The sequence below is a fragment of the Equus caballus genome, chromosome 1 (assembly GCF_041296265.1).
Source record: "Equus caballus isolate H_3958 breed thoroughbred chromosome 1, TB-T2T, whole genome shotgun sequence".
Taxonomy (NCBI): Eukaryota; Metazoa; Chordata; class Mammalia; order Perissodactyla; family Equidae; genus Equus; species Equus caballus.
Window position 1 is genome coordinate 103,274,223 of NC_091684.1, and position 114,455 is coordinate 103,388,677.

Below are 114,455 nucleotides of genomic sequence, written 5' to 3' on the forward strand. Positions count from 1 at the left end.
TATTACTCTGCATCGTCATCCAAGATCCCATGGTTGTGGCATCTTTAAGCCTCAGAGGACTTGTATGTGTTGCATGTGCCACTATTTTGTATTTGGTACCTGTGGCAGACATTGCTAACTGATCACAGAATCTTTCCTACTGGTCCTGGATGTAGTTTAAAGACGCGTTCTCCTACACAGTGTTCCAGAGAGCCATTACTAACAGGTTAGAGTTGGCACAGTTAGTGAAATCTATTTGCCATCCCCGGCCTAAAGCTTGGTCAGGTCTTCTGCTGGGCATACAGAAGTGAACGAAATAGTCTCTCCCCTTGCTAAGTTCAAAATTTATTGGTAAGTGGCCCTTAATGATCTGGAAAAGATTCTGTATACCTTCTCAAAATTATCTCGCATGCCTGAAGTCACTTTGAAAGCCAGAAATTCCCTTCACCCTTGAGGGATTTGTTCAAGAAAAGCAAACATTAGACATAAAACCACTTAAATGGGGTTGACTTCAGAATTTTTAAGCCATAGTCCAAAAACCCAACATTCCTTTTTATTTTGAAAAAAACTTTATTCAAGTATAACAATTATAAAGACGTGAAAAAACCTGTGTATAGTATGGCTAATTATCATAAAGTGAACACACCTGTGTAAATACTGCCCCAGATGGGAAAAGAACATGACCAGCACCCACAATTCCCCTGTGCCCATTCCCAATTATTTTCTCCATCTTGCTTCCCCAAGGTAACCACTATCCCAACTTCAAATACTATAGGTAAATTTTGAACTTTTTGTAAATGGAATCACACAGTATTTATTCTTTCATATGCCTGGCTTCTTTTGTTCAATGTTATGTTCATAAAATTAATCCATATTATTGCATGAGTTGTAATTATTCATCTTCATTCCCATAAAGTATTCTATTATATGACTATTCCACAATTTATTTATCCATTCTAGTGTTGATGGACATCTGGATTGTTTCCAGGTTTTGACTGTTATGAATAAGGCTTCTAAAAAAAACCCTTGCACCTGAGTTTTGTTGCACATATGTTCACATTTATATACCTAAGGAGTGAATCACTTTATCTTAAACTTTAGTGGTAATATCCTTAACTTTAGTAAATAATGATAAATTGTTTTCCAAATTGGTTCTACCAATCTATACTTCTGCCAGTGGTGTTTGAGAGTTTCAGTTACTCTACGTCCTTGCCAACACTTGTTAGTACTTTTAATTTTAGCCATTCTAGTGGGAGTGTAGTGGTAGTTCATTGTTATTCTAATTTGCACTTCCTTGATAACTAATGATTTCAGAACCTTTTAATTTGTTTCTTTGCCATGTGTCTCACATCTTTTGTGAAGTGCCTGTTCAAGTTTTTTAAACATCTTTCTTTTGGCTTGTTGCTTTTTCTTTGATTTGTAGGCATTCTTTGTATATTATGACTACAAGCCCCTTGTTTGTCTTTTTACTCACTTCTTTGGTGTTGTCTTGGCTATTCTTGCTTCTTTACATTTCATATAAGTTTTAGAATCAGCTTGTCAATTCCCACACCAAAAAAAAAAGTTCTTGAGATTTTAATTTGGTTTAATTGGAATCCACAGATGAATTTGGAAAGGAATAACACAATTATAATATTGTCTTCTAATCTATGAAAATGGTATATCTCTCCATTTATTTAGGTCATCTTTAATTTCTCTAAATAATACCTTATAGTTTTCTCTGTAGAGTTCTTACAAATCTTTCATTAGACTTACTCCTAGGTAGTTGATGTTTTTTGATGCTATTGAAATTGGTAACATTTCTAAAATTTCATTTTATAATTGTTTATTGCTGGTATATAGAAATGCAATTGAGTTTTTTTCAATATTGACTTTTTGTACAGTGACATTGCTGAATTCATTTATTAATTCTTATAGTTTATCAATAGATTCTTTTAGACTTACTACATACATAATTATGTCACCTGCAAATAATAGTGTATTTATTCTTTTCCAATCCTTATACTTGGGGTTTTTTTCTTACCTTACATCATAGGCTGAGAATCTAGTACAATCTTGAGTAGAAGTAATAGCATATATCCTTGCTATTACTTGTTCACAATCCTAGGGAAATTTCCAATATTTCACTATTAAGTATGATGTTTGTGAAAGATATTTTTATAGATACCCTTTATTCTATTAAGAAAATTCCTATCTATTCCTAGTTTGCTAATTTTTTAAATGTAAGCTGAATTTTATAGTTTTCCTGCATCTCTTGAAAAGATTGTGTGATTTTTCTCCTTTAATATATTAATGTTGTAAATGACATTGATTGATTTCCAAAAGTTAATCAACCTGCATTCTGGATTAGATTCAAATTTGTCATAATATATTATTCTTTTGATGTATACCAGGATTTGGTTTGCTGATATTTTAGTTGAGATTTTTTTTATCTATGGTGGTATGTAGCTTTCCTTTCTTGTCTTGTACTTGTCAGGTTTTGGTATTAAGATTGTGCTGGACTCATAAAACAAACTTGGAAAGTCTCTCTTTTTCTATTCTCTGAATTTGTGTGAGATTGGCACTATTTCTCCCTAAAATGTTTGGGATGACACACCACTGAAGCCATCTGGGCCTGGAATTTGCTTTGGGGGAAGAATTCACTTACAGATGAAATTTCTTTTTTTCAGTAGACTTAGGACTATTTGCATTTCTCTTTCTTCTTGTGTCAATTTTGGTAACGTGTTTTCCTAGTATATTGTCAGCTTCATCTGAAATTTCAAATTAATGGCATAAGGTTGTCCAAAATGCCCTTTTTATTATCTTAAATATCTGTAGAATTTGAAATGATGTCCCCTTTTTCATCCCTCATATTTGTTATTTGTGCTCTATTTCTTTTAATCAGTCTTGAAGGAGGCTTATCCATTTTATTAGTCCTTTTAGAAAACCAGCTTTTGGCTTTTTTGATCCTCTTTGTGATATATTTTTATAGTTTATTAATTTCTTCCCTTTGTTATTTCCTCCCTTCTCCTTTTTTGGGTTTACTTTTCTGTTCTTTTTCTAAGTTCTTGAGATGGATGCATAGATGATTGCTTTTCATCCTTGCCCCCTCAAATATATGCCTTTAAGACTCTTTAATCAGCTTTAGCTTCATCTCGCAAGTTTAGATATCTTCTTTCCTATATTATCCAATTCAAAATAGATTTTGATTTTCATTGTGACTTCTTCCTTGACTCATATGTTATTTAAAATTAGGCAACAAAAATATTTCCAAATGTTTGGGAATTTTCTAGTTTTCTTTTTGTTATTGATTTCACAGCTTAATTCCCTTGTGGTCAGAGAATATATAATGCCTAATTTTAATCCTTTGGAAGTTGTTAGGACTAACTATGAGCCGGCATATGGTCACTTTTGGCAAATATACCATGTATATTTGAAAATAATGTGTATTCTATATATATCTGGTACAGTGCTCCAAATATATCAATAAGATTATATTTATTACTTGTGTTATTCCAATCACTTACAATCTTACTTTTTTTTTTTTTTGCCCACTTCTTCTATCAGTTCTTGAGTAAACTGTGTTGAAATCTCCTACCATAATTGTGGATTTGTCCTTTTCGTTCTGTCAATTTTTTACTTTATATACTTTGAGGCAGTTTTATTCATGTATACAAATTAAGCACTTTATTTCTTTCTAGCGAACTGGCTCATTTATTTTTATGTAATGTCTCTTTATAGCAGCATTTCTCTTCGGCGGCACTATTGACATGTTGGGGAGGATCATTCTTTGTTGGGGAGGTGTGGGGAGTGCTGTCCCGTGCGCTGTAGGATGTTTAGCAGAATCCTTGTTCTCTACTCACTAGATGCCAGTAGCTTCCCCACCTCCCACCCCTGTCATGGCAGTCAAAAATACCTCTAGACCTTGCCACATGTCCACTGGGGTGAAGAATCACTCCTGGTCAACAGCCACTCATCTACAGTAACGCTTTGTGCCTTAAAGTCTATTTTCTCTGATATTGGTAAAGCCAGTTTCTATTGGTATTTGCAAAGTTTTTTTTTTCAATCATTTTACTTTCAACCTTTCGATACCCTTACTCAAGATGTGTCTCTAGTAAGCATAAGGTCGACGGTCCTTTTAATCCGGTCTGACAAGCTTTTAATTGTAACTGCAGTATTTGTTCCTTTTACCTTTAATGTGATCACTGATACGTTTGGGTTTAAATCTGCGATATGACTATTTATTTCACATTTAATCCACTGTTCTATGTTCTTTTTTCTCTCCTTTCTTACCTTTTTGGGTTATGTATTATTTCACTATTTTGTTATTCCCCCCATTAGTTGAGCATTCTTTTATTATTCTTTTAATTGTTGTCCTAGAGATCACAACATGTATCTTTAACGTATTTAAAATGTAATACATTAGTACTTTTGCCACTTTCTGTATTATCTTAGGGCTTTGGACTTTTCTACTCTATTTACCTCAATCTCACTTTTTGTGAATTTTTATTTCTCTGTATATATAATCCAAGTAATTCATCATTATTTAATTTCATACAGCCAATGTTTACTTAGATTTATTCAAATATTTATTTTTTCCATTGTTCTCCATTTCTTCCTGCTTCTCCCTGCTTCCATATGGGTTCATTTTCTTTCTGCCTAATTAACTCCTTTTAGTACTTCATTTAGTGCAGGTCTACTGTTACTGAATTCTCCAGGTTTATGTTTATCTAAAACTTGTCATTGTTTCTCTCTTATTTGAAAGATAGTTTGCTTGGTTTAGAATTTTAGGTTGCTGATTATTTTCTTTGTTACTAAATCAGCTATCAGTCTTTGCTGCACATTTGAAGAGCTTTGTCATCTCTTTGTCTATGGGTTTCAGCAACTTTACTAATGTTCTTGGGTATGGCTTTCTTTGGATTTATCATGATTGGTATTCAAAATACTTTTTAATCCATTGCTTGATAGCTTTCATCAGTTTTAGAAAATTCTTGGCCATCACGGCTTCAAACATTGCTTCTGCTCCATTCTCTCATCAGGGGATCCATGACTTTTTCACCACATCTCGTAGATAGAAAATACCTAACAAATACTAACCAATAGGACGCTGATGTGGCTCTACCATGTTCTTTTCTGTTTTTTCCTTCCTTTTGTCTCTCTGGGCTTCGGTCTGCATGTTTCTCCTTTTCACCTATCTTCCACATCACTAGCTCTCTCTAGCGGTGTCTAATCTGCTATTAAACCCTGCTTCAGTTATCTCTTGCTACATAACAACCCACCCCAAAGTTCTGTGGTGCAAAATAACTGCCACCCTTTACTTGCACGATTCAAGCTCCAAGGGGACAGCTTGTCTCTGTGCCACGTGGTGTTGGCTAAGGTAGCTTAACTGGGGTTGGAGGACCCAAGATGACTTCACTCCCACGTCTAGCACATCAGTTAGGGGGATTGAAAGAGTTGGGACTTGCTGGGTCTCTCTCCAAAGTCCTTCATTCTCCAGGGCCTGTCTCCTTCCACGTGCCCCTTCCCCCTCCGTACCAGCAGGGTATTTAAAATTATTTACACGGTGAGTTGGGACCCCAAGAGGGTGAAAATGGAAGCTGGTATGCCTTTTAGTGCCTGGGCCTAGAACAAGCAAAGCATTATTTCTCCCACATCCTTCACTCCACGTCATAGCCCTTCAGATGAGTGAAGTTAAATACCCTAGCTTCCCCAGGCTTCTGCAACACTACTTCATCCGGCATGGTTTTGATTCCCTCACCATGCTCCTTGTTCTCCATGGCTCTCAGACCTAAAACAATGACTGGCGCATAGCAGTACTCAACAAATGTTTGTTCAATAAATGAATGAAGGAATGAATGCTGACTGTTGACCCAATGCACCCTTCAATGGCATAAACACTAATCTTGGAACAATACTGGCAAAGATGGCAGACAAATCTGCCAATTCTTGAAGGTTTTTATGTCATCTATATCTTGAAACACCTTCCTACAAATAGCTAGTAACTCATTCAGATTCTCCGCTTTGCTCCTCAGCCCAGGACAGGACAGTGAAGGAGTGAGAATGAGAACAATCTCAATGGAAACAGCCTTTGGACTCAGACTCTCAGGTAGGAGAATTCCCAGGACCTGGAACAATCCTTTTTCCTTCCCAAGTAAGATCCCAAGTGGCTCACGTAGTGTCTTCAGAGACCATTAACATACGTCTGAGGTCATTATTGGGGTGCTCTCTGCTTCTCTACTTGGCGGCCTGAGTACAGCTTCTGCTGTTACCCACCATCACTCTAGCAATGCTGGCTGACTCCAACCTTGATCCCTACCTTGTACCATCATGGCCCACGTTGACTTTATAGTGCCTTTGGGCAACCTAGAACTCCGATGCTCCCATGGAGGTGGGAGTTCTCTATCTCACCACAAGCAGTATCTTACAGTTCTTTTATTTGACTCTCAAGAAGGTGTCAATATCTTATAGCCCTTTCTCTTTCAAAAAATGGGAGACCAGTTCCCCTGGGACTGGGTCAAAGACTTTGAGAGATATCTTTAGGTGCAAAAGTAGTAGAAATGAACTCTGAGGCAAAGCCTAGGGAGCTCCCTTCTGACGTACTGATTGTGTGTGTGTGTGTGTGTGATTAACACCAAGTTTTCCTGACCCCTTTCCACAATTGTTGTCATCACACTATGTTAACAACAACAAAGATAACAATAGCAACTAACATTTAATGAGTGCTTACTATGTGCCAGGCACTGTTCTAAGTGCTTTATATGTATCATCTCATACATAATTTGGGGTGGAGGAATAGATTTTAGGCAAATAGATTTAAGCACCCATCATGGAATGGGTGAATTTGGGGGACAAGATTTGAAGGAACTGTTAAAAGTTTGATTAAGAAGCTGAGTCAAGATATGAAAGGGGAAGGTGAAAGCAGAACAAGGTCAGTAAAACGTGGGGATGTGTGTGAGTGAGAAGAGTGGCAAAAAATAGATCAAAGAGCCACACTCATGGAGAAGTAGGAGCCCATTGGGATTTGAGGATGCTGAAATCAAAAGTGATCAAAGGAAGTTGATATTATCACCATTTGCGAATGGAGTTCTTTCCAAGTTTCAGAAGTAAAATTAATATTCTATTTTGATACAGCAAACAGACCAGCTCTTGGGGCCACATTGACTAAAATGAACTACATCAGACTCTTTTAATGGTCTTAGCGGTATCTCTAAAGGGTTACTAATATCTGTTAAATATTTGAATAGAGCATTGTTCTGGAATAGCCACAGGAATAGTCCTTTGCATAAAAGTGGAGGAACCAGTCTGGAAGCTGGGTCTCCAGTGAAAGCCACAAGGCAATGCTTCATCCCGGGCAAAACTGTGTTGACAACATAGTCTGCATCCAACCTGGCTGCAGAGACAGACGGGCTCTTAGCCAAGCACATTAGGAGATTCCTGACGACCAGTCAGAGGGAGCCTATACGGGGATTCCGTGTGTGTTGTTAAGTCTGACTTGGTGGAGCCTGAGAGGCAGGCAAAGGACATGTGCTGGGCAGTCAGACCAGGCTCAATCGGAAACCCGAAACCCAAGACTACAGTGGGCGAAATCTCCACATTCTCAAAATAACCAAACCCCAACAATTATCCCTTCTTGGGCCTCCGTCTTCAACCACTGGATGGGTCCTTCTCATTACAATCTCAAATTTCCCCAAGCTTTAAAAACCAGCCAAACAATCACAATAGAACAACTCTTCCTTCGTGCTTTCATGCTACTCTTTCTCCGCTGCTGGGAATGGGTTGTCTACACTTCCTGCTTCCACATTTTCACCTCTCACTCACATCTCAAGCCACTGTTCTCTGGTTTCTTCCCACCACCATTTCTGGGGAACAGTTCCCAACAAGGTCCCCAGTGACCTTTCAATCACCAGACTCAATGGCCCCAGCTCCTTCCTCATCTTACTTGACCTCCCTGTGGCATCTATCTGGACACACCCCTCCTTCTGGAAATTCTTTACTTCTTTCGTTTCTATAGCACTACGCTTCTCTTCTTTTCCTGCCTGACCCTTAAATGTTGGTGTCACCTGGCTCCATCCTCGGCCACTCCTTTTCTCATCCAACAGTGTCCTGGGAACCTCCCTCATGGTTTCAGCCACCACTTGTAAATTGACGTCACTCAAATCTCTCTATGTTCAGCTTTAACTATTTCTCTCGGCCATATATCAGCTCTCCACTAAACATCTCTCTCTGGATGCCCCATGGAAGTCTCAACACGCTAAACCACTCATGGTCTCATCCCCAAACTGCCCATTCTTCATGGATTTCCTCACCTCAGTGAGTGTCAGAACTCATCATCCTGATACTTAGGCCAGAAACCAGGGAAGGGTCTTTGACTCCTCCTTCTTCCTACCCCCTTGCCACCCAACGAGTCAAGCCTTGTCTGAGCCCTCGTCTTCTCTCTCCTGGTGAGAGCCCCTCAGCTGAGCTCCTGCCTCTAGACTCACCCTCAAATCCACCCCCACACCGGCCACCAGAGTAACCCATCTAAACCCAAATCATGAGCATGTCTCTCCTCTGCTTAAAGGCCTCCCATTGCTCCCTACTGACAATCCTTCCCCTCTCATTTCTCCCCTCTCTCCTATTTCTCCCCTAGGCCCCACGGGGAGGCCAGACCACAGGGGGCAAGCAGCCAACAGCTAGGACTTTGGCAGCTGGTCAGAGGGATTTGGGTTTGACTTAAGAGGATACAGGAACCATTTGCAGGTTTCACAAGCAGGGCATGATGGCATAAGGACATAATGACAGGTGCTACAAGTGGGAGACACATTAGCAGGCTGAACGTTTGTGTCATCCCAAAATTCATATGTTAAATCCCAGGGCCCAATGTATTAGGAGATGGGGCCTTTGGGAGGTGATAGGTCATGAGGATGGAGCCCTCATGAATGGGATTAGTGCCCTTATACAAGAGACCCCAGAGAGTTCCTTGCCCTCCTCCCTGTCCAACCTCGTGGAAGGACACAGAGAAAAGACTGTCCTCTATGAACCAGGAAGCAGGTCCTCCCCAAACAGCAGAATTGCCCGTGCCTTCTTCTTGGAACTCCCAGCCTCCAGAACCGTGAATAATAAATTCCTGTTGTTTCTAAGTCACTCAGTCGATGGTATTTTGTTATAGAAGCCCAAACGGACTAAGAGACGGCTATTACAACTGAGGCAAAAGGACCTACACTAATCTACAGTGAGAAAAGAGGAAAAGGCGAACCTGGCGGCCTGGTGAGGAAGGATAAACATCTAAGTAGGAAAATCAAGAGATGCAAGGAGTAAGCAAATGCATCAGCAGCGAATGTCAAGCAGTATTAAAAAAGTAAATAGTCCACAGCAAGTCTGGACTTCAAAGCCCCGTTAATGGAAGCCCAGCGCCAAGGAGCAAGGGCAGGGGTACACACACATACACACACACACACACAATTCTACAGGGCAAGTGAGGGCGGCAGATGCTTGAAGAAACCGTAGCTTCTATAAAAGGGGGACAGGCACGAAAGCCGAAAAGAGGGGACAGACCCAAACAAAACCTTTCCTTGTGACAAGATGAAAGCCACAGAAAGTCAGTTACACTCAGGAGCTGCGCCCGCTGACCTCTTCAAGACGGCCTTCAGGGTGATGAAAGAGGCAGCATTCATTCATTCATCCGGCAGAGTCAAAAAAACGTGGTCCAAAACCTTGCCAGGATGGGAAACAAGTGACCTGTTGGAATAAGCCCCTTTCACAGATTTACAGGCCTACAAGACCCACGCATAAAGAAGCATGACCGCTTATAGACTTCGGAGTTGTGCAGATCCAGGTTCGAATCCCAGCTGCGCCGTTAGGCAAACGAGAAAAGCTCCCGCGAAGCCTCTTGCAGAGCCCGCCCTGGTGGATCAGCTGCACCGTCAAGGGCAGGCCCGGGGCGAGGACCCCCCGGGGTCGCCGGCTCCAGAGCGGGGCTCCTCCCAGCAGCCTAGTGTCCCCGCGCAGCCTTGCCGGGGCCTGCAGAGCCTTTGTGCCCCACTCACCCGATTGCGCCCGCAGCAGCGGCCCGCGGGGGGCGGCCGGGCGGGGGGCGCGTCCGCGGGAGGCAGGCGTGGACCCGGGAGGCGGGGGTGCACTCAGGGGAGCCCCCCAGGGTGGCGCGGCCGGGCGGGGAGGGGGCGGCCAGGTGGTGATTGGCTGGGCTGCGGCTCGCCGCTCGGGCCCAGAACAAAAGAGAGAGCGGGGCGGCGGGGCATCCCCCGGAGTCGGCGCGCCCGCCCGCCCGGCGCGGCTTCGGTGCTGGGGGAGGACGCGCCCCCAGCGCGCCCGCCCGCCCGCCGAGCAGCCCGGCCGGCGCGCTCGATTTCTCGGCGAAAGGCGGCCGTGCACCTAGGAATTAACCGACCGGCGCGGGCGGGGAGGGAGCGGGGAGCGGGGCGGGGGGATGCGGCGCGCGCGCGAGAACAATAATAAGATCGTGTTTGCGGTCGCTGCCCGAGGAGGAATTCGGGGGAGGCGCGAGGCCCGGCGCTCGGCGCGCCCGGAGCCCGGGGGGGAGGCCGGCGGCCGCGGCGGCATGAGGCAGGCGGCGCGGCGCCTGTGAGCAGCGCGGCGGCGGCGGCGGCGGCGAGGGCCGAGCGGCCGGGCCGGGATTCGCGGGCCGCGGCGCCCCCCGCCCAGCTCGCGCAGCCGCCTCGCCGCGGCCCCTCGTCGGAGCGGCCGGCCGGCCAGCGCGAGGCCCGGCCCGCGGGGTGGGGGGGCGGCCCCGGCAGCTGCGCGGCGCCCAAGGACGACCGGGAAGGGGAGCGGCCGCGATGGCGCGCCCGCGGCCCCGCGAGTACAAGGCGGGCGACCTGGTCTTCGCCAAGATGAAGGGCTACCCGCACTGGCCGGCCCGGGTGAGTACGCGGCGCCGCCGCCCACCATCTTCCTCGCGGATGGCGCGCCCGGGCGGCGCGGAGGGGACGCGCCCGCGCCCGAGGGCGGCCATCCTGCCGCGACGGCCCGGGGCCCCCGCAGGCCCGCAGCCGCCGTCCTGCAGCCGAGCCGGCGGGGTCGGGCCGTTGGTCACCCGGGTCCCTGCCGGACGTCGGGGCGCGCGGGGCAGATGGCCGTCCGCGGCCCGGCGGGTGTCCTGGCGAGGGCGGCGGCCCCTCGGAGGCCGGCGGCAGCCCTGGGCAGGCGTGCGCCCGGGTGCCGGCGCCTCCTTCGCCCTCCCGACTTGTTGAGCGTCCTCAGCGCGATGGCGGGCGCTCCGCCTGCCCCCGCCGCGTCCCGGGTGCCTGCATCCCTGCCGCCCATCGCTCCTGGAAGCCGACGCCGGATGGCCGGGAGCTGGCCGCCTGGCCCTGGCTGGTGGGACCAATCGGCCCCTCGTGCCTCTTCACCTCCATATTTGTTTTAGGTCGGCTCCCGAACCTCATCCTTGGCCTCCCGCTCCCGTCCACAATAGCTGCCTCCTCCCGGGTAGCAGGGTTGTCGCTGGGCTCTTTTCTCTAGAAAGCATCTGCGTGCAACACATAGCAGGCAGATTTCTCATTAGGCCCTGTGAGTGAGGAAGAGATGCAGCACTAAGCGTGTGTGCTTTGTGTTTCAAAATAAATCCCTTTGACTTTCAATTCTATAATAGTTGGTAGTTAATTGCTTAAATAACAAGGATCGTGGAAAAGGAGGGTCAGGACGTCTTGGAGACGACGTTGGTATCCTCGAGGAATAGAAATAGGCTTGGGAAATAATTGGCATAAATAGGAATGTGAGCTCTAAAATGTATCACAGTCAAGTGAAGATAGCAAGACTGAAAAAAAAATACAACCATTCACAAAAGGAAGTGACATCATGGGTGGCCAGACTGAAATTTAGTGAAGTTGAAGTAATGGATGGGCATTATCACTTTTTTTGCAAAATGGAAAGGACACTGGGCCAGGAATTGGGGGACCTGGTTATCTGGTCCGGGCTCATCATTTCAACTGTCTGAATATCCATTTCTGCAACTATAAAATGATCATGGTTAGGGTTCCCTCCAACACTAACAACCTCAGATTTCAAGTGGAAAAAACAGTTATTCAGGTTCCATTAGGCTGTGCAAATAACTTTCCTCCACATCTGAACTATAGGTTGTCCTCAAATAAGGCAAAGTTTTGATGGTAGCATAGCTGGTTATTTTTATACGATAGTGCCATATTGCTTAAAGGGGCAAGATTTGTGACTTTAGGGGTCCTTTATGGAATCCTTGAGTATATTTGTCAAGTGAGAAACAGCTATAAGGCGCTTATGTTTATAGATAGTCAAAAGTGATTTAAGGGTTATCATTACCAGTTGGTCATTTCCTTGTGACACAGTGCCATTGTTTAATCTTACCTTTGAAAAATGTCTTCCTAGAGTCAAAAAGAAAATAGACTTAAAAATTTCAGGAACATGTTGTTTGCATAGTTTGGCCACCTGTACTAATTTTGGAACAAAAAAGTGCGGCAAAAGTGGTCCTAGTTGTATGTCTAATTGTACATAAAATTTCTAGAAGTTATAATTCCAAACCAAAGCAAAATGGAAAATAAAATGAGCAGATGAAGTCAATTAGATTGTTAGATAAGATAGAATAAATACAAGAAAGAAAAATCTCTGTCTGTTTACATTTAACTTGACCTCCTCAAGGAAAGGACCTGTCTCTTTAAAAAAAAAAAGGGGGGGGTTATTTTATAGTGAGTGGCATGTTGCAATTTCCAAGGAAAGGTAAATGTTGGAAAAAGAAGAAAAAGATATTTGAGTCCTTCCTCTTTGTTAGTTACAGTACTGTATGCTTCATATATATTCTCATTTTCATCCCAATTCTGTGAGACATTATCCCCATTTTACACCTAGCTGTGGCTTTGTAGATGATAATCTTATAAAATACTCAGAAAAAAGTCTTACATAGTCAAATTTCAAATATTGTCACTTGATAACAAGGCCAGTCATGTAGGGGTTCTGTATGGCCCCAAGGAATACAACCCAGGAGGAAAAGCCTGGGGAGACATGTCAGTTCAGGCTGTGGGGAGGAGCTTTCTCACAGTCAGAGCCGGTCCATGCTGGTCCATGCTGGAATAAAGAAACAACTTCCTGCCCTGGGGAAGAGGTTTAGTCCTAGGCAGCCCCTTGGGGGGAATGTGGGCCGAGAGGATTCAGACCTCTAGTAAGTTCTGTCAGGTTGGATTCAGCTTTTGGCTGTCACGGCGGGCATGCTCTGAAGTCCTTCTAAGTTTCAGTTTACTAGTCTATAAAATAGGGGTAATTCCCGCCTCACAGATCAGTGTGTGTAAAAGCACCAAGCAGTGATACTTGCATGTTCCTACCTTTTTTCCTTTCTAAATTTCTCACTTTTCCCCTGGATCGCTACACTATTTTAAATTTTCAACTCTTGAGTAGATTTATTTTTTCCAACATTTTATCATGAAAAGTTTCAAACGTATAGAAAAGTTGAAAGAACTGTACAGCGGTCACCCATGTATCTACCACGTAGATTCTACAATTAACATCTTACTGTACTTGCTCCATCACGCGTTTGTTCCTATATCCATCCCTCTGTCCATACAGCAGTCTGTCTTATTTTAATGCGTTTCAAGTGAGTTGCAGACATGACTCTAATTTACTCCTAGACACTTGACTTCAGCATGCATATCATTAACTAGAGGTCAATATTTTTTATAGATCTTTTTTTTTCCTTTTGAGGTAAAATATACATAGACTGAAACACATTTACGTTAAATGTACCATTCAATGAGTTGGACAGATGTAGACACTGGTATAGTAACAAACCCCTACTGAGACATAGGATGGACCAGGACCTGCGAACACCTCCGCCTGCTGCTTCCCAGCTTATCCTGTCCTCCTCCCTGTTCACATGCGTTATTTTAACACTAAATAGCAGCTATTTCTAGTGGAGTATACTTTATTATATATAACTTTAAAAATTAGACGTTCATCTATGCCTCAGGATTACCCAGCTTAATACTCAAAAATACTTATATTAAAACAAGAGGCTCTGAGCCCTGTTGGTAAAAAAAAAAAAAATGTGAGCATGTATCCCACATATGTGTAAATTTACTTTAAAATTATATATATATGTGCTTTGTACTGTTACATACATTATAAAATAAATACAAAAAGGAACTAAAAGGGATGACATGATATAAACTTTTATGTTTTAAAGTTCTTATTGGCAAAATATCATTAATAGTAATAGGTTAAGTCCATATTTTTAAAAGTATTAATTTGGGGGCTATTTTCTGCCTGCTTCTTGTGTGATCTGACTAGATGGTTTCTATCTTTCCTCATGTGCTTGTGCTTATATTATTAGTATTATCTTTGTAGGACTCCTTTTAGCCACTTGTTCATTTGGCAAGAATTCACTTAGCAGTGGATGTTCCATAATTCTGCTCACGGGCACACAAATGGCAGTAAATCACAGCTTGCCCAATGTGAATGAATATAACCGTCTGAATAAGGACACTAGTGTCAATTTATGTATTAAATATTAATGAAATTTACTTTTTAGGTAAAAGAATAAGGAGCTATTTCTTCCCACACTCACCGCCCCCTCAGTCATTTTGTGTGTCCTCTGAGGTGGGAGCACTCTGCCTTTGTTAGCCTGCTCTAAAAGATGGAAAACAAAAAGTGATGCAGAAAACCCAAAAGTCTCAGAACTCTTGTGTTTCAATGGAACTTGTTTTTGTTGTTTTTTTTTGTTTTTTGAGGGAGATTAGCCCTGAGCTAACATCTGCTGCCAATCCTCCTCTTTTTGCTGAGGAAGACTGGCCCTGAGCTAACATCCATGCCCATCTTCCTCTACTTTCTATGTGGGACGCCTGCCACAGCATGGCTTAGCCAAGCAGCGCCCTGTCCGCACCCGTGATCTGAACCAGTGAACCCCGGGCCACCGAGAAGGGGAACGCGTGCACTTAACCACTGCACTACCGGGCCGGCCCTGGAAGAGCTTTTTTAAATTTAAAAACTTTATATGAGAACGCTCAACGTTGCTAGTAGGAGACTAAATTGATAGACTCACTTTGGAATACTAGGCTGATCTACTGTAGTTAGACACGCCTACCTCATGGCTTAGCAGTCTGTTCTAGGCATATACCCAAGAGAAATGAGTGTTTTTGTCCACCAGAAGCCTTGTACAAGAATTCTCGTACATAGCAGCTTTATCCATGATAGCGGAAGACTGAAAACAACCCAGATGTCCATCAACAGGAGAATGGATAAACAAATTTGTAGTATATTCATGCAGTGGAGTACTACTCAGCAATAAAAAGGAACAGACTACTGATGTCCACAAAAATATGGATGAATCTCAAAAATAGAAGGTTGAATGAAAAAAGCCAAACACAAGAGAGTACATTCTGTGTGATTCCATGACAGTCAAAAACAGGCAATACTAACCCGTGGTGATCAGTTTGTGGGTGTGGAGGTGGCGGGGTGGGGGGCCCCTGACTGGGAGGAGGCACTGGAAATGTCCTGTACTTGAGCTGGGTGGAGGTTACGTGGGGTGTCCACATGTAAAAATCTGTCAAGCTGCACATTTAAGATCTCCCCTCTACTGTATGTGAGTTATACCTTGATTTAGAAAACACACGCTTTGTATGAGATGGGGACGAAGAAGCAGCTAGGACTCCAAGCTGCTTCATGGGTTGAATTTCACCATTCTTAGCTTTCAGTGAGAAATATTTTTCCTCTAAGCCTTCAGTCTTACCAAGCTGCATCTTCCTGTTCCGTTTCGACTATTTTAGAGGCTTCATTTACGACTTTAGAGCTTTCTCGTTAGGCTTCTTTTTAGCTCTGGTCTCTGTCTGTCTTGCTTACTGCCTTAGTCTTCTATTCCTTTCATACCAAATCAGTGCTCAGCATATTTTTGATCTATCTTCAACCTTTCACTTGATGAAACAAGAATAAAGCATTTGACTTACCATTCTATGACAGCTGGAAGAGCTGGACTCTTCTTGAGCTTTTATTGAGCACCTGCTGTATGTAAGGCACTGTGCGAGGTGTAGTTCTCACTTTTCTACCAACAGATTAAATTTGCAGCAACTTAAAAATATGATTATAATTAAATAATTAAAGTGTTTATGTTAAATTAATGTAAATTCTGGTTGGGAATCCTTGGTTTCTGATCCATAGCGCTTTCAATTTTTCTTGCCTTTGACAGTAAACTACTAAACTATGAGGCTTTATTTCTCAAGACCAAACTATATATTTTCAGGGAATCACTTGGGACTGAAATTCTTTTTCATCTCAAAGTAAGATGTTTATAATCTTTGTTACCTTGGCCTGAATCCGAAGCAGTCCATCATTTGTTCACTCCTCAAGTAGGTGGCACAGCTCACGTGGACTTTTCCCCAGGGACTATATTCTTGTTGTCACAGAACTAGCACATCGTCTCGTTTTCTTCCCTTTAACCCTGGGAGCAAATACTTAAGCTATCTGCTTAAAACTTCAACTCTCAATTCCAAAATGTACGTTTACCATTGCTCCCATTTCAACAAGATGGATCTGTATTTCTGGCATATCCCCTTTGGAATGCCCTAATGACTACTATTTCCCCATGATTTGGAAAATATTGTTAATTCTCTGAAGTCAGGTTTCCTGATATGATTGTTTGATTCTTTTGGAAAATGACTGATGGCTTAAAATTATATGTGACTTTATTGAAAATATCGTTAGCATTAGAAAAACATTATAGACTAGTAAGTACAGTAAGCACAATAGAGGAAGAGCCCTGTTTAGTGGAGAAAGTGATCATCTATCGTGGAAGAATCTCCAGATGTTAGAGTGGAATCTAGCCCACTTGATACGGTTATCAGCTCGCTGCACAAAGGCTTCCTAACCATTTTGAGCAGAGCTCCTGAAGACATGGTCTGTGACTGTTACCTGTCAGTAACAAGATAGGTACAGAAATTGAGAGTAAGAGTTTAGAAATTTTTTTTAGCAGTTTGATAGAGTAACTTCAGGTCTTGGAATCTAATCATTAAAAAAATGAGGCTTGTATTTGATATGTCTTATTTTTCCAATAATTCATCTTTAATGTATTTTATAAAAATGTCAGTCTGCAACAAATTAGAAAATAAAACTCGTCCTTGAGCACAGATAGAGTCGCAGTGCTGACTGTGGAGGACTTGAAGGTCAGCAGTGGTCCTTGCACCTCAAATGGTTTGCTCATGCCGTAAACTACTTCAGCTGTCGTTGACTATTTAAAAGGGAGGATGGATTGACATTCATGCTATAAATATTAATTTCACCTGTGTAAAAAATGTGTTACACAAGTAATGTTCATTGTAGAAAGGTTACTATCCCCGTAGTACCTAGTTAGAAACATCATGAATACGCACCTATATTTGTAGGTATGCAAGTCTTGTAATATATACAGTTTTGCATTCTTTTTTCCCCACTTAAACACTATGTCATGACTTTCAGTAGTGATGAATACATTTCTATATTATTTGTAACAGCCATCTGGTAATTTATGGTATGGACCTATTTATTATAAACAGTATCCACTTCCTATTGGAGAACATTTAGATTATTTCCAGTTTTTTACTGTAAAATAATACTCTGAGAAACGTTCTTTTAGCTAAATCATTAGTTATTTCCTTAAGACAAATCTCTGGAAATTATATTTCTGAGTTAGGGGGCATGTGCATGTTTTAAAACTTTGGATTTATATTGTTACATTGCCCTCCAGAAAAGTTTGACTCTCTTACCCAGTAGCAGAATAAGAGAATATCTGTTTTCTCCCATAGTCATTAAAAGTAGATGATTCAAATTTTAAAGAATCTTTGTCATTTTAGTAAACACAAATATTAATTGAATTAATTTCTTTGGTTACAAGTTAGGCTGAATATATCATGTGTGATATATATGAAATCGTATATACGTGTCTTGATTACAAATTAGGATGAAGATATATGATAAAACTACTAAGAGATATATATCCCTGTAAGAGAACCAAGATTTAGCTTAAAAAATTCACCTAAGGTCACACACTTAATAAGTGTCTAATCTCAGACTATTAAGAATGCCACAAGAATGTAAGAAATGTGACATCAGATTAGGTGAAAGGACTGAAGAAGCATTTGGCAGTTATGTAAGAAGAGCATGCATATATATATATATATATATATATATATATATGGGGTAAAAGTTGCTGTAAAGCTGGCAATCCTAAGTCAGAGAATGTAATTTTTATTATGTAACATTTATTATATTATCTTTCTTTAGTCTATATCTCTTTGAAAGCCATTTGACACAAGGCAGTATAAAAAGAAATAAGACAGTTATGCAAATGGAGAAAGCAGAGACCCATTGAAGTTGGTCTGAGTGAAGAGCGTGGTGTTGACTTAGACAGAGGTTCCAGATCATTACGTGTGAGAGAGCGCAGCACCTCGACCCTCAGGGAGGGGAGTCCTGAGAGTCGCTGGTTCAGTGGGGCCTGGAAGCTCCGTCAGAACCCCCCCTCTCCCCTGTAGCTTTCCCGTCTGCTGCATTCTCAGTCCTCATAACAGCATTCTCCTATGTTCTTTCACAGCCATTCATGTATTTAATCTCCTTTCGGCTGGTTAAAATAGAGGTAGTAATTGAATTTTTCTATTATATCTTCTTACCTAAACAAGAATTTGCTGCAGCTAGGTAAATAACCATGTGTGGTCACAGAGAGCCACATGGAGGTAAAGAGAATGAATAGTAATGATTGGTAAGCACAGGCCTTTAGAGTGACCCCCTCCAGATTTCCAGGCAAGATTCCCGAGATGTTGGAAAGACAACTAGACCAGGAGTTGGAAGACAAGCACCTCATTCCACCACTGCTTGGTTTGTTTGGTTTGGGCATCTTTTTTATTGCAATGTCTTTGTAAAATAGGAAGGATGGTAATTCTTACTCTTTTCCTTCTTTTTTCCTAGAGATCAAATGCTAAAATGTACATGAAAGAACTGTTTGCTAATTAAGTCCCTAATAATTACCTCCCAGCAACACCAGACTCTGTCTTATAGAATGCTCAGAATCTAGTCAAGTCGCAATATAGTCAGCCCTCGGTATCTGCAGATTCGACCCTTGGCGGGTCATGGACATGGTACACGATCCGCAGTTGCTTGAATCTGCGGATACAGGCCAACTAAGGGACTTGAGCAACCACAGATTTTGGTATCTTCAAATTTTCGTGTCCACGGGTGGTCCTGGAACTAATGCCCCTTGGAGAGCCAGGGACAACTGTAAATGCTTTAATGGTTTGGCGGGGTCTTTCAGCAGTTTCCTTGTGGCTTCATAATAGTGAATTGGCTCTAGGCTCTGGGAGTTATGGGGATTTCCCATTGTGCCCCTCCTTCAGACTCCTGAGTGTGGTGGGCCATTTCTAGAGGTTCCACACATCTTCGAGATTTGGGGCCAGGCTAACCTGGACTGTGTTGGCATACGAAGGGGGTCCGTGAATAAACTACTCTTCCCACTTGATCACTGAGACTCGAGCTCTGATTGGATGCTCTCTGATTGTAGTCTCCAAGGCCACCCAGACGTGGAGGTCCCAGTTTTCCGAAGCATAGGGGAGTCAATAGTAGCAACACTGCCTCCATGGGGACTGGACAAGTCTTGATAACGTAGCAGTAACTTCTCAGTTTCTACTGCAGAATGTGTTTAAGATGAGAGTTGTAGAAGTGATAGGTTCAGTCAGATTCAGGAGTGGTTAGCAAATATAAAAATGAGTTTCACAGAGGACTCAAAAATTTTTACGTAGAGAGGAGCGTCAAAAAGTAAACTCATGGCTTTGGATTTCTTTTTCCTTTTTCTTTGTCACCAAAGTAGAACTTTTGTCCTAATAGCATCTTTAGTTTTGGAGGAAATGCATATTCAGAGCGATATTACAAGTTCTCAGTTCATTTTTTCAGAATGAGCATTTGTGGAATGGATTGAAAATTAATTCCCTCTAAAACTCTGCTTGACTTTTAAAATGAGACCAACTATTTTCAAACAAGGCATAACTGTTCTTCTCTCCTTCACTGGACCGCTCCGTGAGGGTTAGGTCAGTAATTTTGAAAAAGGCTTTAGACCTTGGAAATGAGACGCTATTGCTGATTCTGATGCAGACTAGTCTAGTGGCTTTCAGACTCTTTTGACTGTAACTCAGTAAGAAATGAATATTAATTTCATACACACACACTAGAAAAATGTTTTCACCAAACCGTACTCTATGCAGTGCATTCTATTTTTATATTTCATTTCATATAAAATCAGGTTGCAACTATCTAAATCAGTTTCACTACCTACAGTATGAAAAGCACTGGTTTGGTCTCTTAGGCCAAAGGGTTAATCTCTATGAGTTGTATGTGTTTATATAGAACAGTAGTTGCATTTTTGAGATGAGTTAACAGTCTTGAGCTTTTTATTCTGCTGTAGCCACAGTCTTACTTGAAGGTCACATGGACATAAAAAATGAAAACTAGATTATGTTAGGTCATTTAACCATCCAGGCCAGTATTTCCCTTGATCTCAAAAGGCTGGGTATATAGATCAAATATTTCTACTCTCATCTTTCTTCTTATCTTTGAACTGCAAATGTATGTACAAGTTTCTTGAAACTAATTATAGTTTCATATATATGCCTTCTTGAGGCTAATAAGCTCCGTACGTTTGCTGACTACCCAGCTGTGCACGCTGACTCCGTGGTACTCCCTGGCTGAGGATGCTGAGGCTCAGGGTTCTTGGGTCTGTGAGACTGGACTGTGGAGGTCTCAGGATTGAGGGTGAGGGGCTTCTGTGAAGTCCAGAAGACTTCTAAGTGGGGCGGGTTTGTGGTACCCTCTGAGGCAGATGTAAAGTCATAAGCCTAACACATTTCTAATGGTTCTTCATTTCCTTTTTAATCGCTTTTTGTCCGACGAAGAGAGATTTCTCTGCTCTTATCAGATACTGCGGTTTCAGTAGAGAGAACCTAGTATTGATGATAGTCAGGCTTTCTTCAATTTCTGAAAAAGATACATTTCTGAAAAGTTATCGTAAGCACAGTTTTATATCTCACATCTGACTGATTGACTCACACAAAATAAGTATACTTCTATTAGAAAATAACCCCATTATACGAAGTGAAAATATCTGGGAACAAGAGGAATAATATTAGATTAATCTTTGTGTGATGCCAGGTGTCCAGGAATCGGGTGGTTGTCCAGCCCAGCCTTTGGTCGCTGCTCTTGCTCCCTGGCCCTGTCTGTGTTGTGTGGGGTGGCAGGGGGAGCACAGAGCCTTTGATAGAGTCATGAAACATGGTGGTCTCCACTCTTCATTTTTAATAAGCTCCTTGTCTGGGGCAGAGATGTCTTTAACTACAAGGGATCAGGTGACCCAGAACAAATGTGTCCCTTGTTTTTATATTGTCATAAAAGCAAATTGCAGAAGTAGAACAGGTCCACAAGAGGGGCAGGTGGAGAAGTCGGTTGAAGTGAAGTGGAGATGGCAGTGGTTGGAGACTCCTGTGCGCCACCATGACTGCTTCTCATTCAGTATTGCGGTCAACTCTGAGTGAGCGCAGGACTTCTCCACTTTCTCTTGGTGTGCCGCCACCTCCTGGCTTGCCCCCTTCCTTATTAGCCAAAGTCGACTCACGTGATCACTTGAACGCTTCTCCTCCAGTCTCCTCGTTACTTTGATGCGTTCACCCTACAGACGCCTCCTGGGTCATTCTTACAGTCTGTCTTCTCTGCTCGAGCACATCGTCCACGGGGACCAGCTGGCCACAGTCACAAAGCCGCGCGGACTGGGGCTGCTCCAGGATTATTTCACCCAGGTCCTCAACGCTGCTCGGCAGTCCTTGTCCTTGCCCTGGGTCAGCTCCTTGTCCATTCTCCTCCCGTGTCAGTACATAGTTTTACTACTCTCTTCCAACTCAGCTTCCTGCCCCTCATTTTCAGTGGATTACTTGACCTTCATATTTTATATGTTCATCTTCCAGATGCAGTGGAAGAGCAAGAGCTTTGTGGCAGATGAAGCCATGCCTGCATATTGCCGGGAGCCTCAGCAGATGAATGACCTTAGTTAGATTGCCTAATCTCTTAGCCTCACGGACTCATCTGTGAAATGGAGACAATAACGCCTTCTTTTCAGGGTCATCTCAAGGATTTTGAGCCTGGAGTTTAACAGAAGATCAAAAAATGTTCATTTCCCTCTCCTTCACCTCTTCCCCATAGTCCTTACTAAGACCCTCCTCCTCTTGCTTGACCCCTCTCTTTTCCTTCTTCCCTTCAACAGTCAGTAAATGCTTTTTGGATGTTTGCTATGTCCCAGGTACTTGACTGGGTGCTGGGGTAAAGAAGTGGCCTAAACAAAATCCTTGTTTTCAGATACTTTAAGTAAGTCACCAGCCTCTTCCCCTCTGCGGCTCTCTCTCTTCAGACTGGAAATAATCCTCTCTCCCATCTTTCAGGCACGGCTCTCTCTGCTTTCCTTGGTAGCCAAGCTTCTTAAATAACTGACCTTACTGTCTCTTTCTTGCCCCTCTCCCAGAGGTCAGCGTGACCTGCCAATCCAAAGAACACATTTCAGTCCTTATTTTGCCTCTGTGTAATTTAATACTGCCTTTTCAAAATTCTCTTCCCTTGGCTTCCCTCATGTTTCTTTTCTTTCTTTTCTTTTTTTTTTTTTTTGAGGAAGATTGGCCCTGAGCTAACATGTGTTGCCAATCTTCCTCTTTTTTTTTTTTCTCTCCAAAGCCCCAGTACATAGTTGTATATTCTAGTTGTAGATCATTCTAGTTCTTCTATGTGGGATGCCTCCACAGCATGGCTTGATGAGCAGTGTGTAGGTCCATGCCCAGGATCTGAGCCAGTGAACCCTGGGCTGCTGAAGCAGAGCACACACTTAACCACTCGGCCGTGGGGCCAGCCCCCCATGTTTCTTGTCTTGAAAAGTTCTTCCTTCTTCCATTTCTCTGACTGTGCCTTTGCAGGTTCTTGTCTGACTTCAAGTTACCATTCTTCAGAGTAATATCTTTCAAACCTGGTTCAGGCCCAGAGTCACCATTGTGAGCTTCAGATCCATCCGTCCATTTACCTGCTAGACAGCTCCATCTAGCTGTCCGTTGGGTACCACAAATTCATTGTCATAACTAATCTAGCCGCCACTCCCCACTCAAGTATTCCTGTTTTAGTGAAAGATTACTGTCTAGTCCGTCACCCCCCAAAATAAAGACCTCAGATTATCCTAGATGCTGCTTTTTCTTTGCCTCCTACATCTTACTGATCACCTAATGATGCCAAGATGGGCTGTGCAAATGGAGGCTGGTGGTAGTTCTGCTAGAGAAAAGTGGTGTGAAATTTGATTTGTCACACGGCCCAGGGCAATGTAAGGATGCTAAATGCAGAAGCACCTGAGGCATATTCATGTTGTAAACAAGATATAATTTCAGCAAAACCCTATGACATTAAATTAATATTATTAATTGGGGTTTTATTGGTGTCATCGTTTTACTTCTACTTAGTATATAAATTTGCCTTGGTTTTACATGTGATTATAATAGCACTATTGTTATATTTGTGTGCATTTCAGAACATGATAAAATTTTATAACAGCAGGGGGTCTGCAAGATTTTAGTCCCTTTAAAAATGATTACTTTAAGATGCCACAGTTTGAGACCTCAACGAACTAGAATGAGTTCTCGACAGTGAGGGATCTAGAAACAAAGACATAGAAGGAGATACTTAGAGGTTTGAATGTCTCGTCAAAGAAGCAAAGATGAAAGAGCTGTGACATTGGTCTTCAAGTATGTACAAGGCTCTCGTATGAGAAGAACCAGGAAGCATGGGGAGCAGGAAGAGTGTGTGCTTTGCAGCCAAGGAGGTGTGGTTAAGCCCCACCACTTCCTGACTATGCCATCTTGGGCAAGTCACCTCCCCTCCCTTAGCCTCTGCAGCCTCTTGTCTGAAATGGAGGCGGCCTTACCCACCCACAAGGCTGTTGAGAGAACTTAGTCAAACCAAAAAGAGAACTTAGTTAAAAGTACCTAGCACATGGTTGAAACTAAACAAATACTACTTCCTTTCTTTCTTTGACGGTTTTTAAAAGGGTAGAACTAGAATTAGAGGATAGAAATTTTGAGGGAACTGATTTAAGTAAGTTTATTTTAAGGAAGAACAGTTAAGAAGGAGAAAGTCTTAGATTTAATTTTTCGGAGCTTATGTGCCATTAATTCATTTAATCATCACTGTAACCCTACGCTATAGGTATTTAACTCCCCTTTTACAGATGAAAACACCTGAAGTGTAGAGAGGTTTTAAGTATCTTCCCTAAAATTGCCCAGTTTCAGTAAATGATAAACCAGGGGCCTGACTCCTGAGCCCATACTCTGAACCAGTGCCTATATCATGGGCTTTATCTCTGGTAATGCACGTTTATTTATCCCTTCCGTCCACAGCCACTTACTGAATGGCTGCTCCCCTCCAGGCACTGCCCAGTCTGGAAGCAGAGTGCAGAGCCTGACAAAGAACCTACCTGCGAGTGGTCTTTCTCTAAGCAGGAAGATGAGTGGTTGAGTGGTAGGGAGTGCTGGCGGGTAGAGCATGTAGAGAGGGTCTCGCTGAGTTTTGTGTAGACTGTTCCGGAAAGCCTCTCTGATAAGACGGCACTGGGACAGAGACCCGAAGGAAGTGAGGGAGAGCGCCACGTGCACGTAGGCAGAGGGAAAACAAGCTTCTCGTAATTAATCTTCTTGTTAGAATAACTTTTCTTACCTGTCTTCACTTACTTCTTTTTCTAGGTTGACTTCAGTAGCTCCTTGAGTTTCAAGACAAATCTCAATGGGACTTTAGTTTGCAGTGATTAAATTATAAATTAATATGAGGAGAAATGACACTTTTTCCAATATTGAGGCATTCCAGCCAGAAAGATGCAATGTTCTCTTTTGTTCTATCTCAGTAAAATTTTACAGTTTTCTTCATAAAGGATCCACACTTTGTTTTTTTAACTACTAAGTGTTTGCTAGTGTTGCTGCTTTTATACATTGAATTTTGGTTGGCATCATCCTTGACTTGGTGGTTTTTCTTACTCTCCAAATCTTGGTGTCCTCTCTGACTTCATAGTTTTTCTTAATCCCCAAATCTAGTCTGTTGGCAAATCCTGTCAATTCTGACTTCGAAGTTTACGCAGAATCTAACCACTTCCACTGCCACCATCCTCATCTAAACCACCGTTATCTCTGAACTGGGTTATTTTAGTAGATTTCTCACTGATCTCCCCATTTCCATTTTTGCCTTCTAAAAGTCTCTTCTCCACAGAGCAGGCATGGTGATGCTGTTAAAGAGGAGTATAGATCCAGCTTCCTCTCCTCCTTGCTCTGCTCCGACCATCGTGGCCTGCTTGCTGTTCCTCGAACATGCCAGTCATACTGCCGCCTCAGGGCCCTTGCTCAAGCTCTTCCCCAGATATCTCCCAGCCCTTTCCCACATCTTTATTCAAATGTCTCTTTCACAGTGAGAAATTTTAAACCATCCTGTTTAAAATTACAACCCTGTCTTCATCCTTGACTCTGTTTTATAGCTCTTTTTACATTCTCACATACTAAGTAATTTGCTTGCTTATTATAGTTATTTACTGTTTGATTTGCCCCCTGGAGGGCAGGGGTTTTTGTCCCTTGTTCATTGGTGTATCTTTAGCACCTATAACAGTGCCTGGCACACAGAAAATATTCAGGAAATATTTGTTGAATGACTGAATTCTATCTTTTTCTTTTATATTTTCAATCTAGTCTTTGGTGATCCATGCCAGAGCTTTTTGCTTTTACTTATTTAGTCATCCTGCTGTACTTTCATTCTGTTTTTCTAATAATTTACTTTTTTTTAATCGTATGCAAATAATGATTCTTTTGTTTTCTCTGTTTCAATATTTATGTTTGTTGGGAACTGGAGTAGGAATTCTCTTAATACATTAACTAGAACTTTCAGAAGACTAAGGTTAAGCATTGGAGATAGCTGACAACCTTGTCTTGTTCTTGCTTTTTAAGAATACATCTCATTTTGTTACTATATATGATTTTGGCTGATTTCAGATAGTCATTGTCATGTTGAAGTATTCTTTTATTCTTGTCTTTCTAAGAATTCTTATCAGAAATGGAAGCTAAATTTTGTCAAATGCCTTTTTTACCATCCATTGTAATAATCATGTAAGTTTTCCTGTTCGGCTTTTGTATTAATTATATAAATAGATTTTATAATTATAAATATAAAATTATAATTATAAATATAAAATTATAAATAAAAAATATAAATTATATAATAGATTAAATAGTGCTCACATACCTGCAACACAGCTTACTTTGTCTCAGTCTGTGTGTCTGTGTGCACACATGTGCCTATACATAACACATTTCTCTTTTTGTTGAGATATAATTCAGATAACATAAAATTCACCCTTTTAAATTGTACAATTCAGTTTTTTTATTATATTCACAAGGTTGTGCAACCATTACCAATATCTAAATCTAAATCGTTTTTATCACCCCAAGAGGAAGCGCCGTATCCGTGAAGCAGTCACTCCCCATCCACCTCTACCCCGACCCATGGCAGCTGCCCATCTACTTTGTCTCTGTGAATTTGCTTATTCTGGCTATTTCATTTAAATGGAAGCATAGAACACGTGGCCTTTTATGTCTGGCTTCTTTAATTTAGCATAGCATTTTCAGAGTTCATTCGTGTCGTAGCATGTGTTAGTACTTCATTTCTTTTTTGGCTGAATAACATTCCGTTGTATAGGCATTCCACATTTCTTTGTCCATTCATCGGTTGATGGGTATTTGGGTTGTTTCCACTCTGGGCTGTTATGAATAATGCTGCAGTGAACATTCGTGTACAATTTTTATGTGGACTTAGTGTTTTCAAACTCTTGGGTATTTACCCAGGGATGGAATTGCTGGGTCATATGGTAACACTTTGTTTAACCCTTTGAGAAATTGCCGTGCTCTCCTCCGAGGCCGCTGCACCATTTTACGTTCCTAACAGCCTAACTGTCCTGGCTACAGCCTTCAGTCACTGTTGAATAGAGGTGGTCAGAATGAACATCCATATCTTGTTCCTGATCTTATGGGAGAAACTTTGTCTTTCACCATTAAGTGTGATGTTGGCTGTGGGTTTTTCATAGATGCCCTTTATCAGGTTGAGGGCGTTTCCTTCTAGTCCTAGTTTGTTGAAGGTTTTTATCATGGAAAGATGTTGGATTCTGTCGAATGCTTTTCCTGCACCTGTTGAGATTATCATGTGGTTTTTGTCTTTTGTCCTATTAATATGGTATATTATATTGATTGATTTTCATACATTAAACCAACTTTGCATTCCCAGGATAAAGCCTCATAGTCATGGTGCATAATTCTTTTTATATGTTGCTGGATTCTGTGCTAGTATTTTGTTGAAGATTTTTGCCTCTCGTCATAAATGATGTCAGTCTGTAATTTCATTTTCTTGTGGCGTCTGTATCTGGTTTTGGTATCAGTAATACTGGCCTCAAAAAATGAATTGAGGAGTGTTCCTACCTCTTCTATTTTTTGAAAAACTTGTGAAGGATTGGTATCAATTCTTTAAATGTTGGGTAGGATTCACCAATGAAGCCATCTGGCCCCAAGTTTGTTTTATGGCTAGTTTTGGGTTTTTTTTCCCAGCTTTATTGAGATATAACTGACATAAAAGGTTGTGTAAATTTAAGGTGTACAATGTGAAGATTTGATACACTTATATATTCTGAAATGATTACCACAGCAGGGTTAGTTAATGCCTCCATCACATCACTTAATTACCATTCCTTTTTTGTGGTAAGAACATTTAAGATTTGCTCTCTTAGCAAGTTTCAAGTATGTAATACAGTATTGTTAACTGTAGTCACCACACTGTGCATTAGATCCCCAGAACTCATTCATCTTATAGCTGGAAGTTTGTATCCTTTGACCAGCATCTCCCCATTTCCCCCACCCTCCAGCCCCTGGCAACCACCTTTCTGCTTTTTGTTTCCATGAGTTTAATTTTTTTAGATTCTTTGTGGGTAGTTTTTGGATTACTTGTAGTAATTTTTTGATTACTAATTCAATCTCTTTACTTGTTACAGGTCTACTCAGATTTTCTGTTTCTTCTTCAGTTGGTTTCAGTAGTTTGTACATTTCTAGGAATTTGTTCATTTCATCTAGGTTATCTAATTTTTTGGCATATAGTTGTTCATACTATTCCCTGATAGTCTATTTTTATCCGTACGGTCAGTAGTGATGCTCCTCTCTTTCCTTCTTGATTTTAGTAATTTGAATCTTCTCTCTTTTTTTTCTTGGTCAGTCTAGCTCAAGATTTGTCAATTTGTTGATCTTTTCAAAGAGCTAATTTTTTGGTTTCATTGATTTCCTGTATTTTTCTATTTTATTTATTTCTATTCTAATCTTTATTTTTTTCTTCCTTCTCATTGCTTTGAGTTAGTTTGCTATTCTTTTTCTAGTTTCTTAAGGTAGAAGTGTGATCCTTTGTAATACAGGTGGGTGTACACAGCTGTAAATTTCTCCCTAAGCACTGCCTTCACTGCATCCCATAAGTTTTGGTTTGTTATGTTTTCGTTTTCATTCGTTTACAAGTGTTTTCTAATTTCTCTTGTGATTTCTTTGCCAATTGGTTATTTAGGAGCATGCTGTTTAATTTCTACGTATTTGTGAATTTTCCAAATTTCCTTCTATTATTTATTTCTAATTTCATTCCATTGTGATCGGAGAACATGCTTTGCATGACTTCACTCCTTCTCAGTTTGTTGACACGTGTGGTCTGTCCTGAGCATGTCCCCTGTTTACTTGAGGAGAATGTGCTGTTGGAGGAGGTGCTTTGGAGATGCCCACTGGGTGTAGTTGGTCATGGTGTTGTCCAGGGCTTCTCTTTCCTTTTGGTCTTCTGTCTAGTTGTTTGATCCATTATTTCAAGTGAAGTATTGAAGTCTCCGTCTATTATTGTTAAATTGTCCATTCTCCTTTCAGTTCTGTCAGTTACAGTAAGTCTGTGGTCTGAGTGCTTGTTGCAGCCTCGCTGGTTTGGTGAAATGTGTGGTGAGCTTTCCAGTTCTTAGATGCTCTAAAATAGTTGAGGTGCTGTAGTGAGCAGTTATCAGTGACTTGAAAGAACTCACCTTAAAACCACATCGGGCCTGGACACCTTTTGCGGGTTTTGGGGGCACCTTTTAAATTAATTAACTGGTTATTGGTTTATTCACATGTTCTACTCTTTTTGGATCAGTTCTAGCCATTTTTATTTTCCTAGAAAACTGTCTATTTCATAGATATCATAAACCTTCTAGTGTAGAGTTGTATATGTACTATTCTAATTTTTTAAGTCTCAGTTACTATAGTTACATCGTCTCATTACTAATTTTATATATGCTTTTTTATTTTTGTCAGAAAATTACATTTGCCAAAAGTATGTCAGCTCTATTGGTATTTTTTCCCCAAAATTCTAGCTCTTAATTTTTATTTCTCCCTTTTTTTAAGTAATCAATTTTCCTATTTTTCTGCCACATCATTAATTTCTGATTTTATCTCCATTACCTTTCCCAAGTATATTTTTCTTTTCTTCTCTTTTAAACTTCATGAAATAAATTCTTAGTTAATTTCTTTGGAATTTTTTTTTGAAAATGAAAAATTTTAAAACTATGCATTTTCACATTTGACTTCAACATATAGATTTGGATAATTGGTGTTTTCTAGTCATTTTCGCAATAGATTTTAATTGTGATTTTCTTTTCTTGTATGGCCCAAGAGATATTTAAGAGAGAATTTTAGGAGTAATTGGTTGAAAGTTTTTGTATAATGTTTTATTGATGTTTTTTAATATGATTACATTGTAGTCAGAGTATGTATCCTTTAAAATTACTTTTTAGGGGCCAGCTCAGTGGCCGAGTGGTTAAGTTTGTGCGCTCCGCTGCGGCGGCCCAGGGTTCGGATCCTGGGCACGGACATGGCACCGCTTGTCAGGCCACGTTGAGGTGGCGTCCCACATCCCACAACTAGAAGGACCTGCAACTAAGACATACAACTATGTACGGGGCGGGGGGTTGGGAAATAAAGCAGAAAAAAACCAAAAAAGATTAGCAACAGTTGTTAGCCCAGGTGCCAATCTTTAATAAAATTATTTTTTAACTTATCGAGGTTTCTTTTGATATGTGATCAACTTTTTAAGAATATTCTTTGTATTCATGAAAAGAAAGCTTCTGTGGGATTCAGTACTTAGAGATGAAGAGGTATCTCTACCATACCTATTCTATTTTTACGTATCTCTCGTGATAGTTTTTACTATTTATTTAATAAATTTCAGGGCCTCATTTGGCACATAAATGTTTATGACCTCTAACTACAGGGCGGAGCGTACCTTTTGTCACAATACAGTCATGGTCACCTGACAGCAAGGATCCATTCTGAGCAATGCGCCATTAGGCGTTTCGTTGTGCAGACGTCAGCGTGCACTTACACAAACCTGGGTGGTACAGCCTCCCACACATATAGGCTTCGTGGTAGTAATCTTCTGGGACCACTGTGGTACGTGCGATGCGTCATTGACAGAAATGTTTTTATACAGCATATGGTTGTATAGTGACCCGACCCACTTTGTATTATTTCATACTTTTCTAGCTCGTAAGTTATAGTACTTTTTCTGATATTAGCCTTGTAACCTGCTTTTATTTTTGTATACATTTTGCTGATGTATCATATCCAGCCTTTTACTCATAACTTTTCTGTTCTAAGATGTCAATTGTATAAACAGTAAATATGTAGCTTAATGTTGGTTTTTGACCACCCCTAGGAGATTTTCCGCTTTTCTAATTTTCTGACAGTCTTCTTCAAGATTTTATCTACTTTTTTGGGTAGTAGTCATGCTTCCTGGTTTTAAACAGATGGTTGTGTAACATTTCTTAATTTTTGTCATTGAAACTTTCCTTTTTTTATTTTTCCAGTTATCGCCGTGTGAATGGGGCTGTGTGAATTGGGTAACACTAGTGTTCTGCTGTCATAATCCCGTTACGTGTTTACGGAGTATATACTCTGGGTTAGTCTCTCAGGTGGACTTAGCATTATAAAAATGAGTGAGACATGACCTGACCTTTATCGAGCTTGAGCTGGGTTAGGGAGCAGAGCATAGGTGGACAGAGGAACAGAATAAGAGTGAGATGTGTGTAGACAGCGATGAGCAGATTTTCCTGTCAGAAGGCAGCTAGACTAAATGAACAAGAAGTAACTGAGACTGACCAACCCAGAAGGAGCATGAAAAAGAAAATATAGATGGAGACCTTTTTTATTGGCATTTCATTACAAAAATGCTGCGTTTCAGCCCTTTTCTGTCCTGGGACCTTGACACGCAGGTTTTAGAACTGCCTCTCTACTCTCCTGTTATTTGTTACAGGACTGTGTGGTCTCGCTCGTTAGAGGGAGAAGACGCTGCATCCTGAGCGAACCTTCCTTTACGTTTTGTGCTATTGCTGCTTCTCTCCTTGCAGACAATTTTGAAGTCTTTAATGAAAAGTTAAACGATAGTACCTCCTGAGACATAAGATTTAAGGTGAATTCCAGTGTTGTAGTTGTTATTTTGGGGAGATGGATGAGAAATCTAAAATGACTTGCTCAGAGTGACAAAGGAAGTTAGTAGAAAGAACTGCACTAAAATCTGTTGCCCTTTTTACTCACCTCCATGAGGTGAGAGGGATAAGTGAAAAGAAATACAGAATTCACGGTAACCATTTTGACAATGAGACAGAAACCTTGATTTAATTTAGAAGCTTTAAAGCTCAGGTAAGAGAAGACTTTACACCAGCTTGGGATGAGTTATTTATGTGCTCATGATAAGTTTTTTTCTTTTTATTTGTGGCAAAATCAATAAATTAGCCAAATAGAAGACAGACTTTGAAGAGCATATATATAAAGCAAAAGAAGTGGTTTAGAGACAAATATAAGGGAAGAGATGATAATTAAACATCAAGTATATTTCGGAGAGAATCAGCTTGCTAATAGCATGAATTCTGGAAGAAGAAAGGACAGATGGTTCAAAATTGATTATCAGAAGTATAATAAAGGACATTTTCTAGACTTTAATTTTTTAAAAAGACCTAACGTTGGAAATAGATAAGACATCACATTTTAGATTCTGAGACATTTTGGTTAAAGTCTTATATCATATATTAAATTTATAATTCTGTATGCTCCCAATCAAGGAGTGGGGAGCAAACGGTATATTAGTTTGTCGAGATTCACAATAAACTGTTGGGGTTTTGATTGGATTTGGATTATATCTATGGATTAATATGGGGAAATTGACATCTTACAATATTAAAGTTTCTAATCCACGAAAATGGTCTGTTTCCCCATTTATTTGGCCTTTCTTAAATGTTTTAATATTTTCTGTACCTATATTAGATATATTCTTAGGTGTCTTATACTTTTTGCTGCTGTTAGAAATGAGTGTGTGTTTTTAAGTTATGTTTCCTTTTTGTTGCTGTCCTTTGAGATGTATACAGAAAGGCAGATAGCCAAGACAAGACATTTCTGAACAAGAGGAATAAGGTGGTGGGACTTGTCTCATCAGATATCAAAACACAGAATTGTTCAAATAGTAATTAATAGTAAATTAAGACAGCATTTGGCTCAAGGAGAGAGAGGTTCACAGCACAACAGAAAGATTACTCAGAAACTGGCCCACAGATACGTGGAAGTGTGATATGTGACAAGGGTGGCGTTGCAGATGGGGAAGGGGAATACGGGGAGGCTATTTTTAAACCATGCTAGCATGATTCATTATCCATATGAGTTAAATATCCAAATGGGTTAACCATATAGTACCTATATGAAATCAGATCCCTGTTTTACACTATATACAAAAATCAGTTCTAATAGATGAAGTGTTTTAGGGCATATGGGGGAATACATTATGTCCCTGGAGTAGGGAAGAATTTCCTGTTAAGACACAGAAAGGACTAGCCATAGAAGGAAAGATAGATAAACTGGAGTACATTAAAATCAAGTGCTTCTGTTCAGTAAAACAATTCTTTAATGAACTTGCAAATATATAAGACACAAACCAGGAGAAGATGCTTACTATACACAGAACCGACCAATCTTTAGTATACGAATGAATAAGAAAAAGACAAAACAGCTCCATAGAAAAATAGGCAAAAGATGTGAACAGCCATTTCATAAGACCCATAAATATATGAAAAGACGCTCGACCTTATTAACAGTTAGGGAACTGCAAATTAAGATCATAATGAGATTGCCCAAAATTAAGAGATTTACCAGTATCGTATGTTGGAGAGCATGTGGATCAGCAGGAACTCATATATACACCTGAAGGAGTGTAAATTAGTCTGGCCACTTTGGAAAGCACTTGAACTTGACATTGTGAAGTTGAATTTTGCATACTTTCTGACTTGGCATCTCTAATCCTAGTTGTACATTGTAGGGAAACTTACATGTGTGTACCGGAAGATGTTTACAAGAATATTCACACCAACACTATTCATAATGGCAAAAGAAACTTGAAGATAACCCAAATGTCCTTTGGCAGAGAATGGAAAATTAAATTGTGGTATACTAACATAAAGATATTCAACAGCATTAAAAATGAATGGACTACAGTGATGTCTTGGTTACTTTCAGTGTAATCAGGCTAGCTTTGCAATGGTCAGTGTCAAAAAATAATAAAGCAACGTTCACTCATTCTTTGAGGAAAAATTTGCTGAATTCCTGCTCTGTGCCAGGCCCTGTTTTGGGGGAGGGGATTTCATGGTGAACAGGATGGGCGCGTCTTCTGTCCTCACAAAGCGTATATTTTAGTCTGGGGCGGGCAGGTGAATAAGTAAGCAAGCAAAGCAGTCCGTGATGGAGTGTAACCACAGGAGCTGTGAAATAGAAGCAGAGTAGGAGGATGGCGTATGATGTGATGCTGTGTGCTTGCATGTTTCTGCGTGATCGTCAAGGTTTTTCTGAAAATGACACCTGAGCAATTGAATGTTCTGTGGGAGGGAGTGGTACAGCTCTCTGGGGTGAAAGTGGGAATGAGATGGCATAGGCATGTCCAGGGAAGAGCAGGAAGGCAGGTGAGGCTAGTACAGACTGAGCGAGGACTGGGGGGAGGGGCGGATGAGTCCAAAGAGACAGGCACAATTCATATCGTGGGGCTTTATACTTTTAGTAATGAGTTTAGAATTTTTAAAAATATGGAAAGTCATTGGAGAGTTTTGAGCAGAATGACATGATCTGACTTATGTTTAGGGTCTAAAGAATTGATTTGTTGGGGGCAGAGGTAGTGGGTAGGGAGGTGGAGGCACAGGGCCCATTTCGGAGGCTGTTGTAGGAGTTTAGGCGTTAGAAGATGATGGAGTAGATGAGAGGGCTCAGCAGTGGATGTGGAAAGAAGTGGTTAGTTTGGTGATTTATTTGGGGGCATAATTGAAAGGACTTGGTGATGGATGAGATGTGTCTGTGTGGGAAAGAAAGAAATCAATAATGACTTCCAGGTCTCCAATAGGAGCAGCTGGTTGGAAGGTGATGCCATTACTCACATTGGGAACACTGAGAGATAAACAGGTCAGGCCACAAGATGAAGAGTTTGCTTTTAGACTTCTTAAATTTGAAATGCCTATGAGACACCCAATATGTGAGTCTGAAGCTCAGAGGGGAGGTTTGGAGTTTGGCGGTAGAAATGTGATAACTCAACATATAGATGACATTCAAAACCATGGAATTGGGTGAGATCACCAAGGGAATAAGTATAGAGAAGAGGAGCTATGAAAGGAGACTAAGAAGTGGATGGTGAGAAAGGAAAAAAAATATCAGGAGAGTGTAGTGTCCTGGAACTCAAGAGAAGATGTTTCAATGGACTTATTATATAGTGGAGAAATATATTTGCAGTAGAAGTTATAGACATCAGGTTAATATTTTACAAATGAATATAGTAAAAAGACAGAACCCTGTAGAGAAATGCAAAAATGATATGGATAAGTAGTTCACTGAAGGGCAAATCCTAATGGCCAATAAACCTTTGAAAAGATGCTTAACCTCACCTTAATCAGGGAAATGCAAATTTAAAAGAGCGATAATACCTAATGCTGTCAAAGATTGGAAGGGTGGTCATTTTCATACCTTGGTAGAAATGTGAATTATTAAGCCTTTTTTTAAAGCAGTCTGGCAATATCTATTAAAATGAAAAATACCTCTAATCTATGATGCAGCCATCTCACTCCTGGAAATGTAGCTCATGGAAATAGAAGCACCAGTGCATGAAAGTCTAAGTATGTTTACAGTAGCCTTTTTAAAGGGCAAAAACACTAAAAATAAGGTAAATACCCATCCCTCAGGGAAAAGTTGAATAAATTATGAGTTATCCAATCAGTGGATTATTATACAGTTGTTAAAAATAGTTGTTAGATGTATGCCACTTGACTTCAAGGACTTTTCATAATGCAGAGAAGTTGATAAAATATGATTCATTGTGTGTGTGAGAGAGAGAGAGAAACACAGGAGCTCCCCTCCCTCCAAAAAATCTTTTGCCTTGTATGACACATTTGTATATGAACATAGAAGCATATTTTGTTAGAAATAAAGATCACTTGGGGAGAAGTAAGTCAGAGGGAGGGTGTGGGGCACGCCTCCACTCACCCACTCGCTCAAACACACACACACGTCTCTGTTTAAAAGAAAAAGGGTCTTCGTGATAAAACAGCTTCTGTCGCATATCCCATTTATGTAAAATATATGTGCATGTATATAAAAGACATGAAAAGATAGTCACCAAAATGATAAGCCAAAAGTATAATTAATTTTAAAAATAAAATGCTAAAGTGGGATCTACTTGTCACCATTTTTTTCTCCTTTCAGTGCTGGTTCAGATGGAGAATCTTGATATTGATCAGATAAATTCAATTTTCAGATAGAATAAAGACAATTTTAAATGAATTTACAGGATTTTTATAATTTTATGCTCTTCATTAACTTCTGTTTCAACATCCATGTTCCTTTTGCTATCTTAGCTTTAGTCTTTAATCAACAGTTTGTTTTGGCTATAAACCAAATAATATGAGACTAAGAATAAAAATTAGAACAGATGAGTAGTCAAATTCACAAGCAGCGAGCTGTGTTCAGTTGAGTGATAAACCTACTGAATATCGAATCATAAACACACTTACCTGATATCTGTTACTACACATATTTGCTTAGTGGGTACAAAGAGGCTCATACTGTTCATTTTTAGAGAGAGAGTATTTAAATTGTTGTATTTATTGATTTTTAAATTGAAATGGAAACAGACATCATGACTGTCATTGATAATGCAAACTTCTCAGGAGACCTGTGGGTTTGGAAACCGCCGTTTATGAAGTGTTGGTCTTAGCCCAGCTGCTTTTCTCTTAAGCCTTGTGCTCACGCATTGCTCGGTACTCATCTTGACCTGCCCCCACCTTTGCTCCTTCTCCCTGTGATTTAGCTGCTCTGACTTCTTTCTTTCCTCCTTTTACTTTTTTGAAGCTTTGTTTTGCCTGTACTCTCTCTTCAGGCCATTCTGTGACCACAGCATTGCTCCTGTCCCTTTGGATGAAGTCCTGTAACTGTTGTGGTCACTCTGTGCTGATAAAAAGTCCTCAGATCAGCTCTGGTCACAGAAGCAGACTAACTTCAGAAGGTCGTGTGGTCAGTCCTCTGTATCATTCAGAACTTCTAGCTGATGCCAGAGCGTCTCCCTCCCAGAGAAGCTCGCACCTCCTGAAGGTCAGCCACCACAGTGGGAAAGAGGGGTCAGCTAACTTTCCTGAGCTCGCCTAACAAATCGACCGCTCTCCCACTATTCGGCAGCCCTCTGGGCTTGGAGTGGGGAGGTGGTAGCAGGAAGGCTCTTACTCCACTGAGAGCTCTGGTGAGCCAGTGATGCTGTCTGGCCTTGGCAGTGTTTAGAGCTAAGTGTTCTGCTCATGAACTCTTTTGTGGTTCCTTTGGAGCTACCCCATATTAATTATCTTTTGCTACATAACAAATTACTCCAAAATGTAGTGGCTTGAAACAACCCATATTTATTATTTCACAGTTCCTGGGGTCGGCAATCCAGGTGTGGCTTACCTGACTGTCTACTCTGTCTCTCTCTCAGCATCACAGTCATCTTACAGCTTGACTAGGGAGTGGATTTGCTTCCAACCAAGGTCACTCCAGTAGTTGTTGGCAGGATTCAGTTCCTCGTGGGTTATTGGCCTAATGACCTCATTTCTTCAGGGGCTGTTGGCCAGAGCCCTGCCTGGGTTCCTTGCCTCGTGGGCTTCTCCATAAGCAGTTCCTGTTATGGCAGCTGGCTTCCTCAGAGCAGGCAAGCAAGCAAAACGGCAAGAGCCACAGATGGAAGGGACAGCCTTTTGTAACCCAGTCTTGGAAGTGGCCTCCATCACTGATGCCATATTCCATTCATCAGGAGTAAGTAACTAGACCCAGCTCAAGAAGACAGGATCACACAAGGCCGTGAATACCAGGAAAAGAGCATCATTTGGGAGCCACTTTAGAAGCAGCCTACCACTCCGTCCCCAGTATTCCTGGGATTATCCCACCTTCACTTCTCTTGATGGAGGCAAATGTATCTCTCTTCTGAATAGTCACTTATTACTCCCTCCTCCCTGGACATCTTCACGGTACATTTCCACCTTCTTCCTGCTGTGGTCCCCTCGCCTCCAGATGGCCCTCTTGGACAGGATTTGAGACCACCCCATACTGTCTCTAGTTAATGGTCCCTGGAAGACTTCATCTTTTACCGTGAGACACTCCAGGAGTGTAAACCAGTCACATTGTGGTCACCACCCATCCCACTCTGTCATCAGAGCACCTAACCAGAGGGTCCTGTGCCCTTCCTCAGGATTTCTCAGATTCGAGTCAAACGCCCCTCTTCTGTGACTCCCAAGCTCTGGAGCACGGGTCTTAAGCTCTTCACGTGGTCTTGTTGAAACTTCTTTCCCAAAGTCAAGGTACTTGGGGAAGGGCAGCTTTTTCCAAAAATCCTCTCCTCATCTCCATCTCTTCTCTTGCCTTCTCCAACCTTTGCTGCTGTTGTTACACTAGATCTAAAGTTTATACGGGTTTTTGACCACACTCTACAAGTCTGGCCTGGTGGTTACCTCATTTTGGAGTGTGTTATCTGTTGTCTTGGCTCGTCAGCTGAAACTGACACTCAGGTAGTTCCATATCAACATCCTGCTCCGTCCGCTCTTTGCCTTCTTCCTGCTCTGGATAGTTGCTTACAGTCACTCTAACAAGAAAAGTGATTACTACCTAATTCATTAAACCGAACAGTAAAACACAATGAGAAAAGATGAAAGATTAATAAAGAATGGGAAAGAAAAGAAGAGAGGGAAAGCACTAAATACCTTATTTTGTTTCAGATTGAAATAGATAAATATTATCTTAATATTATTGTGTAGATACTCTTGTTTTAATAGTGTTCTTGATATATTTGAAGTACTTTTAGAATTAAAAATGAAGTATTTCACTTATAATTCAGAGAAGAAAGGTAAACAATGAAGAGAGAAAACAGATATAAAAAGGTAGACATTATATTATGAGCATAAATGGTCTTCATTTGGATTGATAAATAAAATCCAACAATATAATGTTTATAAGAGACTGAGCTAACGCAAAATAATAGAAGGCAAAAATTACCCCCAAATTGGAAAGATCTGTTTATCAAACTTAAATAAAACAAATGGAGAGATGGTAGGAATTTATATCAGACAAAATAGAATTTAAGAGGGAAAAGGCAGGTATTGCATGTCATTTTATGTTGACAACATAAAGCCCAATGAATGAAATTAACATCAAAAGTAAAAGATGTGCCCAAATTGGCAGAAATCTTGTGAACTGGATTCACAGATACCTGAATTTAGTTTACATTATTCTCTTCCTTGAAATTTTTTTGGTGAGGGAGGCAGGGTTTGGAAGATCTGAGTAAGGCAGTGAAATCTCTCCCCATTAAAACATACTGTTTAACATTTTGCATCTAATTAAGGAAATTTCCCTGGAGGAGGGCCAGCTAAGAATTCCTACAGGGGAAATGGGAAAGGCTAAGATTCCTCAAAGACAGTTTCCTAGAAATTCAAAGAAGGTTTAGAACTGGAGCCTCATCCCAGACCCCCTCTGCTGTAGCAAGAGGTGCTCTCTGTCCAGTCGGGCGAGGCTCTCCTGGACTGAGGCCTGACAAGGCCGGCTCTCTTAGGGAGAGTCATCCTCGGCGGATGCAGACGGCAGGGTCCGATAAATTTAATCATCCAGTTGTTCTTTACTTAATAAAAATTCCGTTCTGCAGTTGTTGTTGTTTTTTTGAATCAGACTGGGGCAAGCCGTATGCATCTGTATTTTTCTTTTTTTTTTTTTTTTTGAGGAAGATTAGCCCTGAGCTAACTACTGCCAATCCTCCTCTTTTTGCTGAGGAAGACTGGCCCTGAGCTAACATCCATGCCCATCTTCCTCTACGTTATACGTGGGATGCCTACCACAGCATGGTTTTTCCCAAGCAGTGCCATGTCCGCACCCGGGATCTGAACTGGGGAACCCTGGACTGCTGAGAAGCGGAACATGTGAACTTAACTGCTGCGCCACTGGGCCGGCCCCTGCATCTGTATTTTTATTGGTTTACTTTTTAAAAAAATAATTAAGATTTTGTTTTTAATTTCAGAAGAAATATATTTTTATAACTACCGTTCCTACTCCACTGAGGTAACTAGCATTGATAGTTTGGTGTGTACCCTTCCTGATGTTTTCCTGTGTTTATACAAGTGCTTACACACACACACACACACATGGTTTTATGGAATTACCATTTTTTATTCTACAGCTTGCTCTTTTCACTTGTACTTGATATATTGCTAGTTTCCAAGTAGATACATGTAGATCTTGCTGTGCATATGCTATAGTATGGCTGCACCATAATTTAATTAACCATTTCTGCACGGATGGCCCGTTAGTTGTTTCCTTTTTTGGCAGGAGAGCTTCAGTGAACATCTCGGTTGTTTGTCTTTACATACTCGCGCTCTCCTTTCTGTAGGATAGATTGGTTCCCAGAAGTGACATTGTTAGGCTATGTGGTATGTATTTAATTTTATATGATATCATATCAACTTCTTAAATGTTTGTAGCAATTTACATTCCTAGTAATCATTTATATGGATGCTCATTTCCCTACACTCACTATTAGGTACATTTCTAGCTTAAAAGTATAATTCCTTAAAACCACAGAAGTAATATGAGGGAAAATATGGGAGAATTTTTTGGTAATCTTGGAATAGGAAAGGCCCTTTAAGCAAGGTGCAAACCCATAATCCACAAAGGAAAAGACTAATAGCTTTTGCTATATAAAAATTAAGGATTTCTGCTGACCAAAAAAATGCTGCAGATGAAATCAAGACAAATGATAAATAGGTAAAAACGTTTGTAACCTATGATGGAAAAAGGACTGATACACACACACAAAAAAAATGAGCTTTTACAGATCAACAACAAAAGACCAACAACCCAGTAGAAAAATGGGCATTGGGTGTGAAAAAGCAGTTTATAGAAAACATAATACAAGTAACTTTTAACATATGAAAAGATGTTCATCACCATCTGTAATTAAGAAAGTACACATTAAATCACTATTTTTCACATAGCAAATGTAGATGAGGCAAGTTGATAAAACCCATTGTTAGAGAAGATAGAGGGATGCTGGGACTCACGTCGAGGGAAGCATCAGTGGTGCAGTCTCTGTAATTGACAACTTGGCGGTTTAAAAATTCTCTTTGGAGTCATTTTTACCTAAAGTATTGTATGTAGATAGTTTTAAAAATCAGCCTCAGCTTGTAATGGAGCACAGCAGTCTGCCGTCACATCTGAATTTACTGACTGGACGGTATCAATAGACTTTGCATCTTAAAAGACAAAGATATAACCAACTTGTTAGATTACTCTCATCCTCTCTCTCCTCCTACCTATTTTTACCAAAATATTGTTAGGAAAATTTTGAAACACACAGAGACGTTGCTGTAGAAAGCAAATGCCACACGCCCACTGGCTAGATTCTACAATTAACATTTTGCTAGTTTGTGTTATCACATTTCTGTTCATCTAACAATGTATCCATCGATCAATCCATTTAATTTTTTATGTATTTTACATTAATTTGCATATATTATTATATTTCACTTTAGCCTGCATATAATTAACTAAAATTTAACATTTATTTAATTTTTGAGGTAAGTTACATACAATGCAGGCATAAATCTTGTGTTCCATTTGATGAGTTCTGACAAATTTATACCTATGTAATCGAAACTCCTATCAGGATATGAAATATGACCATCGTCCAGAAAACACACTCATGCCTCTTCCCAGTCAGTCACCACCCCCGCCCTCCCCCAGAGGGAATCACTGCTTAGATTTTTTCACCATAAATTAGCTTTTCCTTTTCTAGAGCTTCATATAAATGAAATAATGCAATATTCCATTTATACAACATTGCAGTATTACTCTTTTATGTAGGGCTTCTTTCATTTAGCATAGTGTTTTTGAGATTCCTCCATATTTTTGTATCATTAGTACCTCATTCTTTTTTATTACTGAATAGTGTTCCCTTGTATGAATATCGTACAGTTTGTTTAGCCATTTTCATGTTCATGGACACTGGGCTGTTTCCAGATTTTTGCTGTTATGAATAAAGCTGCCAAGTACATCCTTGTACAAATGTTTCTATGGACAGATGCTTTCATTTCTTCTGGGTAAATGCCTAGAGCATTGTAACAGTTTGGTATGTTAAAAGATATCCACAATAAAGATAAACACATAGATAAGGAGACCAGATGAGTGGTTACCACAGGAGAAGAGGACGAGGGGAGGGCAAAAGGGCTATAAAGGGACACATATGTATGATGACAGATGAAAACTAGACTATTATTGGTAGTGCACATGATGCAGCCTACACAGAAACTGAAATATAATAATGGACACCTGAAATTTATTGGCAATGTTAGAAGCCAATATGACCTCAATAAAATAAAAAATAATAAAAAAAAGATACCCACAATAGATACCACTTCACACCAACTAGAATGGCTAAAATTAAAAAGACTAGCCATACCAAATATTGGTTAGGATGTACAACAACTGGAACTCTCATTCTTGCTGGAGGGAGTATAAAATGGTGTAACCACCTTGGAAAACAATCTGGCAGTTTCTTACAAAATTAAACATATGTAATGTTATTACCCAGTAATTCTACTCATACATATTTATCCAAGAGAGATGAAAGAATATATGAAAAAAATGTACAAGAGTGTTTATAGCAGTTTGATTCACAATAGCCAAAACTGGAAACAGTGCAAATGTTCGTCAGGAGGTCAGTCGGGGATGCAGGCAGTGGCATACTACTTGCCAGTATAAAAGAATTAACTGTTAATAGGAATTCATCTCAAAAACCACTTTGAGCAAAAGAAGCCAATGACCAAATACCTATCCTTTTTTTTTTTTTTTAATTTTAAGTTCACGAAGAGGCAACACTGATCTCTCGTGATGGAAATCAGGAAAGAGGTTGCCTGTGGTGGGTGGGAAATACTGGCAGGGAGTACGAGAAAACTGTCACGTGACGTAAATACCGTATTCTAGATGAGGTGTTGGTTCTGTGGGGATATGCATGTATCAAATTCTCATTAAATAGACACTGATCTTAAGTGTATAATTTTGCCTCAATAAAAGTGAAAACCCTAAAAACAAGTGTATTTTGTACCTGTTGAGAGTGTAACCTGTGTGGACAATGGTTTGGAAGACTGAAGGGGTGGGAGGAGTTGGGGGAATATGCCAACTGTGTAGACATTTCAATGTAAAATGGAGGTTTAAATGAAGATCTTATATGAAAATCATAAACCAAACCCCTCACCTTTTACTGTTCAACCTGAGTTTTTCCAGTTGTCAAAGACTGGCTCTATCCGAGGTGTACCCTGAGGATGAGTTAATGCTCCTCCAGAATCAGCAATATAACATACTAATGAGGGACCTCAGTAAATCATCTGGCCTATCCCCTACATAAAGCCTACAATAAGTTAAAAGCACTGTGTTCTGAGTATATCATGATCTCTCAAAATTATGTATAATTCTTTTAAAGATAAAAATGTCAAGGTTTTCCAAAGTTTTGTTGAGTAAAAAACAAATTTTTTTTTTTTTTCCTGAGGAAGATTCGCCCTGAGCTAACATCTGCGCCAATCTTCCTCTATTTTGTGTGTGAGTCACCACCACAGCATGGCTGCTGATGAGTGATGTAGATCCACGCCTGGGAACAGAACCCAGGCTGCTGAAACTGAGCACACCGAACTTAACCACTAGGCCACAGGGCCAGCCCCCAAAATGTCTTTAAATATCAACTAAAAGGTGATGGTTTTTCTATACTTGAAGATAATTAGGGACTGGTTTTCTAGAGATCTTTCGAACTGTTATTTTGGAAGTTATTTCCACATGGTCATGTTTGCTGTTCTTTTAACAGAGTGTTACTTTCAGATATTAAGTTGGTCAGTTACCTGTTTATTAAACTAAATGTGCTTGCAGTTAAGAAGTTGCTCCCTTTCTCCTGTGTACATTTCCTTTTCCACAGTGTGCTTTCCCCCTACCTGCTGGAGATTTGTTGACTCGTTTATAGACTTCTGTCTATCTAAAGCCATTTTCCTAACAAGATCACAAGCTTTTTTCCCCCTCTGTGATTTAACCTCACCTCATTAACTTTTAGAGCTAAAATGGGCTCTTTTTCTCCCCATTTTTTGTCAACTAGCCCCAAAAGCCCTTCTCAGCATATTCAGAGAGCAGTTTGCTTGGCTTTCATGTTTTCTTTTCTTAAGCATAGAGCCTCCTTTGTGTACTTACTTCATGGTAGTTTTCCTGGTGGTCTGTCACTGAAAGTGTCCCGAGGCACACCCTTCTCCTCTCCATCACAGCTGGGTCTCAGTCCTCCCCGTGTGCCAGGTGTGGGCTCCTCAGGTGCTGGGCCTCGGGGAGCGTTGGCGTGTACCCGGCCGTCAGGCCCGCTCCACACAGCAGGGCTGCTGCAGAGCCCGGAGCGAGTTCCCTCCCAGAGCTCATGTTCTGCTGCGAAGGGAGAGTGACGAGAATCAAAGCAGAGCAGGACAGGGAGGGGTGCTGCTCTAAGTTGGCTGTAAGGGCAGCTCTCGGACGAGCTGCTCCTGAGCAGAGACCTGACAGAGGAACTGACATTGCCGAGGGAGGGACCGTGGTGTCTGCCTGCCTCTGGCCCCTAGGACTTCTCACCCTCCATACCACCTCACTCCCGATCACCCAGACTCCTGCCGTGAAGGAACCGCACAGACATGTTTGAGTCACCGTGTGGAACCCCCCACCCCCGGACCCTGACCAGATTCCCCTGATGTTGTTGCCTGTCGGTGTTTTGATCCCCTCCTATTCACCCTATCCATGAAAGAGGGATTCCCACTGTATGGTTATGGGAATGGCTCAACACACAACACTGCCCAGATGAGATGCACACAGTGTATTAGTTACAGAAACTGACATCCCAGAAGAGGACACCATGGGCCGCGTGGGGTTGCACTGAGGATCAGAGTGAACAGCCACAGGCAGTGGGAGGCAGGCTTTGTAGCATCAAGGGGGTGGGGTTCCCACAGAGGATGTGACGGCTTGTTTGAATAATTCCAAGGGCTGGCAGGGAACTGAAACCTGCTTCTTAGGGATAAGTAGAAACTGTGCCTGGTCCCTTTTTGATAAGGAGGATGTTTTGGCTAGGGACCTTATCCACAGGAACAGAGAGAGCAAGAACACTTGTGGGTAGGCCATTCAAAGCCGTCCTGATTTTACTGGCTATCAAGGCAGCACATAATGTTGAGCTTTAGGCCTTACACCACAATCTGAGCCAAACCATTTGTTTCCCAATGAGAACTCTGAACTCAGCAGCATCACGAGAGTCATCAGAGAAGACTGGATCACTCGATTAGGATAGGAACTTAGATATTTGAGAATAATGACTTAAAGTAACAATATAATGGTTTAAATTAACATAGAAGATGATAAACCAATTTTTTTTAAAGAACCTTGACTGTTTAGCAAGGAACTTTTGTAGTTTGTTTAAAGACAAGTTTAAGGATATGACAGTCACCATCAAGTCCAGAAGTCACTCTAGTGAGATATGGCATCTCTGCTGTCTACACAGATTATTCAGAGGGTTAAGAATAACCTTTTACCACCTTTTGTTAAGAGCAAACAGAATACTCCAAGACCAGTTTGTTATTTTAGTAGAGAAAAACTAAATTCTGGTTTTGTATTAATAAATATTTGACCTTAATGGATTTACAGGCTTTCCCTTTTTAATCCTATGAATAAATCCATCAAAACTGAGCCCGCTTGGGCAAAATTTTAGTATTTTGTTGCTTATTTTTAGACTCTTACTTGCAATTATAGTCCACGGCAAATAAATTTCCGTTTCCACAGACCTTCTGTAGCTTTCAGTATTCACCCAGGTTTTGTTCTTCATTATCCTCTCTCACATTTTAGAACAACCCAGATACTTTACTTCAAGTACAGAAGTAGTCTTCCCCGTTAATAAACAAACACGCGTCCTGTGACCTTGCACACATAGTCGCACTTCTGTGCCATGACTGTGGTAGCCTCAGTCTCCGTACTGACTATAACCTCACTGAAGGAGCTGACTTCTCTTTCACAGAGGGTGACAGAATGGAGAAATTTTTGTCATGTACAAGTGTTTTAGCAAACCAGCCAGGCTCCAGGACATGCATCATACCCATATCCTTTCTCTGCCTTCTTAAAGTGGCAAAAACAGCCACTATATAACAAATAAAAATTAAAATCATATATATATTAAACTACACTTGGTGACCATTGTTTCAGTGTTGCCTTACTTAGAAATTATTCATGGATGCGAAGATTATCCATTAATTAACTCAATTTAATATTAGTCCAAAGTCTTAAAGTTAACCATTGAAAATTATGTTTAATCTAACATACCACAGGACATAATTACTCTTGATAGAGAAAAGTTTGTCGGAATTCAAGTTTACGTTTTCCTTAATCTTAAACATTATATGAAAGTAATATTAGCTTATTGGTAGCCCTATTTAAGAAGTTCAGAAGTAATTAGTGTCTTTGTGAGAAAACAAACCCAAATTTTATTTAAAAAGACAAAACATTTACCCTCATACACTGCTGGTGGGAATGCAAACTGGTGTAGCCACTATGGAAAACAGTATGGAGATTCCTCAAAAAATTAAAAATAGAACTACCATACAACCCAGCTATCCCACTACTGGGTAGCTATCCAGAGAGCTTGAAATCAGCAATTCCAAAAGTCCCATGCACCCCTGTGTTCATTGCAGCATTATTTACAATAGCCAAGATGTGGAAGCAACTTAAGTGCCCATCAACTGATGATTGGATAAAGAGAATGTAGTATATATACACAATGGAATACTACTCAGCCATAAAGAAGGATAAGATCGTCCCATTCACAACAACATGGATGGACCTTGAGGGTAATATGTTAAGTGAAATAAGCCAGACAGAGAAGGACAATGTCTGTATGACTCCACTCATATGAGGAAGTTAAACATGTGGACAAAGAGAACAGATTAGTGGCTACCAGAGGAAAGGAGGGTGGAGGGTGGGCACAAAAGGTGAAGGGGTGCACCTACAACATGACTAACAATAATGTACAACTGAAATTTCACAAGGTTGTAACCTATCATTATCTCAATTAAAAAATAAATAAAAAGATGAAACATTTGCTTTATTACAGTCTACAATGATTAAATCCAGACACAGAGAAATAGCTGTTTTTAAGCCAGAATTAGTAACCATTTGTTCAAGAATTTACTTTGATTACTTAAATTTGGATTCTCATGTACAAATGCATCTGATGGCTTCCCTGGTGGATTCTACCAGACATCCCAAGAAGACTTAATCCCCATCCTTCTCAAACTTCCAAAAACCAAAGAGGAGCGGAAGCTTCCTAACTCCTTCTACGAGGCCAACATCACCCTGATGCCAAAACCAGACAAGGACAAGAAAAAATTACAGGCCAATATCACTGATGAACATCGATGCAAAAATCCTCAACAAAATACTAGCAAATTGAATACAACAATACATTAAAAAGATCATACACCATGATCAAGTGGGATTTATTCCAGGGAAGCAGGGATGGTTCAACATCCACAAATCAATCAACATGATGCATCACATTAACAAAACGAAGAATAAAAATCACATGATCATCTCAATAGATGCAGAGAAAGCGTTTGACAAGATACAGCATCCATTTATGATAAAAACTCTAAATGAAATGAGTATAGAAGGAAAATACCTCAACATAATAAAAGGCCATATATGACAAACCCACAGCAAATATCATTCTCAATGGAGAAAAACTGAAAGCTATCCCTCAAAGAAGAGGAACCAAGGATGCCCAGTTTCACCACTCTTGTTTAACATTGTATTGGAAGTCCTAGCCAGAGCAATCAGGCAAGAAAAAGAAAGAAAAGGGATTCGAATTGGACAGGAAGAAGTGAAACCCACTATTTACAGATGACATGATTTATATATAGAAAACACCAACGAATCCACCAAAAAACTATCAGAAATAATAAATGAATTCAGTAAAGTTGTAGGATATAAAATCAATGTATAAAAATCGGTTGTGTTTCTATACACTTAATGAAGTAGCAAAAAGAGAAATTAAGAATACAATCCCATTTACAATTGCAACAACAACAAAAAATTTCTAGGAATAAACTTAACCTAAGAGGGGAAAGACCTGTACGCTGAAAACTATAAAACATTGTTGAAAGAAATTGAAGAAGACACAAAGAAATGCAAAGATATTCCATATGCTTGGATTGGAAGAACTGACATAGGTAAAATGTCCATACTTCCTAGAGCAATCTACAGATTCCGTGCAATCCCTATCAAAGTTCCAACATTTTTCACAGAAATAGAACAAAGGATCCTAAAATTTATATGGAACAACAAAAGACCTGCATAGCCAAAGGAATCCTGAGGTGAAAGAACAAAACTGGAGGTATCACACTCCCTGATTTCAAAATATACTACAAAGTTATAGTAACCAAAACAGCATCGGACTGGCACAGAAACAGACATACCAATCAATGGAACAGAATTGAGAGCCCAGAAGTAAATCCACACATCTATGGACAACTAATTTTCAACAAGGGAGCCAAGAACACACAATGGAGAAAGGAAAGTCTCTTCAATAAATGATGTTGGGAAAACTGGACAGCCACGTGCAAAAGAATGAAAGTAGACTATTATCTTACACCATACACAAAAATCAACTCAAAATGCATTAAAGATTCAAATGTAAGACTTGAAACCATGAAACTTCTAGAAGAAAACATAGGCAGTATGCTCTTTGACATCAGTCTTAGCAGCAAATTTTCAAGTGCCATGTCTGACCAGGCAAGGGAAACAAAAGAAAATCAAACAGGACTGCATCAAACTAAAAAGCTTCTGCCCAGCAAAGGAAACCATCAACGAAACAAAAAGACAGCCTAAAAATTGGGAGAAGATATTTGCAAACCATTTATCTGATACGGGTTAATATCCAAAATATATAAAGAATTCATACATCTCAACAACAAAGAAACAACCCAATCAAAAAATGGGCAAAAGAGGGGCCAGCCCAGTGGCATAGTGGTTAAGTTCATGCACTCTGCTTTGGCGGCTTGGGGTTCACGGGTTTGGATCCCAGGCATGGACATGGCACTACTCCTCAAGCCTCAAGCCACACTGTGACAGCATCCCACATAAAATAGAGGAAGATTGGCACAGATGTTAGGTGAGTGACAATCTTCCTCGAGCAAAAAGGGGAAGATTGGCAACAGATGTTAGCTCAGGGCCAATCTTCCTCACCAAAAAAAAAAAAAAAATTGGGCAAAAGATCTGAACATTTTTCCAAAGAAGATACACAGATAGCCAACAGGAACATGAAACGGTCTTCAACATCACTAATTATTAGGGAAATGCAAATCAAAACCACAATGAGATATCACCTCACGCCCGCCCGTCAGAATGGCTATAATTAACAAGACAAGAAATAATCAGTGTTGGAGAGGGTGTGGAGAAAAGGGAACTTTCATACACTGCTGGCAGGAATGCAAACTGGGCAGCCACTATGGAAAACAGTATGGAGATTCCACAAAAAATTAAGAATACAAATACCATATGATCCAGCTATTCCACTGCTGGGTATTTATCCAAAGATCATCAAAACACGAATGCATAAAGATATATGCATCGCCTCTATGTTCATTGCAGCATTATTCACAATAGCCAAACTTGAAAACAACCTAAGTGCCCATCAAGGGACACTACATATATATATATATATACACGATGGAATGCTACTCAGCTATAAAAAAAAGATGAAACCTTGCCTTTTGTGACAACATGGATGGACATTAAGGGCATTAGGCTAAGTGAGATAACTCAGACGGAGAAAGTCAAATGCCATGTGACCTCACTCACAAACAGAAGGTAAAAACAGCAGACAGAAGACAGTTACAGAGGTCAGATTGGTGGTTACCAGCCAGGGCATGTGTGTGGCAATGAATGGTAATTAGTCTTTGGGTGGTGAATGTGTTGTTCTCTACACAGAAATTGAATATGATGATGTACACCTGAAATTTATATAATGGTGTAAACCAGTGTTACCTCAATAAAAAAAAGTGCATGTGAGCTAACAGTTTCTGTGAGAAGGGTTTTTCCTTAAAAGGCCACCACATTTAATATGGTATGGTACTCCTTTAATAAAAACAGAAACTTTCATATTTATATATATTTTTTAAATATTAGGAAAACAAACAATGCACTGATGCATTTTTGCAACCTTCATGCAAAAATCCTGCAGATTTAGAGAGACTCATGTTAATCACAAGAGACAGAGGCAACCCGTCAACAGGAACCACAGCAAGAGGGTGCGATGTCTTACAATGACTTACAACCAGAGTCAGCTGGAGGCTTCTTAAAATGCTGACTCTTGGGCCTAACCCCAAAGTGAGTCAGTCGGTCTGAATTCTGGACTGAGAACTGGCATTTCTTTTTTTTCTTTTGCAGGGAAAGATTCACCCTGAGCCAATCTTTCTCTTTTTTCTATTTTTTTTCCCTCCCCAAAGTCCCAGATGTGGTTGTGTATCTTAGTTGTAAGTCGTGCTAGTTCTTCTCTGTGAGCCACTGCACAGCATGGCTCCTGACAGACGGGTGGTGTGGTTCTGCAACCAAGAAGTGACCCTGGACCAGTGAAGCCGTGCGAGCACTGAACTTTAACCACTAGGCTATCAGGGCTGGCTCAGAACTGGCATTTCTGAGGAGTCCCCAGGTGACAGTGCTGGTGAAGGTCCAGGGAGCCTTGAGGATGCCTCCCTCCAGGCCCAAGGCCATGGAGCCGTGGCCTTGTGGACTCCCAGGGCTGGAGCCTCGGGTTCTAAGTGACCTGCCCTGTGTGTCTCTGCAGTGAGCAAAGCAGACAAATAAAGAACAATAACAAAAAGGGCACCGCATTTAAAGTATTCTATATTCACTTTTTTATTTCCTGAGGATTCTTAGGTTCCTTTAGGTTAGATTTTTGTAAGTCTTATTAATATCTATAAACCAATAAAAACAGAGCTCTTTTAAGAGATTTATATCTAATTTGTTAATACCCTTTCTAGAAATAGGACAATGTTTCAAACGCACACAAGAGGGTGAAGGCTCTCGAGTGTGGACCCACAGGGAGCTTGCAGCCTCAGGTCTGAGAGTTCAGCTACAGGTTAAAGAAAACAGAATACACGCAGGGATCTGGCCATCGAGGGCTTTTCTTCTTGCCAGTAGAAGCAAGATGTATTCTACAAACCAAAAGATTAATGCATGGGTTCTTCGCCGCGTCACACCCAAAGGTCTCCATCACCCCGTCCTGGGGAAGAACACTGTCTGCGAACCAGAAGCAACCACACATAGCCGAGAGCCAGAAACAGAAGTCAAAACACAAAGTCGGGAAAACAGAAACAGTAGCAAAACAAAAACTCTGAAGATAAAGTTCTGTTGCCACTGGTGTTCACTCTAGGAGCCAAAAAAAGACCCACCGGCTCCTGAGAGGTGCACGCTCCCCAGCTCGGGAAGCTGTCTCCACTGAAGAGCTCAGCACAGGTCCCGGTGCGTCCAGGCATAGTCTTCAAAGAAGTTAAAGCGAAGCAGTGAAACATGAGGTGTGCACGTCAGCACGTCATTTAACACCTCCACGAGGGAACCAGCACGCGGATAAGGCCAGTTACTGGGTTTGACGATATTTATTATAGGGCGCGTGAACTCAAACACCCCGAGGGGCCAGGCCCGCAATGTAAAGGAGGAGAGCGGTCGTTTACAGCGTTGTCCAGCCAGGGTGGGGGGCACACACCTGTCTAAGGTGTAACTGTGGATCTGCTTGTGCTAATTGTTGCCTTGTGGGGATGCGGGCTTAGTCTTGCTTATCCCTATCTTCAATATTTTTTTCACAGAAGCTGTTAATCTGTATTTTAATGTGAGTCTTCCAGTTTTAAAGCGTTGATAACTAATTCAATTTTTAAAAATCACTATGAGCCAAACAACACATGTCTTCAGGCCAGAAATTGCCCGAGGGCCATCAGTTTGCACCCTCTGCAGTGGACATTAGTTATGTGACATTATGGCAAAGGAAGATTTAAGCCGAAGTTGTGTTTTTGTTTGAAAGAAAAGTGTGAAAAGGTTTTTTAATGTTCACTTTTAGTTTTCTCATAAGAGTGAAGAAAACATGATGCGATGGTGTTTTGTCAACTAGTAATTCAGTGTCTACCACATACATAAACTTACCCCTTTGCATTTTAAGTTCTATTTTTTTGTTCATTTAAAATATGTTCGTTTTCTGGAGATCCGTTTCACAATGATGCGAATATTCTTAACACTTCTGAACTGTACATTAAAAATAGTTAAGATGGAAATTTTGGGGTTTTACCACAATTATACATATATAATTGAATTTATTCAAAATGAAATTATTCATTTTTCAGTTGTCTTTGTAGGGTAGCGTTGATTATAACACATACAAGGTTTTCACAGAAGTTGTGTAGTAGGTAACGGGAAGCCTGCAGACAAGGAGCGACTTTGAAAGGCTGGTGGAATGGCCTTGTCAAAAGATCGGGAGCACTGGAGTAACGGAACTAAATACAGTAATGGGAATAGTGATTAATTTGAGAGACATTTCAGGAGCTGAATTGGTAGAATTTGGTGAAAAAATGAATATGGGGCTTGAGGAAATAAAAAGATTAAGGTTTCTTTCTTGGTAACGGAATATACCAATAAGTAAGATAGAAAACAAAAACAGATTCAGAGAAAATTGGTTCAGTTTTAGACAAGCCATGGAATTTCAGGGCTGAAGGAAACCTAGAGGTTTCACATATTACAGATGTGAAAGTCAGGGCCCCAAGAGATTGTGACACCTTCCATGCCACAATTGGAATCAAGGACGTGACAACAAGTTTCTAGACTCCAAGGCCGTCTTTTCCCAGTGCCCCAGGCACCGCTGTGATGCGGCTCGTTCAGCTCGGACATGAACTTGTGTGTGCGGTAGTCCTCGGGCCGCTGCCACTGTTCATTAAGAAGGCCTGCAGATTCTTCACGAGACTGGATACCAGACCTTTTCCTTGCTCTCTGAGCTCCAAGTCTGCCTCTTCTGTCTGTCTCTTGCCTTTACTTTAAGCTGCTTGTAGGACCTGTAAGTGGAGATTGTGTGTAGATGTTTGTGATTTGATGCCTGAAGTTCAGAGGAAAGGTTGGGGCTACAGATGGAGACTTGGGAGTTAAGGACCATTTCTTGAATCATTCTCAGGAGTAGTGTGTATGTGGCCGTATAACTCATTAAGGATTTGGACCTCATCCTGGCAGAGGCTCTCAGCCTCACTGTGCGTGAGCATTGGCAGGTCTGGGGAGGGGCTGAAGGCTCTTGATTTTTTTTTTTATTATTAATGTTATGATAGATTACAACCTTGTGAGATTTCAGTTGTACATTTTTGTTAGTCATGTTGTGGGTACACCACTTCCCCCTTTGTGCCCTCCCCCCACCCCCCCCTTTTCCCTGGTAACCACCGATCTGATCTCCTTATCAATATACTAACTTCCACCTATGAGTGGAGTCATATAGAGTTCGTCTTTCTCTGACTGGCTTATTTCGCTTAACATAATACCCTCGAGGTCCATCCACGTTGTTGTGAATGGGCCAATTTTGTCTTTTTTTATGGCTGAGTAGTATTCCATTGTGTATATATACCACATCTTCTTTATCCAATCATCAGTTTCTGGGCATGTAGGTTGGTTCCACGTCTTGGCTATTGTAAATAATGCTGCGATGAACACAGGGGTGCAACGGACTCTTGAGATTTCTGATATCAGGTTCTTAGGATAGATACCCAGTAATGGGATGGCTGGGTCATAGGGTATTTCTATTTTTAACTTTTTGAGAAATCTCCATACTGTTTTCCATAGTGGCTGTACCAGTTTGCATTCCCACCAACAGTGTATGAGGGTTCCTTTTTCTCCACAACCTCTCCAACATTTGTCGCTCTTGGTTTTGGATGTTTTTGCCAATCTAACGGGTGTAAGGTGATATCTTAGTGTAGTTTTGATTTGCATTTCCCTGATGATTAGCAATGATGAACATCTTTTCATGTGTCTATTGGCCATATTCATATCTTCTTTTAAGAAATGTCTGTTCATGTCCTCTGCCCATTTTTTGATCGGGTTGTTTGTTTTTTTGTTGTTAAGCAGTGTGAGTTCTTTGTATATTATGGAGATTAACCCTTTGTCGGATAAGTGGCTTGTAAATATTTTTTCCCAATTAGTGAGCTGTTTTTTTGTTTCAATCCTGTTTTCCCTTGCCTTGAAGAAGCTCTTTAGTCTGATGAAGTCCCATTTGTTTATTCTTTCTATTGTTTCCCTCAACTGAGGAGTTATAGTGTCCGAAAAGATTCTTTTGAAACTGATGTCAAAGAGTGTACTGCCTATATTCTCTTCCAAAAGACTTATTGTCTCAGGCCTAATCTTTAGGTCTTTGATCCATTTTGAGTTTATTTTGGTCTGTGGTGAAAAAGAATGGTCAATTTTCAATCTTTTGCATGTGGCTGTCCAGTTTTCCCAGCACCATTTGTTGAAGAGACTTTCTTTTCTCCATTGTAGGCCCTCTGCTCCTTTGTCGAAGATTAGCTGTCCATAGATGTGTGGTTTTATCTCTGGGCTTTCAATTCTGTTCCATTGATCTGTGGACCTGTTTTTGTACCAGTACCATGCTGTTTTGATCACTGTAGCTTTGTAATATGTTTTGAAATCGGGGATTGTGATTCCGCCGGCTTTGTTTTTCTTGCTCAGGATTGCTTTAGCAATTCGCGGTCTTTTGTTGCCCCATATGAATTTTAGGATTGTTTGTTCAATTTCTGTGAAGAATGTTCTTGGGATTCTGATTGGGATAGCATTGAATCTGTATATTGCTTTAGGTAGTATGGACATTTTAACTATGTTTATTCTTCCAATCCATGTGCATGGAATGTCTTTCCATCTCTTTATGTCATCGTCAATTTCTTTCAAGAAAGTCTTGTAGTTTTCATTGTATAGATCCTTCACTTCCTTGGTTAAGTTTATCCCAAGGTATTTTATTCTTTTCGTTGCGATTGTGAATGGGATTGAGTTCTTGAGTTCTTTTTCTGTTAGTTCATTGTTAGTGTATAGAAATGCTACTGATTTATGCACTTTAATTTTATACCCTGCTACTTTGCTGTAGTTGTTGATTATTTCTAATAGTTTTTTTATGGATTCTTTGGGGTTTTCTATATATAAGATCATGTCGTCTGCAAACAGCGAGAGTTTTACTTCTTCGTTACCTATTTGGATTCCTTTTATTTCTTTTTCCTGCCGAATTGGTCTGGCCAGCACCTCCAGTACTATGTTGAATAGGAGTGGTGAAAGTGGGCACCCTTGTCTTGTTCCTGTCCTCAGAGGGATGGCTTTCAGTTTTTGTCCATTGAGTATGATGTTGGCTGTGGGTCTGTCATATATGGCCTTTATTATGTTGAGGTACTTTCCTTCTATACCCATTTTATTGAGGGTTTTTATCATAAATTGGTGTTGGATCTTGTCGAATGCTTTCTCTGCATCTAATGAGATGATCATGTGGTTTTTCTTTTTCATTTTGTTGATGTAGTGTATCACGTTGATTGACTTGCGGATGTTGAACCATCCCTGTGTCCCTGGTATAAATCCCACTTGATCATGGTGTATAATCTTTTGAATGTATTGCTGTATTCGGTTTGCCAAAATTTTGTTGAGGATTTTTGCATCTATGTTCATCAGTGATATCGGCCTGTAGGTCTCCTTCTTTTTGTTGTCCTTGTCAGGTTTGGGGATCAGAGTGATGTTGGCTTCATAGAATGTGTTAGGGAGTACTCCATCTTTCTCAATTTTCTGGAACAGTTTGAGGAGAATAGGTATTAAGTCTTCTTTGAATGTTTGGTAGAATTCTCCAGAGAAGCCGTCTGGTCCTGGACTCTTATTTTTGGGGAAGTTTTTGATTACCGTTTCTATTTCCTTACTTGTGATTGGCCTATTCAGATTCTCCATTTCTTCCTGATTCAGCTTGGGGAGATTGTAGGAGTCTAGGAATTTGTCCATTTCTTCCAGGTTGTTCAATTTGTTGGCATATAGTTTTTCATAGTATTCTCTTATGATCTCTTGTATTTCATTGGTATCTGTTGTGATTTCTCCTCTCCCATTCCTAATTTTATTAATTTGCGATTTCTCTCTTCTTTTCTTGGTGAGTCTGGCTAGGGGTTTGTCAATTTTGTTAATTCTTTCGAAGAACCAACTCTTTGTTTCATTGATCCTTTCTATTGTCTTTTTTGTTTCAATATTGTTTATTTCTGCTCTTATTTTTATTATTTCCCTCCTTCTACTGACTCTGGGCTTTGTTTGTTCTTCTTTTTCTAGTTCTGTTAGGTGTCGTTTGAGGTTGCTTATGTGAGCTTTTTCTTGTTTAGTGAGGTGAGCCTGTATTGCGATGAATTTCCCTCTTAGGACTGCTTTTGCTGCATCCCAAATGATTTGGTATGTCGTGTTCTCATTTTCATTTGTCTCCAGATAAAATTTGATTTCTTCTTTAATTTCTTCAATGATCCATTGTTTGTTCAGAAGCGTGTTGTTTAGTCTCCACATTTTTGCACCTTTCTCTGTGAAGGCTCTTGATTTTTAAAAAGCTCCAGAGGTTTCAGATGCACAGCTAGAAGCTATAGAATGATCTGAAGCAAGGAAGTGACATAATGAAATACGCATTTTAAAAGGTAATTCTAGCTTAAATGGGTGGAGAGAGTGACTTGCAGTAGTCTAGGCAAGAGACGATATCTTTTAATGACTACATAATATTTTGAGTTAGTTTTCCATAATTCCTCTATCTTGCAACACTTATGTTTCTAGGGTTGTGCACGTGTGTGTAAAATTCTCTGTTATCCCCAAAAAGTGCATCTTTTTGTTTCTTTTTTAATTCTTTTGCATTATTTCACTAGGACAGATTCCAAGGAATAATTCTATTCACTTGAAGGAAATGAGTAGTTTTGTCTCCTGATTATGTATTACCATATGGTTATAATCAATTTACAGTGTTACTCTTCATGTCATGGGCCAAATGTGACCTTTAGAATCATTCTGTAATGTTCAAGAAAAGAAAAACTATTGGGATTTTGGTTAAAGTAATTTTATTTTGAAATTAGCAATAAATTATCAGAACAATGTTTATGTCATGTTTATGCCATTTTACCTGATTTAACTGAATATTTAATAACTAATTTATCCTTAATAGATTGATGAACTCCCAGAGGGAGCTGTGAAGCCTCCAGCAAACAAGTATCCTATCTTCTTTTTTGGCACCCATGAAACGTAAGTCAACAGAACAACTTAAAGTTTCAACAGCTCTGGTTTGACTCTGCTAGACTACATAAGATCTGTAACATCTCGTGTTGTTAAAATTGTCAGAATCAATTATAGAAAAATCCAAGCTTAATAATGTGTTTTTCTTAATGTAAAGATTTTCCATTCATTTTGATTTTGAATGTCGTTTCTATTTCTGCTTAAATGTTGGGTATCACCCAGAAGTCTCCTTTAGGACACTTTTAAGTCCTAGGGTGATCCCTGGGCCACTCCCATCATTTCTTTTGTAGCTCTTGTATATCTCCCTTTGAGAAATTTCTTCCCTTCGTATTTCACAGAACAAAGTTATATTCTCTCAGTCTCTTTCAATTGGTTGGACCCTGAAGCAAACATACCACCTTTTTAAGATTTTCTAATTCTGTTGATTAGAATACAGGCTAAACTGTTGAATAAAGGAAGCTGTAAATACCATGTCTCAAATAATATAGAAGTTTCTTTCTTCCTTTTGAAACAATCGAGAGGCAGGCAGAGGGTTCGAGGTGGGTAGACTGCTCTGCTCTGGGGACCCAGGTTCCTGCTTCACGTCCTGCCCTCCTTGAGTGCTCCCCTTGTCTGCTTATCTGAAAACAAAGCGAGCTCTGGGTCAGCCGCACCTGTGCGTCCTCCAGGCCGACAGAGAGGAAGCGGCATCCATCACCGACACTTGCATTCGTTCCAGCGGCAAGACCTTGCTCAGACGGCCACGTCTGGCTGTAAAGGAAGCTGGAAAACACAGTCTCTAGCTGCACAGCTCTAACGGGGAAAAATTGAGAGGAATAATCTCTTAATGAAAGAAAGAAGAAAATAATGGATGCCAGGGGACAGTTGGCAGTGTTGACACATAAGAATGTATACGGCTGATTACGACAAGGACACAAGTGGAATAGGAATTGCAAATGTGAGGAAAAGTTAGAAACTGTCACAAAATCTTAGAAGTCTTCAAACTCAGGGTCGCTCCTTATGTTCGTCTGAGTGTGAGTAGAGCCAGGCATGGACTTTTCCTTAGCCTGCTGTCTCTGCCACTCTGACCTCTTCCCCCTTCTCGTCTTGAAAGAGAGCTGGCCAGGAGAGGGCCCTTAAGACATATTTCTTTCTTGCCTTCATGTCAGAAATAGTTCTGTTTCTTTTAGAAATTTAGTTTTATTTTGTTTTGTTTTTATCTAATAGACACTGTGGACTATGCAACTTACCATGTTTTCCTCAGAGGGTTGCCAGAAAGCTTAGAAATACATGTTTTACCTGTAAGTGCACAGGGCTTTGCAATATGTATTTTTGTATTTGCCTCATTTGTGCCTCCATTTTATGTCTATACCACTATTTTGCTTTTTCTTGAGGACCTGTTTCCAAGTGATCTGGTTGTATTTCTAGGATAAGGCAGAATTTAATAAACAAGATTATCACATTTCAACTATATACACCCAAATCAACCATTTACTAACATTATATGGTCACTTTCATTCACTTAGTGAACATTTTCCAGGCATTCTTTAAGGCATTAGAAATAAAAAGATGTCCTTAAAGAGCCTACCACCTGGTGTACTGCTGGTGAACGTAACAGAATCATCCTGGTGAACAGCGTGAAGGGTTTTACAGAGCTGTTTGTTACGGCGTCCTTCATATAAGTCAGCAGCATCCTTCCCAGGCTCAGTTCAGTAAAGGTAGTTCTACCAAGGAGCAGTGTCATAGGGCCCCTATGTGAGCGTTTTGCTGGTTTGATCATCCAGAGTAGATTTGAAAACATCTAGAGCTGTATGAACTTCAAAAACTTCAAAAATGCCATAACATTGTTTCAGCTGAACGTTTACTTGATATGGGTGTACCTGAACCTGAGACATACACCCTGGCGAGTCCCTATGCTGTGCCTCTCCATGAAGGCAAAGAGCCTGCAGGTGTCACCCAGCAGAGTCCTGGTGAAGGCAGAGAGCCTGCAGGTGTCGCCCAGCAGAGTCCTGGTGAAGGCAGAGAGCCTGCAGGTGTCGCCCAGCAGAGTCCTGGTGAAGGCAGAGAGCCTGCAGGTGTCGCCCAGCAGAGTCCTGGTGAAGGCAGAGAGCCTGCGGGTGTCGCCCAGCACGGTCCTGGTGAAGGCAGAGAGCCTGCGGGTGTCACCCTGCACGGTCCTGGCCCATGGCAGGTGTTTAAAGCATAGCCCTTGAATGAATTTAAATTAATTAAATGAAATAAATTAAAGGGGGAAAAAGTTTGTGAAAGGTGAGTAATTCAGCAAGAAAGCTGAGTGCAGGTCAGCCAAAGGAGCACCCCCAAGCAGGACTGGAATTTCCTCAGACCATGGCCTTGAATCAGCAATGCCCAGACAGATGGGTGGATGGAGCCAAGTCCTTCTCCATGTAACTCAACCTTGGTTAACTACTAACCCCAGTGGTTGCAATCTGGACCATTATCGAGGCAGCCTTGGCCAGGAAAAGGAAAAAACATCTTCCTTATAGCATGTAACTTTGAACAATTTTATTTTCTGACCTACCTTTTAATAAGATTTGTAAAATATGCAGTAAACGTAACCAATTGAGAGTGGCTTTGATTTGTGGAATTATCTATAATCCAGGGGAAAACAAGTTGTCTATCAAAAAGAAGAACTTGTTTTAGAATAGCTCGTTCAGGCTCCCTCTTTCTGGCAACAGCTAACGTGGCCACCTGGACTATTAGCCCAGCCTCCTGTGCCGTCATTCAAGTACACACAAGCTCTGGTTATCGTCAGCAGCTGATGGTGACCCTCAGGCAGCTCAGCCCACATAGAGTCAAAGGCTAGAAGGTCAAAAGCCACAGTCTAATAATGCATGACAAATTTCTCTAAAAGTGAAATCGCCATACCCAAAGTCCATATCTTTCTCGTGTTCAGTTTGTTGCACAAGACACTGACATGCTTTTGATTAAAATGTCTGGTAACCTAATAAACTATGTCTGGACTCAGTGAGGTGGAATAATGCTGACTGAGCAGTTAAAGGTGAACCATCAAGGGAGGTGATTGGGGTCAGGAAGCTTGCTCAGGTGTTTTTATCAGCTTGAGGTTTTTGATCAGCCTGGCAATGTGAAGGATCAGTGCTAAGACCCTGTCAGAAATGGAACTTACTGGGCCAGCCCCATGGCCGAGTGGTTAAGTTCACACACTCCACTTCGGCAGCCCAGGGTTTTGCCAGTTCGGATCCTGGGGGCAGACCTAGCACCGCTCATCAAGTCGTGCTGAGGCGGCATCCCTCATAGAGGAACTAGAAGGACCTACAACCAGAATATACACCTATGTACTGGGGGGCTTTGGGGAGAAGGAGAAGAAAAAGAAAGATTGGCAACGGATGTTAGCTCAGGGCCAATGTTTAAAAAAGAAAGAAAAATGGAATTTACAAATGTCAGCAGTAAACTATTAACCTGTAATCCCAAGGCTTTCAATATCATCTCTGCTGATAATTTCCAAATACGTTTCTCTAGCTCAGACCTTTCCCCTGAATTCCAGAATCACCCCTCCAGCTGCCTACTTGACATCTTCACTTGTATGTCTGACCAGGATTTCAAACTTAATATCCAGAGCTGAGCATTTCACCCTCAAATCTCGTTCTCTCAAAAATCTTTCCATTTCAGTATCAACTCCATTTTTCTGATTTCTGAGTCTAAAACTTTGGAAATATCCGTAACTCCACCCTTTTTCTCACATGCCATATCCAGCGCATCAACAGATCATCTTGGCTCTTTGTCGAGTGAATTCAGAATCCAGCCACGTCTCACCAGCTGCACTGCTTACACCCTGGTCCAGGGCCCCATCGGGACTTCAGTAGCCTCACTCACCTCTGCTTCTACCCTGACGCCCTCTGCTTCAGTCTGTTGTCAATACAGCAGCCAAAGGAGTCTATCAAAACAAAGTATCACTTCTCAAAACCTTTCATGGTTTCCCATCAGACTCACAGCCTTTATAGTGGCCTCCAAGGCCCTGCCTGAGCTGGGCCCCACCCTCTCACCTCCCTGACCTCATCCTGGACTGCTCTCCCCTCACTCGCTCGCTCTGGCCACACTGGCCTCTCGTTTCTTAAGCACACTAGGCGTTCTCCCACTTGAGGGCACTTTGTGCTTGCTCCTCTTCCCCAGGTACGTGCATGGGTCGTTCCTTCACCTCCTCTAATTCTGAGATGCTCCCCTTCAGTGAGGCCTTCCTGGATCTGTGTATCTAAAATTGTAAAGTCCACCCCCAGTCCTTGCCATCCCCCTTCTCTGCTTTATTTAATTTTTTCTATCACACAATATTATGTATTGTATTTATGTTTTTTATTGTGCAAAGCCCAACCCCCACTACTAGAATGTATGTTCCGTGAGGGCAGAGCAGCCCCAGCTCCTCTGGAATAGTGCCTGACACAGTATAGATGTTCAGTCTAATGTGTTGAATGAATGAGTAAATGAATCTTAGTTTGAAATGTAAGCTTCATGGGTGTCAGCCAGGATGTGGGCCTCCCCCACCTTATTCCCCAGGTTAACAGCATAGATGATAATGCTGAAGACTGGTTTGAATGTTGGATCTATTAGTGAGCCCCAGGATTCATTCTAACTCATTTTCTTTTCATGGTTATGATTAATTTAGGGTAAAGTTTAAACTGGATAAGATTCTATCTACTTTGCCACTTCTAATTTTTTTCTTGCTTAGTGCCTCATTAAACACTAATATAATCTTTTTTCCTGGTTTTTTCTCCCCAAATCCCCCCAGTACATAGTTGTATATTTTAGTTGTGGGTCCTTCTAGTTGTGGCATGTGGGACACCGCCTCAACATAGCCTAATGAGCAGTGCCATGTCCACACCCAGGATCCGAACCCTGGGCCGCCGAAGCGGAAGGCGTGGACTTAACCACTCGGCCACAGGGCCAGCCCCTAATGTTTTAATTTATGGAAATAATGGTCAATAAATATACTAATGTGGTATATAGAGTTAAAATCATTTTTGTAATCTAGTGTTTTTACTTTTATTGTAAATCTCACGAAAGCCTTACCTATAGAAGATTAGCATAGATAAGTCTTAGTTTAAGACGATGATTTAAGTGGCCACAGTAGACATCTTTAAAACTACTCGTGTAACTGAAAATCAATGTCAAAACAAAAAGAAGTTGGTAGCAGGGTCTAGGGTTGCTGGCTTATATAGCCAGCAGTGCGTTTTTCTGCCTTGAAGTATATGTGTAAAACGTCCTGTGATATGTGCATAACTCAGAGGGTTTATATAGACTTTCAGTTTGTTTCCTAAATTTGCTCTGACACTTTAGTCGATATTGATATTAAAAACATGTTACATTTGAAGGTCAGGGTATCAATTCTATTTCTAATATATCTCTGCAGTGCATTTCTAGGTCCCAAAGACCTTTTTCCATATAAGGAATACAAAGACAAGTTTGGAAAGTCAAACAAACGGAAAGGATTTAATGAAGGCTTGTGGGAAATAGAAAATAACCCAGGAGTAAAATTTACTGGATACCAGGTAATGGTTTACTTCATTGTCCCTTGCTATATCTCATTTCTTTGGTTTTAACTCTTTCTTGGGTCTTTCTTCTATGTCCTTTGTACTAATTGTTACCCTCCATGCATTTGAAGTCAGAATTCTTTTTGGCTCCAGTAGCCTTTTGGATTAAATGTAATTCTGTTACACAAGGAGGTTCGAGTCAAGTGGTGACTGGAAAGTTGAGGTTGACAATCCTTTATTTTGAAAATCTTAGGAGTAAGCTGAACCCTTTCCAATTAAAATAGAATGATTCTTTTCACAGTCTGTGTTCTTTGCTATTGTTTCAAAAATGTAATTAGCTAATATTTTATTATTTCTTAGGCAATTCAGCAACAGAGCTCTTCAGAAACTGAGGGAGAAGGTGGAAATACTGCAGATGCAAGCAGTGAGGAAGAAGGTGATAGAGTAGAAGAAGATGGAAAAGGCAAAAGAAAGAACGAGAAAGCAGGCTCCAAACGGAAAAAGTCATACACTTCAAAGGTTACTGAGAAACTTTCCCCAGTGCTATTAATGTTATACGCATATTCATTACAAGTTTTTAGATTATTTTTAACTCATTCATTGGACACAGAGAAATCTCCTAATTCTGTGGAGCCTCTGCCTTTAGAGACAAGAACTCAGCTGAGGGGAGTAAGACAGACAACCTTAGACTCTTCAGGGCTGATTCGGCCCTGATAACACCACCTTCTCAGTTGGGGGAGGGCTGCTCTTGAGCGATGAGAGCAGGTGTGCTTCCTACACTAACCTCCCCCATGAGCTCTGAAGAGCTCAGGAATAGAGGAGACTCAGAACGAGTCAGGATCGTGTGTATGTACCATAGATGTAAATACGAAGATGGACTCACTTGTCTTTCTGCTTTAAAGAATGTGCGTTAGCGCTTGATTTGTTCAGCTCCTCTGTTTTCTGATCACTGTTCTCTGTCAGACTCCTGTCCTGGTGTGCGGTGGTGAGCAGATCCAACCCTGTCCCTGCCTCGTGTGACTTATGACACAGCAGGTTGGGAAGAAGGGCACAACACAGAGGAAACCAGCAGACCACAAATAGAAACGGAGAGGACTAGGAAGGAGACGAGCGGGAGCAGGGAATGACAGGGTGAGGTCCCTACTTCAGACAGTGACCAGGCCTTTCTGAAAAGCGAAGCTTGTGCTGAGCCCCAAAAGGAAGGTGTGGAAGGAGTGCCCGTGTGGGGCAGAGCAGCAGAGGCCCGAGGCAGGGAGAGTGCGCGTCCCGAATTGGAGGCGCGCAGATGTGGTTGGAGAGTCGTGATGAAGAGGAAGCGTCAGGCAGAGGCTAAACGATGGAGACCTGTGTGCCACATTAGCGAGTTTGGACTTTATTCCAGATGTAACAATTTATTACAGGTTTTAAGCAAAAGAGTGACATGATCCTAGATTTTCAAACTGGGAGTCTAGGTTTTTCACACAGGAATTCAGAAATACAGTTGAAAAAACTGTGAGATTGTGAAAATTGCTTACCTTTTAGAAACTGAAAGTAAAATGAATGGCTCTTTGAAGGCCGAAGGTTGGTTTCACTCTAATCGGTCTGTCTCACAATTGAATACTTGGATAAATTACTTCCATCTAGATTCTGGCATTAAGTGGCTGGATATACTTAGGAAACTCTTTAAAACAAGTACAAAGAGTTTATCAGGCTATCAACAATTTATTTTACAGTCTATAAAGTCCACCCACTGGCATACAGATAAAATTGTATGAATACTTATTACTTCCTGTGCACCTAATGAAAAACAGTATTTGCCTTGGATGGGAATAAAGTTTGCCACTAACAACAAAATAATGAGAATTTTCCCCATCAGACTATATCTTCCGTTGCAGTTATTTTTTAAGCTGAATTTCTTTTAGCATTTTGGACTTCACAGAAACACCCAATTTAATTGATTTTATTTAATTTACAATTTTCTGCTGAGCTCTGTAATGTGTTATACCATCCTAAATTATCTAACTGCCTAAGATAGCCAAGGTATTTAGTAGTGTGGACATGTGGCTTGTTGTGAAGACCAGAAGAAATGGGCTCACACCTGGAGGGGATTTACAATCTAAAGCAGTGAAGGGGTAAAGACAAACTTTACTTACTTACTAAGACTTATCTATTTTAAAGGATCATTTCCTTTGCCGTCTTTCAAGATCGCGACTTGCATGATCACTTAAGAACTATGATTTTTGATTTTTCATATCAGTGGAGTAACCTGCTAACACAGTGGTTCTCAAACTTGCACGTGCATCAGAATCACCTGGAGGGCTTGTTAAAACACAGATTGCTGAGGCGCAGCCCCCAGATTTCTATTTCAGAAGGGCTGGGGTGGGGCCTGAGAGTTACATTTTCAGGTGAGGCCAATGCTGCTGATCTGGGAACCATGTAAAGAGAAGCACTTACCTAGCGTAACGTCATTGTCTCTGTGGCTTCCCCAATGTGTCCTTTTTTGTTGAATATGGTGATCTTTTTACATCTATTTCTTAAAGTTGAATAATCTTCTTTGCCACTAAAAACCAGTGATTCACAGACTTTTCTGACTGCATCCCATTTAGGTCGAGGAAAGGACGCACATCACCTCTATCTCACCTAACGCCGTTTTTCTGTGAAAAAAGTTCAGTAATCATAATGAAAAGCCATAGTATGAGCAGATTTGAGAGAGATTCTGTATGTATCTTTTCAGCAGTAAGTGTGTGGAGGATTCATATCTGAGCCATAACAGATACTGAAAAATTATAGGTCAAAAATATTTTGCGTGAAAATTATTTATGGTATAAAGTAGGGCTAAGCAACAAACTAAATTGGTGATGATGCTAAACCACTAGTAATCTGAGTTACAAACAAAGATGGCCACAATTAGGCACAACCAACTCAAGACCAGACTGATGAAACAGATAAAGGGTCCTTCCCCAACATGATAGGAATTGCGATGATCTGAAGATGCAGAGTGAGAGGTTTTTCTAGGTTACCAAATATAGCTTGGCAATATTGAAGTGATTCTTTAGCAAAACTCTGGTAATCCCATCATTCTAGTCCACGTGTACCAAATTATAATATTTATAAACTCACTCGTAGGGTTTAAGTGTCTTTTGTAAGCATCATAAATTTTAGGGAATTGTGCATTATTGTCTATAAGAACTCTAAGTCAAAGACTATTATTTGAAAATTACTGTATAAAACAGTTACTACATTTCAGTAATTACTGTATTTACTGGAAGAACAGAAAGTATTTACTTTGTCTATTGTCGCACTTGATCCTACTTCAGACACTCCACAGTTGATGTAAATCCCTGCTTTCCCCTCGTGGAAACGGTAGAAATGACCTCATTTTAAACTGCTGTTTGGGGCTTGGTTGGTAGCTTTAGTAAAGTAAAATAGAAACATGTAATTCTGTATTCTGTATTCTGTCACATGGCTAGCAGATATCTTCTCTTTGGAAGCTGTGTTTTAAAATGTTGGTTGTCTGAAGAAGCTGAAGCTTGCTGATTCGTTTCTGGAAGACCGAAAGTGACTTGGCTCAGTCAGTTTTGCCTTAGCTCTTATTTGCTGTCTGCTTAAAGATTCTTAAAATTCCTCAAAGAAGAAATATTAGTGAAATGCTACATTTTACTTTTGTAAAGGTGCACGGTGGGGCCAACTTTGGATAATTTTAGTACTGTTCTGCAGAGCAGCTCTGGCTGTGAACTGTAATTGTATTTCCATCTTCCTCTAGTTTATCTTGAATTCACATGCAAGATGATAAGGCAAAAGGGCTAGCTCACCATCTGGCCTTGGGTTCTTAAATAACTACCCATAACTTAAGAGATTAAAGTTAGTTATATCACATGGTGATATCAAAGTTTTGTCAAGGTCATTCCATATGTGCCATTAACCAAACAGCTTCGGCAGGTGTCCTGACACAAGCATACATATATTATCTGCGATAGTTCACCTCGCATCTCTGGACCTTAGTTTCTACTGTAAAATGATGAGGAGGGACAAATGGCTTTCAGGGTGCCTGCTGCTCTGTAGCCTCCTAGGCTGGTGTCCATTCAGCTACATTCATTCATTGGCAGTGCTCTGGCTACACGAATCTTTATTTTCTGCTTTTAACAGCACACTGCTGGAAGAACTTAAAAGATCATCTAGTCCACCTCTACTTCCTTTCCAGCTAGTTAAACTGAGGCCCAGTGACATACAATGACTTATCCAAGGTCACCCAGCCTTGGCACACTGCATGTCGTATCGGAATATTCTGTATCAAGCCACAAAGGCTGGGTGTAGGTCAGCCGCTTCTGCGTTTCTTACTTGTGCCTTTAGATTTCTACTTTTGACTACAATTTTTAACTTTTGTAAACATTTAGAAATCCTCTAAACAGTCCCGGAAATCTCCAGGAGATGAAGATGACAAGGACTGCAAAGAAGAGGAAAACAAAAGCAGCTCTGAAGGTGGAGATGCCGGCAATGACACGAGAAACACAACTTCAGACTTGCAGAAAACCAGTGAAGGGGTAAGGATGTGCATGTAATTTCTCTTATCTTCTCTTAACTTAGAAGACATTTTGCTTCAGAATCAGGATCCATGTCAGGCTAAGGCCTGAGTAAATGTTGTCTTAGTGAATGGAGCAACATTCTCAGCCTGGTGTGCGTATCTGCTCTCAGTTCCTGCATAAGTGATTCGATGCTGCAGTCTGAGAAGAAAGGACAGCCGGTGGGAGTTAGACCTGGCCATCAGTTTGGAACTCTGTGAACAGGTTTATTCTTTTTTACACCATCTTCAGCAACTAAGAGAGTCTTTAAAGTAAGGTGTGAAATACTAAAATTATGAAATGCCACCTCAAAATTTGACAGTTGTATTTCTTTGATTATAAAATGAATGGCATGTTCAAAATAGGGATTTTGTGCTGCCGCTTCTTTCCTAGCAGTGTGTGATGTAATATACCCACGAGGACTTTAAATCTTCAAACTATGTGCACGCTGATATTTAAAGCACCCAAGGGGAAAACTTGTCCACTTTGAATCCTATTAACTTTTATTAACCCTGTTAACTTCAAAGTCACAGGCAAGTCCGCCTGCGTAAAAGTGTTCTTAGGAAATGCAGGTTCTGCCCCCGGTCATTTTCCGCGCGTCTTTTCTCTATGAAGACTGCTTGGACAGTGGCAGATCATTTTAAAATAATAACCCATAACATACATTATTATGATGATGATGATTACTCTTCTGTTAAATTCTGATTTCAGCTGAGTTCTTGTCTGTTCTTGTCAATACTGTGTACCTCTCAGATCTCTCCTTCATCCAGTTATCCACAATTACTCCCAAGTTGTTACGATTCTAATTGTTCCCTTATTTCTCTCACCCAGCTCAGCTTTACTCTCCTTTGCCTACCTTCCTTCTCTTGACCTCTTTCCAATAAATAGTCGTCTGTCATCACTTGTGCCTACAGCCATCCCAGGGACACAGTCCTGCCAGCAGTCACTGAAGGCTTGAGTACCTGACTCATTTGATTTCTTTTTATTCCACCGTTGCCTTCATCCCAGGTAGCTTCAATATGCATGTAGCAAAAATTCCCACAACGTCTCTCTCCTTTGCTGCCTGTTTTCTAGCTGCACTTTACTTCCTGTGACAGAAGAAGAGATAGTCTACACCCTTACTGCTCAGAGCGTGGTCTGTGGACAAGTAGCATCCACATCACCTGGGAGCTTGTTAGAAATGCAGAATTTCAGGCCCAGCCCCAGACTTCCTGAGTCAGAATCTGTATTGTAACTAAACCGCCAGGTCATTCATAGGCGCATTCAAGTCTAAGAAGCATGAAGCGGCACCCTACAATTTCCAGGGTCCAGAATGTTGGCTCCTCTGCTTTCTCCAAGGTCACACCCCGTCAGCTGTCTCCTTTCTCTCTTATACCCTTATCTTCTTTTCCACTGGCTCCTTCCCCTCTGCCTATAGACAGTATCAGATCTCCCTTAACCTTGAAGATACCTCCCTTCCTCCATATAGTCTGTGCTTTCCACACTTCTCTTCATCTCTAAACTTCTTTAAAGAAGTGTAAACATCTCTAAACTTCATCTCTAACAGTTCTCTTTTCTCCCAGTGTCTCCCTCCATTTCTTCACCTCCTACTCATGCCTCAACCCATTGCATTCTTGTTTCTTTGACCATTTCTTTGACACTGCTCTTGTAAAGGTCCCTAGTGATCCTCTCATTGCCAAATCCAGTGTCTCCTTTAATCTTTATTTTACCTCTGCAGCATTTAATACCACTAGCCACTTCCTCCTGCTGACTTAGCCTCCAGATCACAGTCTCTTCTGCTTCTCTCGGTTGCCTCTTAGCCTCTTTCCAGAGCTCCTTTCTTCAGTCTGTCTTGGTGCACTTCTTTCTGAAAGCGTCCCCGTGCCATCTCATCCACTCACATGACTTCAGCTGTTAGAGATTACTGACGACTTCCCACTCGGTACCTCCTGCACTGTAGATTCATTTCTCTAACTGTTAATGAAACCATTTCTGCTTGAGTATCTTGAAAGCACCTCAGCAGATAGTTGTTACCAGAAGTGGCAACAGCAGCAGGGTCAGAGCTGTAGCAGCTCGAGTTTTTACTCTGTGTCACGCGCTCTGCTAAATGCTGTGCCTGCGTTACCTTGTTTAACCCTCACACAAATCCCAGGAGGGAGGGCAAGTATCATCCCCGTTTTCTAGCTGGGGAAACTGAGGCTGAAAAGATTGGCCCAGGGTCACACAGCTAGTAAGAGCCTGAATGTGAAGCAAGAGGCTGAGATCCTTTTATTTTTAACCTGTTTTCAATAATAAATTTGTTATATACAAAAGAACATATATATGATGTAAATATAAAGTAATAAACATAGTATTCTGATGAACACCAGTGATCCTACCACTCAAGCCAAAAACTAGAACAGAACTTGTATCTGTTTACACATGCTTCCCTGTCCCATCTTCTTCCTACCCAGAGATGACCACTAGTGTTTTATTTCCTTTCATTTTCAAAATTTTAGCTCATACCTAACAAATGAGTATATACTTAAATAATATATTGTTTAATTTTGCTGGTTTTTGAGCTTTTTTAAAAATGGTGACATTTATTCACTACTGTGCTTCCAAGATTCCTTTATGTGGTTACATGATGTTTATTTTTCCCTGCTGTATAATACTCCGTTTTATGAGTATACCACAATTTATTTATCCAGTCTCCTACTGATGAGCATTTGGGTTGTTTCCAGCTTTTTGCAATTATGAACTGTGTTGCTGCGAACAGTCTCATAGTTGTCTCCTAGTGCACATACGCAGGAGTTTTGTTAGATCTGTCACATGCTGAGTCATGAGTTTATGGTTTTAACTTTACAAGATAATGCCAAATTATTTTCCCAAGTAGTTGGACCAGTGTACACTCCCACCGTCAGTGTACAAGTTTCCTGTCACTAGCTTGGCATTCTCATGCTTGAAAATTTTTGTGAGTGTAAATTATAGTCTTAATTTGCAGTTCTTTTATTAATAATGAAGTTGAGCTTCTTTTCACATGTTTATTGACCACCCATGTTTCTGTTTCTGTGCAGTGTTTGATTTTGTTTTTTTGCCCATTTTCCTATTGGACTTTTTCCTTATTGATTTGTATGACTCCTTTACATATTCAGGATTCTTCCTGGCATGAGTGATCACATGACTTGCAGATATCTTCTGCAAGTCTGTGGCTTGTCTATTCAATTTCTTTATGATACCTTTTGGTGAACAGAGTTTCTTAATTTTATTATAGTCAAATGTATCAAACTTTTCTTTTTATGGTTAGCATTTTTCTGTCCTGTTTAAAAACATCTATTCCTCTCCCAAGATCAGAAAGCTATTCTCCTATATTTCCTTTTAAAACTGTAAAGTTTTATTTTTAACATTTCAGTGTTAAGTCCATGTGTAATTAATTTTTATATGTGGTATGAGGTAGGATCCCGTTGCCTTTTCCCCCGTAGCATAACCATTTGACCCAGCACCATTTATTAACTAGTTCTTCCTTTCCTCTCTCATGTGCAGTGTCATCCTTCAGATGGGTTCTCTATTCTATTCCTTTGGTTAGTGCCATATTTGCCTAGTCGTAGTAGCTTTAAAATGAGTCCTGATATCTTGTAGGGCTAGTAGCCTAATCTTAAACTTATTTTCAGATACTAAATAGTCGTGGTCCAGGAGAGAAGGTCAAGAGGGGCTTTTTTCTTGATGGGAGAATTTATAGCACTTATGCTGGCAAGAGTGGCCCAAATGAGCAATGATCACAAAATGATGTAAGAAAGAATTGCCAAAGCAGTGCCCTTCAGAAAGTAGGAGACATGAGCTCTAGTGCGCGTGTGGAGGGGCTCCCTCGGTTCATCCACGGGGGCGGGAGGGAAGGCAGCATTTGGGCCCAGAGACAGGGAAGTGGGCACTTAGGGTGAGAGCTGGTAAAAGTTCTCATCTCATTGCTTCTGTTTTCTTAGGAAGCAAAGTCAACATTGGAGAGTGAGAACAGGAAGAAGTGTTGGAAGTTTCGAGAGAGGAAAAGGGATAAAACAGTCACTTAAAAGAATAGAAGAGTGAACGGACTTGGGAAATGAGGTTGAATGCCAGGCAGTGGTGAGGGCCCACTGGAGGTTAGTGGTCACGAATTTAAAGTAAGAACAGTAGGATGGTTGTGTGTTTCTCTCTATGCATATTTGATTCTGCAGCCACAAAGAGGTGAGGATTGAATTTAACTAGAAGTGGGGTTTGCCCAGAGAGTAAAAGAGGTTAAAAGCAAGGGAGTTGGGGGTGTGTGCAAGGAAGGGAGCAATTATAACAATGGACCGTGGAATCCAAAATCTGTTTGGAGGGAATAAGTACTTGAGGAAGGGACAGGATCAACAGATTGTGAGTATCAAAGAATTGTCGGAGGACCAGATGAAAGGAGTGAACTGGAAAGATGAGTGGGGACAGAAGAGGGCAGTGTGAAGTCGGGTTACAGGAGGGTTGCAGTAGTTGCTGCTGACAGTGCAGGTGCTACTGGCTTTTTGAATGGGACAGATCTTCACTGTATAAGCACTGTCCACACCACAGGACATTGAGTACCTTTGGCCCCTGCTCATTAAATGCCATAGAATCTTCAAGTTCTTATGACAACCTACAATGCTCCCATTATCTTGCCCCCCAAAATAGTGACTTGGAACAGTATTTGCATATACTCCCAGTGGTTGAGAGTCATCTGTCTAAGAAATAACCATGGGAATGAGTGACTGAGGTAGGGTGGAAGACGAGATCTTTGAAGGAGAGGAAGTCAAGGAACTGAGAGGCCGGAGTGTTGGAAAGACAATCTACATCCCAGCATTTATGAGATTGAATGACACTGGGCCAGAGTTGAAACCTTCAAGGAGTAAGGGGAGCGACTCAGGGAGTCTGCAGGTGACTGTGGCGAGGAGGGTCATGGTTTACAGGTTTGAGAGTCAAAAGCTAGGAGGGGTTTTTTTGGGGGGGGTGGGGGTGGGGGCACAGAGGACAGGAAGAACAGCTTAGAAATAATAGTAAAGATCAAGGACATCTTCCCCACCTCCAGGGCCAGTAGTACAAGAGCTGTGGCAGAGAAAAGAGCTACCGTTTGAGAGGGCTGCAGGAGAAGCTGCAGCCCTATCCTCAGGGGAGCCAGGTTTCAGTTGGAACAAGCTGGTGAGTAGAATATCTTGGAAATGCAATTTGGGAATATAGGAGATTTGCTATAATTTCCAAGGGGCCCAATGGAAGAGATTGAGGAATTGAGATGGGGGATGGAGGATGGGAGTGTTTAAAAGATGAGGCTGTAAACGAACATGTGCAAAGCTGACTGGGGACAAGAGTCCAGGAAGGGACAGATGCTCTGAGCCTGTCTTGTGGTAGCTGAAGTAAGCAAGGATAAAGGGCAGAAGGATAAACGGCCTGATGATCTCAAGACAGATGGTGATGCTGAAGTTAGGAGTGATTGCTAAGGGAAAGAGAAAAGAGGTTCTTATGAGAACCCGCAGAGTTCTGGGGCCCCCTTTGCTTCCAGAGGCCCTCTGACTACATCCTTACTCCTGCCAGTGGAAGCATGAGGCAGAAAGGGGCAGGCTCCAAAACTCTTGGAGCTCCCCTCTGTTCACGTGGGTATAAAGTAGAGGTTACTAATCTTTGTGGCCAGGGCACAGTGTACTGTTTGGCGTGGGCCTGCTGTGTTATCTATTTCTATGTAACAAATTACCCCAAAGCTTAGTGGTTTGAAACAGCATTTATTATCTAGCATTTTCTGTGGATCAGGAATCCAGACAGGAATAATTTCTTGAGTCCTCTGTCTCTGGGCCCCCAAAGCTGCAATTAAAGTGTTAGGAGGGGCGTATATCATTTTGAGGCTCAACTGGGGGTTGGTCCTCTTCCAAGCTCACTCAAGTAGTTGCTGGCAGGATTCAGTTCCTCACAGTTGTTGGACTGAGGGCCTCATTTCCTCCCTAACTGTTGGCCAGAGGCCTCCCTTGGTTCCTTGCCACATGAGTCTCCCCATAAGGCAGCTCCAACGTGACAGCTGGCTTCATCAGCAAGAGAGTGCTAGCAAGACAGAAGTCAGTCTTTTGTAATCTGACCTCAGAAGTGACATCCCATCACTTCTGCCTCATTCTCTTAATTGGAAGCAAGTCGAAAGGTCCAGCCCACACTCAAAGTTGGGGATTAAACGAGGGTGTGAATACCAGGAGGTCATTGGAGAGCATGTCAGAAAGCTGCCCATCCCCCAACCAACCACTGATAAGGCGGGGAGGGGGTTAGAAGTGGGTCGGACCAGTCAGGTTCTACCCATCCCTGGAGCTGGAGTCACGTCCCCAAATCACAAGGCTATCCCATAATTGCTGGGGGGGGGGGGGGCAGCCACACTGTGTACTCTAGCCGGTAGCCAGTGTCCATGCCACTATTCTTCTGACCATTTCTACAGGACAGTGCTGCCTCCTCCTGTCTCCCACTTACCCTCGAGATCAGTTCCAAATTCCTTATTTCACATATAATGGCCTCTGACCCTAATTTATCTTTCCAGCCTGTTTCTCACCATTTACTCTCATTTATTCTAAGCCATCAAGCTTTTTGGTCTCAGGACTCCTTTAATACTCCTAAAAGTTATTGAGGATCCCAAAGAGCTTTTTTTATAGCTATTGATAGTTACTTAATTAGAAATAAAAACAAATTTTAAGATACTTATTAATACATTTTAAAATAATAATAAACCCATTACTTAATATAAATAATACATTTTTATGAAAAATAACTACATTTTCCCAAAAAAACCTTTTTTTAGAAAAATGACATTGTTTTATATTTTTGTAATCTCTTTAATGTCTGGTTTAATAGAAGACATAAGGATTCTCATATCTGCTTCTACATTCAGTCTGTTGTGAGATGCTATTTTGGTTGAAGTATATGAAGAAAATCTGGCCTCACATAGATATGTAGTTGGAAAATGGAGATACGAGTATGTAATAGTCCTTTCAGATCATTGTGGATACTTCTCCTTGATACTACACCAGTTCTGTAAGTGGCAGTTTCTTAAAGTTTAGTTGCAATGTGGAATCAACTTTTTTGTATTGTTAGGTTAAAATCCATTGGACTGTCTGGCACTTTGGATAGCTTTTACCCATTTGGAAAATACTGGTTCCCTGAGTTATTCAGGTTTCTCAAGTATGACATTAAAATATTTTTAATCACATTTTTTCATATCACTACCTGTTTTATCAGAGAAATCTTTTAAGTATTGGGAAGCTGTCAATCATGGAGGATTTAAGTTTTCCAGAATTCTTATTTTCACTTAAAAGCTCAAATTTTATCATTGATAACAAATACTGCCAGTTGTTTTCCTTGAAGTAATAGACTCATTTCATTTATTTTTAACAAAGTGCCAGATACCCAAGTCTGAATAACCATAGTTTATCTGTCATCATTTTTTCAAGTAAAAATGGTGCTCCCTGAAAGGACCCTGTGGCTTCCACTGCCTCGTAACTTCTGCTTCCTTATAACTTATGCAGCCACTGCATAGGGACTGCTTCTGGCGGTTAACTTGGAGGGGACTTCCGGTCTACAATCACTCAGAATACTTGCGAATTATCAAGATTTTCTGTGTGTGTGTGTGTGTGTGTGTGTAAGTTTAGCCCTGAGCTAACATCTGCCGCCAATCCCACTCTTTTTGCTGAGGAAGACTGGCCCTGAGCTAACATCCGTGCCCATCTTCCTCTACTTTATATGTGGGATGCTCGCCACAGCATGGCTTGATAGGTGGTGCATAGGTCCGCACCTGGGATCCAAACTGATGAACCCCGGGCCGCCAAAGCAGAACGTGCGAACATAACCCCTGCACCACCAGGCCAGCCCCACATATTTTTTGATGCACAGATGCAGGTACAGTCATGTGCCGCATAACAACATTTCAGGCAATGACGGACTGCACATATGACAGTGATCCCAAACAGAACCATCTAGCACAGGTGTGTGGTGGGCTATACCACCAGAGTTTGTGAGAGTACACTCTGATGTTGGCACAATGGTGAAATTGCCTAACGAGGCATTTCTCAGCAGTGTCCCCGTCGTTAAGCGATGCATGACTAGCGTGTTTATGGTAGGAAAAGTAAAAATAGAAAAATTTTAGATTGATAATTTGCTTTTATAAGCACCCATTTGACAGCACCTTGATTAAAGACCAACAAAGAAAAAGCATGTCCTTAAAGTTGTGGTGACATTCCAGTACTGCCTTCACCTTGTTGGGGCATTAATAATATTCTGAGGCTGCGGCGGCACCATCTGTTCCAGAAATATTCTTCAATGTGGATTGAGTAGTTCTAATCTGCCAATGACTTTTCTGCCAATGTAAACATCAAATTTATTGCCTTTCACATTAATGTTAATAAAAAGACCTTATTAAAGAAGTTTCTTTGGTTGATTAAGTTTTTCATTGTTTTAATGGATGTCTTTCTCCTTCAAAAGGGAGGAAAATCCTCCAAAGTCTGTCAGTATACTCTCATATCTAGTATTTTTATTTGTCAATAAATAATTAGCAATCACCAGTAGAGGCACTGCATTTTGCAAACTCACAGATTTTAAATGTGCTTTTTTTTTAAGATTGGCTTTGTCATTTTGGTGGGAACAGAGAAGACTAAGAAATGTATTTTTGCCATCTCGAGGGGATGGTAGGTTTAGTAACCTTTCCTATTCGAAGGTCCTGGAATTACTTACGTATGGTATTGTGTAAGGTGCAGAATGGCTTTTGGCTGTGTAATGAGAACATCATGACCACGAGCGAGCGCGTGTGCGCTGACAAACAGCTTCATTCACTCAGTGAAGGAAAAGGCTGTCTGTAGAAGAAATATCTGGGGCCTGAGTTCCCTCTTTCATTCATCCCATGTATTTGGGTTAATGATAAAGAAAACAAAAATAGCATCCCTGTGGGAAAATGTAACCTGACACGGTTTAAAGTGGGACCCAAATGGAAACATAATCCTTTTAGGAAATGGAAATATTCATTCTTTGTCACATGGATGCCACCTAAATTTTAAGAGAAATCTAGGCTTCCTTTCTGTTTATACATCTTGATTTTAACTCATGTTTCTTTAAGCCATTTGTCACAAGTAATTAAGTTGTAAATATTATACAGATTATACAGAATAATACTGCTCCAAGTGCGTTTTGAATTTTAAGCAGCTTACCTGTTTTCCTGACACCACAGTCCTCAGAAAGATGGATTATCTGTTTCTCCATTGACTTTACACATCCCAGCAATACACATGGTCCTAGAGTCCTACAGAGGGCACAGAATGGACTCTGTGTCCTGCCAGACAGTAGACAGAGTTTACTGAGATTTTCCCCTTTTTTTAATGGAAAAATGCCCTAGAAGTTCCTTGAGCTTCTTGCACTGATGGGTATAGAGCGAAGCCTCACAGGCTTCCTTGCTGAGTGTCGTTGCCGCAGTGCAGACTAAAACCTCAGGAAATCCAGTTGTTACACTGTATAGGTGTGGAGAGCTCTTATTGTTAATATCCTAAATCATCTAAAGGCTTGTTTTCTTTCTTTTTTACAGACCTAACTGCCATAATGAATGCTGCATATTAAGAGAAACCACAAGAAGGTTACACGTTTGGTTGTCCAATATTCTTGGATTTGATATGAACCAACACATAATCCTTGTTGTCATTGACAGAACCCCAGTTTGTATGTACATTATTCACATTCCTCTCTGTTGTGTTTTGGGGGAAAAAAAGACATTTTAGCCTTTTTTAAGGTTATTGATTTAATTTCATGTTATTTGGTTGCATGAAGTTGCCCTTAACCACTAAGGATTATCAAGATTTTTGCACAAATTTATACTTGTCTAGGATCCTTTTATCGAGGCAGTTATGCTCATCATTCTGCTGCCTTTACTCCACCATCAGCAAACACTCAGTTCAATAGGAATTAGCATTTTTTTCAGATGACCACTCAACATAATGCTTAAGGGATTTTCTCTCTGTGACAGAACCCAAGAACCAATTCCTAGATACATGACGTTGGCATATTGAAGGTGAAATTAAAATTGCCCTTCAGCTTTGAGGCCATGTATAAAGTTGAATCATACTGTAAAGTACCTATTCCGTATTAGAAATAGCTAGTTGACGGCTTCTACTTCTCAAGACTCATGTTGTCATGTACACAAACTCAGTTTCTATATGTGAAGTTGGTGAGTCTTTTGTGTTACTCCAAAATAAAGCAATGATTTATTTTCTCCCAATGCCGGTACAATTTGAGCTAATCCCTCAAGGTGGGTACGTTACGTTTTAAAGCCGGAGGCAGCAGTGGCCCTGTGGGAACCAGACAAAGCATCGACTTTTAAACATCGACTTTTCCAATGAACTTGTTTTCTTTTGGAACTAGAACTAGAATAGTTAACATTCATCCACAAACCCATGATTATGTGTACATTATTGTTGCTATTGTGATAATAGAGAATTTTATTTATTTTTATGCCAGCTTATATTGTGAGGACACATTTAGTCAGTTTGGGTTTTATCAATCCTGTTATGCTTGTCCTTGGACCATCTTTCGCGTATTCGAGGTTTGTAGTTGAAAAGTTTACTGTAAAAAAAAAAATCAAAAACAAAAAAATGTATTGTTTTTACAGAATAAATTTATTGGAATGTGTACTGGGAGTAAGATTTGAGGTTGTAAACTAAGTTAGTGTAATTTGGCTTCATATATGTAATGTGAGGTATTAATGTAATTCATATATTAAAGCAAAAATTGTTAACAGCAAGTTGACAATAGAATCAAGTGCAGGTGAGGGTTTTCTTTTTTTCTTTTTTTAAAACATTCTCTGGGTTTTAGGTTTCTGGAGGGAGGGAGAGGAGTGGCACCTGATCACTTGCTCCTCTGAGATAATATTTACCAGCCTCAGCAGAGCCTGAATTCACACAGTTGACATTATCTATGCATTGATTTGGATCTCGTTTTCTTTTGGTTTTCTTATTTCAGTGAAGAGCTAATAAATAATATGAAAGAAAATGTGAGCAGCTCTAAAAGCCAGGGCCATTGGCGATGATGGTGATGGGGTGCTGGCCGCTGAGGGTCTGAGACCACAGGTCCACTGACCAGGGCGCTGAGAGCCAGCTGGATCGTGGGTGTGCTTCTCTCATCTAACGAATACTGATTTTCTCAATTATACTCATTCCTAATTCCAACTATGAAAAGGTCATTAAAAGATAGTAGAGGTGCCAATCCAGTTCTTTTTCCTTGAAAGGTACTTTTAATTGTAAGTATTTTGGTTTAATTTAAAATTAAGGAAATTTAATTAATTCATCAAAGGGCCTCTTCATTGTTTACACTAAAACATAAGGAGAACGTAGATGACATTTTGAATTGGAACATGTAACTGACAGATTTTTAAAATAAAAAGCCTAATGACTACAAAACTTTTTCTGGGAAAAAAAATATATATATAATGTTTTAAATTTAATCAGATTTATCTTCATAAAAGGCCAAAAATAATTTTATTAAAAATGTACACAGAAATACAATAGAAATATTTCCAGTCACCAATAAAACAAGTATTCATTAAAGGTAATAAAGCTATCGATCCCTCCTTATCTATTTCGACACAAAAAAATTTTAGTAAGCAATTTTTAAAACAGCAGTAAATAATATACTTTCCTTGGGAAAACATTTTTCAAACAACATTTTAAAATATACTGATGATTTGCTCTTTATAGTGAGGTTGATAATGAAGCATATACATCTTATATGCAAAAAATATTTCTCTAATCTGTAATTGCTATTTTGAATTTTTTAATATGCATAGACCATATTCACTTTTGAATAGTTTCATTTTCATGCTCACTGTCATAGGAGCTAAACTATGATTTTTCACACTTATATTTAATATGTACAAAGAGAATATTGAGATAGATGGTCAAGTTTATTTACATTTAATTTTGAATATATTTCTTTAAACAAATTGTTTCTCAACAACTTCAAATTTTCCTTCAAATAAAGAAAATTTACCCACACAATACCATATGAGAGCTCACACATACAGTGCAGAGCAAGAATTTATATATTCTTAGGTGTTCCTGTACAGGAAGGGAGTGAAGTGGGACAAAATATCAGTACCAGGATAACAAAAGTCAGTAATCTCGAGAGAAAGAAACATGAAATAATGTTTTTATTCAACTTTTTCATCTGCCTTTGTTTTTATGAAGAACTCTGGTTTGTAGATACAGCGATAGGCCAAGAGCTGAGGAAGAACTCCATATGCTATGTTTAATGCTAAAAAAAGGATTTTCGCTTCTTCGGGGACTCTGTAGACATAAGCAGTTCTAGCATGAAGAGAGGCACCGATGTGAGAAAACTGAGCCTGTTGCATTGAAAAAGGGGGGTAAGCGTGAATTCTCTGTTCATTTGGATGAACGATGAGTTCTAAATGATTCATTCAGATCACATTCCTGTGCCCTCAAAATCAGTACTTTCAAACAATGCAAGTCTTCAGCATTTCACTGAAGTTAGGGCCAGTCTAAGACACACAGCTGTTCAAAGTATACCTTGTTGAGTGTGGCTGTATCGTGCCAGCTGTTTTCTAACCCATCCAGTGCCCCATAACCAAACATTAGTGACTCAGTTGAACAGAAAAACCTGAATAAAATCTCAGTTTTTTTCTGATGCGCATTCTGGAAATCCTAAATAGGGACTCAGTTGGAGCTCCCAAAATGTGTTCCAGTAAAAGTGAAGAAAGTACAGAATTTAGAAAGCTAAAGTATTTTTAGCATACTATTTAAAGAAAAGCGCTGAGGACCTCAACTTCATTTATCGGTCTTTCGCTTAAAACTCCTTGGAGCTGGAGCTTGAACCCCTTCATTATGTACTTTTTGTTTATTTATTCATGTATTTTTTTTATGCAACTTAAAAAATACTAAGGGTTGTTTTGTAAGATAAGGTTGTTACCAACTTGGGTGGGGGTGGTTGCTCTTTCTAAAATGTCAAATGTACATGCAGGCAACCTTTTCAAGTAAAATTATAATTTATTTAGAGTACAGCTTGTCAGCATAATCTGAGTTTACAAAACGGAAAAGCAGGCGCTTCCCATTTATACTTATAAACGTGTCCTTGTTCAGAACATGCATTTAGAATGTGCCAGTTGGTCTCTTTTGATGCTTCTCATAAACACAGGGGAAAACTATTGGAAAAGGCTTCAGTGAGATTTCCTTGGGATCCTTCTGTCATTACAAAATGCAACCCTGGAGTCTGCATTTTCACATCTTACAGAAGCTCAAGATATACACGAATGAAGGACTGGGAGTCTAAAGGTGGAAGTGGTGAATTATTAGTTCATCAGGATCAAAGTGAAGAGACAAAAGAGAGTACAGTCTAAAGAAGGCGCAGAAGGAACAAGAATGAGAAACTGTAAATAATTTGCTTTCAATACATACGAGTTAGATTTCATCCACATGAAATCAGTTTATTCTGCTAAGGGGCTAACGGGTAAAAGTGTTCTCAGCACTAGACTTCACCTGACGGGAGAAGGGCGCCTTTCTGAGCAGCGTGTGCCTGCGTGTGCCACGTTTGGAGAAATTACTGATCCACTCTGGGTGCCTCCAGTACAGCGGTGCTGCTCTCTGGAGACAGACATTAAACACTGGGGCGTGTCGCCAGGAGCAGCAGGTGACCGTCCGGCTGCCTCTGCACTGTGATCCTCAGGCCCTGCGAGCGCTCTGCCCTCAGACACACCTCCCCCGCGGACGCCTGGATGCAGGCAGCCCGCTCTAAGCTTGTCCTCTCTGGGCTGTGAAGACAAAAGGCCCTGAGAGGAAAGGGCGTTTGAGAGGCTGCCCTGAGGGGCTGCTCCTGGGGCAGTCTAGGAACAGGAACGGGAGCTTGGCCCCGTCACTGTTTCCCCAGGGCCTGTTTTGAATAACGGTGTTTTTCTGAACAATATAACCATTCTTTTTCTTCCGGACTAGAGGCCAGATTTGAACCCTGGTTTTCAGAAATGTAAGTTTGGTGTCTCTATCTTTATGGACACTTGTACACATCACAAAAATCACCAAATTTAGGGAAATGCCACCCGTACTTTGAGAGAATAAGTAATATGAGCGATCCTGCCTGCTTGCCCAGGGAAACCTGCATCAAAAGTCCGTGATTCCGTGGACTTTCCTGCGCCAGCCAGCGCAGTTAATACCTCACTTTCAAAACAGCAAACTCATGGCAGCATGACAAAGCCGTCACGTCCTTAGATTAGATTGTGAGCCCCCCAGGCAGGTGCCGCGTCTGATGTTTTGTGTGGCACGTATCACATTGTTAGAGCTCAATAAATGTCCGACAAGAATGGGCTTGTGACTGTCAAAATACGAAATGGTTCTACAAAGCATTTCTCTACTTATATACCTATTTTAGTAGGACTTTTTCTTCAGAATTACTTGACAAGGGGCAAAGATTTATATTTCTAATCGAAGGAGGCCTACGTAAGAGAAGAAGCCTGAGCCATCTTTTGTGGTTTCGGTCCTGCTTGCAGTTCTGATGGGTGTATTCACGTTGGCCACCCCTCCAGCTGTGAGCACCCAGCCACAGCTTGCAGCGCACATGCTGTCCACTTTCCAGGGGTCTGAAGTTTCAGAAAAACCCCAGTGCCGCCTGCGGAGGTCTACTTCCCAAGCACAGAGCTGAGGGCCGCACCGTCTGCTGGGCACTGTCCCACCGGCACACGGGTCCCGGTCAGACCCAGAGAGCTCAGCCTGAGCATGGTGCCGGCTCGGGCGGCTGCTGACGGACGTGTGGCCCAGGATTATAGCTACAAGTTATGGATCCCAGAAATTTCTCCAAAGTTCAGTGACGTGACATTGAACCCCTAATAATTTTTCCTCTACTTCACTCTAAATCTTTTTCACCTTAAAGAAATTTAATTAAGAGAGATTCTTTTTTTCCCGAATGGATGATTGGGATGGAAAATGAGGCAATAAAAACAAAGAAAGGTTAAACTGTAATAGCTCTGTTTTCTTATATTTAGACAGACAACCTGGAAAGGATGACTGAAAATCAGTCCTGGCCCCAGAAAGGAGAACTGAGAGAGTGTTATGTGTCCATGTAAATACTTTAGGCAGAAACTAATGACATTGTGGGCAGTGGCCAGGCTGTTTGGCCCATAGTGTGAGTAGCTAATCCAGAGCCGTGTTATCATTTCTTAGGGTCTCCTCAGGTTAAGAACACTGAATCTGGCTCCACACAGACAGCTTCCCATCCCAGCTCCACCACGAACCAGCAGTGCAACCGTGCGTTAAGCGTGTGCCCTCTGGCTCCCTCCTTGTGAAAGCCTGCTAGTAACGGAGCCTGCCTCACAGGGTTGTCACGCGGGCGCAGCGGGTTGATCTGTGTGAAGCGCTTCACACAGAGCCAAGCAGCTGGGGCTCTTCCACAGACAGACACAAAACCCAGCTGTGTGCCTGTTCCCGCTCTGGCACTCGACTCTGCTGAAAACCGGGCTTTTTGTCCTATATCCTCTTGCCGACCTTTTGACAATTTCAAGACTGTCTGTCTCCAGCAGAGGATGCTAAGCATGTGAAGACATTAGCCCCAAAGTTTAGTTTCCACATTAAATAAAGGTGGTCAGTGGTGAGGCACACCAGAAACGAATAATTAAACTGAGATTTGCGTTAGTATCCCAATTATCCGCATTCTTCCTAAACCTCGACCTTCAAATATTCTTTAAAGGTTTCGATAAGGGGAAAAATGTACTAAATTCGCCTCCGGTAGAATCAACTCTTCACAACCAGATTGTCCACAGATCCCCCTCCAGGCCCTTTGTGAGGAAGTACGTGCACCTCATGGCCAGTGGACGGGACGGGGCCTGGCTGGACCCAAGTGGAGCTGCTCCGCGCCAAACCCACTGCATCTGTCCCAGAGCTTTCTCCCCGGTTCCCTGATTTTTAGGTAATTATGTACAATACACGTAGCTACAGATTAATTAATGAATCTTCTGAGCAACAGAAGGCATTTCTCCAGGCTCTTATTGAGAATCTTCTGCCAACAACAACAACAACAATAATAACAGCAAGAAAGAGGTCCACAGCTTCTTACCTGCCAGGCACTGGCCGAAGCCCTTTGCATACATTGCCTCATTTAAGCCTCACAGCAGCTCTGTGAGAAACGTACTGTGATCATCCTTTCTGTGCAGAAGAGGAAACTGAGGGGCAGAGAGGGAGTGACAGGGTCCCTGAGCTGCGCACTGACAGCTGACATGTGAGCCAGGCTGCCTCCAGAGCCCACGCTCTACACCCACTATTGACTGTACTGGCTCTGCTTGTGTTCTTTCAATTTTCAATGATATGTTAGCAGAGAAAATTCTTCAATTGATAGGAAATGCCAGTAAGTGGACCTCAGCAGCCTGTAATACTTTTCAGCCTGGACTCCCAACTTTAATCCTGTGATGAGGATTCTATATGAAAAGACTCTGGGTGATGAGTTAAGTCCCCGATGGAACTCTGGTGTAAAATGGGTCCTGGTTTTATTTTATTTTATTTTACTTTCTGATTGATCTTTGATTTCTGAAGGCAGCAGATTTGGCAGACTCCTACATGGTCTGAAATCAAGACCTAATAACCATTTAACATGTTTTCCATTGACGGTACTGATCTAGGACTTTCTTAAATATTTTTTTTTGCTATTAAATCACATCGACTCTTGGGGGTTCCCTAGGTCTTTCAATAAACACAAGTTTGATAACGTTAGTGGGATCATGAATGCCTAAAGCTCCTAGATTAGGACTGGCAGTTTTGACAAGCGAGGGTGCTGGCAAGGCTATGGATTCTGTGGTGGTGGGTCAGATACCCTCCAAGATGAGAATCCCTCTCATGAGCAAGCCCTCGCCAAGGAGGAAACATCACATCACTCGAACTCGGCATCCTCCTCATGTGCGGTTTGCTGCCGTGTGACTTGTAACCTCCTCAGTCTAAACGCTCTGATAGGTAGGTCCTCAGGCCCAGCCAAGAACTGTGGGAATGCCAGTCCCGTAACACTCGGATTGTACCATTCTTCTGCTGGGTTGGGAGAAACATCCTTCTGACATTTACAGGACCTAGTCCTTAGGCTCAGGCTTCCTTGTCAAATTGGGCAGCGATGGGTGAGCGCAAGGATTCCTGCAAGGCCTGGGGTCTGGCTGGAGCTGCCACGGCTGCTGCGATGCTCCACTGTCCACACTGCCCTCCCAGAACCGCCTGGCCGGAGTCACAATGCCGTCCGCAAGCTTAGCCCCACCAGCAGGTACAGTCTGGGGTTAGTCTTCCTGCTACCGTTTCAAGCGCCTGTTTACCCTCCAGCCACGACCTTCCCAAGCCTCCTGACTCTGACCCTGTCTGCACGACCAGGCCTTTGCCTCAGTTTCCCTGTCTAGTTCTCCAGTTGTCTCCTGAGACTCAGCCGGGCCCAGCACCTGGCCTCACTCTTGCCAGCCTCCTAGCTGATGACACTCAGTGTCCCTGCATCGGGCCCGGAAGCAGGGCAGACCAAGGCACGCGGCATGCAGAGGAGGGCGGACTGCAGGCACAGCACACAGCTAACGAGCAGCTGTCGAACTCTGAGCAGTCGAACCCACTCAAGAGGGACCGGGAAGAGTGGGGTGAGTGGGAAACCCTCTCCTGGGAGACAGGAGAATACGGCAGGGGAACCAGGCCAAGAAAACACAAGCCGAGGCTCGCTGCATACCCTCTGACCCGCTGCTCGCCCCAACACTGAAACGCTTCCTCCATCTGATAAGCCCCCTCAGCCCACAGACCCAGCTCAGCGTCACTGCCTCCCCCACCCTGAGGGTTCTCCAGCTCCCCGTGCCGCGTACGAAGCCTTTCTTTGTGCCAAGGGCCTCTCCACTATAGCTGATGGTTTGGGTGGGAGAGGGCTAACAGTGGACGGGAATATGGGCTTTGGGGTCAGACAGCATTGCATATCCCTGTTCTGTCTTTTAGTAGCTTTGTGACCTTAGGCAATTAACAAGCTGCTCTGAGCCTCAGCTTTTTTTTTTTCCCTTGATGAAGATTAGCCCTGAGCTAACATCTGCTGTCAATCCTCCTCTTTTTGCTGAGGAAGACTGGCCCTGAGCTAACATCCATGCCCATCTTCCTCTACTTTATATGTGGGACGCCTACCACAGCATGGCTTGTCAAGCGGTGCCATGTCTGCACCCGGGATCCAAACTGGCAAATCCCGGGCCACCAAAGCAGAACGTGCACTCTTAACTGCTGCACCACTGGGCCAGCCCCCCACCTCAGCTTTCTTAAGTAGGGCTTTTAAAAAACTCGCAGAGACAATGCTATGTGTTCATCCGCTGTTTCTCCTGTGGCACCTGGGAAGACCATGTTCATCAGCCTCCCTTGCAGCCGGGCTGGTTCCAGGCCTGGCTCTTGAGAATATCCCACATGATCTTTGCACAAGCAAGAAATGAAACTTCATTGCATGAAGCCACTGAGTATTTGCTACTCCAGCAGAGCACAGAGCCTGTCCTTCACAGATAGGTGAGTAAAACACAGCAGGGCTTGCCTCCCATGTAGCAAGGGAATGGGAGCTCAGACTAGCGTAGTGGCAGTCAGGCTCGAAAGAAATGGGCAGATTTGAGAATTACTCTGGAGACAGAACTAACTGGACATAGTAATGGGCCGGGTGCGGAGGGCGAGGGAATGAGAAGTGGAAAGAATTACTCCAAGTTTTTGACTTGAGCTGCTGGGTGCAAGAAGGGCTATTTACAGAGATGAGGGAAAATGGAAGAGAAGTGGGGAGGACCAGAGTCCTATTTTAGATATTAAATCTGAGATGCTAGTGAGACATCCAAGTGGAAAGACTGAGTTTAGAATTAAATTTAGGAGTCGGAACAGTTCGGGCTAAAGATAGAAAACTGGAAGTCATCAGCTTATAGCTGATATTGAAAGTCATGGAAATAAGGACCCAAAACCAGGGCCTTAGGAATCAGTATTCAGAGGTCTGCAAAGAAGGTAAGTGTTAGTTCTCTTCCCTTCAAGGAAAGGACAGGAGCCGTTACTTCCGGGACGCTGCATCAACTGTTTTGATAGTAATATTCTAAATCTCTAATTAACGAAGTACCTCACACTGGAAGGATTAGCCCAATGTATTAACCCGAAATGCTGTCACTGTTTTTCAACCCTGTAAATTCCAGTGTCTTTTCCCGTCACAGTCACTATAGCATGAGTACAATCAACCGCATATGCCTAGAGCTTCTGGGCGAACCTCACATTACGCCTGCTTGAAAAGAGCAAGATGAAGATAATGATTTTAAAGATCAGTTCATTTGTTTTATTTACAGTAAGAAGAAAAACCCATAAAATTACTTAATAATTTTCTTCCTTGTTCATAAGATTGATTTGTTTTGCTAGATGTTATCTTGTAAAAAATGGACTTTGCACGATAATACGGTTCCACAGGTGACACCACCTCCAGCTCGGGAGGAAGCGTCCACCCAGCAGCAGGGCGGGGGTGGGATGCAAGCCCTGCTTCCCAGGAGACCTGTGCCAAAACCAGTCTCTCTGGTTCTGTATGGCACAGTATAGTGGAATTCTGAAATCTTCAAGACAACAGCCCTCAATTCTGTTTTAGTATAAGCCATAGTGATCAGAGACTGGGAAATAGTACTGTAAAACAGCCATGCCACTTGGTCTGCCGGGCATGTGACCTTGGACAAATCCTTTAGCCTCCCTGGGCCTCAGTTCCCTCATCTCTGTAAGTGAACGGCACACCTCCCAGACAGCTACTGTGAGATTTAAATAAAATGTCTACGCAGAAGTGTCTTCTAAAGAACTGTAAAACAAAAGGAGACAACACGCCTGCCCTAACACACGATGCAGAGATGTTTTTCAGAAACTCAGCAATGACAGCCAAACCACCCCTCTACCCGAAACCTTTCTCCACGGAGCACGTGCTTAGTACCTGAGCTAGGCCTCCAGCGTGAATCAGTGTTATGTCGGGCATCCAGGAGCAGCCGGGGACCACTAAGCCATAAAGTGCAATCACAAAGTAAGGGACAGAATAGAACAGATACGCCAGCATCTGTGATGAACAGAGAAATGACATCGTCAGCAAATTAACAGTTAACCTGGCCTGACAAAAAGCACAGGAAATTTTACATTTTCATCTTTAAAAATGTTAATTCCTATTTCCTACATAGGAACACATTTTCTCATTCTTTTTTTTTTTTTTCTGAGGAAGATTCGCCTTGAGCTAACATCCATGCCAATCTTCCTCTATTTTGTGTGTGGGGGTGGCCACCACATCGTGGCCCCTGATGAGTAGAGTAGGTCCACGCCTAGGAACCCAACCCGGGCCACCAAAGCAGAGCATGCCAAACTTAACCACTAGGCCATGGGGCCGGCCCCTCACATTTTCACATTCTTAAAGAGAGAAAATTAATTTTAGAAAAATCTTAGGCTTCATAACTACTTGACCTGGATTTTAGGATAAGCCGCAGGATCCTTCAGGTAGGGCTCCTGAAACTGTGTATAAAGTCGGCAGAGCTCAGCTGGACAATCCAAAGCAATCTGAGAACAAAAACGAATTCATTATAAAGGTACAGTCACATCTAGTTCTTAGGTTTGCTGATAAGGCTAAAAGTGCCAGGTTCAGTCACAAGCTGCTCTGCTGTTTAACCAAAACTCTGTACTGGAGAGGCTCATCAGTAAAAGGGGAGGAAGAAAGATTCTGCAGGTTTACTCAAAGGAGACGAAGCAGAGATTAATCGTGGAGCCGGAAACGGAGACAAATGCTCTATCCTTGGGAACCTTTCAAGGACCCAGTTTGTCTCTGGGTTCCGCTAGCCCACGCGCAGCCGGCTTTAGACGACCAGTCTCACTTTCCCTGGGAGTAACTAGCCAACTATCCCCTGCAGGAGGAAAAGCACATTTCTGTACCAAATTCATCTCAGTATGCCTCGCAAGATTCAAAAATAGCATCCTCCTCTCTCCAGGGCCTCACAGAGAATACAGCCTGTGGGGGTCGTGGAGGAGGAGGATGTGAAAGCAGAGTCCTCTTTCTTGAAGCCACCTCCCATGTCCACTTTGAAAGAGAGCAGAGCAGACTGAGTCACGGCAGACTAGACTCCAGGCCACAGAGAGACAAAGTGTGTCTTTGGCCCATCACTGGGTCCCCTCTGAGTCACCTCCCTCAGGCATCACTCCTCCTGTCCTTGGCCATAAATGTCACCCCATCCAGATAACATAGGCGGACACAGACCAGTGGCAGAGTTGGTAAAAATGGGCCCGAAGCTAAAAGCCCCACCCACCAGGTGTGCACACCCCACATTTCCCTTGTGTGCATGGGGGAGTGGCCATGGCGATAATGCAAGAGCACAGCTGGGGCTCACTGTTGTTCTTTCAACTTTGGGAATTAGAGTAAACTAACCACAGAACAGTTTCCCCGCTCTGTGGTCTGAGCAGAGCCTGCGGCCCCACTTCCTCCTTTACTTCCCTTCCCTGTGCCACTCAGCCTACTAGCCGACCCTCCTCCAGAAGTTTCTGACCATCTACAGACAGAGACAACTCTTGCCACAGCTTTTCACCGCCAACCCAGCCCGCCGCGCGGGCCTCTTACAGTTAAGGGGTCAGCTCCATCAGCTTACACTTTGCTGCCCAGCAGGCTCAGAACAGTTAGTAACTGACACTGAAGCTGAAGGTAAGCCACCATATAATTTTGGCTGCTCAAATTTATTTCTACTAAGAATAAATCACGAAACTGGGGCACTGTGAAGCATCATTGATCGATAAAAATAGTCACATCAGTCATTTATTGAGCACTTAGTATGTATAAGGCGCTGTACAAGTGTTTAATGTTCATCTTATGTAATCTTCAAAACAATACTATTAGGTAAGTACCACTATTCTACAGAGGAAGAAACTGAGGGTCAAAGAGGTGAAGCAATTTTTCCAAGGCCCCGCAGCTAGTAAATGGCCAGGATGCTAACTCCATACTCTGATACCCCTTCCTCAGTCCCGTTCCCCTACTCCTGAGAGCACAAGGATGCCCTGAGCCACAGTTTCACTGGACTCAAGTTATCACCTTTACCAAAGATATTTAAATTTAAATCAGAAACATCAAAGGAACCCAAAGAATGAGACTCTAATGGCTAATTTTTCAGCTGCCCTGAAATGGGAAGGAAGACACTTCTGGGCACAGCTTGGCCTAAGCCCCTGCAGGCGGTGGTATGAACGGCCCAGACTGGACCGCCCCTTTGGGAGGGGCACGGGGTAGGAGTGAGGCAGGAAGCAGGTCGAGGCCTCCAGGCTCTCACAGCAGGGGTACTTTGTTAGTGTGCTAAGAAGTCTGATTGAGAGAGAGAGAGATGTATTATTTTGTTATTTTGATCTGTTATGCTTACCAAGCCTCTAAACAGGCAAAAGCCAGTGGCCAGGAGAAGACCCAGGACCAACATTAAATCAAACGGTCTTCTCAGCAGGTCCTTCGCTTGGACTTCTTGCACGACCTAGAACAGAGTTTGGAACCCATGAGCAGGCCCGGGGTGCCGAAGAAGAACCTGAGATCTACCGAAACTAAACGCCGTGATGACGGGCGACGAGAGAACTCTGCAGTCACAGGCGTCCCGTCACCACCACGTAACCTTAGCAAAACCGTTTTCCCCTCGAGCCTCAGATTCCTCACCGGGGGAAGGAGGGCACCGGGCCAGGTGATCTGGAAGGGCCCTCCTAGCTCTATGAGTCCATGTTTTTTCTTGAAATAGCAAAATCTTTGTGATTATAAATGTAAGATACACTCATTTTAAAAATAAACCATACACCCATCACACTACTATTAATCGTTGCTATATTTTCCTGGATATATATAACTATATATATATAAAATCTACATTTATTTTTCACAAAGTTAGGACTTAATGTATAAACGATTCTGTATTTGTTCTTTTGACACTCAACATCTACCTATATTATAAGCAGTGTCCCACATTATTAAAAATTCTTCTAAAACAATATCCTATGGAAGCACCATATTTTAGCTATTCTCCCATTGTTGGACATTTAGGAATTTTCAGTGATACATTTAATATGATGATGAGCAACTTTGTACATAAATCTTTGACAGCATCTCTCTGATGGCTTTCTTAGGATAAGGCCCTAGAAGTGGGATTTCTAGGTTAAAGGGTTAAACTTGTCGAGGTTGCTATCACTGCCAGATTGCGCTGTCTGCAAAGCGGTTCTGAATTTATGTTCCTATCAGCCCTCTATGATAATGTCCATTTCTCCCTGGCCCTCACTGTGTTTTAACATTTAAAAAAAATAATAATAGGGGCCAGCCCGGTGGCACAGCAGCTAAGTTCATGCACTCCACTTCGGCGGCTCAGGGTCCGCCGGTTCAGATCCCGGGTGCGGACCTACGCACCACTTATCAAGCCCTGCTGTGGCAAGCCTCCCACAGATAAAGTAGAGGAAAATGGGCACGGATGTTAGCTCAGGGCCAGTCTTCCTCAGCAAAAAGAGGAGGATTGGCGGTAGATGTTAGCTCAGGGCTAATCTTCCTCAAAATAATAATAATAATAATAATAAACAGTTGTGTTGTGTGTGACTCATGACATGGACACTCTGCTGATACATAGTTGTGGACCCTTCAGAAGCAGTGCAGTGAGGACCAAGGCTATGGTGACTGTTCGCTTTTTTTTAATGACCACCTCATTCCTCAGAAGGATGTGAGGCAGTACCAGTTGTCCTTGTGCCAACCTGAATTTACATAGCAGGTGTCTCTGTTCACAAATGAAGTGTTTGTAAATTAAAATGTCTTTTAATGGATTCTATTGTAAATCTCTTTGTAAAATGAATAATCATCTTCTGATTATCTCTAGTAATTCATATTTTCACATAGCAGTTTTGCTTAAAGGATCTTGCTTAAGGATCTAATACCTATAAAAGGAGGAGAAACTCAGATGTCACCAGCTTGGAAACCAAGGCCTTAACTGAGTACCTGCCCAGCCGGTGTCGTTTCACCTTGACCCCCCTGGCTGTGAATGGAAGGGAGATGTCCCAGATGACGTCCTGTGGCCAGTCTCCATGTGCCTGGACTCCTGGTAACCAGACCCTAAGGCTCTGTGTGCTGCTTTGAACAGCAGCATCTCTCCAGCCTCCCCTTGGGGCAGCAAATGCATAAACATCTCTGAAAGAGGTGCCCAGTGCTCAAACTCCAGGCCATTAAGAGCCCTGGACAAACCACACACCAGCACAATAATGCAGAGTGTGACAGACAGAGCCAATGGGACCACTAGCACAGGGGAAGTTCCAAAAAGGACGGCCTGGCCAACCAAAGCAGATGTATTCAGACAGATCATCCGTCTGTACCACCCCATCTCAGCCCCGGTAACTACGGTGTGAACCAGGGCTGCAGAATCAACACAGGGACACTGGTTAACGCCCGAGATGCTCCAGTCCACGAAGGCACGGTTCAGTCCAGCAGCCAGTGGGTGTGAGCGAGCCCTGGGAGCTTGAGAACAGGTTACATTTAACTTAATAAAATCACCTTGGAGGGATAATTATAATTTTCTGATGGCTGATTATAGATTCTGAAACCAGCCCAGATGGGAAGACAAGTGTATGGTATGCTTAAGAAAAAAGCAGGGCAAATGCGTGTTCCGTACTTCCCTATTTAAAAGAGAGAGAGAAAGAGAAAGTCAAAAGTTTGCCAAAAGTAAATCAAAGCACAAGTAACATTTCGGATACCTCCCCATCTCAAGTCATCTAAAATTTTGCTATGAACCAGACAATACTTTTAATGAGACCGAAAAAAAGGTCAATTTAAAACTATTACATGTTTATTAACAGGCATGTCCTATCTACAGCATTTTAAAAGTGTATTTAATATAATATCCTGACTTCTTACATGCATTCTTAATTTTCAAGTGCATTTATCAAGTTCCCATAGTGTGTCAAGAGTTAAACATAATACAAAGAGTTGTAAGAAATATTTGCACATGGAATGTAGCCACAAACACAATACTTAACCCCCCTCTAGATCCTTCTAAAAGTCAGGAATCACTGATATTAGGCTGTCTAATTGTTCAAAGTACATGTCTGAAAACTGCTCGAAAGCATTTATTAAAAGGTGAGCTTAAGGAGGCGAAAAGGAATGATTCTGCAAAACAGCTTTTGGGTAAGCTTGGAATTTCTCGGTTCTATCACAACCAAAATAGCTCCTCTATTTAAAAACAATCCCCATCGTTTCAGAAAAGGAAAGTCCATTTTAAGATGAAGTTTCTTACCTACAATGTTTCCAGGCACAAAAACAACAATGCTCATGATGATAGACCCGACCCAATACAGGCCAATGGTTCTGTAACTTTCCCTGTAAGGAGAAAATCTCGGCTCAGCGCACTTGTCTTCAAACACCGTTAGCAAAAGATGGTGCACAACACTATCTTTACTCTAACTAGTAAAGCACATAAATTGAAACTTACTGAATCGAGAATAAGAAATCAAACACTGCTGACCAGACTTCATTTCCATATGTGACGCACCAGACCCTCTGCGTGTCCTCTGGAATATAGGATTATGCCTGCTACACTGATCTTTAAACTACAACGTGCTTGTCGCTGTCAGGAGTCCCACATTTCACTATTGTGTACGAAACTCAGGACGTGAAAGGAAAAAGAAGGTTCAAAGAAGAAAAGAAATCGGACCCATATTTTAAATCATTCTAAGTATGAGCAACAGGATGTTAAATGGACTTTCCGTGGCGTCACAGAACTTTGGCCAAAGCTCCAAAGATGAGGATAGTAAGCGACACATTCCTCATGTTCTGCAGGAGCCGCTGGACATGGACCCCTCATCTTCTAAAGAGGCGATGTTGACAAAAAGTTCTTTCCACTGATGACCCCGAGAACCCACCACTACAGGGGGCTATGGGAAATTCAAAAGGAGACTCTCTGAAGGGAAACCAGTGGAGAATACTGTGTGCTTCCTGCCCAGCCCCAGTGCAGCAGCTCCCAGGAGGCCCCTTCACAATGGCCGGGATGGTGGACCGGAGGACAGACAAGAGGCGTCTTCCTCAGCTGGATGCTAACAGAGCCACAGAAACTCTAGCCCCCTGGGCAGCCTCCAAGCAGGCCCACGCATTCCCAAAAATGACCTTGGGAACATGCGTGAAGAGGTAGGCTGGTGCCTAGAAAAGTCCAAAATGTAGCCAGAGCTGTCCTTGAGTTCGTGATGGGGGGTGGGGGTCGGGGGTCAGAGGGCAGGCAGTTGGTCCAGCTGAAGTTCAACCTCGTATGGGGCAAGAATGCATGACTTTCTCTAACGTGGAGCCAAGGGGAGGCCTAGAAGGCAGCTGGGCTTGAGCCGTCCTGAAAGGATGCTGCCTCCTGGGTCCCAGGGATCCCGGCAGAAAGAAGCTGTGGGTGGACCCCCAGGGCAGGGAAGTCACACAAATGCAGCCAGAGAGAGCACTGCTGCCTTCAGGGGTCGGGACAATGCAAAGGTTCCTATGGGAGAGCCTCTGATCCCACACATGTGCCCTGCAAGACAGACCTAGCATGTCATACTAGAGGGAACTGATCCCCAGGAAACAGCAACTGTCAGGTAAGACTCTGCCCCTCTTCCTTCAACTCCAGGTATGTACACACATGTTCCCAGGGCAGCCGGCTGCAGAGTGAGCTGAGGAGGAACAAAAGGATAGACCGGATCCCCCAGCCACACTGCAGGCCCCCAGGCCTCAGGGCTACGCGTGAGCTGGGGAAAAAGAGAGCTTGGAACTGAAATGAGATGGAAGTTCTGAATCAGGACGTGCTGAACATAATCAGCAAGTTAAGGGGTCCGCACATGCTGTCACTGTGGCAGGGGATAAGCCACAATGGGATGTGTGCAAAAGGCCGTGGTGCAAGGACAATAAAGCCATCTGACCTGTCTCCATCGAGCACGTATTCCTGTCCGGGTGCACCTGTCGGTGTATTTGCCTCTACCCGCGTTCGCCTTACACACCCGCTGATGGGCTGCTGAGGCGGCAGAAGCGCACACACGCACACACACACACACACACACACACGGGGCAAGCTGACTTACTCCCACGCGATGGCCGCCACCATCACCAGGTACATCAGATAGTGCGCAGAGCCGTCCCAGTAGCAGATCATGTGCCCATACGCGGTGTTCAGATACGGTTCACCCTGAGGAGAACGTGAAAAAGAAGACCGCTTGACAGACGACTCGGACGCTCCGACGCAGAACACCAGACGGTGCAAGTAAAATAAAACAGCGGAAATAACCTGTGTAGACTGCTAAAAGGAAACGAGTCTGAACGCTCTAAAATTAAACAACTGGTAGGAACGTGAAAATATAACTACCCTGGAGCTCCCAAAACCAGAGTCCGTCCCGCGGGAAGGAGTTAGAGGACGCCTGGCCGCTCGCTAATGCGCTGGGTCTACACAGTGTGTACAGGGGTGCAAAGCGGGCGGCGTCCTGGGCCCCCCGGCTGCACGGCAGACCCACTGAGGCCGAGTCAGTCTGCTACTAAAGCTGGTGGCTTTGGCCAGAGAAGACCCAGCTCCCAGAGACCCTGGCCGGCCCTCCTAATTCACGCTGACCCCGAGGGTCCCTGGGCCAAGTGGGAGGAAAGCAGTCCATCCCCCACGGCACAGGGGCGGGCGGGCACTGCACTCGGAGCCTCACACCCCACCCCTCCTTCACAACCTATGGCACAGACGCGACTGACTCTATCTTACAGATGAGGAAATCGAGGCTCCGAGAGGCTAGGAGACTTTCCTAAGGTCACACAGCTATTACACAGCTCTGCTGCTTCTCAAGAACAGCCAGACTTGTCCTGAGAAATCTTTAATTTTATGAACATGAGACTATCTGATGAACTACATTTCCCTTGTCCAGGTGGCTGCTAGAAATTACTGTCCAGGGGCCGGCCTGGTGGCGTAGTGGTCAAGTCCAGCATGCTCCACTTCAGTGGCCCAGGGTTCGGATCCTGGGCGCAGACCTACAGACTGCTCATCAGCCACCCTGGGGCGGCGTCCCGTATACAAAATAGAGGAAGATTGGCACAGATGTTAGATCAGAGCGAATCTTCCTCTGCTTGGGTTTTTAGTGTCACTCTGGCTCCGCCTCGTTTCCCTTTCTTCTTTCTCCCACTTCGTGCTCTCCTGCCTCGCGTCACAAGTCTTCTAAGATGCCTGAAGCCCTTTCCACATCAGGGAAATCGACCAGCCCATCAATCGACCAGCCCAGAGGGGCTCTCTGAAGCTCCGTGCTCCCCTGCTCCGACGTCTCTCCCCACAAATCAGATCAATGAAATCACAGAAGAGGAAGAAGCGACACGAAAGGCGTGCGTCCGCCCGTGCCTGGCCCACGTCTTTCCTCTGACACTTCTCTCTGGCTGTGACTGGATCACACCACGGGGTTAGTCATTCACACTACACACCTGGCTCTTGGAGCCTGTACTGGCCTCTCCTGGTGGCTTAGTGGCATCTTTAACCAGGTGGCCTGTCCGTGGGTCCTGCACACTCCCCAGCACTCCTTTACTCCTCAGCTTCTCCCCCCAGCCAAGCCCATCAGGCCTCTCAAAATTAACGGCCACACCGCTCAGCTGACCTGGGCCAAAGACTATGGGGTCTTTTTTATTCCTCATTCTTCTAAGCAGTCCATTGGCAACTCCTGTCAATTTTATCCCCATCACATCACCCCAGCAATCCTCCCTCTGCATCACGGCCTAGTCCAGGCCCTCAGTGCCCCCTGGACCATCCCCAGTCTCCCTCCGTCTCCCCTCTCCTTCCACGCCCCACGCTCCAGCTGCCCCGTGCAGACTCAGCAGGCCCTGCTCTTACCATGTCGCTCTTCTGCTCAGAAAGCGCCCACAGCTTCTTGCCGCCTGCAGGACCAGGCCCCACCGCCTCCATCTGGGAGCCGGTCCCCAGCGCCTGGCCCTGCAGACCTCCCCACGGTCACCCCCCAGGCCCCTTCTCCTGTCCTGTCTGCCTCCCAGCTCGCCACTCTCCCCAGCTCGGCGTCCCGGAAGCCCGCCCCTCTGCACACAGTAGCCCCTGCTCTCTGGGTCCCCTCCGCCTCTTGGCTGCCCCCACAGTCACTTCAGAGGCTCCTCTTCTTCTGCCGCGGTCTCCGAAGTTCTCCCCTCGGCCCTCTCCCCTCTCCCCCTTCTCCTGGGCAAGCTCCTCTCCTCTCAGACCTGCAGGTACCAACTTTACTCAGGCAGCCCCAAATCTCTCCGCCAGGACCCCTCCTCAGAGCTCGAGGCCTGCCAAGCTCTGCCAGGTGGGACATCTGCCAGGATGTCCCTGACCGCCCAAAACCCCACATGCCCCTCAATGAACACAGCAGCATCCTTGCAAACCTGCGCCCCAGTTGGCAGTGGGGAGACACAACGCTATTTCTCATCTCCAGTCCTTTGCCCAAGCTGTGCCCTCTCCTTGGGATGCCCTCCCCTCCCCAGTCTATCTGGAAGACATTTATCATCCCTGCCATTGCCATTCTAAAAAAATGCCACAGCAGTGGCACCCGCTCGATGGGGCCTCCCCTGACCGCTCCCGGTCTGTCCTTCCTCTGTGCATTCCACGCCTCGGGAGTCTCCGTCACCACGCCTGGGACACTGCCATCCCCCTGCCACCTTAGACCGCTCCCTGAGGGAGGAAGCAGGCCTTAGGACCCCCGAGTCTTCTTTGACAAATGCCCGTGGCACTGACGTCCCCCCTCGTCCCTTTCTGGTGTCATAGCACCAGCATTCCTCCAAAAGCAGGACGCACGACGTCACCTGGACCTTCCTCTTCCCGTCACCCCCACCTCACCCGGAGTCCAGCTCCTTCCAGCTGCTCAAATTCTCTGAAGTGCGTCCCTCCTCCCTCCTGCCCGTGCCCGGCCTCCATCCGGGCCATCGTCCTGCCCTGGCTGGCCCTGCAAAAGCCTCTGACCCCCTGGTGTCCCAGTTCATGGCCTTGACCTTTCCTTCAAGGCCATCCTTCCCGGGGCTGCCTGCATTGTTCCCTGACTCAAAATCTCCTCACATAGGGGATAAAACCCAAACTCCCTTAGCTTGCACACGAAGCTCCCCATGATTTGAAACACAGACGAAGACTACACTTTCAGCTCTGCTCCTTATTTCCTCTGTGACCTTTAGTAAGTTACTTAACCTCTCTGGGGCTGGATTCATCACACCATAAAATAAGAAAATCGGACGAACTTTCCGGGGCACCGGGTAGCTCTGTCATGCTGAGATGGGGGTGCGGTCATCACAATCAAATGGCTTCATTAACTGCCTCAGCGTTTGGTACTTTACACATGTAAGACTGACTTGAGCTTCAGATACAGTGATGTTTAATAATAACAGATACAAAATTCTTTTAAAGTACCTCATTTATATTAAACACAAGTAAAGGAGAAAGGAAGGGGGTCAGGGGTGAGGGAGGAGTTGTAAGACTGAACTTTGAGAATCGCCTCCTGCCTCTATCCCTAACCTCCCGCTTCACTTTGCATATGAAGAGACGGCCTGTGTCTCCGGCAGGGGAGGGAACACCAAGTATGGCACCTGTTCACCCTACGGGAAAGGATTTCATCTGAGCCACGCGGCCGGGGTGGCTGGCCCTCTGCGTGAGGCTCCCCATGGGTAAGCACCCCATACCTCTCTCAGGTAGTGTGTCACAAACCCGTCGATGATGCCGTCCTGCTCCAGTCCTATGATGAGGTTCACCACGCTGGTAAATCCAAACACCGCATACACTGGAGCAAAGAAAACAGCAGTTGAAACACCGCAGCTCGGGGACGAGGACGAAGAGCTCAGCATCGCAACAATAATTCATTGCTTTTAACAGTTCCCAGAAGATGCCGTGGACAGTCAACAGGGACCCACAGAATGCACGTCCTGCACACACAGCGGGACCTCTGCCTGTGTCACACATCACCCCGTCGCTGCCTCAGGGGTCTCACCGAGGGGACACCTGCCGGGGGGCACAGAATGCAAAACTCACCCGCTAACTCTGTCCCAGAGGATTCTGGCAGGCCGCCCCCTCCCATCCTCCACTCCCCTCCAAGTGGCTGCCCAGGGCCACACCCGCATGCCACCTGGATGGTGGGAACAAAACCAGGAACCAGTGGCCAAGGGAGCACAGAGGTGACCCCAGGTTTAGAATAAGGACTCAGAAAAGAGAATGCATCTCAGCCATTACCACGCAGGCCGACTCACAGTGTCTCCAACGTGTTTGGAGAAATGCTGGGGATCCTAAAGACAGACGGTGGCTGACGGGCAAGCGACAACGGCTTTAAGAAGAAAGGCCAGTGGTTTTAAAAAGAGGACAGGAGATGGTACAACTGGATATTAAAGAAGGAAAGCCATAGCATCTCAGAGAATCTTACTGAGGATGTGAGGACCTCTTAAATGGGCTTAAAACCACCGGCAAAAAATAGCTAAGGAATAATATCTTTTAAACAGTGAGTGGTCAAATTTAGTGCATGTTAGTTTATCAATAAAGCTGCATTTTCAAGTTGTAACAAATCAGTGTATTAAATTATGTGATGGTCTTGGACAGTAGACAAATCTGATGCTAAATATAAGAAAAGCTGTGAACAAGAGAAATGAGAGGAGAGTGGGGAAGGTGAATTCACCGAGAAGGGAAGCTGGCCTCGCCCAGAGCCTGCAGCCAGGACTCCAGTGTTTACATTTTCCCCAAAACAGTAGAAGGTCCAGGTGCCTGTTCCCTCGGACCGTCTCCCCATGCCCCCACGCACACCTTGGCCCAGATCTGATAGCGACCAGCCATCAGGAGATCAGCCATCACGTCTCCCAGGAAAGGGAGCGTTCAGCACACGATCATTCAGCATGATCACCCTACCAACAGTCGCTGACACCAACAGGAGTGTCAGATGCTGGGTCAGAGACAACAGAGACAGTCTCTGCCTTCCCATGGGCCGGAGTCCGGCCTAGGGTCTGACCTTGAGACTGCAGGCTGCTGAAGGCCGGGACAGAGATGAGGACAGAGGGCTGCGGGTGTCGGAGCCCAACGCTGAGGAGCTGGGAGTGCCGCTAAGCTAAGCGTGGGCTCCATGGAGCGGGGAGGAAGTGAGCAGCGGGAGACCAGTCTGGAGAGAAGGGCGGGCCGGATCAAAGGCAAAGGAGTGGGGGGAAAAGGACACGGGCCTTGAACACTGACTGGCTGTGAAGCCTGAGGCAAGTTACATCATCTCACTAAGCTTCAGAGTGTTTTATATGCAAATTGAGAGAAATCAGAATTCTTCCTTCCCTCCCTGCCTTTGCCAAATCCACAAATAGAGAATAGTCCCCACACCATTGACAATAGGCTCAGCCACATGACTCCCTGTGGCCAGTGGAATGTGGGTGGAAGTGACAGTGGCCAGCTCCAAGTCAAGGCCTTAAGTGGCCTCGCTCTTTTTCCGCTCCCCCTTCCTGTGCTCTGTATCTGCCACCAGAAGGGCACGCCCAGGGAGCTGCTGGTCCCAGAACAAGGAGACACATGGGAGAGCAGTGAATCCAACCCACAGCCTGAAGCAGAGTGGCCCAGCCACCTGCAGACTGTGAGCAAGAAAAGAAATGTTTATAGCCAAGATGTGGGAACAACCTAAGTGTCCATCACCAGATGAATGGATAAAGACGTTGTGGTATATATATATATATATTTTCAGCCATTAAAAAAGAAGGAAATTGGGGGCTGGCTGGAGGCTCAGTGGTTAAGTTCCCCCATTCCGCTTCAGTGGCCCGGGGTTTGCCAGTTCAGATCCCAGATGTGGACCTACACACCGCTTGTCAAGCCCTGCTATGGCAGGCTCCCACATAAAATAGAAGAGGATGGGCATGGATGTTAGCTCAGGGCCAGTCTTCCTCAGCAAAAAGAGGAGTATTGGCAGCAGATGTTAGCTCAGGGCTAATCTGCCTCAAAAAAAGAAGAAGAAGGAAATCCTGCCATTTGTGACAACATGGATGGATCTCAAGGTCAGTATGCTAAGGGAAATCATTCAGACAAAGAAAGACGAATACCATATGATCTCATTTATATGGAAGCTAAAAGAGCTGAACTCATTGTAACAGTAGATGGGTGGTTGCCAGGGCCTGGGGGGTGGGGGAAATGGGGAGATGTTGGTCAAAGGGTAGAAACCTCCAGTTATAAGATGAATAAGTTCTGGGATCTAACACACAGCATGGCGACTCCAGGAACAATACTGTGTCGTATACTCACCCACAGGGGCATCTACACTCGGACATCTTTGGTGATTGTGACACCCCGGACCCGAGCACATGTGGTTTGGACCCACACACCGCGCAGCAGAAGGCAATGTTAGCCACCGCTGCGTTTTCCTTTTTCTCTTTCTTTTAAACTTTTTTTACTTTGAAAACCCTATGATGAGACAGTGCAAAATGAAACATGAGACAGTGCTGGAAGATGAGACCCTCCCCCAGGTCAGAAGGCACTCAGTTATGGGGGAGGAGCAGAGAACCTGTACAAATAGCACTGCGGCCAATGACACAGCTAAAGCCGGAGGGACGTCCAGTGGCTGAAGTGCACAAAAGTGAAAGGAAAGTGCGTGTGCCAATGCTGTACCACACACACACAATTGGAACATGGAATGTGAGGAGCACACAAGGTGTGAGACACGGGGACATTCTATCTCCCTCTCTGTCTAATCTGTATCCAGAACATCTCCCACGAAAGACTGGCCGAGACTCAGAGGAAGCACTGAAAGTGATGGAAGAAATATCAACAATCTAAGATAGGCAGAGGCCACCGTGTTACCGGCAGAAAGCGGCAATGACTTGAAATGACTTTCTAGGAAAGTGACAGAAGGAAGTGGCAAAGCCAGACTGCATTTGAGCATCGAGAAGATAAAATCGTGACCACAGCAGAACTACACAACTTTCACATGGACAGTGAAGACACGGAAATTGTTAGAGATTTTGCTTGCCTTGGTTCAGTCGCCAGTTCAAATGGAGACCGCAGCCAAGAAGTCGAGAAAGGACTGAGACTCGGAGGGGCAGCAATGAAAGAATTAGGAAAGACGATCAGGTGTAAGGAAGGGTCATTAGAGACTAAGGCCAAGATGACCCACAGCCTCGTGTTCCCAGTGACTAGGCACAGGTCCGAAAGCTGGACAGTGAAGAGGCTGATGGGAAAAAATGGACTCGTCTGAAATACGGCGTTGGGGTAGCGCTCTCTGGATACGAACAAGTGGGCAAATGAAGAGAAAATTAAGCTCGAACTATCGAAGGAGGCAAAGAGGATAAAACCAAGGCTGTCCTACTGCGTGCGCATCACCAGAAGGCAGGATTCCTCGGAAAAGACAATAATGCTGGGAAAAGCAGAGGCAGCAGGAAGAGAGGAAGACCAAATCTGAGATGGATTGACCCCAAAAGGAGGCCCCAGGCACGAGTCTGCAGAGGTGAGCAGGGCTGCTGAGGACGGGACCCTGTGGTCATCGCTCATCCACGGGGTCGCCAGGAGTCGGAGCTGACTTGACCGCAGGTGACAAACAACTGCACACTTCAAAGTTGCTAAGAGGGCAAATCTTAAATGTTCTCAGCACACGCACAAAAAAAAAATGGTAATTATGTGAGGCGAAGGGCCTTAAGTGAATAACGGCACTGCGGTAATCGCTTCACAACGTAGACGTGTATCAAACCATCACAGTGTACACTTTAAACTCACACGATGGGTATGTCAATTATATCTCAATAAAGCCAGAAAAAGAACAGAAAAGAAACGTTGGTTGCCTAGGACACTGGGACCAGGGGCTTTGATGTGTCCCACGACTGAGCAGGGGCTAAAGGAATAAGAGGCCCAGAGTCCCCGCTCGGAGGCAGCTCTGCGTGAGGAGGCCCAGCACAGAGCGCCCAGGCCTCGGGCACAGCCTCTCTCTAACCACGTCACCCTGACTGTGTTTCTTAGCATCTCTGAGCCAGCGTCTTCATCTGTAATTTGTTGTAAGAATTAAATAAAATAAAACTGGTAGCGTGCTCAGGGCCGTACCGAGTACACAGCACATGCTCCATCACTGGTGCTTTGCTTCCTTTAAAGTACGTGTGTATTTGCCAGGCACTGTTCTAAGCCCTTTACAAATAGGATCTTATTTAATGCCGGCACCAACCCTCCGTGGTAAGTATTACTATTTTCCGCGTTACACAAATGCGCAGACTGAGGCACCGTACGGCTAAGTTCCATGCCAGGTGGAGGGGGCCGCGCGCAGCGGGCTGCAGGCAGGAAGCCCAGGAAGGAGGTGGGACGAGAGTTGAGGTCACTGGTCAGAGCATGCGTGGCGCAGGGGACGGAGGGGTGTCCTGCCTGGGCCTGCCTGTGACTTTCCGCCAAGATGCCCGCTGGGAGAGAGTGGAGCCACAGCCGGGGGAGGTGTTGGCCTGGAGGCAGGGCCACGCCGTCCTGGAATACTCCAGCCACTCTCCCTGCGGGCTCGAGCACCCACAGCTGGCGGAAGGCAGGGGGGCGGCCACGTGCTGTGCCGGGAAGCGGACACGAGCAGGCCCCCTGCCGTGCAGACCTACCATAGAACAGCGGGTCCCGGGGAGGTTTTCTCTTGACGAGGACACGAGCCAGCAGGGCTACCAGGAGCAGGATGAGGGCAGCAACCCCCACCATCGTCCAGGAACTGCAATGACCAGAACAGGGAGGCAGTCACTTATCCAAATAAACGCCTCGGTGCCAGTTTCCTGGCTGTTGCCAGCATTCACCCGCCCGCCTCTGCCCGCGGCTCCAGCCCGCGGAGTTCATGACGTTGACCTGCAGCACTGCGGGCCACTCCTGGGAATTTCAGGGACCAGGTCACCAGGGCCTCACTGTTGTGACTGTGCACAGACGGTGTGTCCGAGCGCCCTCTGCCCAACCCTAGCCTGGCCCTAACATGGCCGCTGCCTGTGGTCCTCCGGCCCCTGGTCCCTGCTGGCTGACAGGCCTAACCACTGATCTGCGACCTCTCTCAGGGCCAACTGGAAACCCACAGGCTGATCCCCAGGGAACAAGTACACACAACTTCCATGGGGACAAGGAAGAAGGGTCACGTGTATAATCAAAGGGGCCAGAGGGTGAGGCTGTCCAAGGAGGGGAAGAGTGTGGTCCATACCTGAGGCCAGCATGAAGCCAGCCCCTCACCAACAGCATCCAATCCCAAACCCGGGAAACCGAGGCCCGGCTCCATGGGGCACAGCCCAGATCTTCTCCTGGGAGAGGGCGTGGCACCAAGGAGACCAGGGGCCAAGGCCCCTCCCCAGGGGGGCAGCACCAGGGCCTGAAGCCTGGAGGAGTTAGGAGTCAAGAGACCCGGATTCTAGCATCCAGATTCTACTCTGCCACTGCCCACCTGTGAGCCCTAGAAAAGTCATGTCATTTTAGTCTCCTGTTTATTAAATAAAAAGCACATCAAAGAAAAAATAGATTACACACCCCTATGTGCCCGGCACCATGGATGAACAAGAGAGGTACCTGTGCTCATGGGGGACCTATCTCAGGGAGTTCTGAGCTCTCTCACCCAGTGGGTCCCCTCAAGTCCTACAGAGACACTCTCCCGCTCACACTTCCAGCACCAATGGGGCTTCCAGCGCTCGACAAAGCAGCGCCTGGCGCTCTCCGAGGGACCACACCAGAGTCCTCAGCAGCCCTTGAGAGCGGCTGCCAGCACCTCTCCTCACCAGCACCCTGCTCGCAACCACAGCTGACACGAGGACTCTCCCATAACCTTCGCCATATGCCCCTGGGACTTCTGGAAACACCCTCCTCAGTCACAGGTTCCAGGGCCCACCAACACCTACCCATAGCTGAGGGACAAACCCAGGCTGGCCACACACCTGCAGCTGCAGTGGGTGCCAGGCACAGTCAGAAATCTCCCCCCAGTGTCAGAGGGGTCAGTCGGGAAGTGATCCATCCAACCTGCATGCAGACAGGCCCCAAGGAAACTGGCCACAGGTGCAGGAAAGCAGTATGCCCAGCAGCTGGCCCCAGGCCCCGCAGAGAGTCACGAAGTGGGCTCTGGGCATCAGCAGCACCCAGATTTCCAAATGCCACCCTAGACCTACAGAATGAGAATACTTCAAGGACGGGGCATGGAAATATGCAACTCCTTTCAAGATAGCTGGATAAGTATGATGCAGAAAGTCTGCCTGAGGACCTCTGCTAAGGTGTATAAGAATTGATACATGGGGGAAGGAGGGAAGGAGGGAGAGAGGAAGCAAGGAGAAAAAAATGAGGATGGATGGTAGATGGATGGTGGATGGTGAATGAATGGATGGATGATGCATGGATGGATGGATGGATGGATGGATGGATGGATGGATAGCTGCATAGATGTATGATGGACGGTAGATGGTGAAAGAATGGGTGGATACTGGCTGGCTGGATGGATGGATGGATGGAAGACACAGTTCTATGATAAGAATGAGGATGACAGTGTCAGTGTCCAGGTAACAACTGAAATAGGAGGTTTCTAGTGGTGCACATCAATGGATGCTCCAGGCTCCTCCTGTAGAGAGGAGCCAAAGGAGGAAAGGATAGTAGAGAAAGCTGACGTGCATCAGGGACAGGATGCTGGGCTGGAGCATCCTCCAGGACGATGAAGGTGAAGAGGGAAGAGATTAGGTGTGCTGGCTAAGCTGACAGGCATTTTAGTCACAAACAGCCTGTGGTAGGTGGTGGCCAGGAGACACCCCCATCCCTGCTCCTACCAAGGCCTGGGGCTCACAGCCAGCAGGATCACACAGATGGTGATCTTCTGGAGCAGGAGAGAGCAGCGCAAACTGGCTCACGGCGTCCTCTCACGCTCTCCACGTCTAGTGGGGGAGCGAAGAATGAAGAGAAACTGGGGCAGCGGATCGTCTCTGTCTCCTGGCGACAGCCAGATGCAGGACCTGCTCAGAACAGGGAGAAAGGGACGCGGCAGGGACTTCTAGGTGGGGGGCGATGGGTAAGTGCTGCTAGTCTTGGGCTGGGGGCGTGGGTGTTGTTCCTGATGCCCTTCCATGAACAGACGCCTGCTGAGAGGGGACGTGTGTGTGTGTGTGTGTGTGTGTGTGTGTGTGTGAGAGAGAGAGAGAGAGAGAGAGAGAGAGAAGGAGAGAGAGAGAGGGAGATCCCAACCCTTTCCTGACGCCTCAACCTCACTGGCTTTTTCTGTTTTTCAGGTTTTCATACAAGGTCTAGTAGGAAGGAAGCCTCCACTAATTCAACTAATTCCAGCGGCTTCAAACCTAACAGAAGGCCTGCCACGCACCAGGCCCCGTGCTGGGCAGGACGGTACCGAGGTGAGCTGCGGCCTGGGAGGCAAGTTCTGACCACAGGACAGCAACGCTCACGGGAAAGGCGCAAGCCAAGGGGGCTGAGAGGAGGGAGCGACCACACTCCCAGGGTTGGGAGGGTTGGAAAGGGAAGACGCGGCATTTTACTCCGGGGCCATAACGTCCAGGTGTGGCTGCAACAGTCAGCTACAGGGAGGAAGGCATCCAGCCAGAGGGGACAGCGGGAGCAACAGCAAGGAGGCGGGAAAGTTACTCAGTGAGCGAGGGGCACAGGACACTCCCGTGTGCTGCAGCACTAGTACGGTGGACGCGGGGCGCTGGGGCAGGGGAACCCCAGGGGAGGCTTTGTCATGGTCCTGGCCAGAGAGGGCCTGGCCAGGGGAAACCAGGAGGAGAGAAGTGATGCTAGCCTAGCCAGGGGACTTATGGGGAACAGGACAGTGGCAGGGGGAGCAGAGAAAGAAGAGCGAGGAGTCAGAGGCCCCTGGGATTTTATGTGCAGGAGGATGGGAGGAAGGGTTGGAACCAATTATTCAAAACTCTATAGGGCTTAGCAATCTGCTCAATATGCACGGCCAGACATAATCCAGCGTGTCCTCCGTAAGTGCCATCACCATTATATGGGTGGCTGAGGCCAAAACCTCAGAGTCACCCTCGAATCCTCACCCCGCCATGCAACCCCTCTGCCAGCCACACTGCTCCCTCTCCAGAATCTCCCCACCCCCGCCCAGCCACATCCCTCTCCCGCCAGTACTTCCTGCCCCACTGCTACCTGGAAAGCTCTGTCCCCAGATCTTCCTGTGGTCACCTCCTGCAGCTCAAGTGTCACCTCCTCCAAGAAGCCTTCCCTGACCACCAGTCCCCTTCCCAGTCACTCTCATGTCGACTCTCCGGCCCTTTCTGGCTTGTTCATGGCTACGGCTGCGGCACTTGGAGCAGTGCCAAGCACACAGTAGGGACTCCATAATACTTGCTGAGCTGTCCCTAGTGCCATTTTAGGAGTGTGGGTCCCCCAGGCACTATATCCACAGACCTGTCACATTCATTGCCCAGAGCTGCTTCTTCTGGTAGTTGTGCCCCAAGACTGGGTCAGACCGAGGGCAGACCCTGCCTATGCCCAGGGAGCGCTCAGTATGGAGGGGGGCGTCTGGACGAGGCATGCAGCAAGTGGTGGCCCCAGGGCAGCGGAGAGGAGGAAGCCCCCGCCCTGCAGGCAGACGTTTCCCCCGCAGCCCGAGGTCTGGGGGGTTTGCAGCGTACACACTGATGCAACTTCCTTAGTACCAACTGCTGTGGGAAACATAAGAGGTTACTTCCTCCCCCCACAGGCGGCAAGGAACACCCGCAGGCACTGAGCCTGGCACCTCTCCACTGCCGGGGCGGCGGCCACGGCCCGGTGCGGGGCTGTCTAGCCAGGGATCCCTCACTGAGGACAGGCAGGTCTTCCAACCAAACCCATATGGGCCTCCATCAGCCCCACCCATTTCCTTAGCGCTGAACTGCGCTGCCTCGCCTCCGGTTCCCCATCCCACACTGAGCCCCTCCGGAGTGTCTTTGGATCCTGGCAATAGGATGCAAATAGAGGCCATTAGACAGACCAGAAAACTGAGGCCAGGCCACACCGTTAGTGCCAAAGCCGGGCCTACAACCCAGGTCTTTGCCTGTTGGCTCAGCGCTATTTCTGCTAGTCATTCACAACAGTTTCTAAAATTAATAAGAAACGATAAGCGTGTGAGTGTCCATACATGGAAACGTTCCTGCGAAATGCGAAACGAACAAGGCACGACCCGAGATAACATGGCCACACTCTTGGCTGTGGGTGTCTGTACCGCCCCCGACCCTGCCCCTGCGCTCCTCAAGGGCAGGGGCATCGCCTTATTGACCTCTGTAACCCGGGACACCTGGCACGGTGCGGGCGCCCGGCACTTGGCCCCGGAATTGCGCCGCATGTCAAGGATGCCAGGCTGAGCGAGGCCTCTGGCCCCTGCGACCTCCGGGCGCCTCCCGCGCTGGCCGGGCCCGGGGCGCCCCCGGAGCCGGCGAACCGCTGCCCCGCAGCCGCTGCTCGAGCCCCATCGGAAAAGTTGTGGGGCTCCCGCCGCCCCTCCCACCGCTGCCGCCGCCCCGAGCCGCCGCCCCCGCCGCGCGCCCACTCACTCGTGCTGGGCCGCCAGGTGGTCGAAGACGTAGGTGACCGGGATGGCCGAGAGGGACAGCACGAACACCCCGGTGGCCGCAGAGGCACTCATCGCCGCCGCCGCGCCGCCTGCCCTTCACCGCATCCCGGCGGGCGCCCCGCCCAGCTTCCGGCAGCGCCCGCGCCCCTTGCCGCCGGCCCTGGAGGCGCCCCCGCCGCGCCCCGCTTCCCTGTGCAGCGCCCCCCAGCCGCCCGCCCTGGAGGCGCCCCTGCCGCGCCCCGCTTCCCTCTGCAGCGCCCCCCGGCCGCCCGCCCTGCAGGCGCCCCTGCCGCGCCCCGCTTCCCTCTGCAGCGCCCCCAGCCTGCCGGCCCTGGAGGCGCTCCCACCGCGCCGCCCTCTGCAGCGCCCCCCGGCCGCCGGCCTTGCAGGCGCCCCGCCGCCCTCTGCAGCGCCCCCCGACCGCCCTTTGCAGCGCCCCCCAGCCGCCGGCCCGCAGCCGCCCGGGGGCGCAGTCCCGGAGGCGCCCGTGCCGCCGTCCCGCCCAGGGCGCCAGGGCTCTGCCGCGAGCGCGGGGCGGCGCCGAGGGGCGGCCGGGACAGGTGCCCCGCGGCGCGCGCTCTGCGGGAAGGCAGCGGCCGGGGAGGCGGGCGCGGGGCCACAGCGGGGAGCCTGCCATCGACGACATGGAGAGGCCCTGGGCTGAGCTGCGGGCCGGCGGAGGGTGGAGCCAGACCCGGGTGTCAGAGCGGGAAGGGCCCGCGGGATCATCCACGTGGGGAACCCTCGGCCCAGGGACGCAAAGGGACAGATGATCCCGAAACCTTGGCACCCCTCCAGCGGGCAGCAAGCACACCGAGTCTGAATCCCGGTTTCAACCCTGGCTGCGCGCTCACCAGCTGTTGACCTTGGTCAATTTACTTAAACTCTGTGTCTCTTCCCTTCTCTATCGTATGCGGATAAACCGCATCACTGTGATCACCGTGAGGTGCTCTCCCTGCACTGCTCAGTACGCTGCTGTCGCCTGCAATTCCCTTTTGCAACTGACCCGGAGAAATGCCATGACTTAGGAGACTCCAGAGCCATCCGTTTCTATACCCGGTAGGGTTCCTGGAGGCCAGGTTACCACCAGTAGCCTCCACAATACCCTGCAGGGTGCACAGACTGGAAGACAAGAGCCCTGCCCTCAGAATCGCGTCAGACACGTGCCCTCTGGTCACCGAGTAGTAGGATATGATTACAGAATATAGGAATAATGCGTGCCAAGTATTGTCCTGCCTGCTTGACGGTGTGTGGGGGGGAGTGGCCTCAGAAAGCCCCCTGGGAGTGAGCCAGGATCAGTCTCCTGCATGGGAAAGGGAAGGGATGGGAGTTTCAGACAGAGAACAGCTCAGGCAACCAGGGGAGGTCGCACAGGACCAGGGTCCTTACAACAGCCAGTGAGCTGAACAGGTGGTGCGGCTGGTTCTAGACACGAGGAAAATGAGTCGCAGAAGGCTCTGAGCCGCTGCAGGGCCACCCAGCTGCTCCCAAGCCGGCTCTTCTGATCCCCTATCTGGTGTTTCTTGGAGACTTCTCCAACTCAGAACATAGTGATAAAGCCTTGGCCCACACTGTGACATATCCAAAGTTTCCCCAAGGGATGTCCTCAGCTGTAACCGGGACGTCACCCTCTTCCACATCTAATAAACTTCAGCACTCTCCTTAAACTCCTTCTTCCTCCCAACAACAAATGCCTCCCCTGAGACCCTTCTCTCCTCCCAACCAATCTCCACCAGTCTTCCGGGCCAGCCCAACCGCTCCACCACCACCCAGACCTCACTGAGTCAGTCTGCCTTCTCTCTGTACCTTGAACCCCTCTAGATACGTGCTCGTGCATGTTCCAGTTGAGAAATGTGCTCCTTGGGGGGCCGGCCCCATGGGCGAGTGGTTAAGTTTGCGCGCTCCACTTCGGCAGCCCAGGGTTTCGCCAGTTCTAGTCCTGGGCACGGACATGGCACCACACGTAGGCCATGCTGGGGCGGCATACCACATGTCACAACTAGAAGGACCCACAACTAAAAATACACAACTATGTACTGGGGGGCTTTGGGGAGAAAAAGGAAAAATAAAATCTTTAAAAGAAAAAAGAAAAGTGAAAAGACACAGGTGAAATTAATTTTAATAATATATTTTATTTAACCCAATATGTCCAAAAGATTATTGTTTCAAGTCATCACTGTCAAAGATATTAATTAGATAGTTTACGTTCTTTTTTTTATATCTTTAGCCTTTGAAATTTTGTGTGTATTTTATACTCGCAGTATATCTCATTTCAGACTAGTCACATTTCAGGTGCTCAATAGTCACATGTGGCCAGTGGCATCTGTACTAGACCTCACAGCTCTGGACTTACTCCTCCTATCATATTGACCTGGCTTCAGATGTGCTCTCTGCTACTGTCAGAATGGGTGTGGTAGTTAAATCACTAATAAACTTATTCAGACATCTTCAGAGACTCCACCATGTTTCCAGCATTGTTGTAGGAGATGGGCACACAAAGATGAATTACAAACACATTTTGCCCAAGATGATCACAGTTTGGTGTAAGAAAAAGACATGTAAACAAGTCCCATACAAGCTGATAAAAGATGTATGTACAAAATGCTATAGGAACCACCAGTTCGGTTCGGAGGAGTCAAGAAAAGCTTCAGAGAGGAGGTGAGGCTTAGACCAGCCTTGAAGAACCAGTAGAAGCTGGCCGAGCAGGCAAGGAATAGGTGGGGCTTTCCAGGCCACAGAGACAGCACATGTTAAAGGCAGAAATGTGTGAGAGAGCATGTCACTTGATGAACTTCAAGTCATTTGCTCTGGTTGAAAATACTGGGGCATCGTGCAAGAGGAGGGGTGGGAGGACGTGAAGATGGAGAGGTGATCAAGGGCTCAGTCTCAGAGAACCTCAAGCACAAAGCGCCTTTAAGGTTTCTGAGCTGACTCGGCCAGAGCAGCATCTTTAAAGCTCTGCCTGGTAGCTGGTGCGGACCACGGTTTAGAAAGAGGAGAGGTAGCAGGCAGGAAGAGCAATCAGGAGGCCACAACACTTGTCCCAGTGAGAGACGATGAGGCCCTGAACCAAAGCCGTGGCAATGAGAGGGACAAAGAGGGGGCAAATGTGGAAGATCTGGATAAAAATTGTGAGAGGAGAAAGCAGGGAGAAGGACAAGATGAGTTTGGTTTTGGACGTGATGAGTTTCCAGTACCCATGGGGCTCCCGGGAGGAGCTGTCCCATAGGCAATTGGGGAAACTAGTCTGTGGCACCAAGAGAGGCACAGGCTACAGATACAGACTTTGGGGTCATCAGCCTAGAGATGTGGCTTAAAATCAAGGAAATTAATTCAATGTCCCAGGAAGAGGGCGGAGTCGAAGAGAATGATAACTGTGGCCACCTGAGGGGTTGACGAGCAGCCCAAGGGCATCTGAACTCAATGGCAGAAGCATCCAACATCCTAGCCCTGAGAGCTACTCCCTCCAAGTCTGCAAGGGACCCAAGGGTCATGGCAAAGCTTTGGGGTGCTGTGACATATATTGGAGATTATATGATTTTGTTGACAACAATTTCAACGCTGAAAATATAAGCGGTCAGAATGCTTGTAGTCGAGAAGATGTTTGACAGGAACCCTCCCCAGGTTTCTGAGGAGGGCACAAACCGGTGGATCTAATCTCGTTCTGCAACACTGCGGTCCTCTGTAGATTATAAAGTCAGTCCATGGACACTGTCTGCTGTAGTCTTCACAACAGCTCTCTGAAGAATACAGAGCCATCTATGGATGAAGAAACGGGCTCAAAGAGAGGAGACGACTTGCCCAAGTTCAAGGGCTAAGAGAGAAGGTGAACTCGAGGTCAGGTTTTCCAACTTTGTCACAATAGCCATGACACCGTAGCCGACCATCGGCAAAGCCCCGTGTTGGGCACCTTAGAAATGGTGGGTGGATTTGGCCAACACTACAGATTTGGCCAGTTGACTCATTGCTCAGGAGGCTGAGGTCTGGTGTTCTGCTCCATGCAGATCAGTAACTATTAGGTTCCCATTCTCTTGAAAAAGAGTTAGATAGGACTTCAAACAAAAAGCATTCAAACAATAAAGTTGTGGCCATTTGGTTTTTATTTTTTTCAGGAGCCTCAATCTTGCAAGCTGTGAAGGCTACTATAGTAGCTGTGACATTTGACTCCAAGCTTCCTAGAAGCGAAAATAGACACATGGAAGTCTGCACACTGCCCTGCCCCTGATAAGAAAGATACAGACTTTTTGTCGTGTGGATTCAAAATAATTGACTAATCAGGAACCAAATCGAAGGGCCCTCCCCAGGCCTGTTTCTGCCACGAAGGAGAAGTGAAAGCAGACCCGCGGGGAACCTGGTCACGCGGGAAGTAGGAACTGAGAGAGAATGTCGCTGGGCAGGGCCTGAGGGTGGCACAGTCCTGCTTTTCCAGGAGAGGAAAGTAGAAGTCAGCCTGCAGTTCCCTCTCAAGCCCCCAGCCCAGTGCTCCACTCTCTTCATGTGCATCAGTGTCCCACGTTTTTATCCTTCTGATAAAAGTGGTGTTCGTGTTCTCAGGAAGGGCTGCTCACTCTAGGTGGAAGTGCGAGGGGCAGACAAACAGATGGATCCTTGGGGTGTACAGGGACAGAACGATGGCCTGAGAGTGAGCAGGGCAAGGGTGGTGGGCCTGAGTGGGGAGGCCACTAAGATCCTGTCTGGAAAAGGGGCCAGAGAGTGACCAGTCCACCCAGAGAAATGCTAAGCTACTCTAAACACGGAGTGACATGAAATACTAGATTTTTCTTCAGTCACCATGAATGCCCTGATAAGGGCTGTGATATTAACACGGGTATTTTGGGGTGATGATGGCTGTTTGTCCAACACCTAACATGGGGCCAAGCTTAGAGCAGATGCTCAATAAATGTACACCGAGGAGAAAAAAGGAGAGAGGAAGAAGGGAAGGTGGGTTTGGGGAAAAAAAAAAAAGGAAGGAAAGAGAAAGAGTAAGAGGGAAGGAAGGAAGTCTGCAGGAAAGTGACAAGAAAATAAAATGAAGGAAGAGGTAAAATTAATCTGTTAACATGTTTGTCAAAAGGTCTTGTGCGGCCGCTAGATGAGGTCTGCACCATGGCCCTGGGTTTCCTAGCAACCAAAGCAAGGAGGGAAACATACTGTTAGCACATGCACGGTGTCCATAAGATAAAAACGGATCCCTTGCTCAGAACTCTCACTTGGCTCCTCTTAAAGGGAACGCTGTCTTGTATAGTGTGACCTCAGCAACTTTCCTGCAGTAAATATAGCATCTGATTCTGAACAGTTGTCTCTCAGGACATTCTCAGTGCAGGTGGTTGGCGTATTGCCAAGAGCCACTCAGTCCCCTCAAGGAGCCAAGAGAATTTCACACAGATCAGCAACTCTTGAAAGTTTGGCTTAGTTCAGTGATACATTTTACAATATCTGGGAGCAGGGGTGGAAAATACCTTCCTAGCAAGCACCTCACTTCCAGTCCAAGCCCGGGGCGGACATCACCAGTGACTACTGAACTCCCTCCCACGGAGATTAGACATCACCCCAAAGACCTTCCCAAGGGGCACACGGATAGGATTGTCCTTGACTGCCAACTTGGACCCATCCGCCAGCTCCCATCAAAGGGTTTTTGTGAATATCCTTTGGGCAACGCCCAGTGAATGTTATTTCATATAATAACAGCGTTACACAAACGAGGCAATAGGGAGTTTGAGATCATAGTGACTGGCAAGAGAAGAAATATTCTCTGTTGATAAGTAGGGACAGACACTATAGCATAACAGGAAGACAAATGGAGGGTAGTTTGACACTCTGGATGTACAGGCTGAGCACTAGGACAAGGAGTAGATCCAGACTCAAAGTTGTTGCATTTCAAACGGCTCCTGAGCTATAACAAAAAGACCCCACGTGTTAGGATTTGAGTTAGACGGAACTGATTTTTCGCTAGTTCACCCTTTCACCAAAAGTGAATGTCACCCTTAAAGGACCTAGGTCTCTGCAGGGATGTTGGTTTCAATGTTTTGCATCCAGTGAACTCAAAGCCGGTCTCCTACCCGGTGTAGACATAAGAAACAAGTTTCCAGGTTATTGAAATGACAGCCTTCCTGGAGTGGCACCACATCGCTCATGGACTCCAGGCCCCAGAGTGCAGTTTTCTTAGCCCCTGGGATTTCACTCCCCTTCTTGCAGGCTTGGCTGAGGGCTCAAGTGATTCTGTCGTATTTTATCCAGCATTTTTAGCTGTTTTTTAGTGGAAGAGTTTTCAGATTAGCTAGTCCCGGAAGCTTAGGATTTAACTTGAAAAAATTAAACTATCAAGTTGTGGGGGGAGGCATTTTCAGAAATGCAAGGTCTCAAAAAAATCTACCTCCTTGGGCCTTTTCTCAGAAAGCTACTGGAGAATGTGTTCCACCAAAACAAGGGAGTGCACAAGGCAGAGGAAGACATGGGATGCAGGAAACAGGAACCTGTTTCCAGGAATGGAGCTGAGGGATCCCCTGGGATGATGGGGTGATGGCTGTGCAGCCGCAGGCCTGGAGAACAGGCAGTCCAGCTTAGGGCAGGAGGAAGCTACTCCAGGAGAATTGTCCCTAGGAAAGATGAACGTGTTAGGTTATCTAGTGTGTTTGAAGGTATTAAGAGATGAAAAACTTTTTCACCAGAGAGTTCGGGACTAAAGTAGGGAGAGGAAATAGAAAACGAAGGAAACAGCCTCATCTCCCATAGTAGGAACTCAGTAGATAACATCCAAACCAAAAAAATCAAGAAATATCAGTGTAAACATGTTATTTAGAAATATGGGGGCAACAGCAGGCATTGGAAAGTGTTGCTTTGGGGGCCAGAAATCAGGAAAAGTAGGGCAAGGGACTCCTGTTTTTATTGCTAGCCTGGGAAATCTGCGTTTGTCATTTTCATTAAATACATGTATAACTTTGGTAAAAATAAATAAGTGAATAAAATGAGCATGCGTAATACAGCAACACTCATTTCACTTTTGAGGTTGGCAGCAAGATTCAAGGCAGGCGTCTCTGCACAAGTATTCAAGAGATGATGAGTCAATTTTCCAAAGGCAGCTCTCAATCCCGAGATACTCAAATTACTGTCTTTGAAGCACTTGTCGACTGTTCATCCTCGTCACTTTGC

General features: G+C 43.9%; 2 protein-coding genes, 1 long non-coding RNA gene and 1 pseudogene across 8 annotated transcripts; 3 read left to right on the top strand and 1 right to left on the bottom strand.

Annotated features, from left to right (window-relative positions):
• The first annotated feature begins 2,807 nt into the window (after positions 1-2,807).
• LOC138916758 (KANTR integral membrane protein-like) lies at positions 2,808-3,142 on the top strand (annotated as a pseudogene).
• A 7,419-nt stretch (positions 3,143-10,561) lies between these two features.
• HDGFL3 (HDGF like 3) lies at positions 10,562-77,556 on the top strand. The gene is made up of 6 exons (XM_023649413.2): positions 10,562-10,838; positions 56,848-56,924; positions 62,275-62,413; positions 62,756-62,914; positions 66,769-66,915; positions 76,460-77,556. The coding sequence occupies exons 1-6, from the start codon at positions 10,755-10,757 to the stop codon at positions 76,463-76,465; spliced, it is 612 nt and encodes a 203-aa protein (XP_023505181.1). The 5' UTR covers positions 10,562-10,754; the 3' UTR covers positions 76,466-77,556.
• On the bottom strand, positions 72,625-107,506 carry TM6SF1 (transmembrane 6 superfamily member 1). 5 transcript variants are annotated; one of them, XM_070230205.1, is made up of 11 exons: positions 107,287-107,506; positions 102,391-102,494; positions 97,510-97,607; positions 93,939-94,042; positions 92,144-92,226; positions 91,405-91,526; positions 89,264-89,368; positions 87,339-87,431; positions 86,824-86,943; positions 76,089-76,180; positions 72,625-72,723 (listed from the first exon to the last, which is right to left on the bottom strand). In XM_070230205.1, exons 1-10 carry the CDS (start codon positions 107,376-107,378, stop codon positions 76,112-76,114), a joined length of 990 nt encoding a protein of 329 aa, XP_070086306.1. In that variant the 5' UTR covers positions 107,379-107,506; the 3' UTR covers positions 72,625-72,723; positions 76,089-76,111. The 5 variants fall into 5 exon arrangements, with proteins under 5 accessions (XP_070086306.1, XP_023505169.1, XP_070086310.1 ...); XM_023649401.2 differs by having other exon boundaries at positions 72,625-72,957; XM_070230209.1 differs by lacking the exon at positions 72,625-72,723 and adding an exon at positions 75,029-75,244.
• LOC138916759 (uncharacterized) lies at positions 80,575-89,691 on the top strand. Of its 2 annotated transcripts, none has more exons than XR_011424141.1 (2): positions 80,575-85,400; positions 89,339-89,691. It is a non-coding gene; the product is annotated as an uncharacterized lncRNA (long non-coding RNA). The 2 variants fall into 2 exon arrangements; XR_011424142.1 differs by lacking the exon at positions 80,575-85,400 and adding an exon at positions 88,423-88,560.
• Positions 107,507-114,455: the final 6,949 nt, after the last annotated feature.

Coding starts and splice junctions, on each gene's coding strand:
- TM6SF1 (XM_023649383.2), bottom strand. CDS start 107,378: ATGAGTGCCTCTGCGGCCACCGGGGTGTTCGTGCTGTCCCTCTCGGCC. Junction 102,495..107,286: donor CACCTGGCGGCCCAGCACGA/GTGAGTGGGCGC, acceptor TGGTCATTGCAG/TTCCTGGACGATGGTGGGGG. Junction 92,227..93,938: donor GTGGCGGCCATCGCGTGGGA/GTAAGTCAGCTT, acceptor TTCTCCTTACAG/GGAAAGTTACAGAACCATTG.
- HDGFL3 (XM_023649413.2), top strand. CDS start 10,755: ATGGCGCGCCCGCGGCCCCGCGAGTACAAGGCGGGCGACCTGGTCTTC. Junction 10,839..56,847: donor ACCCGCACTGGCCGGCCCGG/GTGAGTACGCGG, acceptor TATCCTTAATAG/ATTGATGAACTCCCAGAGGG. Junction 56,925..62,274: donor TTTTTTGGCACCCATGAAAC/GTAAGTCAACAG, acceptor ATATCTCTGCAG/TGCATTTCTAGGTCCCAAAG.